This window comes from Lampetra fluviatilis, chromosome 3 (genome assembly GCF_964198595.1).
Source record: "Lampetra fluviatilis chromosome 3, kcLamFluv1.1, whole genome shotgun sequence".
NCBI lineage: Eukaryota > Metazoa > Chordata > Hyperoartia > Petromyzontiformes > Petromyzontidae > Lampetra > Lampetra fluviatilis.
The window spans coordinates 20,380,701-20,524,879 of record NC_136277.1 but is presented as its reverse complement, the minus strand read 5'-3'; the positions used below and the strand labels follow the sequence as shown (position 1 = coordinate 20,524,879).

The window sequence follows — 144,179 nt, the reverse complement described above, 5'->3', positions numbered from 1 at the left end:
CACCCGAGATACAAAGTAGGTGTTAGTCACCTGTGAACGAGTTTGATAAAATAAAGAGTGTGTTACCCGTGAAGTCGTCTCCCGCCGAGTTACTACACTACAACTGGCGTCAGAAGTGAACCTGTCTTCAAGAAGTATGGACACAAGGAAGACTACCCGTACCCACGAGCGAGGTCGGGACGACGACGGCGTACCGGGGACACCAACCTCGGGAGGAGAGGACGAGGAGTGGCCGCCGATGCAGCACCTCGCGGTGATGGCCGACGCTCTGCTTGCCTCCGACACCAGCCTCCAAGACGCACACTCCCGGTTGGCGGAGTTGCTGCTCGCCGCCGCTGCAATCTTGGCCGAGATCTCCGTTCCAGCGGGCGGGAAAACGGCTGCGGGGTTGGAGGAAGGAGCGAGGCTTGCGGGATCCCGCCAAAAGGCGCTTCGCGCCAAAAGTCTGGAAGTTCCCGCCGTTTTTGAGGGGCCGCCATTGATTGGCGGGAAACACGGACGCCACGTGGCCGGACACCTCCGCGCAGCGCAGCCCACGTCATCAGCGCGCGCCGGAGCTCTCCATTTTGCGCCTGACAACCGAGCCGACATTTTAGACAACTACAGCGGAGCGCGGGAAAATCTCTCCGACGTCGACGACGATCGGGTCCTCCAGCAAAGATTGCCCGCGCTGTCGGCGTTCAAGGCGGATGGGGGCGACTGGGGAGCCTTCCAACGAAGGTTCCTCGCTCATCAGGAGATGTCGGGGTGGTCCGACACCACTGCCCTGCGTGCGTTGCCAGCGATGCTTGACGACGACGCGCTTGCAGCCTTCACATCTGCTGCAAGGTCGTCCCGCTCTACGCTCCAGGCCGCACTACACCTGATGGCGAAGGTGTTCGGGCCACCCTCCACGTGTCGCCACCAGTTCTACGATCGGCGGAAGGTGGCTGGAGAAACGACGCTCGCCTATCGCACGGCACTACTCGCCTTGGCGGACGCAGCTTTTCCCCGCATGGATAAAGAGGAGAAGGACGCCATGGTGACGGAGCAGCTGCTGGTGTTGGCCCACGAGTTGGGGGTCCCCATCAATGTGGCGGACGAGATGGATATCTGCTCCCTGGCGATCGCCACGAGCATTCACGCGTACGAGGTCCTCAAACGCAGGCCGGGGGTCGTCTGCAATTTGGCGGGGAACGCGGTACTGGCAGCCACGATCGCCGAACCTCAGCCAGCTGCGGTGCAGGAGCAGGCCTTCGCTGCATCGCGTCCGGGGGAGTGGAGAACGGGAGGTCGTTCGCCCACACGTTCGCCCCGCAAGCTGGAGCAACCGAAACCTACGACGTCCGTCGTCTGCTACAACTGCGGCCTTCGGGGTCACGTCGCAGCCGGGTGCCGGGCCCCGCGTCAGCGCGCCACAGGACCACGTCGGGACAACGACCAGGGCCACAAGTCATCCCAACAAAACCCGGCAAGTCGCGGCACCTCACACGTTCGGTCCACAAACACGGCACATTCGGGTCGCCGCTTCGCGGTGGGGGGTTCGCGGCTGGGTGCCGGGGGTTCAATTCGGCGAGGGGGGTCCGTACGCGGCCCGCAAGCAGTCGAGTGGTCCGAATTGGCCCACAGGATCGTGGTTGCGTCGGCCGGGTCGTCCGTGGTAACGGGCTTCATTGACGGGGTTGAGGTCCGGGTGCTTGTTGACACGGGTGCGTCGGCCACCATCATCTCGGACCTTATTTATAACATTCTTCCCGTTCAAAGTAGACCCCTTCTGCCAGTAGACGTGCCATTTAATGCGGCGAATGGGGGATCCCTGGGGATCATCGGCCAGATTCGGGCGACTATTTGCATTGGTGACATCAAATTGGCGGGCCCTATTTTTGTATCATCATCGCTGGCCGTTCCCTGTTTGCTAGGTACGGACTTTTTGTCCAAAATGCCCATCAAAATTCTCATAGATCAGGCCTGCATTGAGCTTCCGTCAGGTCGGCGGCTTGCGTTCTTGACGAGCCCTACCAAAATACGCACGGTTTGTGCGACGGTGCAGGCGCTGGCAACTCAGACTGTAAGGGTGCCCCCGGGATCGAAAATGTTGGTACCCCGTCGGTTGAGGAAGCCACTCGAGGTGGGCGCGGTGGCACAGGGGGGGCCGTTGGGGCCGTCTAACAGGGCCAGAAGGGGCCTCGACTTAGCGGTTGCTCAAACCATGGTGAGAGGGGACAGTGAGCCGTTCGTAAGGGTCCTGAATACGGGGTCGCGGCCGGCCGAAATTGCGCAGGGAACGGTGCTGGCTCACGCCGCGCCGCTACCCGTTGAGGAACGGCTCGTGTCTCAAGCGGATTTCACTGTCGAGTCGCATCCTCCAAGTGATGAGGGGACAGAGTGGTTGGACTCGTTGTGTGCCGGTTCTGCTAACTTGTCCAAAGTGCAATTGGGAGTCGACGCTCCCACGGGGAGGGATTCGCTGTTGTCATTGCCCCTCATTGAGTGGGGCCGTCTCTAAATGTCCGACAGCTCCCTACTTACGCTACGTCGAAAAGTTGGCGCTCCCGAGGTAGGGGATGCGCGGGTCGGTTCCTGGGTGTGCAGACAGGGCCTTTTGATGAAGTGGGACAACATATCCCGGGGTCACGTGCTCGTTGTGCCTGTTGCTATGCGGGGTAAGGTCGTTCTGGCAGCTCATGAACGGCTCATGCATCTGGGTTTTCAAAAAACGCTCGCCCTAATCCAGCGAGACTATTATTGGCCGGGGATGGGTAACGACGTGGCGAACATTCTTAAGGGATGCGTAGGGTGCGCCGAAAGAAAACCGCCACCATTGGCAGCTAATCCACTGCTGCAATCCATTCAAGTTTCGCGCACAAACGAATTGGTTGCGTTGGACATCTTGGGGCCCTTTCCTGCTACACCGAGGGGAAATAGGTTCCTGCTGGTTGGCGTAGAATACTTCACCCGATGGGCCATGGCATGGCCACTCGCCAACCAGTCGGCTGCAGCGGTGGCGGACGCCTTCGTCCAGGGTTATGTTTTGGACAAGGGCGCCCCCGAACGCTTGCTGACGGATCAAGGAAATAATTTTTCGAGCGGTTTGTTGCGCGAGGTGTGCGACCTGTTGGGTACAATGAAAGTGCGTACTTCCCCCTACCACCCGCAGACTGACGGGATGGTTGAGCGTCTGAACAGGACGATTACGTCTATGTTGTGCCAACAGGTCTGCGACGATCAGGTTGATTGGGACTTACAGGTGCCGGGGGTACTCGCGGCCTATCGAATGGCCCCTCATGCGGCGACGGGGTTTTCCCCATTTTTTCTTATGTATGGGCGGGAGGCCGATCCGGCCATGGACGTCCAACTGGGGATTTCCCAGCCACGTGCAAAATCTAAATTGGCAGACCACATCAAATTTAATATCGCAAAATTGACTGAAGCACGGGAGGCGGCGAGGTTGAATTCGCGGTCGCGGCAAATTGCGAACGAGAGATTGCATGAGCGGAGGGTGCATACGCATGATTGGAAACCAGGCGATAAGGCCTGGCTGCATTGTCCACATGCACCGTTGGCTACGTCCCCCAAGTTGTTGAGACCTTGGAGGGGACCGGTGGAAATTGTGCGGTTTGCACGACCCCAGAGTATACAGATTAAATGGGAAAAACGCCGTTGGTACGTGCACCCCTCCCGACTGAAGCCCTATACGGCACCGTGTGACCCCGTTCTGTGCCGTAACGACCGGGCGTGTGATGTGACCGTCGACTCGGGGAGGGAGGTGTCGCAGGCTGCTCCTCACGTGTTTCCACCTGACCCACCCCCAGGTGCCTCGGGCTTGACGGCTGCTGACCGTCGAGAGCCTGAACCCCGGGGCACGCACGGGTCCTCGATGCCTGGCCGATGTCTTCCTGAACCGCCGGCACCACCGGACGTTCAACCGCGTCTGGTGCCGTACGACGGACCGGCAAGGCGGACTCGGGCTAGGGCTCAACAATTTTCATGAAGACGTTTTTTCTCTACACCGAGCTCGCCCGGTGTTCCCCTCTGCCGGGGTAATGTCCCGTTGTAGGGACGCTCGGAAAAAGAAGGGGACACTGCACGAGTCGAGAGAAAAAAATTTTTTCCATTTATTTTCCTTTTTGCATACACATTGCTATTGTCACTCGCCGGTTTGTATATATTGTTCTATTGTCGCGGTGGCATTGGTTGAGGGTTGCGGATGGTAGTGTTCGCGTCGTGTTGTGTTGTTAAGTTAGTTGTTGTTCTTGTTGTTGTGTTGTGTTACGGGGCACACAGGGGGGTTTGTATATTTTTATAGCAGCCGGGGCGGCTGCGAGCTATGTGGTAGGGGGTGATGTAGTGGTGGTATTGACGTGCGCCGACTGTGACAGTGATGGATCACGGGGCGGCGCGGGGTGCGGGGTTGGGCACGCGTTGTGGGCGTGGTGTGGACGCGCGCGCCGGGAGTGACAGATGACGGGGCGGCGCGGCGTGAGTGGTGAGGCACGATGAGATGTGGGAAAAGAGGATCGTAGCCAGCGCCCGGCGATTGGTCGAATAAGTGGGTGCTCGCAGCGACGTCCGCAGGTGGGGTATAAAGGGGGACACGCGAGAGCACTCGGGGAGAGTTACCCAGTTGAAGACCCGAAGACGGAGCTGAAGACCTAGTGCCACGAGACCCCTAGTCCCGCCGTCCTTGTGGGGACCGGGGCCCTGTGTGGCTCGGAGGCGAGGCTGTGGGACCCGGGGTCCGACGCCCCCGTGGGTCGGGCTGGGGACCCACAGTCGAGACGGATACCCCGGCCAGGGAGTGTCCCGAGTAGCTCAGTGGGCGTTAGTCGCCGAGTAGCTAAGTGGATGTTGGTCATCCGAGTAGCTCGGTGGCGTTAGTCGCCGAGTAGCTAAGTGGATGTTGGTCATCCGAGTAGCTCAGTGGCGTTAGTCGCCGAGTAGCTAAGTGGGTGTTTGTCACCCGAGATACTAAGTGGATGTTGGTCATCCGAGTAGCTCAGTGGGCGTTAGTCGCCAAGTAGCTAAGTGGGTGTTTGTCACCCGAGATACTAAGTGGGTGTTTGTCACCCGAGATACAAAGTAGGTGTTAGTCACCTGTGAACGAGTTTGATAAAATAAAGAGTGTGTTACCCGTGAAGTCGTCTCCCGCCGAGTTACTACACTACATAAACACCGTGCCCTCTGGATGCTGCTGCAGTGTCGTGGTTATCACCCTGGTTTTGCAAACCTTGGGTTGCCAGTGAAAAACACACTGCACCCACCCTGCACACCATGCATCTGTCCAGCCAGCAATGTATCCACATCACTTTGCTGATCTCGTCAAGGATCATAAACCACAGCGCAGACTCCGGCCATCCTAGCAGCAGCGGCTTTGGGCTGCTGGCCGTCTGGAATGCTCTTCCGTCCAATGTTATGAAGCCACTGGGGCTATGAACTTTTAAGTAATAGATTGAAAAGTAATTTCTAGATTACTGCTTTTTGTGTTTAGTATGTTGTCCTCCGCACATTCTCATACTCTGAGAGATCAACCGTCCATGATCTCTCCATCCTAGTGTTCGTTTATTTACAGTAGTTTCTGTACAGGTTTTCTCAATGAAGAAGACAATGACAGATTGGAGAACAGCGATAGGGAAAGAGCCCTGAAAGGGAACTGTTTAACCATGAGGTGAATGAGAGATACATTTAACGATTTGAGGACAGTGTGGCAGACATGGGTAAATCAGCTACCTCTCAGTTGCGTTGCACCTCCGATTAGCACAGTTGGCTACGTACGGTGCGAAAGAAGTTCAACATACCTACACCACAGTTGACTGCTGCAGCTCACATGTGGTGGGATAAAACGTGGGTACAGTACTCCGTGTCTTCCATGACCTTTGGCCTGCGTGGAAGAGTAGACCAAATACCCGCTAGAGGGGCTGTCTAGGGCTCCGTCGAGTGGAGGCATCAGTGGCGAGAACAAATGATTGCAGGGCTGCACCTTCATTAATTACCCCTCCACGTTGAGACCATTGCACAGTTTAGGGGGTGACATGATTTAGGCTATTTTTCATTTTTATTACTATTATTAATCGAGCAGCTTATCTGTGTGTAATGGGACAAATCTAGAATCATCAGCACCATTTGTAGTTAATATGAAATTGACCCAAGCCCATTCAAGCTTCCCCGAACAGCTTGAATTATGCCATTAACTTGCGTATATTATTTAATCCATCTTTCTGTCTCTCAATGCCATTCCAAGCATGCATCTCTCCAAGTTTCTTTTCAGTTTTTGTTCCATTATATTCACGGATGTCCATGTGTCTGACTCGGTCATCATGGCAGGTGGTATGCGTTCGTTAAAATATTTTGAAAACTTCCGAGGTGGGGGGGGGGGCTCTGAATTGAATTGTGCTACAGAATCCAAGCGTACGCGTGTTTTTTTATTGCTTGTTAAAAGCTAGTTTATGCTGGCATTGCAGCGGGCAGACTAAAAATGCAGTTTCAGTGACAACATAATGCAGTTTATTTTTTATTTATTCCCTGTGTTTTTGAACAGTCCAATATTATTATTATAAAGAATAATCATTTACAGGCCTTTGTCAATCCACTGTTAGATTAATTAAGACCTCCCCAGATCGTGGCTGTCATGGGGAATGCGTGATCATACTGTGCTTGCAAGTTGGTGAAGATGGGGGGGGAATCCAACTCAGGTTGCCGAATTCATAGCGCACCGCGTCACCACCCCACCCTGTTAATATTGTATCATTTATGCAATAAATGTGGAGTGTGACGGAAGGCACGAGGAATACTTTGCAAAAAATAGCATTGAAAGTTAATTGTACGCACCGATAAATGTTGCGAAATAGTTTGGTCGACTGCCTTGAAAGGACATCATTGGGTAGTGAAGCATCATGGGGTAAACGACTTTGCTTCGATGTTATATCGGCTCATCAGCCTTCTCTGCAGGGAAAGGGGCGGAAAAGTGATAGGGGCAGAACGTCACCGGCATGCAACAGGGGGCTCAAGTGTTGTAAAGCTGCGGCGACCGCAGGCAGAATGATAACACTGCGTTGAATTGTTAATACTGATTTAGTGGGTTCGGTTAAAAAAAAAATCCTTACTACCTGACAAATAGTGTGTGGCTCATTATTTTTGGCTGACAGGAGGCTTAATGGGCAGCTCACAGCATGGAATACATGCATGCATTTTACCCTCATAGGGACCTAAACAGTCAATTGCATGACTCGAATTCAGACGTAGTGGGAAGGCACTGCTGTGCCATGATGCCATTTTTGTGGGTCACTTGGAATGCCTCGACATTTCCAGATCTTTAAAACATTACATTAGGTGATATTATGCCTTGATTTTTTTTCTTTAAAATTTCACAGATAATGAATGCACACATCAATAATTTGTGAGGAAAAGACATGAATATTTCACGAGCAATATATGCTGGCTGAGGCAAATCCAAGGGTTCTTAAAGTAGAGGATAAACAGAAAAGCCTTCGTCTCGTGAATATTTCAGAGGACAGAAATTGACAGTGAAACATTTTTTCTCTCAAGGAGTTTGTATCCGCAGGTCACGAGTGCCAAAATACTGGAATCTAAAGTTTAAAGGGTCGCATTTCATCGTATTCCGCAACACACTTTTCAAATTCTTGCTTACTTTACATATTTGGTCGTGGGAATTTAGTATCGCAGGGTGATTGCAACATAAAAAAAACGCGGCAAACAATAGCGCACTAAGGGCCGTAACAAGAAATTTCACAGCCATCAAATGCCTCTAACCATCGTATTGTTTTGTACATGTTGACACACGTGCTTTGTCGACATGGACATTGTTTGGCGGCAGAGGCAACGCTGAATACAATTATCGGTGTCCCGGGAACATCCCACTGGACACACCACGCACCAAGAAACAACAACAACAACAATCGCCACGGCGCTTGTGCCAGGCTAGGTGCATTGTGGTAAGGAGGGGGTGCAACAATGCATTAATATTCGTTCTTAATATCACGATGTATGTATGCTTGATTGGTGCGTGTAAGAATGCGCGTTTTTCGATTCTCACGCGCTCGATCTGATGTTCACATGACCCCCTCCGTCTAGCAGAGACGGCTACACTCAGCACATCGGTTTTTTTTAGATCTAAAAATATTAAATAGCGATCCTGAATCCTAATAATTTATAAAATTCACAAAGGGAGAAACTCGTAATACCCACAGCGTTAAGCTGACTGAAATAGAGTACAGTATTAGGGAATCAGTATTATGATCAGGGCTTAGTAGGCATCACGAATACCCACATATTCAGAACAAATTCAAATCCCAACTGTACCAAGAGCTTGGACACGGAGTCCTTAAACGCATCACAAACGAATGAATGTGCGGAAGTCAATACTTTGAACATCTGCTCGAATTGCAGTGTGCACTGTCCTCGATGATAGAGTGCTGCGTTCACAAACTGCGCTCACGAAGTTGTCAGAAGTTACTGCACGGTAAAACTTGTTTTGGAAAAAATCACCTGCTGTGGATACATTCTCCCACTGGAGTTGGCCATACGGCCGCTTTATGATCCATCCACGCGCAGCTGCAGTATGACATCTTGATTAAAAACTTTATTGAACGATAGTACGGCGTTACATTTTTATTATGAATAGTGTTACCTTGCCTGCACCAGATGTTTTCTTCTATTCTTGCGTATGATGGCGATATGCAAATCTAGCTGTGACGGTCCCACCTGATGACGGGAGACTTGTGTTGCCTCCGAAACGTCGTGATTTTTTATTATTTTATTTCAATTATTACTTTTATTAATTTTAATTTCATCTTTAACCTACGTGACTTTACCGAAAAAAACTAAGAGTATGAATCCTTGCAGTCACGAAAGCTTCAAATCTACAATGCTATTCCTCCTCCATTGAAGGAGCTTAGACTACAGTCTTACTGTATAGTTTGGGTTGGATGGTTGCACTGTGGCTTGTGTCTAATTTTCTATCAATGAAGGAGATGTTGCACATCGGTCTGTTGATGTTCTGATGCGGTTGGTGGTGACGCCGGTTGTCGTCGAGTAATGTCAAAGCCAGGAGGTGAGTTGTTTCGGTGGCAAATGAGGCATTTAGTCCGTACGCCCACTTTGTTCCACTCTGTTCACCATCATTCTTCGGGAACTGCACGGACGGACATAGTAATCCCCTGTGGGCTGGTGTAACCAGGAGGTTCCTACCGGTACCAGTATATTTGTACTGATAAGCTGCTTGCTCAGGTTTGCAGATGATTGGTTCAGGGATTCGATTGTTTGCGATTGGTTTAGGACCATTACCCAGAACGTCGTCCATGATATATAATTTATTCATTTTTACCGCGTGGTTTTAATTATTGTGTTCAGCTTTTGTTATATGTGCACCATTGCCAACGTAGCATCACAGCATAAAACAATTGTTCAGAGAGTGTGCGGCTTTTGTGAAAACGTGTGCAATGCCTTTGTATGGAAGGACGGACAGACTGACCGACATACATGTCTGGAGGCAAAGCAATAAGTAAACAAAACACTATAAACTAAACCATTTTTATTTGACCAGGCAAGGTCCACTGAGCTTGCTATATAGCTGTTTTTAAGGAGCGACCTGGCCACAAATGATAGCTCAATGAAGTGGCTCATCACGTGGAAATGCATCGCAAGCAATATGCTCTAAACGCATGTTTTTCAGGTAACCTTTGGGATCCTTAAAAGTTTTCATGATTTTTGTAAACGGAACCGTTACACAATAGGCCGAAAGACCGCTCAAGTCTAATGCATTCAGCATGTGTCCCATCCTCTCTAACCACACGACTACGTGACTTGTCCGAAAGAATCAAAGAGTATGGATCCCTGCAGAGAGGACTACAGATTATCACGTGTTTGACAGGCGTGCAAATCGGTGCTTTTTAATACAATAGAGAGCTACCTTGGTGACAATGGTTAGAACACTGAACTTGCAATCCAGTCGTCACTGGTTCAATCAATCTCACGGGACACAGCGTTTCAATCCCTCCACCCCTGTCTACTCGATAGTATAAATGGGTGCAACACATTCAGTCGATCGGAAGATTGTGGGTGGATTGAGTTGATGCTCTGGATCCCGATTTAAAGCTTTCGTGACTGCAGGGATTCATCTTCTTGGTTCGAGGCGACAGCGTCTCAGACCTGGTTTTCACCTGAGGACGGCTGCTTGCGTTGTGGCCGAAACGTCGTGAGAATTATTTATTATGTTTTATTTGTATTATTTTATTACTTCCCTTCTACGTGACTTTATCGAAAGAACCAAAAAGATAATTTATCGATGTTTGGTCGCCTTTTGATAGCACTCGTCGTGGTTTTCCACTGAACAGCGTGGGCCACATGAAGCCTAGCGGTGTAAATTGTGGGTACTCGTACCTACGCTAAGATGTCTGCCCAGCAGGGAAGAGTAAATCCAAATGCTCCCTAGGGGAGTTCCCTAGAGCTCCTGAAAGTTGAGGCCCTTCCACCAGCAGGGCCAGGAGTAAGAACCTGCGACTCTGCTGGTCTCACACACGCAGCTGCAGTCAATACCAAATATCGCTGGCGAGATGTTAACTACCTCGCCTGGTATGCAGGAGTTCGTGAGTTCGATCCCGATGCCGACACTTGAATGTTTGGAGTCTGCATGTCTCTCCCTGTGGTCGCGTCGTTTTGTTTCTCTCCAGGTCCTCTGGTTTTTCCCTACCACATTTAGAAACATGCATATTTTGGCTATTCTAAATTTCCACATGACACGCTATTTCGTTGAGCTATCATTGGTGGCCAGGTCGCTTCTGAAAAAGAGCTATATAGCCCAGTGGGCCTTACCTGGTGAAATAGCAAATAGTTGAGTTTAAGCTTTCGCTTCCTCTAAAATATGCCCCTGTTCTCACATTGCACCAAGTCAATCTTCCAAATGTTATCCAAAATGCCAGCTCGATGCACCCACTGGCCAAATTCCATTGCACTCCGTAGTACAGTACGTGACTTTAGAGAGAGAGATTAAAAAAAAGATCCATTCTCTATTTTTTCAAAATGACCTGCTTCAAATTAAAACGTGCCTTTTGGCAGTTTATTTTGTTGTTGTTGTTTAACTTTCCGACGCGGATGTAACCCCCTTCGTAGCAGCGTGCCAATGCTGGCAACGGAATGTGTCAACTTCAAGTGATGAGCGACGGCAACTGTTGCTAAACCGGCACGCGGTGTGGCTCACCGCGTGATATTTTAGCCGTCACGTTGACTGGCTATGGAAATAGCAGCCCGAAGGGCAGTGGCCACTAGTAGTAGTAGGCGTGTTTTCTTTGAGAGATGTCGCTTATGTTCTGTACAGTATATATACACACATTTCCATCAACATTGATGACGTACAAGTGGAAGTATATTACGCTACGATATTTGTTTGTTTCGATTTAAAGCTTTCGTGACTGCAGGGATTCATCTTCTTGGTTCTTTCGGTAAAGTCACGTAGAAGGGAAGTAATAAAATAATAAAAATAAAACATTGTTTTATTATGTTTTATTTTTATTATTTTATTACTTCCCTTCTACGTGACTTTACCGAAAGAACCAAGAAGATATTTGTTTGGTTTTTACTTGAGGACAGAAGGCAAAATGTTTTTTTGTTACAAAATATGCAGCATATTTATTTCCATTTCAGATTAAGTTTTTTTTAATATTATAAAACAGGATATGACAGGATCCCCACGCGTGTGATGTAATGAAATTTCACTCCATGATTCCTGTACCCGATTACTTTTATGACACTATGAATTAACGTATAAGCTTGCTTTATCCATGGATAATAACAATACTGTATATCGAGTCATGCATTTCAAGAGGCGATTACAAAACCCATGGCCAGAGACAGAAAGCGATGACTGAACCTGAACAAACGTGCTCTATATGGTTACATATAACTCTCGATATGCTCGCAACTTGGAATTCTATCCACTTTACTATGGGAACCTCATTTGCCAGTAAAAATATGATAATTGGTTTTTTACCCTTCTATCTGGCAACAAAACTGACAACTTTTTACAAGGAGTCATGTTTGCATAGACCGCAATACCTGCAGTCATAATACAAACAAAAGACATAACTCTGATAATGTGCACTGTCCTTGAAGTTGATTGGTCCACACCCGAGACAGCTTTCCTTTTTGGCGTCATCTGGTCCAACCCATGTGAGACTAGGCTCTAAGGAAAGCTGTCTCTGGTGTGGACCAATCAACTTCAAGGACAGTGCACACATTATCAGAGTTATGTCTTTTGTTTGTATTATGACTGCAGGTATTGCGGTCTATGCAAACATGACTCCTTGTAAAAAGTTGTCAGTTTTGTTGCCAGATAGAAGGGTAAAAAACAATTATCATTATATCCACTTGTTTCGTCAATATTGCCAAGGCTTTAACCGCCATCCGGAAGCACGCATCGCACTTCAACTCAAGCCACTCGTTCACATTCACAGTGCTGTACATGTATGTGTTAAATGCCTACGAGTGCAGCATGTGCTCAGCGCGAAAGAGCCAATTGCGAATCCAGGACTACATTTAATGACCAGATGACGCCAAAAGGCGCCTTTTGGCGTCATCTGGTCCAACCCATATGAGACTAGGCTCTAAGGAAAGCTGTCTCGGGTGTGGATCAATCAACTTTAAGGACAGTGCACATTATCAGAGTTATGTTCTTTTGTTTGTATTATGACTGCAGGTATTGCGGTCTATGCAAACATGACTCCTTGTAAAAAAAAAGGTGTCAGTTTTGTTGCCAGATAGAAGGGTAAAGAACCAATTATCATATTTTTACTGGCAAATGAGGTTCCCATAATGTTTTTATTTTATTTTACCAGGTAAGGCCCACTGGGCTATATAGCTATTCTTTCGAAGCGAACTGGCCACAAATGATAGCTCAACAAAGTGGCTTATCGTGTGGACATTTATAGCAGCCAAATACTCTAAACGCATGTTTCTAAAAGTGGACGGAAAAACCGGAGGACCCGGAGAAAAATTCACACGACCACGGGGAGAACACGCAAACTCAAAATATACAGGCATGAGGGTCGGGATCGAACCCACGAACTCCTCCGTACCAGGCGAGGTAGTAAACATCTCACCACGATCTACAGGAGCTTAATACCAACCTTGAGGTAACCACGATGAGAAAGGCTTCTGTAGAGATATACTTCGTGCAGTTTTTTTGCCATTCCTCGTCTATTGAATGAGCACAGAATACAGTGGTTTGCTGTTTAGTCCACCGTTTGAGTCGCATGGCCACAATCACACTATCTTTAATGCATCTCTATGAATATCTATCTATGTGCCTCTATTAGTCCATTGCACATCTGTGTCTCTACGCGTCTCGACATGTTTCTATATATTCGTGTGGCTGGGTTGCATCGTCACAATCACACTACGGTGAAGAAGTGTCTTTAATTGTATTTCTTCTTCTTTAGTGCTGCCTAACGGCGTGTGCGACTTCACGATGATATTGGTCCCGGTCTAGCACGGCGTGTAGAGTTTGTGCTGCTGTTGTTAATTGTAGCCATGTTTTGATGTCACTGAGCCATGTCGTTTTTGGCCGTCCTGGTCGTTTTTTCCCTTCGATTTTTCCTTCCAGGATTAGCTTTAATAGCTGGTATTTGTGGTCGTTTCGGGCAATGTGGCCTAGGTAGTAACACTTCCTGCTAATGATGGTCTTCAGCAGTTGCCTGTCAGTGCCCATATCTTGCAGAACTTGTGTATTGGTGGTTTTGGCTGTCCATGGGATTTTCAGCATTCTTCGATACAGCCACATCTCGAAAGCTTCGAGCCTTTTTGTTGCTGTTATTGTCAGTGTCCACGTCTCAACTCCGTACAGCAAAATTGACCAGATGTAGCATTTCAGTGTGCGCAGTTTCAGTGATGTACTCAAGTTGCGGTCTGCAAGGAGTGTTTTCCATTTAATAAATGCTTGCCTTGCTTGTTCAATTCTGCTCTTGATTTCGACTTCATGGTTCAACTGATCGTCAATGATTACACCAAGGTATTTAAATCGGTGTACTTGTTCCAATTTTTCGCTACCAAGCTTGATTGTTATTTCGCTTGTAGTTCGGCTGACCTTCATAACCTTTGTTTTCTTTTTATTAATTCGTAAGCCCCATATTTGACTCTCTGTGGCAACCTCGTCCAAGATTTGTTGTAGGTCTTGTTCCGAATCGGCCAGCAGTGCAGTGTCGTCGGCATACCTGATGTTGTTGTAATTGTATTTACGCGACTTTAATGTTCCATTCACGAAGAAGATGTGCACATCGGCCTGTTGGGAACGTGTAACCTCTCTTGCAGTTTGTGACTCTTCACTAAAGGGGTAGGATAATATAGCTGCTGTACTTTGAAGAATGTAAATAAATACATGAATACAGTATACACATTATTTTCAACCACTTCCATATGGTATTTCCAGATGGCAGTTTTTTTGTTGTTGTTAGAAATTTGGAATGGCTAACACAAAAAACAAAGTGCAGTCTTCACAAAATTGCCATTTCATTTGGTACTGTATTATACAGTGATACCCAGGTTTACGTCGGGGATGCGTTCCTGAAATGTGCAACGACGAAAATCAAAACGACGTGAATCAAAGCGATTTACAGGGTATGTAGGTGCAGGTGAGGGCTGAGAGGTGACAAAGACGAGAAAGAACGGATGATGATGCTGTCAGCGACGTAAGTGTGGGGTTGAGGCGACGCAAATCAGGTCGTGGTGTTCATAATTAAAAGACGACGTATTTACGAAACGTAAAAGGAGGGAGGCGTAAATCGAGGCGCGACTGTACGTTTCAAAGAAGGCATTCACATGTGCAGCAGTCGTTTTAAAACTATTCCACAAAGAGGCGGTTTTCACTTCCATGGCTTTCCTGTTGCAAAAAAATAACCGTGACACAAATGGTTAACCTTTTCTGCACATACGTAGATGGGTGATTGATGCCTCGTGTTCCCCTCTTGAGGTGAACACGGAATAAACACATTGGCTCCAATGGAATAGGCGATGCTCATTTGCGTAATGTGGAAGAGCACAGTGCTGTGTTTGGTGAACAACATTTGAAAAAATGTATCATTACTAAAAAATAGGCCACACGCGTATGCTAATGAATACCACACACAAGCACACACGTGTGTGTGTGTTGTGTTAAAAAGAGGAGACACGTGACCAGGTCGCTGCTCCACTGTTTAAACAACGCGCACACACACGTATGAAAACACGCAGTCTCTGTGTGTATTTATGAAAAAACCTGCATCAGCAGTTCCTGAAGAAGTGAATTGTGATCTCTTGTCTTAGATCACCATCAAAATAAATGTTGCTGACTGACACAACAGCGGTACAAAGATAGACAACTTGTGGACCGGTTTTATCCCCACCTGTGCCAGAATGACCACAATGCTGCGGGTTTTTAGTATTAATCCACTCAGGTTGTGTGTGTTTCTTTAAATATGTTGTGCTTTGTTTGAAACTCACGGCTTTCCAGCCCGCACTATTATTTCCCCGTGCGATGGGGTTTTCTTATCATTTACGGATTCGATCCGCTGTTTACAATTAAAATAAATTCCAGCCACTCTCTATCCACCAAGGGACGATGGGGGTGGCTGTAAAGGGCTCTTACGGTCATTCCACACCACGCTCCCACTGGAGCGAAAACCTCACGTGGGTTCGAGAATGCCAACATTTTGTGACGGCTATCCGCACCTTCCACAGAGCTCGCCATTTAAACGCCACAGTGGAAGAACACAACACTTTGGGCTGCGTGTCCTTGCGCGCTCTGTTGTTAGGCGAGCGGTGGTTACCAGATATTGGCGCATTGGGTTTCCCCCGCCGCCGCCGGCAGCAGTAGCAGCACGGAACGACGAGCTGGCTTTTCCATGCAGGTCAGCACCACGCCAATCTATAATTAACAGTGGGACCAGTGGGACGGTATTTAGTAAGAAGAGCTTTTGATGTATAGGGGAGCATATGCCCCCCCGAATGCAGGGATTCCCAAACGTGTCAATTGTTCAGCGCGTCACCTGGGACGTATTTAACAATCAATGGGGGCGTGCGACGTGGAACGAGTTAATTTGTACAGCGTTTTAATGGGAGTAAATGTGGCAAATGCGGAGAGACGTGGCGTGGTGGGTCGCTCAGGCAGGAACAGGCTCGTCAAGAACAGCGGGCACCTCTGTGCGTTATCAAATGCACGTTGGGACATGTGTTTGCTGTTTGTCAAGTAAGTGGAGTCATTGCTCGTGTCAGGCAAGCTGTACTCAGTGGATAGAGTGGTCAGAGGTCTGTCAGCTCTGGGTTTGTTTTTCTGAAAAGGACTGCTTGGGATAACATATACGTCTGCACATTTATTACATTTTCCAAATATATGTTAAACTTTTACACAGCCAAACGTAGCTCACACATATGTTTCATTTGTGACTTTTTCAGTGATTTTTTAAAAATATTCATTGCATCATTAGCAAGTCCGGCACTTGTGCCACTGCAGACAGAGAGTGTTTCGACTGCCCGGTGCATTACAGCTGGCAAAGACGTCGGCGGTAAACCAAAAACATCTGAATTATTTTCCTGCTCAATTGAGCATTGGGGTGGTGCTCATCTCTCGTTGACAGCCCTGAAGCCAGTCGTGGAAATTCCACATTCCTATGGTGGGGATTAGTCTATCCACAGGACATTTTATCAAGCCTTGAGAGACACGATGGGCTGTCAATCCCGAGCCAGAGTTTGAAATTGCAAACCTTCCAATTTGCGGGCCACTTGCCCTACCCCTGGGCTGCCTCGCCGGGTTACACGATTTTTCACCGCTGAAGGCTTCCGCACCCACTGGGTAAACACCGGCGCATCCATTTTACGTTCCATATTGATGAGCAACTGTGGATGAATAAGCTAGCCTCAGGCTGCGTCTGCTTTAACCTGGTAATGCAAGAATGATAAATTCAGCGTACTAATCTCGACAGCACAAGGCTGCCTCAGGAGAGGGACTTGTCCAGGCAGGTTTGGGATCTCCCATTTTTTTGCGGTTGGAAAAATCATAAGCTCATCTTCATATTCATAGTGGCAAGGCTACTTTGTCTTGTAATGTAAAATTGTTTATTTTTAGTTTTTTCTTGTTCTAGAGCAGCAGTTTGCCCCTGAATGTAACTGCCACGTGTGCATCAATTTTAAAAAAATCCAGTTGTAAAAAGTTTATTTAAAAAAAACAGTAATATCATAGAGGCATTCCATACAGATGTGCAGGTGAGCTCAATGACAACTCCCCGTGTACGAATGTTGTCGTCCTGACATTGACAATTTCTCATAGAGTATTGCAACGTGCTATAATGCTCAGGAGACGAGACGGCGTGGATTGTTGAGGCGTTGAATTCTCACGGCGAAGCCGGTGGTCCCCAGTTGCCTCCCCTCGGCCTGAATGGACGGTAGCTGGCGACAATGTTGAACGTTCACGCCAACAACGTTGTGTTTGTTTAACAACTAGCTTTACTACCCCGGCTTGGATTCACCACGCCCGGCCGCCTTTGTCCCTCCAGTGGCGATGTTCACACACCAACACCAGTTACTCGTTTGAGGCTGAGTCGACCTAGGGGAGGCCCAGGACCGGTTAAAATAATCGTCACCGGTGGTGGCCGTGAGCGCAAATCGAACTCGGCGCGCTACCTGCTACACTACAATGCGTTACGCTTCCACGTGCGCGGGTCACGGGACAGATTTGACGTCACAGCTCACTTGCCGTGCAAAAAAAATCTACCCATTATTGAGCTCCCCCCACCCCAAAAAAAATTACAAAAGTGTATTTTTACCATTTTTGCATGGTGTGCAGTCTGGAAAGTACCCACATGGCAAATTTCAAGTTTGTTGCATGTCGGGAAGTACGCTAAATATTTTGAATAGACACACATAATCAAACTTTGCCTTTTATATATATAGATATAGAATATATATATAGATAACGGCGTAGCGACATAGTGTGCAAAAATATATTCGTAAACTCTGAATTCCTCAAAAAAAGACTTAGATCTGAGTCTGGAACGTTGTGTGGGGGAAAATAAAATCCCCCGTTTATTTCTCTTTTGTAATGATTGAGGACAACATGTCCTCAAAACATTTTCTATCTGCTTACTCAGCACGCGTCTGCAAGAATTCTACACAGTACTGTGGGAAATTGAAGAACATATTTCTGTTAAAGGCAAAACAAAGATAAAAACACAATCACATTAAGTTTATAACATTGAGCGAAGCTCAACCGTGTAAAAAACATTGCCACAGCATGCCGAACACATTAAACAGTCATCCTCATAAGTGGCTTTGATTTTGATCGTAAAGTGGATTCTGTGAGTGCATTACACTAAGTGAATACTGTGTAAATGCATTGCTCTGCATTGTCAACCATTAACTACCTTGACTTGACATTACTACCGTGGTGTAACGGCGAGCACACTGAGCCCACAATCCAGAGGTAACCGGTTCGATCTGCCGGCGCGGTATTTGAAACTGTGGTTCAAGTTGATTACATTCCTATAAACTCCAAACAAAACTTTTTTTTTCTAGATTTGAAGCTTTCGTGACTGCAAGGATTCATATTCTTAGGTTTTTTCGGTAAAGTCACGTAGGTAAAACATAAAAATTAATAAAAAAATAAAATAAAATAAAAATCACGACGTTTCGGAGGCAACACAAGTCTCCGTCATCAGGTGGGACCGTCACAGCCAGATTAGCTGCATCAAGTGAGGCAATGATTCAAGATGTAATCCCTTAAAAGCAAGTTGAGGGGGGAATATAAACTTATTTTATGTGAATAGGTATTCCCCTTTTTTTCTGGCAACAAAACAGGTGTTAAGATGTTAAAACACCAAATTGTCTGTGCATTAACCACAATACTTGTGGTCAAAATGCAAACAAAAAACATACTCTGGTAATATATGCATTGTCTTTGAAACTGATTGGTCCACATCAGAGACAGCTTTCTTTGGAGCCTAGTCTCTAAACGGTGTTAGACCAGAGTACGCCAAAAAGGCTCAAAAGAAAGCTCTCTCTGGTGTGGACCAATCAGTTTAAAAGACAATGCATATATTTTCAGTGTAGTTTTTTCTGCATTTTGACCACAAGTATTGTGGTTAATGCACAAACAATTTGGTGTTTTAACATCTTAACACCTGTTTTGTTGACAGAAAAAAGGGGAAAACCTATTCTCATATTTTGCTACTGGCAAAAGACGTCCCATGATTAATTTATTTTATCAGGTAAGGCCCACTGAAAGCGATCTGGCCACAAATGATAGCTCAACGAGATGGCTTATTACGTGGAAATCAATAGCAGCACAATACTCCAGATGCACGTTTCTAAATGTGGAGGGGAAAACCGGATGATCTCGAGAAAGATTCACGCGACCATGTGGAGAGAGACACCGCAAACTCAAAATATACAGACGTCAGGGTCGGGATCGAACCCACGCCGTCCTGTACACCTGGCGAGGTAGTTAACATCGTGCCACAGTGGCCCCCGCCGCTGCCTCTGTTCACCCAGCAGAGTCGTGTCAATGGATACACCACAGTTGATAGGCAGGCTGGGAGTGGTGGGGTAAAGTGTGGGTACTGCCACCCCTTCCAAGACATTTTGTCGGTGTGGAAGAGTCGGCCAAAAAAACATCTTAGAGGGGCTCTCTAGAGCTCCCTCTCGTGGAGGCCCTTCCACCGGCGGTGGTGTGAATGACACGTCGAAGGGCAGCGGAAAGCAAGCGACGCGAATGAATGCTTATTACGCACATTGGCCGTTCACCTTGGCACGTGGTTGCACACGCAGAAGGCGGTGAACCCTGACAATGGCTTGGACTTGCCACTTTATGTTTTTCCCATTGTCTCCTTTGTTTTCATCACAGGAACAGGAAATACACCAGTCTAATGGTTCCCACATAATTGATGTCACAATGCATCGAAACATTCCCTTTGTTGGCATTCGGGAACGATGAATTGACGCGAGGCAAAGCTCCTAATGCTCAAATTAGCCGAATCGATTGTGCAAGCCACGCTTAGGCGTTGCCTGTGTGCGTGGTGGCGGATATTTTGTACGCATGGGAGAGATTTTACGTAAATAAATATATTTGTTTCACATGCACTGGAGTTTGCACAGCAGCCATTCGAACTCGATCCTGATTTGAAGCTTTCGTGACTGCAGGAATCCATACTCTTCGGTTCTTTCGGTAAAGTCACGTAGGAGTTAGAAATAAAATAAAATAAATCACGACGTTTCGATCGCAACGCACGCAATCCTCATCAGGTGGAACAACCACAGCAAGAAAATGCTAGAAAATGCTGAAGTAAAAATGCTGCAAATCTAGATTGAGTATCAACTCTATCCTGTTTATACGCAAAAAAATTATGTAATAAAAATTTGTGTCATCCGAAGGAAAAATCATCCTTCCGTACTCACCCAGATCGATGGAGTTCAAGTAACTGCTTTTAAATTGGATTGTATTTCTTGCGGCGTAGAGTTGGTGCTCGAAGTTGTTTTAAGCATCAATTTGTATTATTATTTGTATTAGTATATATTTTGTTTGTCTCTTAACTGTGATTCTTAAATATGTTATTGTCATTTTGTTTTATGTTAGGTTCGAAATACTTCGTCCGTACTGCTCTCCAGTTCGCCTGGGTTAAAAGTGGGCTAAGTTTTGCCCAATCCTAGTCAGCTTAATCACAAACGTAATAAAACTATTTACCACTGCGTAGGTTTTCTCGGTTGTGCTCTATAACTCTGCGGTTGTGTGCTCGGGTTGTTACTGCTACGCGTTGTTGTTCGGCACGATGTCCGATGTTTCGCTCCACGTGACCGGGAGCTTCTTCAGGAACTGAATTCAGTGCTGGGAGTGAAATGTGACAGGACATCGTGAGCCCAGTACATCCTGAGAGCACACCGGAGAGCCTTTGACATTTGTACGGGTTGAGTGTTTCAGTCGTAAATCCATTCGCCAGAATTCATGCGCGCAAAAATAAAAGACCCCTTTTTCTTGTTATTGCCAAGAGATCAATTTGGCCTTAGGGTATACCCCCCCCCCCGCCGAGTATAATTTGTATCGTGTTAATGATGTCATAATGGGACTCGTTAGGTTCTGTATGTGATTTCAAAACCTGTTTCCTTTGGATATTACAAAAAATCAGACTGCTGACAAAGCCACATTTCAGTTGAACATGTTTCGTTTTTAAGATGCTATCGTGAAATGTAATTTTCTGTACGTGCACCATGTCATTACCTACTAGGAGCACCCCTTATTTCCTCTTTGTATATAATCTCGTTTTATATTCTTGTTAAATATATTTCAATGGGCCCCCAGGCCTGCTAACATGACTTACAGTTACTGTAATTAACACAGTTATTTACTGCGCTAGCCATCTCATAAAATGTAATTGAGCTCCAATTCTTGAGGGATGTGGGTTGCCAAGTTACACACAGGATTCATGCCTCAGTGCACCATGCACCTTTCTGTCCAAAGGGCAGCCGAGCGAAAAGGTTAGTCTTGATTACTCCCAGCAGTTCAATTCACATCTGCATACAATTCATGATTGATAATCAACGAGATACCCTGGGACGTAATGCCTCGAGATGACACTTCTAATGATGCATAAGGATGGTTGGTTGTCATTGGTTACCGAGATGGGACCATCAATTACCAGGTGAAACCCACGGAGCTCTATGGCTCTAATTCAGAAGCGACCTGGCCACAAATTATAGCTCAACGAAGTGGTTCATCTTGTGGCAAATGTTTGCAGCAGCCAAATACTCTAAACGCGTGATGTTGAATCTAAACGTGGAGGGGAAAACCGGAGAACCCGAAGAAAAATCCACGCGACCAAGGGGAGAGAGACACGGCAAACTCCAAATATACAGCAGCAGGCGTTAGGGTCAGAATCGAACCTACGGCCTCCTGCATACCAGGCAAGGATATACCATCATGCCACCGTGGTTCCGGCTCACTGTTCTGACCTCTGCTCAGACACACTTGGGCACCACTTCTCACTTTTATTTTGCTTACATTGCCGTTTGTCTACACATTTTTGGACCATGTTTTGTCGCGTATTTCTTGTCTTTAACTCCAGACCTCATTTACAACGAAGACTGTCTCAATTAAACCTCATCTGGTTCTATAAGCCATTTACAGTATTGTTTGGAACACAGCCAGGCAGAGAAAATAATTTATTGTTCTGTTCCCTGCCTGGGAATTTCCTGCGCAGCTTGTGTTTTGTAATATTCCTGAATAGCTGATACATGTGGCAGGCTCTTGATATACCACTGGCTCACTGGAGAGAGACCCAGCCCATCATTCACCTTAAGTTTATAAAATATGTACCGCTTTGTAGGAAGCCAACAGTGGTTGTCTTATGGAGAACTGCCCTCCATCAGGGAAATGTGTAATTCCCATCACTGAGTCACGGCTGCCAATGGATATGAGCACTGTGCAATGTTAATTTGAATTATTTTTGTACAGGTTAACCCAATTAACAGTGCAATATAATATTTCTATAGTACTGTATTAATATTTTTAAAAAATATTTCTCTGAACGATTGCATTGTGACAAAGATGTCTGGTCTTATTATAGCAAAAACATAATAGGTGAAGACCTGGTCTTTACCTGAGGACGGCTGCTTGCGTTGTGGCCGAAACGTCGTGAGAATTATTTTATTATGTTTTATTTTTATTATTTTATTACTTCCCTTTTACGTGACTTTGCCGAAAGAACCAAGAAGATGAATCCCTGCAGTCACGAAAGCTTTAAATCGAAATTTAAATATATCTCCTTTATTTACCAAAGTGAGAGATCACTCAGATGTAGCTGTCAGGGAAGATCTGTAATCATATTAATGTAGGAGGAGCAATGAACGTCAGTTATCATTTGGGTTAGGGGGCCGTCCATAAATGACGTCACGCACCTAGGGGTGGGTCAGACATTTGTGACGATGTGTGACGAGGGGGGGGGGTTGAGAAATGTGACGTCACATCAAAATGCGCAACTTTAAATATATATAGACAACACGTTCTACTTAATTAAATAGACTTTTTGATAAATGTTTTCTCCTACAACATCAGAGTGCAGCGACACATTAAATACGCACTACAATGACGATAGTTTAAATCGATTTGAAGCATGTTTTATTTGGGGGGGGGGGGCAGAGCTTTGTAACGTCATATTTGAGGGGGGGGTCTGACTTTTTGTGACGCCGTGTGACGAGGGGGGGGGGTAAAAAATCGTCAAAAATCGCGTGACGTCATTTATGGACGGCCCCGTATACTGTCAATACACACGGGCCCAAGAGTACAATTCGCCTAATATGACAAATGTTGCACACGGTCATTAACATCACAGTAACCGCCACGTCCACATCTTTGATTGATAACAGCGCATAAAATAATGAGCAGCTGTGGGAAATAAACCGGTAATCCCACGCAAACGGACCTCAAGAGGAATGCGCACGGTCCACTCGGCCCAGCAGTCAACTTGGTGTAAACATTTCGATTTAAAGCTTTCGTGACTGCAGGGATTCATCTTCTTGGTTCTTTCGGTAAAGTCACGTAGAAGGGAAATAATACAATAATAAACGTCGTGAGAATTATTAATGTTTTATTTTCATTATTTTATTATTTCCCTTCTACGTGACTTTACCGAAAGAACCAAGAAGTTGGTGTAAACACACAAAAAAAAGTTGACCGCTCGACTCGCGAGCACAACGCTGCCGAGTTCAAATCCCTCTTCAGGTTTTGATGCAGCCCATCGTCCATTTTGTGCTCGATGAAAATGTACGTCCCACGTGCTGGGATGTCAATACTGTAGGAGTCATTCTATGGAGAGAGAGAGGGAAAAAAAACTGGTCTTTCACCACAAGAATGTGCAACTTCCATCATTGGCTCACGGCCACCAACGAATACGAGCGGCTGTTGTCATGCCCACTTTGAGCTGGGAGACAGTGACGGACTTTTGTTGTTTCATAACAAAAGTGCACAGACCAGGGGATAAAATTCGATTGTTGTTGTTAAGAATACCATTTCTGGTGTCTGTTTGCCGTATGTCCCGGGGATGGGAGGGGGGTAGTTTGGGAGGTAATCGGCCTTGGAGCCAAGCGACTGCGCTTGAATTCCCTCGCTGGTCTTGGGCTCAGCTCCACGCTCAGACCGCGTGGCAGCACAGTCACGATAGCTTTGACCTCTGTGGGATGCTCCAGGCTGCATCTTATTGTGTTTACTTATTTGTACATTTTTACATATACTGTCTGCTATATTCATGGATATCCCCCCCCCCATTTTTTAAATGTTTTCATTATGTACTCTTTAAAAAAAATACTGTCCACACTTTCCCACCTTTAAAAAAAATGGTATTCACTTATCATTGTTTTACAACAACCCTGGTCACTAGATACCTTGATACAAGCATACAACTCAATTCCTTTCAAGTGCGATCCTCCTTTGACTTTTGGCCATTCAAGCCTCGCGCTCGACGCAGTGTGACCGTCATCTACGGATGATATGAAGGTAAAAGGTGCAGCCGTGCAGTTACCTGCTCATGCTACCGCTGGCAGGATAAAGCCTCTCAAATTGCATTTTTGGTCTATTATTCCATGCTGAAAGACGTGGAAGTACCCACACTTTACCCCACAACACTGGACTGTCGTACGCCGCTGATTGGACAGAGGCGGCTATGAGCTGCCACGCTGGGATATGGAATCGGAATGACGAGTGTGTGCTACTAATTATACCACGGCAGCGTCTCGGGACGACAGAAAAAAAACATGAATTCTTAACGAGGCTTCGACAAATGTATGCAGGAGGTCGGTATTTCGATCCAGACCTCGACGCCTTTATATATTTGGAGTTTCCAAGTTCTCCCTGTGGTCATGTGAATTATTTTTCTTCCGGGTGCTCCAGTTTTTCCCTCCACATTTAGAAACGCGCATTAAGATTGTTTCGATTATTTTGCGGCTATAAATGTCCAAATGATAACCAACTTTGTTGAGCTATCATTTGTGGCCAGGTTGGTTCTGAAAAAGAATTTAAAACCTCAGTGGGCTTTGCCTAGTAGGATGGGGATGGTTTAGTTTTATTTGTGTGTTTGGGTGATTTGTTTACCTTTCTTGCACTTTGCACTACTATCGTGTTTTTGTATTGCTTTGTTGTTGTAACGTTCTTATCCGCCTCTACTGGACGTCTGTGAAAGAGTTTCGAAGCTCATCGGATTCCTCCAGTATAAATACATATTCCGATTCTGTTTTTCCCGTACACTTTCAAGTAAACTATCTGGCATATTTTTACTGGCAAATGAGGTTCCCATAGTATTATAATAGTTGTTTTTGCATTTTTTTTACCGGCTTTTGGACACTCGTTAAAAGCCGACCCACCAACTCATCCTGGTAGACACAACGAGTCCAGCAATGAGGGTGCGTCGAATGATGCTGTAGAGCATGGCTGCATCTTTAATTACCACGTGTTCTTTTCACAAGTGTACCTCTGGGTGAATCCACCCTTAGCATTACCTGCCGGTGTTGTGACTAACCTATGCATACCGACCCATACCTGACTGGTATATTCTGGTGTAATGCAGTTCTCTCATTCAAAACATATCTAATGTGACATTATGCAGCCAACAGAGATTGGGCAATATCCAGCCATTCCAGTCTAAGCCGTGACCCAAGGCAGGACTCAGGTAAAAATGAAGTTTCCGCATACAGTACGTTTTTTTGTGATCTTGACCGATCTATATCACTACTTAAATAGTATTTGGCTGATATAAATGTTCACGTGATAAGCCACTTCGTTGAGCGATCATTTGTGGTGAGGTCGCTTCTGAGAAAAGAGCTTTAGCTCACTAGGCATTAACTAGCAATACATATAGTTAACATATGCCGGGTCTTAGAAATGGAAGTCACAAGTGTGTTTTCTTCTTCATGGAGATTTTGTTGATGGATGGGCATGGGGTGGGACTTAAATTTCACCCGAGACAAAATAATCCCGTGGCACCTAATAACCGTACAACATATGCAACGTGAGATGAGGCGGTACAGTGTGGCTTTATTTACGTTATGCCTCCACGTTGGTTGATTTGGTGGTCACGAGGTATAGAGCTGGAGCCCTGAAAGTACTTGCTCACGCCACTATTCGCAGAAGGTAGTTCTAGAGAGCCCCTCTCGGGAGTATTGTTGACCAACCCTTTCACGCTGGCCTGTCATTTTAGAAGGGTTCCCACAATTCACTCCACCACAAGCGACTTGCCGATTAACCGTGGTGTAACCCATTTATATTGTTGGACGGACAGGGGGGCGTGGGGGGGGGATTTTAAGAAACTTGCAACATGATTTCAATTCCCGTTGGTGACCGAGATCGAAATTGGACCGAAGCAGACTGTTCCTAATGCAAGTATTTCTAGATTTGAAGCTTTCGTGACTGCAAGGATTCATACCGTTTGGTTCTTTCCGGTAAAGTCACGTAGGTAAAAATAAAATAAATTAAAACTAAATTAAACCACGTTTCGGGTGCAACACAAGCGCCCTTCTTCAGGTGGGACACACTGAAGCGGTTGTGCTTTCGCTACGTTGTCCCCACGTGAAGAAGGACGCTTGCGTTGCGCTCGAAACGTCGTGATTTAATTGTTGTTTTCATTTCATTTATTACCTACGTGACTTTACCGAAAAAAACAAAGAGTATGCTCCTAATGCAGTCGAGGGAACAGCATGGTGGGGAAGGAGTCGGTGTGGTTTTGCAGATGAGGGGGGGGGGGAACAAATCAATGCACCCGTGGCACTGCTATACGATGTGCCAGTCACGTGCACGACAGGGTGAGAATGCGCTCGACTATTTTAAGACCTGGCCCGGCGGGCACGCGGCTCGTGTGTATTTTTTTGGAGGCGGGGGGAGAGGCGGGTTCAGGGCCCCTTCTAACTTTGGCGGTGGCACGAGGCGACGGTCCAATTGGCCGTGGGCAGCGATGACGCTGGTTAAAGTTTGTTGACCTGGCAAGCGTTCAGTTGGTATCGCGAAAGAGATCGAATATCCCCCGTTCATCACAAGCAATTAAAGGTCAAGGTGGAGGGCGTGCAGTCGCGTGCTCACGCCACCGCTGGCAGAAGTGTCCTCCACTAGAGGAAACTCTCGTCTCGTATGTTGGCCTACTATTTCACACTTATCAGATGTAACATAGGGATATTGGCAAGTGCAAGTTATACAAGCAAGGCAAGCCACATAAACCAGCCAGGGTAATTTCACTAGGTACTCTCTGAATGATTAAAGGTTGCCTTGGCTATAGTCAGTCTTGGGGGCGTTTGAAATATAGCCTCAGAATATGTAATGTTTCCAATGGGTTCTGGTAGTTCGTAGTGGTGCATGGTTCAAATTCAGGAATACTGACAGTAGTTGACGGTTACAATTCCCAACATTCATGTGATCAGTCTCAAACGGAGTGTTAGTGTTGTGTGAACACGGATATATCCCCAGGTCATGAGCTTTTAATAGCCAAGTCTCCCAATTTTAGTCCTTGAGCCCAGACCAGATAGTTTACTTGTTAGTAGCACCTAAGAAGTCAAACCTCCCCTTCTTATTTCTTTTAGTGGCCAACAACAGCACATTATGCTACGAACATTTGAAATCAGTTTTAAATCAAATAATTCACTGATATTAGCCTTTTAAATGTATTGGTACAACACGTCTTTTGAAACTTTAGATGGTGCCAATTTACACTTTGCCCCAGGACCATCTTAATGTTTTTTTACAGATCGAATGTTTTCATATCTGTTAATAACAATGAGTGGTACTTGTCATTTTTCAAGAAGTACGAGTGGGTGGAGTGCTGGCTGGCGCAGTGATCTTGAGACTGTGCTGTGCATTCGGCGGCCTGGATTTGATTCCCTACAACTCAAATTAATGTGACGAGTGGCATAGGCACTGGTCACTTGGCCTCCTAACACTTCAACAAACCCGCACTGACCATCGTGGTGAAGTATGGTCAACAAAACCCCCATGACTAACAGAACATAGGGAGCCCTGTAATCCGGGCGTCAATTGACAATGGGCTGATTGGCACGAGCAGTGCCTACCGTTCACAGTGCCATGTTTGTAATGGCAATGCAACAAATGGCACGTGTCACTCACTGACAAATATTCCTGTCAGGTATCACGTTCAATGAAAAAGCATGAAGAGCAGACCGAGTGTGGGGGGGCGGGCAAACGGTGCGTAGCACCCTCTCAATGATACATCAGCATGCCGCACCCAGGCACAAGAGCACATTGGCGCTCACGGTAAAAAAAAAATCAGAGCCCACGGATGTCACGGCAACAGAATGGTGATACGTCAAGTGCTTGCAGGAAGTCTATGAATAGAATAACAAGACTGAATGAGACGTCAGCAGGAAAAATAAAAGATTTTTTAAAATTTATTTTCTAAAATATCTTTCTGCGTGTATATCTCAGTGAAGCAGCACTGACACAATGTTGCACCTTGTAAGAAGTTGATCAAGCAATCGACATGGACGGGCACAGCTGCAACCCCGCGTCACCACGGCGCTGCGGGGGACGTCTCCCCCAGTGGTGGGGACGACTAAGAATGAGACCAGGCACAAGGGGAATTGCTCAACTTGCTTTATAATCCGATATAATACAAACGTGACCCTAATGTGTGCAATAAACAAGGAATGCTGCGAGTGAAACAATTTTATATGACTTGACGGCCACAGGAATGATTTTTTTTTCCTTTACAACTAAAACCATGTTAGACACTATTGTAAACATGCAACTTAAAAGATGTAAGATTCCCAAACAACTAAATGCTATTGCACAGGCAGAAGCAACATACTACAGTGAGATCATGTGCAAAACTATAAGTATCAAATTGGCTGTATACCAAGCCCCTTCACTTCAAATAAATCCAATATACATTCAGAAAAACATTAAAAATGTCCAAAACCTGCCCCCCACCCCCCGCCAGAAATGTACTTTGCTGTTATTATAACCTCCCTCAAGAAACAATAAAAGCAGATTAAATGTGATTATAGAATTTATTTTTGTTATTACAACTGTAATTTATCATCATTTTTCTTTAGATTTCACACAGACCTAGTTGCAATTTTAAAACAGGCAGTCTGGCAGAACATTCAGTACATCAAGAGGAAGACTTGTTTTACATGTGGTAGCATTTAGAGACAGTAAGGATATAGAGGGCCTTTGCGATTCTGAATTTTATCTGAGAACGACACGTAAATGTTTTTCTACTGCAAGGGGACTGTGTGCTCATCGATGGATGCTCTGGGCGACTACTCTTCTCCACCCGAGTCCCTGTCGAACGGGTAGGCCATGAAGACCACATCTGGACGCTGAGGCACCATCGGATGGCCTGGTGCCAGGAGTTCGAAGCCGAGGTATCTAAACACCCGGAGGAGGCACGCTGCTCCAGAGGAGGTGGAGAGGAAGACAGGAGGGAACACAATATTATTGTAAAATAATTGTGTTGGCATGTCATGAGAAAAAAATATTAATTCGAAAAATGTCAAGAGCGTTGTGTGTGTCCCGCATGTCAGATAATGCTCTCCCCAAAGCAGATGTTTCGAGCAACGTTTGGAAATACTTTATAAAGTAGGAGGCGCACTTCCCCACAAGCTCTGCTATGCAAATCTTTGTGGTGACGAAAGCCAAACCTGTGTATCATTTTCATTCTGAGAGCTGGAATTCAGCCAAAAATTATGCTATTTTTGTCCAGTTTGTAAGTGACCTGGTGAAGCCAGTTTTAGTCACAGGCAGGTGCTCAGATTAAAATTCAAAAACTTGGGCAGTGCAAAGCTCAGCACCCCGACTTCTGAGCCACCCCGGCCACCTCCAGAGTAATGTTCACAACAATGAAGTAATTAGTACGATGATTGAAACATTGTATTTAAGCAAGTGAAAGTGTTGAACATAGAGTAAATACCTCTGTCCGACCGTTCCTTGCGGAAGCAAACAATTACATTATCAACTAGCAACTTCTCTTCTGCAAACTCCAGCAGCAAGGTCAAGCTGGAAAGGAAAAAAGCCACAAATTAGACTTTTAAATATGACTACTAGCACACAACTTTTTTACACAACAGGTTCCACAATATATACCAGAATGCAACAGAAATGTCATCAATTTTAATCATATTCAGTCCTTTAAAATATGCAGTCCAAACACAGGCCTTGCATGAAGCATTACATCATTAACATTTGGCTCATAACCAGAGCCAACACCTCAATATTACCAAGTTGCTTAAATGATTGTCCTCAAAGCAACAACACAGCTGAGTCTAGCCTCAGGCTTTTGTGGTTGGCAAATCACACCAAATTAAAAACACATTAACAGCCCAAATCTGTCATACATTCACCCACCTTAACGTACACAACTGAACATTTCAGCAAAAAAACGGATAAAGGTGCAGTGTTACGCAAGCAGCAGTCATGGATCTTGCCAATGGGCCAATTTACAAAGTCGAATTTCCACAGTCACTACCCGTAATTTCTACCACCAATTACAAAACACACGCCCCGTTTCGCTGTAAGCGGATGTAAAAAAATTTCCACGACATCTTATGCCAAAGTAGGCCATTGATGGGCCAGTATCATGAACCAAATATCAAGTTTGAAAGTTACCTGCGCAGACATTAACTAAAAAAAGAAAAAACATGACCCCTACGAGGCTACAATGAAGTATTTTCTCACAAAGCTGCATAACTCACGATGGGTTATCAAGATGAAGATGTCATCAAAGCAAGGCCATTGATGCCACCACTCCGCGCCGCCGCCTTCTTCCGTTTGCCAGATGGGTTATCACTTGAGATGGTAATCAACCCGTTTGACCATACCTCACCGTGCTGGTTAGTGCCGGTTGGTGAAGAGAATGTGGCGCCCAGGACCGGTTCAGATATCAATCACCCCTGACGTTAGCTATGGCCGAGAATCAAACTCAGGTCGCCGGGTTAACAGCTCGGCGCTCTAACGACTGTGCTTGCAATTTGTTGCAGTTAAATATAAGAAACTGCATTTAAATATGGAGTCTCTCTCACAAACACTGTCATACCATCACATGGGTTTTCAAGGTATTGGCTTTATAGCTGTCCCATGTGATTGCGGGTGATACCGCTTGTTGTTCGGTACGAGGTTTGGCCTCAAAGTGCACCTGGCCTGGCACGGGTGCCTTGGTGACGTCACCGCCATTTATTAGCGAATGGCAGCTGCTGTTGTTGTTGTAGTTTGGCACGATGTCTGACGTTTTGATCGTTGTTCCGGAAGCTTTTTCAGGAAGCTCCTCCCACTTTGAGCATTAAGTGGGAGCTTCTTCGGGAACCACCTCTTAGCACACCGAGCGAAACGTCAGACGTCACGGTCGAACAACATGTGGTGCGACAGCGAGCAATGACGCGCGTGCACAGCTGTAACCTCACCTGACTTTGCTGCAGTCGGAGAAATTCCCCCGTGGAGCCTCGAGAAACAAGTTGTTGTTTCTGCTCATGGCATCCCATTGCTCCAGCTTTGCTTCAGAGAGCCGACACTCAAAGTGTATGAGAGAGGGCTGCCCAGGGCCAAGCTCCTCCTCACTCACGCACAGCCGAGTGTCCTGTGATAAGGGATACAAACATAAATATTTACTAAACTATGTTTTATTTTACCAGGCAAGGCCCACCGAGCTAGAAAGTTATTTTTCAGAAGCTACCTAGCCACAAATGGTAAGCTGGCTTATTTATACCAGCCAAATACTCTAAAACGCATGTTTTTCTAAATGTTGAGGGGAAAAATTGGACCCAGATGAATATCCACCTGACCACGAGGAGAACATGCAAACTCCAAATATACAGGCGTCAGGGTCGGGATCGAACCCACAACCTCCTGTATACCAGGCGAGGGAGTTAACATCTCGCCACCGCAGCACTTACTCTTACCAACGCGGTGCCCATATATGGTCGCAAACCAAAGATAAATATTCTACTATTCTGCAACTACCATCATCAGTAGCTTGGTTCTATCCACGGTTGGATGAAGGCCTCCTCCATGTCACCGCTACTCTCCATGGTGCCGTGATGCCAGCATCCACAAGCTAATCTTATCGGTTCATCGTCCTTGGTGGTCGTTCTCTCGGGCGCGATCCCTCCCCAGTCCCATCCATCGGCCCTCAACTCTTCCAGCGACACATCCTGCCTAAGCCCACTTATTTTGCTTGAGTACGAATAGCCTCTTATTTGTGTTCTTCAAATAAATCACGGATAACTGACAACCAAACAATGCGAGCAATCTGTATTTAGTAAGAGGTGTTTTTTTCTAATCCTGACCACATAAATACTATAATTCAGATTCTTGGGAAACACATTATTTAATATTCAGAAGTCAATTTAGGAGACATGTATTTTTCGCACCTCCAATTAACACAGTTGGCAACGTACGGTGCAAAAGAAGTTCAATATATATATATGTATTGAAAGCTCAAAAATGTGTATTAAGTGATAAATCGATACACTGTTACATCGCTACTTTGTGCTTTTAAAACCAGTACATGTAAGCGTGCTGTGGAGCCAGTGTTTTTTGATTCCAGTCTTTTTTTTCCCCATAAGGTCCAAATTTTTTTTTGTTAGCGTTCAGAAGACCACAGTACGATAGTACATGTTGCGCACGTGGAAACCATTGGTAAATACGCAGAGATCTACTGTGAGAATCCAAGAGGTCTCTGCGGTCTGTAAAAAGCAAGGCAAACATTGTGTGTGAATGTCACAGCGGGAAGGTAACATTCTCGCACTCACAGAGATCATCCGTCCATGACCTCTCCTTCCTAGCCACTGGTGGAGCCAGTGGGGGGGGGGAGGTGGGGTGGCACGTGCCGCCCCCCCCCCCCCCCAATGATCCGATCGAAATTAGGAATTTCGATCAGATCATTGGGGTTTATTAGTAATAAATCGGCATTTTGCAACCCCCACTGCCACTGTGTAGCATATTAATGTGCCAGGGACTCTATGAGATGATAGGACAATAGTCTGAGTCCATAATTGGCAATAAGTAACGGCAAAGCAGTTATAAGCGACTCGCAGAATTGTGCGCAGTTGCGTATACAGTCCACACGACTTCCCTGAAGGCAAACACCTTCAGCGAGCGCGATGCCGATCACACAACACGGTTCGAATTCGACCCTCGGTCGATGGCTGCGCCATCGCCGCACACGCGTCGAATAAAAAGCAAGGGACAAGTCCTTACTTACTAACAACTCCTATCATTCTTCATTGCCGGAGGGGTTTGCCCCCCACTACCTGAAAATCCTAGCTCCGCCATTGTTCCTAGCGTTCGTTTATTTACTGTAATTACATGTTTGCTCATTGAAAAAGACAATTACAGATTGGAGGACAGCAGTAGGGACAAAGAGGGTAAAGAATAGTGTTTAACCATGAGGTTAATGAGAGAGACAACAAACGATTTGAGGACTCGGCGACAAAGCTGGGTTAAACAGGTACCACTCATTTGTGGTGCACCTCCGATCAGCACGGTTGGGTACGCACGGTGTGAAAGCAGTTCAACATACAGACACACACGGTGAATGAAGAAGACAAATTACTGTACCGAATGGAGGACGCGGTAAGAGATGGGCTGATCCCTTGCCCCATTCCCTCGCCCACCCGGGATCTTAGTCGGTGGGTGAGGGGCGTCAGGAACACCACCGAGGCCCTGGAACCAGGCAATTTGAGCAACTTTGCCACCAGGCAATACTGTGTGTGACGGGAGAGGAGGAGGGGGAGGGAGGCACAGCAACACAAACACGATGGTCACAATGCACCGGGCGTTCTCACAGGAGAATAAATCACCGTCAGAATTCTCATGTGCGCACCCACATATTGCTCTGCAGCAGAGAGTTCCATCCAGGATGTCTCCTCTCCCGTCTCTGAATAAATAAACACGGTAGGTGCACGTAGCCTCCTTTTAGCAAGAGAACACCCTGTGGAGTCGCTTTGTTATTATAACTCGACTCGCACCCACACAGCAAGAATGTGTATACAGTGCGTGTGGATGTATACAGTAGAAACAAAGTACACAAAATACTGGGGGAAAAGCACATTGAATTAGTGAAGTAAGCTCTGAACCCCACGACCTGGGTTCAATGCCTGGTCACGGCCAACATCAATCTGCTGGGCCACGTGCTGCTGTTAGCGCTTAGCATTCACAAATGAAGACCGCCGTGGAGCACGAGGGTGTGGTGTGACCAGTGCTCCCCAGTGCTGATATTCACACGACACAGCGGATACGCATGCAAGGTCGAGTAGCTATTGCGGCGGGCCAACAAAACATTGAGACGATTTGCCACTAATGCTAAACGTGGCCAGCAATCGAACTCGGGTCGCCGGGTTAGGAGCGAAGTATACGAACTACAGGGCCGCTGTGGAATACAAATGGGGGCCGTATGGACCACACGTGCCAAATTGTGAGATATTACACGAAACAAAAAGCCACATGTTGTACTACTCTACTTTATGTGCTGGATGTGAATTCTGGTGTGCAACCTTGGTCCAGTATGTGTGTATAAAATGCACTGTCGTGATTAGGAAATTGTTGAGGTTTTTTTTGGTGGCATTTTATACGAATTAAAATTGAATTTCGAATCGATACTTGATTAGAAAAGTCTAAAAGTAGAAAAACACAGCCTGCTCTCATTTCCCCACAAGACTCAACGTGCCAAGTGATTATGTTATCGAGGCAAGTTGTCAGCAAGCCAGACTCGGAATCCAACCCAGATCAATGAGACGACACGACACCGCACTACCCATCATGTTGTCACTTAGTTGCGAAATGCAAATAAAAGACAAATGCTGTACGTGTCAACAAACTCAAAACACGACACAAAATATGTCACAAGTACAATCGTTTTGTATCTCACGTGTATTAAAGTCCTGCTGTTTTCGGAAACGCATCAAGAAATAGCATTTGGCGACACGCAAATTGCACAATTATAACAAGGTGGGCCCGTGAATGAATTGCCCAATTTATGTATATGCATCTCTGCAAACACACAGCCGGAAAGTACACAGTCGACGGTGACGCAATATTCTCCACTCACTCTCCACTTTGGCAGGAGATGCACATTTTCAACCGATTTTTTCCGAGAAATTCCCATGGTGATGTATCAAGTGTAACATACGTGGGCATTGCTGGGAACACAGGGTACGGATATTGTTAGGTGGCCCGTGTACAAGTGGAAAATATCACCCCCCCCCCCACACGAGTTTTACGCTGTCAAGGCCGGTGTTGTTGAAAGCTGCCCGGGTGTTTGACATTGTTCTCTTTCGAGCTACTGGCATTCGCCCGTGTGCCTTTGCCGTCGCCTAAACAGCAAGAAACAATCAAAATCGTAAACAATGCATGCGCGAGCAGGTTTCCCTGCTGCATTTCCCATTATATAAAACCTATAGGCCATTGTATGGGGTTCCAAAACAAACAGGAACTGGGAGCCAGCTCCTCCCTTGTTCTGCAACAATAGAAACACAATAACACTACTTTCACAATAGCAATGTGTGTTTTTTCCAAGACTTACAAGCATTAATGCGGTCATGTGTGCGCTTAATATTAGCTTCAATGTTGGCAAGTGAACACAAAACGTAATTACAGAACTCCTCTTGCCCATGACCCTGTTACCCGACACTCCTCTTATCATCCGCAGGAGCTGCAGTCTGAGAAAACACTTCTCCACGGTCCCGTTCTTCCCATTTATCCGCGATTACAAGCGAACGTAGACGTCCAACTTTGCGGATCCGCATCCAATAATCCTTAACTTTATCACGGATAAGGTGTCACAGGACAAAACATCTTATAATCTGTAAGTTCATATTCTTGGTTCTTTCAGTAAAGTCACGTAGAAGGGAAATAATAAAAATAAAACAATAAAATTCGTGAGAATTTAACCGAAAGAACCAAGAATATGAATCCCTGCAGTCACGAAAGCTTTAAATTGAAATCTGTAAGTAATCTGCGATATTTACCGTGGATAAGTGGAGTGACGCCGCAGACAACAGGATCTGCGACATTTGTTCCCCCACATCAACGCGGAAAAGAGACGTCCTCCTGTAATAGTTTGTGTAAATGCTACACGCCTGATGCTATGATTGAGAAAGGCACTGCAAAATAAGGCGGGCTAATGCTGCATTACCCAGGGTAATAAATAGTGCATGCCACCAGCATAACCTTTAGCTACAGTACTCAGAATTTAATGATTCACATCCCCAGAGATTCCAAGAGCTACGATTTATGGTCACAATTTTTTGTTAGATTAGTTTCATATTTTTACGGTCCCATTTGTCGTTTCGTTTGAGCCATTAACCTACATTTACCATCGCATTTAATTTATGTTGTCCTTCTCCCCGCACCTCTGATTAGCACAGCTGGCTACATATGGTGCAAAATAAGCTCAGACATTTGCATGATTTTTAAACCAGATTTATCTCGTGCGTATTTATAAAATACTTATTGGAGAGCACAATAACCAATTACAATCGACGGGGCGGAACGATGCATCGGTTCTGAAAAACATCTCTTATTAAGCTCATGATACGTGCAGATTCATGATTGTAAAGAAAAAGGCTAATTTTCGATACATACATGTTGTATGAAATGGGTTCACGTCATGCTAGAGGCTGTCTATATGTACCAAAATGTAGAGAATCGATTCTTTTATCGAATCGTGACCATTCATGTCATCATTGCAGACAGGAATCTTAGCACCTCTAGTTAATCGATGAATTGTGTGTTATGCCTGGTTATTAACTCTGAAAATGTTAAGTTTGATAAATTTAAAAAATATATATCTGTTGCATGTATTGTGTGTGGCATAGGTGTTTAAAGCCACTTCCTCAATCCACCCATGACATCAATGATTTAATTTCCTGGCACATAAGTGAACTGAATTGCCTTGCATAACATCCCTGACAATGTCAGAATAAACACAACAAGCAAAATTACCAAGTCACTGCTGGGAAAAAAAAGTCATTATTTGACACTTCGTTAACTAAGGGAGCTGAATTAGTGATCGGCTAGGTGGGCCAGACATAATTACTTATAAAGGGGGCTTTTCGTCTGTTGGGAAGTATGATTTTGCACTGCTGGGAAACACGATATTCATAACCAGCAAGCCACCAGAGGAAGCATGAGCTAGGGTCTATACAGCTCAGGCCAAGCTGCTCACACAATATGATGTTCATTGCCCAAAGTGTTCATCAATTGTCACACTGGTTTATATCTTCTTTCAAGAAGGGAACATTTTTTTAAATATCAGTATTAAGACTTCATCATTAGATGTCATTGCCACTTGTAAATTTTTGTCATTGCGATTAAATGTGTGCACAGCACTGTACTGTTGAGTACATGCTGAAAAGGCAATAGATAAATGCGAGGCATGTCACGCATTTAAATATAACTTTGAACAAATGGGCACTCATTAAGTACCTTTGGATACATGCACCTCGACTCATACAGAGTTGCCCTCCTTGATTTCATGGAACATATAGGTGTTTTTTGCGGATCTCTAGATTGCAATTCTAGTGTACTAACCACGACACCACAGCGGCGAGTGTCTCCTGGTGCAGCAGTTAAGACAAGGGGCATGTTTCTTAAATCCACCTCTGCCCACCTAGTCTAACTCACAGTACACCACAGTTGGTCAATCGGCAAATCGTGTGTTGTGGGGTAAAGTGTGGGCATCCACACCTCTTCAAAAGTCGTTTGGCGCAGTGTGAAAGAGTAGGCCAAATACCCTATAATGGAGGCCCTTCCACAATGAATGGAGTAAGCAAGCAACTGCATGGCTGCATTATACTATTACCTTTTTTAGGTTATTATAGACGAGCCATCTACAAACTACATAGTTTTATTTAATAGTTCATGCTTTCTGCTGTCCGTGTTGAAACCGAGTGTGTGACACACGTGCTATTGCACAATTATGCTCTGTTTTCACAGGAACAATGTTAATATAAAATAGTTTACAGCTCTCCGTTAATGCACCCTGTCGGTCACGGGGTTGTTTGACAATCTATTTTACCTTGCTGCTGGTCAGTGTGGGATGGTGGTGAGGGTTGGGGGTTGCCCATAACCGATTCAGATGTCACTCGTCACCGATGTCAGCTGTGACTGGGAATTTAACTTTGGTCACTGGGTTCATAGCGTCTCTGCCTCTATATATCCCTGTCAATGCAAAGTGTGCATTTGAGATGACCGTTGTTTATTTTTCCACGCATGTTCTGTTGTTGTCCATTGGGAAATTACAATTTCCACGCTCCCAACGTAATGATGCAATGGGAGAATACTGTATACACAGTGTTTATTTTGTGCACGTCTAGGATATGTTACATGAATCAAATTTGTGGATGTAGTATATTTATAGTTGGGACAATTAGTAAATTAATTGGCTAAAAATAATAATCAACTACAGTACTCGGTTTGTATTCGATCACTCAAGGTGTTCAATAAAAGTGGCCACCCTGACATTCTGCCTCCTGAAGGCAGGAAACCCTCGGATCAACCACGTGATGTGGCTGATGATGCCGATGATTTCAGAATCTTTATTTAGACTGGTGAATCCGATGAGCTATGAAGCTCTTTATTACGTCACCTCGGTCTGCCCGTGATCACCTCTGTTCCAATTGCACACACGTGGGAACGGAATCCAGACTCTCCCACCCCCCCCCTCCTCCCACCGCCAATTATGTTTGTGTTATTCGACGAGTTTAGTAATCGAATCGACAATCGGCGAAGTACTCCATTACCAAATCAGATACTCCTGCTTTGCATTATGTAAAGTAAAAATTCGTATCCAATGCCATGCTTATAATTATTATTCTCAAGCGCAGATAAGTAGCGTGAACTGGAAATGGCAGAAATGTATGCTGATTAGCCGTGCCTTTGCTCAGATAGAACAACGTGACCCAGAAATATATATTTTTAAAACATCTGAGTATTCGATATATTTGGATGAATGAGTCACCCAGGAGTGCGAAATTGATCCGATTATAATTACCAAAGCATTAGCACGGATACAAACGAGTGACCCGGAAGTGGTGTAACATTAATCCTACTATCCGTGTTTGTCGATGTTTTACTGCTTGGATAAAAGAAGAAAACAATGCACGTATGAACAGACATCATCAGAGTAAACTCCATAGCACTCACCATATCAAATCGGATAAGAGGTGTTTTAACGTAGTGCGTATAAATTAGTTGTGTGTATCTACAGTCGAAGACTTTACCTGTTACACACAATCATCTTATCCAAGATGTAAAGTAATCCATGTGGTTCAGCTGATCTGCAATTCCACTCATTGCGGATCAGCCTTTCCACATATCTACAAACTATCCAATAAAGTAAGAAAAAGACCCCATACAAATCTGCGGGGGAACGCTTATAAATTAATTAATAATTTAAATAAGAAGACCGTCTTCCTTTTTCTCTATTTTTGTGTGATCTTTGTCACTCCACCCCCTCCATGGTTACAAAATGAACCTCGTACACCTTAACAAGGAGGAACGCCTACTGAGAGGGCACAATCCCCAGACACTCTGTCCTTAATTGCATGTATAGGGGTCCTCTGTTGTGACCGTGGACATGGGTTCAAACAAAAACAATTAAAAACAAAGGCGAGGTTAATAAATTAATCCCGTTATCCCCAACTTCTCGTTAACTCAAGTTAGGACAATGATTAAAAGTGTTTTGCACAAGGTCAATCATCAGCATCGCTTTCAATCGTAGATTAGAAAAGTTAGGTTGGTGTGCTAGAAAATTTTGGAAAGGTGTTTGGGGTAGATTGGTGGTGCACTGCGCAATGAACCCGGCGGCCTGAGTTTGATTCCTGCTCACAGCTAACATACTCGGAAAGTATGCATGTCCTGTATGAGAATAGGGCTTTTCCCTTTTATCTGGCAACAAAACATGCGTTAAGTTTTGATTTAAAGCTTTCGTGACTGCAGGGATTCATATTCTTGGTTATTTCGGTATAGTCACGCGACTTTACCGAAAGAACCAAGAATAGGTGTCTAGTTGCTAAAACACCAAACTGAAACCTTTTACAAGGAATCAAGTCTGCATTAACCACAATACTTGTGTTCAAAATGCAAAAAAAACACTGATAACATGCATTGTATTTGAAACTGGTCTACACCAGAGACAGATTTCTTTTGAGTCACTTCTCAAACGGTGTTAGACCAGAGGACGCCAAAAGGCCTTTCTAACACTGTTTGAGACGAGGCTCAAAAAGAAAGCTGTCTCTGGTGTGGACCAATCGGTTTCAAAGACAATGCATATATTATCAGAGTATTTTTTTGTTTGCATTTTGACCAGAAGTGTTGTGGTTAAGGCAGACATGATTCCTTGTTAAAGGTTTCAGTTTGGTGTTTTAACATCTTAACACCTGTTTTGTTGCCAGATAAAAGGGGGGGAAATATATTATATTTTGGTACTGGCAAAGGAGGTCCCATGATGTAGATGTACTGTATGTCGAACGTCTTTCTCACCGTACATAGCTAACCATGCTAATCGGAGGTAGTATCTGAACCAATCCTGGGCCTTGCCCTCCCTTTCACCAACCCACACTGACCAGCGTGGTGAAGTATGGTTAAAAAAAGCCTGCAATGACTTACGTGGTGCGGGGGCTTAAACCACCTCGGATTGACAAAGGGGCTCTAGATTGTGTATTGTCGGTAATTGCAGTGTATAACAAAGACAGGTAATTTATTTAAAGGAGTATTGTTTGCCAATTTGTAAAACAAGTGTGCACAGTTGGAGAGCACATGGGCAACACCTGAAATGTTGGCAATCGCCCTCATTGGACTCGTCTCCCCAATTGCTCCTCTCTCCAGCTGCCATCAGAGTAGAATGCCTCGCTGACACCATAAAAAAAACGTTCTTCAGCCTTAAAAAAATGTTTTCAGCGTCATATAGGAGGTGTTCGCTATCTCTTTTGCACTTTCTAGCATTTTTCGTGCTTTGCGCGAGATATGTAACCCGCACCCAATCAATTGACTAATTAGATGCAAACGAAATAAACACGTGTTTGTAGTTACACAGCTTCCTGTCGATTGCTTTTGTTTCACCTGTATGAGCATGCACGAGGCAAATCCATGCTGTTATCCATTATCCCCCTATTCATAAGAGGAGTTACTCAGGATTAATGTGTTAATGTGGACATGTAGCACTGGGGCTATTCATCAATTAACATAGAAATACAACTTTTTTGCGGTCAGTTACTTGGACCATTTTAAAAATGACGTTGCCCCCACATACTGCCTCCTGAAGGCTGGAACCCCCCCCCCCCCAACAAGCCACCAACCCCAGCCCATTACCTCCTGTCTATAGATCAGCACGTGGGAAGAATGGTACGCGATTAGTCAGCTAACTGAACCAATCATCAGGTAATCGCGATTTGTGTATTTAAACAACTGCATGGCCCAATTCTCAAGCATATGCCCACGTACAAAAAAACACAGTACTGTACAGTGTGTAATCCTGCAATTCCACACATTCTACGCATTGACAAGTTGGTTGCTTCAAGGGTGTTGGCTTGGAGGGAGGGTAAGCGGTTTGCTAATGCCTGTGCTGACAATACGAAAAAAATTAACATTCAAACACGTCCCAACAATGAATATGGATGCTGCCATGGTGTTAATAATGGTCAGCACACTGGCCTTGCAATCCAACGTTTAAACAACGGGACCGACCAACCCTTCCAAGACTACTGGGTCAGTGTGGAAGAGTAGGCCAAAAATACGATCTCAAAGGGCTCTCTTAAGAGCTCCCTCTCGTGGAGTTCCTCCTACCAACAGTGATGTACGAGTTAATTAAATGAGCTCAACCTCGTAGTTTTTCGCCATCAAGCCTCGTGTTGTTCTTGAAAGCTGCCCGGGTGTTTTTTTTGACGATTCTCCATTTGTGCTTCTGGAATGTGCCCATGTGCCTCTCTGTCTGTGGAAAGTAAACAAATTAAACTTGCTGTTTGCATCGAGACCCATGTAAGTCAAGATTGTAACTAAAGATCTGTACTGTGTACCATATTATCGGGTCCTTCCCGCTGAAATCTCGTACAATATTAAAGTCTAAAAATAGCGTAAACAATGCGTGAGCAGATGCCGCACATTATATAAACTTCTAACGCCACTATGGCAGACTGGCGATGAGATGGCAGGAATAAATAGAGATACGGCCACGAGGTCTCCGTTGTTACCCGTTGTTTAACGCTAATAAGTTCGACTCTAGATTGCTTTCAGGATAAAACAACTTAGGTGACACGGTCCAAATGGACACACGTACAATTACAGATGTCTACAATGCACCCATGTATTGAATACAGCATTTTAAAAGTACATGCCACATGGAGAACACAATGATGGAAACTCATGTGATGTATACATAAGTGATAAAAAAAAATTGTTCAAAGCACGAATTTTCTACAATTGCGTACAGCAACGGAGTGCAATTCCACAAACAGCATAAAGCCCTTCAGCTGAATGTTGGGGGCAAGTGCTGTTAGTGAGCACCTATGAAGGCCGACAGGGCACACGAGGGGGGGGGGGGTGTGAGTGAGCAGCCCCACGGCCAAGCCCGCCTTTGTCTCCCCAGGGCTGACGTTTATGCGTGTAGCTTGAACTTCTTTCGCACCGTGCGTAGACATCGGTGCATTTGGGAGGTGCCCACCAGGTTACTCGTTTAAGGTTGAGTCCTCGGCCCGGTTCAGACAAATCGTGACACACAGCACGGTGCCCCCCCCCCACACACACAGAGACCTACAGTATTACACAAGCACTGGCACACACCACGGACAAGTCGACTGCATCCAACAGCAGCCAACATTCTCTGCTAAGTCACCGTGACGTCACCACAGTGTCAGGCTAGGTGCACTTTGTGTGCACAGGTTCGGTCCTGTGTAAACAAAAAAAACCCAGCAAGTTTAACCCTTTAAATGGGAGCAGCCCCCTCTTGTGAACCTACCGTGGGACGGGGATGAGGGCCCCCCACAACGCCCAGCGGATTGTGTGTGTGTGTGGGGGGGTTATTTGACCATACTTCACCACGCTGGCCAGCGTGGGTTGGCAGGCGCACGCAGACCCGTGTCTAAACGTGAGGGTGCACACGTGTCCTGTGGACTTGTATGGGACACACACAAGTACACATCGCACGCATGCTTAAAAGCATTGTACATCAACAGCATTAATGCCAGGCTAGGTGCACTTGAAATGTCACGCGTTCTGGCGACAGCTTGCTACATACGCACATCTGATGGACACGCTTATGTAGATGTGTACGCGATTACACAAGCAAAGACACACACAAAGCAGACATGCTGTACATACACATTAAAGCACATTGACATACACCACACACACACGTATACGGTACGGTATATTAAAAACGCACCACACAAACACGAGTACCACGCAAGAAAACGAATCCACGTGTAGCCTGTAACAACAGACTGTATGGGCAAGCACTGTACTGTTTGTGAGTGGCAACATCTGTTAAGGCCGGCACGGCACACGAGGGGCTTGTGAGTGGGCCAGCATCCACGCCCGACCGCCTTTGTCTCCCCCCCCCCCAAGTGGTGATGTTTGCAGTACTAATTTTGAGGCCGAGCCTACCTAAATGGAGAAGGCCTCCCACCCCCCCAGGTCCGGATCAGATGGCCTGGTGGTGGTCACGGGCGGTAATTGAACTCGGGTGGCCGGGTTGGGTTGGCACAGACAAAGATCCCCCGTATAGCCTTAACAGACTGTAGGGGCAAGTGCTGTTAGCGAGCACCTATGAAGGCCAGAACGGTACACGAGGGGGTGGGTGGCCAGCACCACGCCCGACCGCCTTTGTCTCCCCAGTGACGATGTTTACACACCTCACCAGGTACTCATTTGAGGCTGAGTCGACCTAGGGGAGGCCGGGACCGGTTCAGATAATCGTCACTGGTGTTGGCCGTGAGCGGGAATCGAACTCGTGTCGCCAGGTTCATAGCGCAACGCGCTAACCGCTACACTACCGCTCCCCACTACACAGACACACATACAAAGATACACACACACAGACACACAAAGATACAGAGACACACAAAGATACAGAGACGCACAGACACACAAAGATACAGAGACTCACAGACACACAAAGATACATACAAAGATACATACACACAAATATATACACACACACAAAGATACACACAGACACACAGAAAGATACACATACACACACACAGAAAGATACACATACACACACACAAGAAAGATACACATACACACACACACAGAAAGATACACATACACACACAAAGACACACATACACAAAGATACACAGACACACAAAGATACACAGACACACAAAGATACACAGACACACAAAGACACACACACACACACAAAGATAAAGACAAAGCCTTAACATACTGTAGGGGCAAGTGCTGTTAGCGAGCACACACACACACAGACACACGTGAATTGTACGCACAACGTACACAAACAACTCCGGTATTGTTCTCAAGAGAAACACCCGATTAGCATACCGTGAACCCCTAATCAGTAGTGCCCTACCTTAGACCAATCCAGACCTCATTGGTCACCCCCGTGCCCTTTATAAAACCCTACAAAGTCCCATCGCAAGGGAGAGAAACACAACACAAACCCACAATGTGTGTTTTTGTTAATTGAAACGCCTGTGCGCCGTGTGGCTCTGAAAACTCAATGTGCCTCCTGTACAAGAATTCGTGGTATAAACCCGCACGGGTCGACAGGGTATGATGGCGATGATGTTGGTGGTGGGGGTCTTCTTTTTCTTCGGGTTTGCCGTCCACCACAAACTCTCACATCAACAAGAGATCAACCCAAACGTGGCCAAACATCCCACCGCAGGACCCCCCTCGTGACAATTAAAAGAGTCTTGAGACTCGGCGAGGCGTCCCACCACCACCACCACCACCACAAAAATCAACAACCACCGAGAAAGTTGCCATCATCTTGGAGGTAATTAAAACAAAAAACCCACAAATCCCAGGCGTATCACGCTAAGAACGTTTCACGATTATGCAACGGGGCACAAAAACACATCTGGGGGCTTTAAAACGTGGCCCACCCCCAGCACCGGACCAGAGGGCAACACTGGGGGCATTACAACGGGTGGCAACCCTCACCACCAATCACATCCAGTAACATAAACTGTCCAGTAGCATAGTTACTGGATAGTCATCATCAGCAGTAACAGCAGCATCGCCATCATGCACAGAGACGTGATTATTGTGTATCATCAACCACCGCCAGCATCTGTACCATCACACACAGTCATCACCATCATCATCACCATCATCACCATCACACACAGTCATAACCATCATCACCATCACACACAGTCATTACCATCATCATCACCATCATCACCATCACACACAGTCATCACCATCATCATCACCATCACACACAGTCATAACCATCATCATCACCATCTTCGCACACAGTCATCACCACCATCAACATCACACAGTCATACCATTACCATCACACACAGTCATTACCATCACCACCATCACCATCATCACACACAGTCATTACCATCATCATCGCCGCCTGTACCATAATCACCACCATCACAGTCATAGGAATTACCATCACCACCACCATCATCGCCGCCTGTACCATCATCACACAGTCATAGGCATTACCATTATCACCACCATCATCACACACTTGAACGTGTGTGCGTCCCCTTTTAAAACGAGGGAGAGAGAAGCGCGCATCGCAGCGATGGATACGGGGCAAAAACCACGGCGCGTCTTTGTCTCTCACCTCGCTTTACTATCAAACACCGGGTCGGCCATGGGCTCTGTGGGCTCTCCTCGTCTTTGGCGAATCCCGGGAAGAGGTTGAGGAGAAGGAGAAAGAGGACGAGGAGGAAGTTGAGGAGGAGGATGAGGTCACTGCTTGACGTCTCTGCTCGGAGGCTCCGGGCGGTGCGCCGTGTACATTTACCATCCGTGTCGTGCCCACCGATCTCTCACTTCGTCAACAACAACATCAACACCATCAACATCATCATCCCGTGCACGACAGCTGCTCGTGATGGTGGTGGTGCTGTGTGCCACAGGCTGCTTGGTAACACGCGCGGAGTGCGAGTGATGTGTGGCGGGGTGGAGGGTGGAGGAGGGTTCAGCCGCAGCAGCAGCAGCAGCGTGAATCGCTCTCGCTGTTTGCGTGGTGGGGGTGGGGGCAGATCACCGCCTCTTTATGGGGTGGGGGTGGGGGGTGGTGGTAGTGGGGGGTGGGGGGGTTGTGGTGGGGGGTGGTAGTGGGTGGTGGTGGGGGGTGGTAGTGGGTGGTGGTGGGGGGTGGTGGTGGGGGGTGGTGGTGGGGGGTTGGTGGTGGGGGGTTGGAGGTGGGGGGGGGGTTGGAGGTGTGGGATTGGTGGTGGGGGGGGGTGGAGGTGGGGGGTTGGTGGTGGGGGGTGGTGGTGGGGAGTTGGTAGTGCGGGGTGGTGGTGGGGGGCGGTGGTGGGGGGTGGTAGGGGGTGGTAGTGGGGGGTTGGTAGTGGGGGGTGGTGGTGGGGGGTGGTAGGGGGTGGTAGTGGGGGTGGTGGTAGTGGGGGGTGGTAGTGGGGGGTTGGTGGTGGGGGGTGGTGGTGGGTTGGAGGTGGGGGGGTTGGTTGTGGGGTGTGCGCGTTCTTCCTCCCGTGACGCACACGCGAAGGGCCGCATCATCACCACCATCACCACCACCATCATCATCACCATCATCACCACCACCATCATCATCACCACCACCATCATTTTCGTCAACACACCACGCACACAAAGACAAAGCTGCCCCGTGTAAGACAACGCGAGGCTGTTGGGCCAAGTGTCTGCTGGCGTTGTTACGAAGGCAGACAGACGCGTTTGTGATTGCTACACACCAAAGACACGTCGCCGTATAGCCCTGAGCAGTGGGTTTAGGATAGTAACCACGTCCGGCCACCTTTGTTACTCATCCAGTGGCGATGTTTACACGCCGGGGTACTCATTTGATTGAGGCTGAGTGGACCTAGGGGGGTGGGGGCAGGACCGGTTCAGATATAATCGTCATTGGTGGCGACTTTGGCCTTGATCGGGAATCGAACTCGAGCTGCCGGGTTCGCGGCGCAGCGATAATCCGCTACACGACCGCCCCCCCAATACATATTGTACATACACACGTCACGATATTGATCAATATTGATATCACACACACATATACTGTACAGTATGCATAGGAACATGACAGACAGACGTCACAGGCATATCATGCACGCACAAGCACAACACACACCATCATCACACGCATTCCATCCTGAGCTGTATGCAGTGAAGGACTTAATGGGGAACAGAGGTACTGCATGTTCCGAATGGAATCTTTTTTTTTAAACCATGCACATACTACGTTGTTGGCTTTCTGATTTTCTTGCTCTTGTTTTTAGATTGAATAAGCCCGCTTCACGTTTCTGATATTAATCGTAATTCCATTGAACTTATGGCCAAAAAAACTGAACACATTCACCAATAACATCGTTGCCTTAAAAGGGGAAATAAAACATGAATCGACGTTTCTAGCAATGGACCTTCTTCATAGCGCATAAATGCTGAGTTTGTTTATTTGTGCTTGTGCCCCACTGACAACATAGTATCACAAATGAGACGTGTTCATTGAGGCTGCCTCTTGTTGCAATGCAGACCTGGATTACACAAACATGTGATTGATTTTTTGTGAAATGTTTTTTTGTTTGCGTGGGTAAAAAACATTCAACCTTAAGCTGATTTACAAGAATGATGAAAGGTCACTCACAACCCCATCCAAAGCGTTACATAATACGAGAAGGACAATGATTAATAACGCTTAAGCATCAACATTTGAAGATCATTTAAAGACTTCAACAGTGGAACTCCTCTTATCGACGATGATGTTGGGGATGGACATTGCAGATCCCAATATCCGTGATGTTATTCCGTGAATTTACTCCACTTGTTCACAAACAAACACAATATGATGAATAATATGACTTTGCCAATGAACTCTATTCATTTGGTAAAATCGCAGATAATAGACAGAATAGGGGCAATGGATATTGCAATGTATGTAGACAACATAGGTCCAGCGTATAAAAGTTGTCAGAAATAAGGTGGTAGATAAAATAAGTTATGCTGTGCATACTATATTACAGAGAAAAATACTGTAATGCATAGCTCCAAAGCACTTAAAATTAAGGAATGTGTTCGATTTCCCATTGAAATTTGTCCCAGAAAGAATGCCTTTAAACTTAATAGAAATGCAATATTGTTCCAGGTGTAGTGGTGGTGCGGACGCGCGCCCGCAGTGAGAGATCACGGGGCGGCGCGGGGTGCGTGGTTGGGCACGCGATGTAGGCGTGGTGTTGACGCGCGCGCCAGGAGTGAGAGATTACGGGGCGGCGTGGGGTGCGTGGTTGTGCGCGCTGACACAAGGTGGGAAAGAGGATCGTGGGCAGCGCGCAGTGATTGGTCAACTGGGGTGGGTGCTCTCAGCGACGTCCGCATGAAGGACTATAAAGGGGGACGCGCGGGAGCACTCGGGGAGTTGTTAACCAGTCGAAGACCGAAGACGGAGTTCAGAGGTAGGCCCTGAGACCCCTAGTCCCGCTGTCCTTGTGAGGGCCGTGGCCCTGTGTGGCTCGGAGGCGAGACTGTGGGACCCGTGGTCTGACGTCCCTGTGGACCGAGACTGTGGGACCCAGAGTCGAGACGGACACCCCGGCTGGGTGTGTTCCGAGAGGTTAAGAGCCCGTGTGGGTGTAGCCGGGGGAACCCTGTGGGTTAAGGCTGGAGTTAGCCACCCGTGTAATATAAGTTGGTGTTAATAAAAGAGTGTGCTACCCGTAAGGTCGTCTCCCGCCAAGTTCCTACATTACACATGTACCAAGGAATTTATGACAGAAAGAAGATGAAAAAACAACTAAATTAAATCACGACGTTTCGGAGGCAACACAAGCTACCTCCGTGACTTTACCGAAAAAACCAAAGAGTACGAATCCTTGCAGTCACGAAAACTTCAAATCTAGAACATAAAGAAGAGTTTCCACATTTCAGAAAGTATTAACTTTGCAGACAATAAGAGTATTTTTTAAGCATGCAATTTTTTTTCAAGTAAAAATTTTCCAATGTCATTTATTCACTCAGGGAATTGCCCCTGAGTCTCCGAGACTCTTTTCAAGAGGGCCATGCATTGTAATGTTGGCCATCTATTTAATCAACTTGAGTACCCAAAAAAACCCCGTAACGTGTAGACGGGGATGATATTTGTCCGTCCAGATGGGTTAACAGATTTACTTTCTGTATTGCCTGCTGGCCATCTCGCAGCCCAGCAGGTTTGAGCGTTTTCTCAAATATACGTGTGAGCCACCAACCGCCTCGCCTCCAAAGCACTGCACCACAGTCATGCACCACCCAAAGATGCCAGATAACAAATACAAATGATGCCTCCTTTAATCCAATTATGCCACTCAACGCAATGTCTTATATTTTTGTCCTTTGAAAATAAGCACATAAGGATGCAGTGAATGATAAGAATTTTTCTATTCATATAATTTGATTAGCCTAATGTTTCATGTACAATATTTGGAAACATATTCTTGGAAGTTGCGTTATTTAACGTTCTGTATGATTACAATATAAAATTATTTTTCCGTTACATTATTTGAAACATATCGTGAAACAAAGTACAGTATCGTAGTCAACGATGGTGTTCACAATAGTGTATGCTGTTCAATTTACAATTAAGAGGCGAGACGGTGCAAATGGCTTTCTGGTAATCGTTGAAGTTTATTAACGTAATACATTCTAAACCTTAGTTTTATTCTCCCGGGGCATACTGTTATTGTCCTGCAACCTTCCCACAGTTGTCATTTCATCTTACAATGAGACTACACTGACCAATGTGGTGATTTCAGAACTAGTAGAAGCTTGCACGTTCAGTTACACGTTTTACAAACATTCTAAAATGTGGTGATAGATACTGCATTGAGTTGGGGGTTTTAAATGGTTGCGGTCGTGGTTTCAAGCGGATGTTAAAGACCGTATAATTCACAAAAGCAGGACAATGCAAGGCTATATTATATTTCACACCGTAATAAATGTGCTACTTGCAGCAGGAAATGAAAGTATCGTGTCACTGCATCTGTCGGTGATAGCGTTAATTTGAGGAAGATAGGTGGTGGAGGCACACGCCTGTAATCCAGCACTGTGCAGGCGAGGGTTGGCGGGTCGCACAAATGTTGCGAAAACCCCCTTCCCTGTGGGCGTTGAGGAGGTGCTATAACCCTGACTGGCCAGGAGAAAGTTGGTAGAGCAAAAATGTGGACTCCAAAAACATTTCACCCAGCCTCTTCCGACTGTATGGGGGATTGAGTGTTGCCCCCTCGCACGCGTGGTTTTTCTCACGGTGCCTCCAGTTTCCTCCCACATGTAAGCGCTCTTTAATTGGCCGATAACGCATTCACATGTAGAGGACCGCAGAGCTTGGGCAATTGTTATTAGCAACCTGCTTTCCACGTGTCTACTGCCTTTAGCTGTGGTTTCTCTCAGTCAGTGGCTCTCTCTCTCTCTCTTCGAGAATGAGCGAATACTGTGCATGTTACATGTTTAAATTATGGTCCTTTTATTTGCTATATTTACATCATATAACTGTTGGATATGTTACGGATCATACGTTGCATTTGTTTTCTCTTTTTCCCTATTGCGAGGGTGTTTTAACCCTAGCCATAAAAAGACGACTAACAATGATTCTAAAATACAATGAAATTCGGAAACAATAGTATCTTCGATGTGTCTTTGGGTTGTAATTCTTGCTGTTCGGCGTGAAGTTTCGCTCTACGTGGAGAATCTGCCAGTATGTGGAGCGGTGGCAGGTCTCAGAACGTGGAGCGAAACGTCGGACATCATGCCAAACAACAAGCGGTAAAAACCGAAAACACACAGGAGAATATGTAGAGCAACAAACCCGAGATAACCTACACAGTGACAATACGGCATCATCATACATTTTTTTTTACCTCCTCTTATCTGTGAATTCGTGGATAACAGGAAGAGCCACTTTGCTGCAATCAGGATACATTTCAGACCAACTGGTACTCCACAGAAAACCGAATCTGACAGTTACCAGGTAGCAGATTAGAAGTGTTTTGCTGGAGGTCCGTGTACAGCGACATAAGCGTCAAGTACTGTCTCCAAAAACTGGATGCAGTGTACGATTGAAATACAACCATTGTGAATGTTTTTCCGTGCATGGATGGGTGCAGGCCCGGTAAGACTGTTTCAATCTGTTTTTTCTACAGTCTAGTTCATGACCTCATCCGCTCATTCCCTGCTGCAAAGATTGTGTTATTACGATCGAAATTTAAAAAAATAAAGGAATGAACTCTCAGCAAATTACTGTCATGCTTTCCACTATAACCATGCAGCAAGACAGCATTACACACAGCAGCAAGCATGAAAATCATTTCCAGGGCAGTACCACAATTGGCATACGGTAGAATTCATTAGATCATGAACAAGCCTGCTGGGTTTTATACAAACCATTGCTGTAATTATTTAGTAAATTAAGAGACATCCACTACAAAGGCTCGCAGTGTCATTGGCTATATTATTTTACGTTCGTATAATTACGGTGTAGATTTTAAGCATTGTGTTTCCTGAGGACATTCATAGCCACTCCCATGTGGCCACACATCCACTGATGTAGAAGCGGTAATTTATGTGCATCTTCATTTGAAAACGAAAATTTTATATGTACTTTGGCAATGCTCAGTACATTGGTGAGCGCCCTGCATTGAAAATCACGCAACTACGGTTTGATTCCTGATCACGGCTAATATCAATGGCGCGTGATCTCTGACAACAGTCTATTTTTTCCTGTATTCAATTATACTAATCTTGTTTCAAGGGCCAAAAGCATTATTATAAATGTCTACATTCATCATGCATTCATTGTTCTCCAGTAAACGACAGTTCACACAAAGGATACGCCTGCTTGTAACAATACTGGCACTATCAAAACACAGATTAGACTTCGTTCATGTTGTTAATCCTGTTCTTGATGTGCTGAAGGCCTGTGGAGAGGCAACAGCACAACATTTGACCAGAAGATTACCCTCGGTGTACATAATGTGGACACCTTGGCAGTGATGGTGCTATGGATAAGCAAAAGCTTAGCCCCCCAAATGGCTCAAGGGGGCCTGCATTCAAACACAAATTAGGGGGCATCTAATATCAGCTTGAACTCAGATTCTGATATTAAAGTCAAAGGGATAATTATTCTAATACGCCGACTAACGGTAATGTTGTAATTTGTCTATTAATTAAATGATTTCACGCAAACGTGATAAAACTGCATTTGTTAGATTGTCCAGCGTATAATATTTATAGTCACGTGAGGCATTCAAAAATAATGTATTGTTGGGGCCCTCAATGGATTACCACCACCAATATATCCACGACGATTATTGGAAGCAGATTTGGATATAATGCCATGCAATTATGAGGCGAGTGAGAGTTGGGTGAAATGTTTTGGGGGGGAGAATTTTTTTTTTGATAATGAAGAGCATCACATTTTAAATTACTCTCTTACGATCTGCTATGACATTACGGATCATACGTATGGACATTGCCAGAAAATGAAACAAAGGATGAAAGTATGAAAGTGACCCGGGAAGGTGCAAGTTGTGAATTACACCGAGAGAAAGAGAAACACATGAATCGGGGGAACAAGTGCAATCGGAGAGAGATCACGTTGACTGTTTATAAAAGTAAGCGGGTTTTGGTAAGACACATCAATGGACGAGACTGGCAATGGAATGGCAGGCAAACACAGGAAAAGAAATGTTCCCGTGGAGATGGAGCAATGAGATCTGCTTCGTGTGTGGGAGCGAGATGGATTGTGGGCATCGCAGAAATGTGAAAGGTATGTGGGGAGGCTCTTCATCCAGCAGTAGATAGATGATGATGTAGTCCGCTTTGAGGCTTTTATGCAGCAGGCTTTACCAGGTTTGGAAATGCACGGCCACAGGTGTGGGCATTGTCATTTATAGCCTGCTTCCCAGCGGTGTGCTATTGGAATGCAGGACAGGTCACTCACAACCTTACACAGAATTCCTTGAGGGGAAAAAATTGCGAAAGGATACATGTGTAAAAGAACCGTGTGTACGACCATGACATAATTTGCATATTATTCTACAATAGAATTCCATTCCTTTAAAATGTGATTCGAATTAAAGTTATGCCTGCAATATTGCTGCGTTTTATATTGTATCGATTCTTATTCCAAGCAAATGACAACTCGTAGCTCTTCATAAATCCACAGCTGGATGAAGGCTTCCTCATGCCATGTTGGTCATGGGAGTTGTTTGACCATACTTCACCCTGCTGGTCAATGCGAGTTGGTGAAAGAGGATTCCCCACTGATGTTGACCATGATCGCCAAATCAAACTCAGATCGCTGGGTTCATAGTGCAGAGTGCTAATCATTGCATCGCCACTTTCAGCAATTGCATTTTCTTATTCAATGCCATAACTAAACGATATATTATTATTTACCAGGTAAGCTCCACTCTTTTTCAGAAGCCACCCTGATAGCTCAACGAAGTGGCTTATCATGTGGACATTTATAGCAGCCACATATTCGCAAAGCATGTTTCTAAATGTGGAGGAAAAACCGGAGGAAACCGAAGAAAAATCCACGCGACTACGGGGAGAACATGCAAACTCCAAATACACAATTTAGGTGTCAGGGTCGGGATCGAACCCGCCGATCTCATGCATACCAGGCGAGGTAGTCAACATCTCGCCACTGCGTATAAGTATAAACATGTATATGCTTTTATGCGATGTGTGTGTAATGACGTCAATAGGCATGAAACATAATATCTTCTTCTGGTGGAGGCACGGTTTTACGATGTGAGGGCACACCTGACATGATCAAATTTGCCAACACAGCAGCAGGTCACAGAGACACTGCCAAACTAGCCACGTGAATCATTTGATAAGCAACACACCATGACCATGCACCATGGATACAAAAACAACGTTCAGTACAAAATATAACGAGGTGAGTTTCGTGTTATGGAGTTGAAACCTGATATACTGTAATAGGAATGAAACACACTTAAACGTATTGAAAGATTAATATCTGACATTGAGGTATCTCGCCAGCCACTCTCTGTTGGACTGCACAACACAATCACTGTAATACAAATCCTTCCCAGCCTCTGGGCAAACCTCTGGGCGTAGCTCGGTAAGCTCGCAATCAATGAGACTGTTAAAATCCAGGGTCATCGCAGGCCATCGTCACTCTGGAGTCTCTACAACATTGAGTACCATGGCTACTCACCTACAGGACACGTAAGCTCACTGTGGATTGTCCACCACGTGTCATACTGCACCACGCTGCTGCGTGCGGGTGGATGAATGGGCGTCCCTATCCAGTGAAGCCCCTCACAACTACGTGGCTCGCAAGATTCATTGGCACGTTAAAGGCCGTGCCTCATCGAAGAAGATCCGCCAGGCAGTGGTGGAAATATCATGGCAGAGGAATGTGGAATTTGCACCACAATCTCAGGGTCGGCATTGGAGATGAGAGCCACCCCTTTGCCAGTAAAAGCGCGAGTGCAATTTCATTTTCTTGGTTCTAATAAAAGTAAAACATTTATTATGTTTTCTTTTTATTATTTTATTATTTCCCTTCTACGTAATGTCACGTAGAACATAATAAAAATGTTTTATTTTTATTATTTTATTATTTCCCTTCTCCGTGACTTTACCGAAAGAACCAAGAAGATGAATCCTTGCAGTCACGAAAGCTTTAAATCGAAATGTAATTTCATTCTCAGCCTTACCAATACGGTGTTTGCTTATGCACGTGATTCTGCTTCGTGGCTCTGAAAAGTGTACAGCGTGGCCAAAAAGTCAGGACACACAGAGTTATTCTATTTATATTAACATATCACATAGGGCTATTTCGTTTAATTCAACAATGTCCAAACTGACGTCCATTAACATCAATGGATGCAATAATTATCTTGAAATTAATTTGGGACTTGTTTTTTGAAGCTAATGTTTGAACATTCGTCAATTATTTTGTCCCAATTCATTCAGGGTTCTTGGTCGAGTTTAGTAAGCAACAGATTTGAGATGACCTCACTGGAAGAAAACAAATAGATATTAATAATGATAATAGATAAAATATTAACTGAAAAAATCCACAATTAAAATGTTTCAATGGCAGTGTTCAAATAACTTTTTGGTTCTGTCGGTAAAGTCACGTAGAAAGAAAATAAATTAAATAATAGAATACGACGTTTCGATTGCAACACAAGCAGTCGTCATCAGGTAGAACTTAATTTGAGAGAGAGACAAAACATAGACACGGAGACACACAGACAGACACACAAGCAGAGAGACACAACACAAAGACACCGTGTCTCTCTCTCAAATTTAGTTCTACCTGATGACAATCGAAACGTCGTAATCTGTTATTTAATTTATTTCCTTTCGACGTGACTTTGTTGAAAGAACCAAGAGTAATTACTGCGGTCACGAAAGCTTCAAATCTCGTGTTCAAATAAATTAAATAAGCCTACGTGTCCTGACTTTTGGCCCACCTTAAGTAAAGGGCAATTTCAATTATATACTGCACAAATTATAGCAAAACAAAAGTCGATGATCATCATGTTCTGAGATTTAAAAATTATTGTGTAGTTATGCTTGCCGTGAATATAAAAAAAAAACATGAATACTTTTCAAGATAACAGTGTCACCATTTTTTTGCTGTTCATGAAATGTCCCTGTGCACAAGTGGTGTTATGAAACGAGCTGCTTCATGGTATATTAATGTATCATAGTACGGTAGCGCGTATTATTTCTCTCTAAAGCCAGATAGGGCTGTAACATGCATATACCGGATGACTCTGTATTGGGATCGAAAGTATCCATTGCCTGCTGATGTAATTACAGCTCTAATGAATATAAACGTCGTGATTTTTATTGTTTTATTTTTATTTTTATTAATTTTAATTTCATTTTTTACCTACGTGACTTTACCGAAAAAACTAAGAGTATGAATCCTTGCAGTCACGAAAGCTTCAAATCTAGAAAAAAAACAAGTGTTTAATTACAATATATATTTAAGTGACCTACAACTTGTTACTGCTGGATGAAGGCATCCCCATGCCATGTCAGTCACGGGGATTGTTGAACCATACCTTATCATTCTGGGCAGTGTGGGTTGGTGTGTATCGGTGGCGTAGCTACATTATCAGCTCAGGGGATGAGATGGGGTTCCAATATTTGACTGCACAATTTGCGGAAGCCAACTGTTACTGCTCTCCATTGTGGATTTTCCTGCTCTCATGAAATACAAATTAAACGTGGAGCGTAAATTAAAGCATTTTCATGAAACAAAAGTAAACCGCGTTTTAAATAAGTTGTGTGTCCTTTTATACTGTTGTTGAAAACATATCTCATGCTGGTTGTCAAGGGGGCCCCAACTCGCAGCTTTGACCATCATCAGGGGGGGGGGGGCAGTGCACCCCCTGCCCCCACGCTAGTTACGCTGATGGTGAGTTGTGGGTGAGCCAAGACTGGCTCGGATATCGCTCGCCACTGATGTTAGCCGTGGCAGAGAACCAAACTCAGGTCACCGGATTCACAGCGTAGAGCGCGAACAACTGCGCCACTGATCCACCCCCATTTCATCACAGCCAAAAGTAACATTGATACATTCCATTTAGTGTACCACAAATGATGCTAATTTATTTGAAGTTGGTCGAGTTTTTTGCAAAATTTTCATACACTGGAATGTGCTGTTTAAGGACAAGGTTTTTTTTTTACACATGTGAATATAATGCTGTTACCAAATATGTATATATGACTCATCATAGCCAACAATTCTGGATTTTAAAGCAAACCAGAGGAATTCAATACATGAATGGCCTTATTCATTAATAATGAATAGGCAGACTTCGTTGTTTTCCCACTGAAAATGAGCAGACATTGCCTCCTTGCCAATACACGAACGAAGCTCAATGGCCTTTTTAAAATGAAGAACACAAACCATTTTCTTCGTGACTGCATAAGCACCTACACATCACGCCATTAACTTGTGGCTGGCCTGCACACTGAATAAACCCGAGCTGTAATCTGCACGAGATTACCAAGTTAAACTGTACAGTACATCTGGGATTACGATCGTGGGACATTGCTTCAGTGATTATGCTTTCTGCATTTTGCTCAAGTGTTTCTTCAGGAGGGTCTACCTATGAGTTTGGCCAGATATTGGTTTGAATTTCTGTAGTGGAGGGGAACCTAGGGCCCACGGTCTGGATTTGGCCCATATGAGGCCTGCGACTTTGAAAGAGCATGCGAATTATGCTAATCTGTCAATGCACTAATCGGGTAATAAAAGGGATATATTTTTGACGTGGCAAGGCTGTATTTCTAATTGTGGCAAGCTAACCCATATTTGTCACTAAAAGGGCCGACTGGGATCTGACGAGTTTGGGCATATGTTTAAATGTTTTAAGTCATTCATAAGGAATGGCCTGGAGGATTGTGATCCAAGTAAAATGTACTTCCCAACTGCTGAAAAGCTGCTACTTATGGCTGAGCATAATAGAAGGAGCAATAGAAAAATAACCAACCCGAAAATGAACACTCACCCAAACAAGCGTGGATATGCCCCAGAGTTAGTATTGTATTCGTGACGAACATGCAAAATGTGAACGCAGTTCAAGTGTTGATATACCAATGTGTGTCAAGGTCAGGTTCCTCGTTCATACTCGAACAGTGTTCCCATTCAAACAGTGGTCACAACGGGCAGGTCACCCCTGCACGGCGTGGCTTTCAAGACCGTCTCCAATGGTCGACCGATGAGGAGGGAGAGCGGTGCTGCTGTGGTCACGCTGCGCCACCGGATCGCATCGCTGCATGGTCCTCACTCTGTAGTTTCCCCATTGCGGGTTGCGTTCATCGTGCAGAAGACAACATTCCATATCCTGCCCACTGGTTTGTCAATCACAGCATGTTGCAAACACTATCGTCCTTCATTTGCTCGGTTTTACGGAATCGCATTTCGGAAGAACATATTGTCAGGGGACCAACTTCCAGCTACGTGGCTGGCCATGTTTGTTTGTTGTAGTACGGAGTTTGACTGATGGCCTTAATATAAGTTGTCTTGTGGTTGTTGTTGTTTGACTTGCAGCCCACTGGGATTTTTGCACACAGCGTTGGTGTACGGTGCTTTTTCTGCAATATTTTGCTGTCTTTTCTTGGATTTTCTGTTTGCACATAGTCACATAGTCACTTTAAGATGTTTTCTTGTTCATGTTTTTGTTTTTTGTTTGTTGCGGTTGCACCCGATTCATGAGCCGAATGGCTCACAGGGCTATACCAAATAAATGAAACTGAAAAAAAAACTGTTCAGGTAAATCTTGCAAATAAGACTATCCTAGTATCTTGGGCTCTCATCTAATTAAACAAAAAAAACTAAAAGTACTGCATAGGCTTTTACAGCTCTCGCTCAGACATAGTACCGAGTGACAACTCGTTTTAAAGTCTCCTGAGGTTCAGGAGACTTTAAAGACCGGTTTCAGAATCAAGACGACATTTTAATACGTAGGTAGCCTTGTTGATTTCAAACTTAAAGAGATGCAGGGAGATTATGATTGAGAGGCGGTGAAATTGAATTAGTAGTGGAGCATTATTGAGTGGATTAATTTAATAGTGTTCCTCCAATAAATAACCACTGTCTTTTTAAATTAAACAAGAGCCCGGTACAGAGCACGAGCGACTGTGTAAATATAAATGTGTCATTGAACCCGCCACCACCCGACACAGCCAATTAGTAAGCGTTGTTTCGTAAACAAAACGTACCAATATTCTTAGGTTTTTTCGGTAAAGTCACGTAGGTAAAACATCAAAATTAATAAAAAATAAAATAAAGATCACGACGTTTCGGAGGCAACACAAGTCTCCGTCATCAGGTGGGACCGTCACAGCCAGATTAGCTGCATCAAGTGAGGCAAGGATTCAAGATGTAATCCCTTAAAAGCGAGTTGAGGGGGGAGGAGAGGGGGGCGGAGCTCATCAGAATGTGGTAGCCAATGAATGGAACGTATCGGGAGGGAGGGGGGCGGGGCCAAAAGGGTGGGCGACGGCGTGGAAGCGATTGGCCCCGCCCCCCTCCCTCCCGATACGTTCCATTCATTGGCTACCACATTCTGATGAGCCCCCCCCCTCTCCTCCCCCCTCCAAACTTGCTTATAAGGGATTACATCTTGAATCATTGCCTCACTTGATGCAGCTAATCTGGCTGTGACGGTCCCACCTGATGACGGAGACTTGTGTTGCCTCCGAAACGTCGTGATCTTTATTTTATTTTATTTTTATTAATTTTGATGTTTTACCTACGTGACTTTACCGAAAAAACCTAAGAATATGAATCATTGCAGTCACGAAAGCTTCAAATCTAAAAAACGTACCAATTAGTTACGAGTTTAGAACAGCGGTGTGTTTGAGAGTAAACCCACAACACTTACAGATATTCCACAAACAACAGGCCCGAGGCCACGTGCCCGCGGGGGTAGGGAAATGGGAAGGTGGTTGGGCTCACTGCCCTACTCATGGAGGGGCAACGATTGGGAACGTGGCATTTTGCATGTGATCAAAAATGTAGGGGTGCGATGATGCACCGATTCACATACTAATATCAAATATAAGAGCTCAAAATATACATATATATTCATCAAATCATCAGATACATTTACAACATTATTTAAAAAATAGATATCTATTCTCCAATACAATTTATTGTCGTATGGTAACTTTCTTGCCTGGTATGCAGGAGGTCATGGGTTCGATCCGAACCCTGTTGCCCGTATATTTGGAGTTTGCTTGTTCTCCCCGTGGTTACGTGGATTTTCCTCCACGTCCTCTGGTGTTTTCCCTTTCACATTTAGGATCGACTTGCGTTTAGAATATTTGGCTGCTATAAATTTCCACGTGATAAGCCACTTCGTTGAGCTATCATTTGTGGCCAGGTCGTTTCTAAAAAAGAGCTACATAGCTCAATGGGCTTTACCTGGTAAAATAAAAAATAGTTTAATAGTCTTAATTGCAACTCCGAATCGTGAAAATTCATAAATATTATGGGTAAGTTGTCGAGGACATTGTGTTAAAATCAGCACCTTTATATGAAGCAGTAGATGTCGTAAACACTGTGGTCTCCAGTCATTCTTAATTCCTACTCCCACAGTTCAAAGCAGCATCATCTATCAATCATCCATCATCCAATCATTCGTGAAGATATTCAAACGTCCATTCGATTTGCCAAATTAGCACCATTTCCTCCATCGCCTTATGCTGCTATAATTCATCTCAATCCTGCATGTCCCCTAATTCTTTGTAATCCATCACTTCCTTCACCAGTATATTTTCTGTCTTGCCTGCCGTTCCATCATTCTCAGTCGCCCTTTCAAATGACATGTCCATCCCAAGTCGTTAAATGATGTCCATGGCCTTGATTGAAAACTTATTTCTTTAGAACTGCTTTTTGTGTTTACTTTGTTGTCTTTCCCCCACACCTTTGATCAGCGCGGTTGGCTACGTACGGTGCGAAAAAGTTCAACATACATGCGTACGTGCCAAACACATTCACATTTGCTCTCACAGCTACTCCCCAAAAAATGTTCGAATATTGAAGTTCCTTCCTGTGCTACTGATTCAATAGGCGCTTGTTGCAAAATGTATACAGCACAGAGACAACAAAACATGGATTTCCATCCTGGGCACCTGTTGACAGGTACATACATCTAGCAGTATTAAATCGAGTGAACATGTACATTATTACAGCTGGTGTAAAACAATAGCATTTACAGCTTGGGAAGTAGTGGGGTCACCTACCCTGCTGTAGTATCTACGTCTGTCCGACGATACACATCACCCCGACAGTTATTATCTACATTTCGAGTGTTTAAAAAAAAATTTTTATGTTGTCGTGAATGTAGCTGCCTCCAGTGGTGGCAGTTAGTCGTGTGAATCCGTGACATACAAGGTGTATACAAATAGACACTAATCGATCCTTACGTACGTATGTTGAACTTATTTTGCACCGTACGTCGCCAATTGTGTTAATCGGGGGTGAGGGGGAAGGACAACAAACTAAACACAAAAAGCAGTTATCAAGAAATGAGTTTTCAATCTCGACTTAAAAGGGCTTATGTAGCTTCAGTGGCTTTCTTATATCGGAAGGAAGAGGGTTCCAGACGGCCACAAGTGTGATTCGATGCCCGTAATTGCGGGTACGCACAGGGAGACGATGCTGCTTCTGCTGCTCATGTGGATTTAAAACTGCTCTGTAGATCTTTTTTTCTGGTCGACGTACACGCTTAATCCCAGGTGTCCCTTGATCAAAGCACCCGTAACCAGTGCTCTGTAAAAGGGTTTCAAAATGCATTAGAGCATGTGAACGGTGGTGTGTTTGGCCGATTTTGTGACTGTTCTAAATTCCACAGTTTGTAGTGTCACCATGACCCGAAAATAATTCACTACTCGCGAAAGGTATTTTTACATAGTCATGCTCAGGTTGACGAACAATGACGTTTTCAACACTCTTCAGGTCAAGATGCATTTCTCCAATGGTTAATCAATTAATATGGATTCTTAAGCTCACGACGTGAGCGTCTAATAACCGTGCGAAAGAATTTGATGGTTTACAATTCGTGTATGTTGCGTGTAATGGGCTCACGTGGCACCTGCAGCCACTGCAGGCCGCAACATTCATCACGATGTTGACAAAACATTCTCGAATCAAATCTGCGACTGAACCTCGGCAATTCATGAAACTAAAACTAAACTTTATTTCACCAGGTAAGAAGGCCCACCCAGCTATATAGCTCTTTTTCAGAAGCGACTGCAAATGATAAGCTCGATAAAGTGGCTTATTTACGTGTGTATTTATAGCAGCCAAATACTCTAAAGTAAATATTTGTGTGGTTCATTTGTCTGCATCAAAGAACTGTTTTGGTGAAAACGAATCATCAAAAAATGTGCACCACCCAACGTGGGGCTCGAACCCACCACGTGGAGATGAAGAATCTCGTGATGTACCGACTGAGCGAGCCGGGGTGTTGTGGTGACCCCCTCTCTCTCACTTCGGGTATTACAAGCAAAGTGACCCACCTTATATTTCAGAAAATATGAGATTTAATAAAAAGTCTATGGTATGTTTATATAGCCTAAAAGCATGTTTTTTTCGAAATATGGAGGAAAAAACTAGAGGACCCGGAAAAAAATCCACGCGACTACAGGAAGAACATGCAAACTCAAAATACTGTATACAGGCGAATGGGTTGGGATCAAACCCACGACTTCCTGTATACCAGGTGAGGGAGTTAACATCTCGCCACCGTAGCGAGATCAAAAGCACTCCCCAAGAACGGTGGGTAGGTGGAGTAGTGGATGGGGGTCCTCATCTGTTACTGCCTTGTTATTAGATTCTGGGAGCAGTAATACGATCAGGCTCTTAAACTTAACTTCCAATTCTGAACACCAGAAAAATTGTCCACAAGTCAGTGTTTAGCAAGTAGAGAGACCAGCAAATTCAGCTGCATATGACAATCCCAATAATGTTTGTATATTGTATCAAACTAACAGTGAATGAGCAGCAAGTAATGTGATGAGTATTCATCATTTCAGTAGTAAGATTAAATAATGTGTATCACTATGATGGCCATGTGTGACGTGTTGACACACAGAAAGCATTCGAAATCTCAAAGTCTGCAAACTGCGTCTTTGAATGTAGCGTCAGAGTTCCGCTACATGGTAAAGAGTGAATTAGGATGCCATTAACGACAGACTTTTACCCTGTTAACTTCAGTGATTACACTGATTCTGTCAATTAAACACTGCATTTTAAGAAAACGTTTTCACTGAGGAGATGTGATCATTAATTCACTGCAACTTTTAAGTGCTTGAAGTTACATTACCATGGATGTTGGCTCCGTCGTCTAACTTCAGCGTGAACTCTCCCCAAGCCACTACCCCACGTGACACACGTATGTGTTTATGTTGAACTTCTTTCGCACCGTGCGTAGCCAACCGTGCTAATTGGAGGTGTGGGGGGAAAGACGACAAACGAAACACAAAGAGGAGATCTAAAACAGCGAGTTTTCAATCTAGATTTACAAGTGCATCGCTGCGGTGGCTTCCGAATGTCGGAAGGAAGAGCGTTCCAGACGGCCGCAGAAGCGCATCTGCAAGCGCGCGACGCGGTGGGCCGTCTTTGTTCGACGGTCAGCTCGCGCGAGGCCACCACAGAGCAGTGTGATACCCTCGAACCCCTCGGAGCATCAATCTGTGCAACTTGCTTTGGTCCACGCCAGAGGTCGCAACCGGGTACCCGATACCCAGCTACCCGTACCCGGCCGGATACCCGTTTGCGACCCTGGTGCGGCCGGGTACGGGTAGACCGTGAGTCACTGGTGAGTCACCGTTTGTCACTCATTTCCCAACGTCTTGTCTCGTCTCACAATTCAAGTTCCTAGAATCAACCCACCCGCGCCTGCAACATGGCTTCATCCCAGAGGTCGCAAACAGGTACCCGATATCCGTACCCCGCCGGGTACGGGTAGGGTACGGGTACGGCCGGGTACGGGTACCCGTTTGCGACCCTGGTGCGACCGGGTACGGGTACGGGTAGACCGTGAGTCACTGGTGAGTAACTGTTTGTCACTCAATTCCCAACGTCTTGTCTCTTCTCACAATACAAGTTCCTAGAATCAACCCACCCGCGCCTGCAACATGGCTTCATCACAGAAGTCGCAAACAGGTACCCGATACCCGTACCCGGCTGGGTACGGTGGTAGGGTACGGGTACGGCCGGGTACGGGTACCCGTTTGCGACCCTGGTGCGGCCGGGTATGGGTACGGGTAAGGAATCAAAACCCGTATGCGACCTCTGGTCCACGCACCCGCTGAACTGGGAGACAGTGGCGTTGTTGTTGTGTTGTGCTGGCATGCTGCCTGCCCTTTGCCAGGATTTGTATGTACGGCAATTTTGGAGGATTTACTTGTGGGGCCTATTTTGACGTGGACAGACTGTGAAAGCCAACTCGGCACATCTGATCACGCGTTGTAATATAGCAGCCTGACCTTCCTTCAAAATAAATGACGCACGTTTTATTTACGGAAATATTAGCGGTAATGTCCCGTGAAAGCGAACTTGAGGCTCGGTGAAACAGTATCCCTCTTAATTGTGCCGTGTGTCTCAAATGGATGGGCGAGGGAGAACGTCAGGTGCTACATTCAGTTTCCTGTGGAAACTGAATGTAGCACCTCTCTGGGTTCGAACAATTTACGCCACAACCACTGGCGCAAGAGTGGCCGATGTCTCCGGGTGAGAGATATCGAGTACCGGGTTAGATCTTCTTGGTTCTTTCGGTAAAGTCACGTAGAAGGAAAATAATACAATAATAAGAATAAAACATAATAAAATACAATTCTCACGACGTTTCGGCCACAACGCAAGCAGCCGTCCTCAGGTGAAGAACAGGTCTGTCGGAAAGACAGCGTCTGAATGAACACCAACAAGCTTGGCAGCGTATATTTAAGCTGGGTTAGGGGAGGAAGGGCGCCTTGACAAAGGAATTTGCATATCAACAGAGGAATTTAGCATATTTATGGTAAATGCAGATATGGGATTAGTCGAGGTTTAACCGGGTTAGATTTTACTGACGTACTTGCCGGTTTGCATTGTCACTGCACACCTGTTGTACGTGTCCATGTACATCCCTTTTTCAATCCACTGCTGGATGAGGGCCTCCCCACGCCGTACAGGTCGCAGGGGTTTACTGTGTTTGACCTTGATGGTCAGTGCGGTTTGGTGAGGGCAGGGAGCATAGATGTGGGAGCATTGAACGACAGAACAACAATATATTTTTCAACGTATGTTACAAAAGTAAAACGCACAGCCCTTAAATTGTTTGCTCATGCCACGGATGGCAGAAAGATCTCCATTAGAGGGCATTTGGCCTATTCTTCCACGATTACCAGACATGTTGAAAGATGTGGGAGGACCCCACACTTTACCCCACCACATGCAACCCAACTATGGTGTACACGTACACACTGCTGGGTGTACAGAGGAAGGAGATTGAACAAAAAAAGACTTTCCCCATTCTTTCAAAGCTGTGGCGGGAGATTGCATTGAATTGGCAACCATCTACGGATTGAATGCCCAGAGTTTAGAACATTAACACCAGGGCAGCATCCCGAGGTACAACATGTGTTGTATTTACCTGAAATGTTATCACAGTGGGCATACCCTATACAGGAGGTCGTGGGGTTCATTCCCGACCCTGACGCCTGTATATTTGGAGTTTGTATGTTTCTCTCCCCGTAGTCGTGTGAATTTTTCACCGGGTCCTCCAGTTTTTTTCCTCCAACACTTAGAAACATGCCTTTAGAGTATTTGGCTGCCATTATATTGTGATATTCCACCTCGTTGAGCTATCACTTGTGGCCAGGTTGCATCTGAAAAAAAGCTACATAGCTCAGTGGGCCTTACCTGGTAAAATAAGAAATAGTTTTGTTTGAAATGACCAACTTCCGGATGCTAAAGGAGAATGACGATCAGTGGACACTGATTGAGCAGACGTGTGCACTCTTTGTAGTGGTAAGAATATCTTGGTAAGAATGTGGAAGCATAACATCACAATCCTCACACAGGGTAAATATGCAAGCGCTTGTGTCAAACACTAATGGTTGATGCATCAGCTTTGCGGCGGTCAGCTGCAGGGTACGGAATGTTTTATTGGGATGTTATTACATCCCGTGGTGGAATATACAATATACAGAGCCTTTAAAATGTTACTTGTAAGATTGTGCAATTCAATTGCGCCGTGTGGAGATAGAAAGTTCAACACGGACCAATGGTGTGGATGCCACAATAACGTTACCATCTCTTCTTGGTTCTTTCGGTAAAGTCACGTAAAAGGGAAATAATAAAATAAAAAAAATAAAACATAAATATATTTTTTATTATTTTATAATGTTTTATTATTATTTTATTATTTCCTGTCTACGTGAGTTTACCGAAAGAACCAAGAAGATTAATCTCTGCAGTCACGAAAGCTTTAAATCGAAATTTACCACCTCTCTTTGCTTTCTTCCAGATCCTATAACTTTCGATTTAAAGCTTTCGTGACTGCAGGGATTTGTCTTCTTGGCTCTTTCGGTAAAGTCACGTAGAAGGGAAGTAATCAAATAATAAAAACAAGCAGCCGTCCTCAGGTGAGGACGGCTGCTTGTCCTCAGGTGAGGACGGCTGCTTGCGTTGTGGCCGAAACGTCGTGAGAATTATTTTATTATTCTTTGTTTTTATTATTTAATTACTTCCCTTCTACGTGACTTTACCGAAAGAACCAAGAAGATGAATCCTATAACTTGTTTACGGTCTACAGACGACCCTGAGCTTCACTCTAACAGCGTCACGCCGTCTGCCCCTGGGTGTCTGGCCTCTGGGTGCCACTCCAATGCAGCGTCGCCGACTCCTTAAGCCAGAAGGTTGTCAAACAAACATCAAAAGTCAGTAAGTGTAATTAGATAGTCTGTTTAGCGTAATTAAAATGTCATCAGATAATTTTTACTTAATATTACACAGCGTAAGGCAATCCAGCATAATGTATATGTATGTGGATTCCCTCCTAATTATGCACTATTTTGTCTGCTAGATTTTGTCTGCTAGAGTTGCTTTGACAAGAATGTGTCACTCGGGAAACCCAAAAATTGTCTCGATTTGGCGATAGAATAGCTTAGTTGGCAAGCCCTGTTGTGCTGTTAATCTGCCCTCATACACTATTGCTCAGCCAACATAAACGCCCCTTCCTGATTACGTAAACAATGCTTTATTTATATTATCTATGCTGGAATGCCAAGCTGTGTTGCTTTTTTTTCCCCGCTATGAACATTCCGAGCATTCCTCTATTCACAGGCCAGGTATGAATGTATCCCGGTTGCTTTGTTAACGTCGAGATCTCTGACCCACACATTGACACCGACATCATTCCTGTCTCCAACAGTCATCATTTGACACCTAAACGGTGACCTCTTTACTCTCCCAAAGTGGTTAGATGGAGTGCAACAACAACAACAAAATCCACTCCGTAAATGCACTGCCTCGACCTATGTTTCTCACAATGACCTGTCGTATCTTGTTACGTGGCAAGCAACTGACAATAAATGACAAATCAAATTGTTTGTTTGGCCCGTGTGATGTTGGAGTGATGAACCTTTTAGGGAATCTGGTGTAAGGGCAGCATGCACAGCTTTAAACGCACGTACGCTTGACAGCCGTGGTAATGCCCTATACTCGAGACGCAGTGAAACTGTTAAAAACTATTTGATGCTGTATGGATGAGTTCGCCTTTGCGTGTCATGTTGCACTCCTGGTGCTGGAGAACTCCTTATCGCACATCCATGTTCTATCGACTGTTGGATGAATGCCTACCGCATGCTGCCACCATCCCTCATGGTTCTGCGATGCCACAATCAATCTCAATAGTCAAATGTCTACATAGATGTGACGGTTGTCCTTTCAGGCACGTGCTCTCCTATGGTTGCTATGCCGTCACCAGTCTTGACCATCATCCCTTCCTCTGACATATCTTCACCAAGACCACTTGCTTTCTTCACACTCACTGCGATTTTCTCGCTCAATGTGTTTCTCTTTCTGACTCTCAGTGTAATTCTTAAATGCATCGACGGTATCTTGTTTCATTTTCTAAGTGTCCATGTCCTGATAAATATGTTACAACTGGCAATATGCACTGAATGAAACTGTCTTTTTTTGTAGATTATTATGCTTTTGTTCAGAATAGAATTTAGTTGAATGTAAGTACTCCATAATGACGATGGGTAAATTATAAATTGTAGCCCCTCGGCAGAAAGACGGAACTGTAATACACGATAGAGACAGAATGATAAAATTGACGGAGGAAATGTATGCAGATCTCTCTATATAGACAAATATACCATGGGCTAAACATTTTTTTCAGTTCTCAGATGAGGTTAATGGTGTTCCAGATGCTACAATTGAAAAAGTAACCACTGCCCTTTGCAGTATACAAATTGCATTTATTGGACCAGATACAATTAATGTGAACGTCACCAAAGAAGCAAGATCAGCTGTTCAAGCAAAACGATTAAACCTGTTCCCCATATGTTTACAGAGAAATTAAATATCCCAATATTTTGATTGAAAATGGAGATAAAACTGATTTTCAAAAACTATAGACCCATTAGCCTCCTTAAATTAATTGCTAAATTGCTCATGGATATCATCAAAAAAAGAGAATTGCAATTTTACAGGCCAACCAAACACAAGCTGGATTTTAGGAAAGCTTTTTCTAAAATTGATCGAATAAGTACCATCAATCATATCCTATGGTGCTATGCAGAAGGACTAGTGCCTGAAAATTCGCCAATTAAATACATATTTTTGTATCTTTTAAGGCAGTGTTGTTGACGAGTGTGTTGAGTTTTTTGTTCATTTTGCTTGCGCCACCGCTGCCAATGCAGCAGCATTGCCAAATATCCGAGACAAATGACAAATGCAATTATGGCTGACTCTTTATAAAATGTAGTAAATATAAATTCACCGCATAAGCCAACAATTGCGTACACATAACCAATGCCCTCATCTTGTTCGTGGTATGTAGTGGCAACAGGCCCTAGAACATTCACCGTACAAAAAAACGCGGACATCCATTGGTAAATTTCCACAGATATGTCTACACAGTGGGGGAATGCAACCTAATGGCAGGCCCCGTGTACCCTGGCTTAGTGGTTAGCATGTTGGCCGCTTGGCGTACCAGCCTCATATAGTCATCGCCCAATAATAACCGAAGCAGAGAACGACTGTTATGAAAACCGTTCCTTGGCACCACCTTCAGCAACTTGTACTGACCAGCGTGGTGAAGTTTCGTCAAACAACCCCCGTGACCGAAATACGTGAGAGGACTTCACCCAGCGGTGTTATTGATAAAGGGACTGTGCTATATTTACTACCCAAACGAACATTTGTAAAAGTTAATGGGAGGCTGAAGTAAAATGACAGTATCAACAATCACGCAAACTTGTGTTATCCTTGCAGCAGCGGCTTTTGGCTAACCATCAAACAAAGATGGTCACTACATCGCGCGCTTTCAGATGCGCTTCTGCGGCCGTCTGGAACGCTCTTCCTTGCGATATTAGGAATCCATCGGAGCTACGCACTTTTAAGCGTGAATTGAAAACACATTTATTTAGAGCTGCTTTTTGTGTTTAGTTTGTCGTCCGTCCCCCACACCTCCGATTAGCACGGTTGGCAACGTACGGTGCGAAAGAAGTTCAACATACATCTCGAATATTGACCACACAAATCACTCCAGTTCGTTTCATTGCAACGTTTGTCGTTGGCACGCCCATGGCTGACATTGCACAAGGGGGACATTTGTGTTGAATGCGAACATACCATTTGCATGACGAAACCCATCTGAACCTGTGCTGCGTTAACAAATTGAACTTATATAGGGGGGGGGGGGGGTTTGCGCCACGAATCCCCGCATGGAATGATGCACTTTTTATAATCATGGGCAATTTTCTTTCACTGCCAAAATGGTAATTCTAGCTTGGCCTCAACTCGCATTGCTATTATTGAATCGAGACAATAGAAAGGATTACGGATGCAGCTTCGCGCACCAGCAATGCAACGTCAAGCTGTGCATTCTGCCCTGGGTCACGATATCCAGCAGACACGGGCACCACGTTGATATGCACGAATGCATGAATTCATGGATGAATGCTGTGTAGTAGGCATGTGGAGAATGGGGATTACCCCCCCCCCCCAACCTTCACCCCCTCCCCTTCCTCGGGTGATTTGATGAATTTGCACGGTACACGGGTGTCAATATTCGGTTCAACAATCGATGTTTTGTTTGTCTCGTTTGCATTGCGAGTCTCGGCCGTGTTGCACGTCTTGTTTTATGCCTTCTCATTTGTGCTACCCGTCTTCTCTGTCCCTCTCTTGTTACGTTTGTCCAATTTGCATTGGGGGGCCGTCCATAAATGACGTCACACGATTTTGGGCGATTTTTGACCCCCCCCCCCTTGTCACACGGCGTCACAAAAAGTCAGACCCCCTTCTCGAATATGACGTCACAAAGCTCTGTTCCTCCCCCCCCCAAAACCATATTTCCATTTTTTAAATAAAACGTGCTTCAAATCGCTTTAAACTATTGTCATTGTACTGCGTATTTAATGTGCCGCTGTAGGAGTGTTATAACAATTAGTGTTGTTAATACCATCCGATATTTATTTAAAGTTGCGCATTTTGATGTGACATAACATTTCTCACCCCCCCTCCCCTCGTCACACATCGTCACAAATGTCTGACCCCCCCCCCCAGGTGCGTGACGTCATTTATGGACGGCCCCTTGTCTCATTTTAACTGGCTGCTGTTCCATCTGTACTGTTTGTACTGCCCGCCTCGTGTACTTTGCCTGTCTCATTGGTATCGTTTGCCTCAATTGTTCCACTCACTGCGGACATCGTAAATCACAGCGTTCTTACATGGATGATTCAACGTATGCGCTGCATGTGCAAGACTGAATTCCATCCAACTGTTGTGACGTAACAGGTTTGCGTGTGCGTAGTTTGCCATTGCAGATCTCCATCCCGACAGTGTTCCTGTACTGAGTTGTCGAGTATAAGTATCGTTCATATCAATGTCAAAGGTGCAGCCCTGCAATTTCTCACTCGCGCAACTGCTGGCGGAACGGCCTCCACTATAGGGAGCTCTCGAGTGTAGTTTGGCCTACTCTTCCAGAGTAGGGAGTACACACACATTAATCCTCCACACGTGACCTGCCGATTGAATAACTGTGGTGCAGCGATTGATACCGCAGGGCGGACAGAGCCGGGGGTGGGGATTTAAGCAACTTGCACCGTTGTCAGCTCAGGAGATCGAGCCGGCAACCTCGGAGGGTAACCACAGTGAGAGGTTCACAACACATTCCTGCGGAGGGAGCTGGTAGGAACGTTGGGTTGCTCGGTCCATGGCCAGGGTCAACGGCGGCGTGGTGTATTCCGCAAATATGGCCGACTGTGATGGCGGGCACAAGCCGGCGTGAGTAGGTTAAACGTTGAGTTTTATAAGGGCACCACGGGGTGAGCAGCCCCTCCCCACCCAGCCCCACCCAGCCCCTCCCCACCCTCCCCTCTCCACCCAGCCCCACCCCTCCCATTTTTGGATGCACGACGGACGGACGGACAGAATAATCCCCTGTGGGCCGGTGTAACCAGGAGGTTCCTACCAGTAAAAGCGAATGTTTCACTTGGTGTTTTCTGTTTATCAAACACTATCTGATGTGTCTAGTTTAGTTGTATGGATGTATTTTCCGCCCGCAATAAAATAAAATGTACTAAACCTACAGTGCCACTTCACAACAGCTCGAGGCTGGTATAGTTTCGCTGTGAACAGAAGCGTGCAGTGGTCAAGCGATTCAGGGTCAAGACCAAGATGCCATCATGGCCAAAGCTGTTGTTGTTGATGTGACCGCACCTCGCCACGCTCTGACAGATGCCACAGCTGTTAAGGACACCTCCAAGGTGTGCCCTGACATTCCTCCCTCTTGATTTCATCTATGTGTGTACTGGGAACTTCCTTCGCACCGTACGTAGCCAGCCGTGCTCATCAATTCAACGTGAAATCTTCATGGTTATAAACAAACAAAAAAATATACGCAATCGGGAGGGCATTTCTTTTTTAAAAGTTCAAGGTGAAGAAAAAAATACACGTGTTTTTCCCCCTCCCCTCTGCTCAATGTATATATGGCTGTTGGGTAACACAGGGATCTGGGTTTTGAGCTCTCGCGTAACCAACGTGCCCCCCCCCCCCATCGCGGTGACCGCTTTGTGGTGACCCCTAGCGTGCGGCAAAGCTGAGCTTTGCGTCGGTAAGAGAGGATGAATTAAAAGCGAGCCAGTCTATCCTGGCTCTGGCCGGATCTCATCGCTATTTTTTGAAGCACCGAGGTCAGGCAATGTTAATGCCCCCCTCGGTGGTAAGGACAAACAACTTTTATTGCAACTGAAGTGGAAGTACAATTGTTAATGAGCGGTTGGGGGGGAAAAAAACAATGCAACGTGAAATCTTCAAGCGTTGCCGCCTTAACGATTGCTGCCGATCAGGCGACCGGGCGTGGTGCTGTCCACCCATCCCCTCGTGTGCCGTGCCGGCCTTCATAGGTGCTCGCTAACAGCACTTGCCCAAATAGTCAGTCTATTAAGGCTGTACGGGGGGATCGTTGTATTTGTTGGCATGAAACCCGAGTGATCTTTAAACCGTTTCACTCCGTTGTCCCACACGGGGTGAACTGGCGTCTCTGTAGATTAGAGAAGAAAGCACTTTAGCCGAATTACTTAAATTGATACTCTGTGGTGCTTTCGGTAAAGTCACGTAGGTAGAAAAATTAAATAAAACAAAAAATAATTATTTTTCTACCTACAGTACGTGACTTTACCGAAAGAACCAAAGATGATGGATTCCTGCAGTCACGAAAGCTTCAAATCAAGATTGTTACTTAAATTGACTTTCGTCCACATTTGATCCGTCTGAAACAAAAGATTCAACTCTTATAACCATTCGTACTGACACTCTAAACTGATTTAATATTCACTTACATGAATGCACGAGTATGTTTATTACAATTAGAATGGCGCTTAATTATACGGAAGTGTTTCTGTGTTTTTATTAATTAATTGTGACTGGTTATTAATTATAAAGGGTTATTAATATACCTACTTCTCGAACACTCTGTGCCGACCGCTTATATTTCCTCCTGCAGTGTACAGTATTGTAAAAATGTACAGCTTTTTGCAATAATTCATTGCTGGATGAAGTATTTCCCACACCACATGGGGGTTCACCAGGCTGGTCGGCTCGGCCTGACCAAGGAGAGGTGGGATGACACTGAAAAAAAATATATATAATGCGAATTCCATCCTAAGATCCCAATGCACAATGTATGAAAAGCATGAAATAAAAACAGAACCAGGGCAACCGACCAAACTAAAGAATGACGGTCAGTTTAAAGAGATGGGTTTTCAAAGTGGACTTAAATACATGTACCGTCTCTGATTGCCTGATTTCAAGTGACAAGGCGTTCCGTAGCTTGGGTGCCACGCTGAAAAAAGCCCGATCACCAAAAGAGCACAACCTACACCTGAAAGTGTTGATCCGTTGGATATCAGAAGACCTTAAGGATTACTCTTTGGTTCTTTCGGTAAAGTCACGTATAAAGAGAAAATAATACATTAAATACTAGCATACTATGAGTAATTCCTGCAGTCACAAAAGCTCCAAATTAAGTATGACCTTAAGGATGTTGATGTCTTAAGGATTTTGATGTATTCGTTCCTACAAATAATGTGGGGTGAGCCCTTTTAAAGCATTGTAGGTTAATTCTAGATTTTAAGCTTTCGTGACTGCAAGGATTCATATTCTTAGGTGTTTTCGGTAAAGTCACGTAGGTAAAAATTTTAAATTAAAATTAATAAAAGTAAAATAAAAATAAAATAAAAATCACGACGTTTCGGAGGCAACACAAGCCTCCGTCTTTAGGTGGAGCCGTCACAGCACGATAGCTGTATCAAGTAAGAGAAATTCCAAGAAAACAGTCCTTGTACATATACTGGTTGAGGGTGGGAGGAGCCACTGTGAGGTTCGGTGCGGCTGAAGCATTGTAGGTTAATAGCAGTATCTTAAAACCCACTCGGAATTTGACTGGTAGCCAATGAAGAGATAAGAGGACTGGTGCAATGTGCTCACGGAATGGTGTAAGTGGTGTAAGCACTCGAGTAGCTGCGTTTTGAACAAGCTGGAGTCTGCCTCGCACTTTGCTCGGAATCTCAACCAGTAAGGGGTTGCAGTCGTCGAGTCGGGATAAGGGGCCGTCCATGAATGACGTCACGCACCTGGGGGGGGGGGGGGGTCAGACATTTGTGACGATGTGTGACGAGGGGGGGTGGTTTGAGAAATGTGACGTCATATCAAAATGCGCAACTTTAAATAAATATATAACTGTTATAACAATACTAATTATTATAACAACACTCCTACAACATCAGAGTGCAGTGCCACAATAAATACGCACGACAATGGCAATAGTTTAGAGAGATTTGAAGCATGTTTTATTTTCAAAATGGAAATATGGTTTGAGGGGGGCAGAGCTTTGTGACGTCATATTTGAGGGGGGGTCTGACTTTTTGTGACGCCGTGTGACGAGGGAGGGGGGGTCAAAAATCGCGTGACGTAATTTATGGACGGCCCCTAACACAAAAGCATGGACCAGTCTCTCCGAGTCAGCAAGTGACAGGAATCAATGGATTCTGGCAATATTTCTTCGGTGGAAAAAGAAAATTTGAACCACCTTAGATATATGTGCCGCAAAAGATAATGATTGGTCAAACTGAAAACCAAGGTTTCTGACCTCCTGTGTGGGACTGACATTACTAGGAAGCAATTTCACGTTACCATTCCAAAACGACACACCTAGAATTTGGAGGTAAAACATTTACTTTTTATTTCGATTTAAAGCTTTCGTGACTGCAGGGATTCATCTTCTTGTATCTTATTGTTTTATTTTTATTATTTTATTATTTCCCTTCTACGTGACTTTACCGAAAGAACCAAGAAGATTGACTTTTTTATTTGGTTGAGCAGGTAAGGCCCACTGAGCTATATAGCGCTTTTTTCAGAAGCGACGTGGCCACAAATGATAGCCCAATCAAGCGTATTATCACGTGGAAAATGATAGCAGTATCAAATACTTCAAACGCATGTTTCTAAATGTGGAGGGGAAAACCGAAGGACCCAGAGAAAAATCCACGGGACCACGGGGATAACGTGCAAACTACAAATAATCGCAATAGAACACATTCCAAATGATTACTAATCTACAACTCGCATCGTAACAATAGCCTTATTACTAATCAAGTATATAATTACAATACCCCCCCTCAAATCTTTGCACCTGATGAGTTAATGAGTTAATGATGACGTCACCCTGCTGCTGCTCTATATAAGAACGGGAGACACAGCAGAGCCTCACCATTCTGGCGAATTGCCAGATGATGCTGGATGCAATTACCAGCGAAACGTCGTACTCAAATTGTAAATGTTGTGGTTTCACGCTTCAACACACCGGTGGGCTAAAGCAGTGAACTATTTGTCTTTTGTCAACGTGACACTTTTTTACTGGTTGGCCGTGTCGGGTGGTGGAGGGTTACGACACATTTATAAATAACGCGATCTAAACCCAAAAATCGTTGATTATGTACAAATAAACAGGCGTGGGGAGGTCATGGATCGAACCCATGACCTCCTGTATACCAAGCGAGGTAGTTAACATCTCTTCCTGAAACCTATTGGGAAGGGAATACAAAATAATCAGAAGACCCAATTGACCTCGTTGGCAAATGTTCCTGTTTGTCTGATGTGAAAACATGCCAATCTCTCCACATCACGAACAATGTCACAAATTGTGAATTTAATTATTCTTTTGACCGTTTTATGAAATGTGAAACTGGCTCTGTATATTTATGACTTTCCGTCCTGTTTTGCCCTGCAAAAATATACGGAAATTCACACATTTTTCCAGTTGTAACATGAATAATTAAACAAATTTAACCCGGAAAGAGCTTCTTCAAGACTCTTTCGCCATTTTAGATGGAAGGTCACTTTAATACATTTAGAGTATTTGCAAACGTCACACGCGAGGTCATCAGTGGCTGGAGAACATCTGTGCAAATAGACACAAGTTACCTGCACTTTTGCGGCTTGAGTGTTCCACTTGTGCAAACATTTTCTCTTCTAATCTTATTGGATCCATTCCGAAAAAAAAACATTTCCACATCACCCTTTGCCGAGGGTTGTTCAACATATGCTTCAGCGCACGCCATTTTAAGAAGGGCAAAATGCAACGTCATTAAAATTCAACGTTGCTTTTAAATAATTTTTCTCTGGACGCTAATATATATTCAGAACCTCGAGATCAGGTACTTAGTATTTCTCACCAATATCTCCAATCGCTGTAATTAGAAAAAGAGACTGAATGCGGCGGGTAAATTAGATTTCCTCGAGTACCGTGACCGGATTGTGCGACAAATCACTTGAGCATACAGTGCAGCTCGGAGGGAGCTTGCAACTAACGGACTGATCTTACAAGTTCCTTTTAGATTTGCATGTTAATGTATTAGGGGCCGTCTATAAATGACGTCACGCGATTTTGGACGATTTTGACCCCCGCCCCCCCAAAAAAAACATGCTTCAAACCGTTTTAAACTATTGTCATTGTAGTGCGTATTTAATTTGGCGCTGCACTCTGATGTTGTAGGAGAAAACATTTATTAAAAAGTTTATTTAATTAAGTAGAACGTGTTGTCTATATTTATTTAAAGTTGCGCATTTCTCACCTCCCCCCCCTCGTCACACATCGTCACAAATGTCTGACCCCCCCCCCAGGTGCGTGACGTCATTTATGGACGGCCCCTTATCTGTGTACACTACTATACATGGTGGATGAATGCAAGTTGACACTTACCATGGATATTCCGAAAAACGGTAATGAAAATCGTTGAAATACCCACGTGGATAACGTGCACACAAATTCAATAAGCGACACGTTTTTGGTGAGTTTTCGTCATGCATCCTTTTACTTATCTGTCGTTATATTAGTAGAGGAAGCTTAATTTGTGGATTGAGAGAAAACGTGTTTTTTTCCTCCTAACTTTCATTTACATTAAGAGCAGCATCTTTCACCCAGGAGATGGTGAGTCTGAGGGGCCAGAGAACAAAACCAATTTGTATTTTACCAGGTAAGGCTGACTGGGATACATAGCGCTTTTTCAGAAGTGACCTAACCAAAAATGATAGCTCAACGAAGTGGCTTATCGCGTGGAAATGTGTAGCAGCCAACTATTCGAAACGCATGTTGATTCTAAATGTGAAGAGAAAACACCAGAGAACCCAGCAAAAAATCCACGCGACCACGGGGAGAACGTGCATTCTCCAAATATACAGGTGGCAAGGTCGGGATCGAACTCACGACGTCCTGTATACCAGGCGCAGTAGTTCCTGTATGCAAACATGCGCGTTGCTGGAAACTCAGTGGCATTTTTGTCAGAAGCCAGGGGCCTCAGCTATTCGGGGGCACCATCAACGGCTTGCTCGAAGCATCTGCCTCGAACTCGTATCACTGATTTGGCAACTAATTTATATCTTCTGTTGCGATGGGGTTTCTCGTCATTGGAACGTATTGGCGGTATCAAAAAAAGTAAAAATTTCTCAACAATGATTTCTTCGCAACCACAGTCATAAAATCTGCGTCAATATCAGTTCTCGTGATGTCGAAGACAAATGTCAGTTCAATGTTTAATTTTAGATTGTTTTATACGTCCATTAATGGATTTGAATAGGGTCTACAGATAACATTACAGGATGATTCGCGATAATGAAAGGTTAGCAGAACGTAGCATGAGGGGCAAACTGCCTTCCACACCGCCCCCCCACCCCACGTGACCGACGAATGCAGCCAAGTCGCTTGCAGTGACAGAAGTGGCTAAAGTTAGAAAGAGTGTTGTCGCCAAGTTGAAAATGTCCTCCCCTCTAGCACATGATTGGCGACAGAAATGACTTCGTGCAAAAAATATAAACACGGCGTCAAGTTTGCTTAAATTTCTATTTAAAGCTTTCGTGACTGCAGGGATTCATCTTCTTGGTTCTTTCGGTAAAGTCACGTAGAATGGAAATAATAAAATAATAAAAATAAAACATAATAAAATAATTCTCACGACGTTTCGGCCACAGGTTCGTGACCTGTTCTTCTTAATTTTTATTATTTTATTATTTCCATTCTACGTGACTTTACCGAAAGAACCAAGAAGAAGTTTGCTTAAGTTTATGTTGTTTCACCAGGTGAGAACTCAAGAGGCCACGGTCGTCTCATTAATTGGTCTGTGAGTAGGGGCAGTTATTGCTTTATCATTCCAAATGAGTAAATTGGCAAGTAATTTCGAATTTCAAAAAATGACGCGCTCTCACGAATGCCGCCAGGGGATTTCTAGCGTTCACTGCGTGAAGCAAACTGCACGCACGTATCGTGGTTGGCCGCTGGATTTGAACCGTGAATTTCTGCAGCATGTGGCGAACACGCTGCCTCGAGACCACATCGCCACCCAGTGTTTGTTGCCGCATTGGACATATTCTCCCACTAGTGCCCGATCTGTGCGGTGGCAAGGCCCACACGTGGCTACGGGGGCCGCGTGAAATGAAGTCGCGCCTCCGATTAGCGCGGTTGGCTTCGTACGGTGAGAAAAGAAGTTCAACATACAGACATTTACCCTCATGCCACATTTCCATGACCACCGTGGAGTGGGCTTGGTACTTTAACTGGGCTGAACCCAAGAACGCACGTGTCCAAATAGGCCGGGTGTTTTCTTTATTGCTTGTGAATGACTGATTTGGGAAACACAGCAATCGTCACCCCCTTTTGGAAACATTTGGTATAGGAGGCCCTCCTGAAAAAAAGAAAGAGCCTTGGGACTGAGTGAGGCTTTCCTGGATACAAGTGTAGCAGTAGCAACAACCAAACATAAATAACTGGCGGGTGCGACTAACTGAGGGCCCAACCGTGGCGAGATGTTAACTCCCTCGCCTGGTACACAGCACGCCGTGGGGTTAATGCGACCCTGACGCCTGCTGTATATTTGGAGTTTGCGGTGTCTTTCTCCCTGTGGCTGTGTGTATTTTTCTCAAGGTCCTCTGGGTTTTCCCCTCCACATTTAGAAACGTGCGTTTCGAGTATTTGACTGCTATATATTTACACGTGATAAGCCACTTCGTTGAGCTATCATTTGTGGCCAGGTCGCTTCTGAAACAGATATATAGCTTAGTGGGCCTTACCTGGTAAAATAAAAATAGTGAATGCTGTGTATCCATTTATACTACTGGGTGGACAGACGCAAGAGGATTTTCATAAATTCAACCATTATTCAACTACCATGGTAAGTTTGCATCGAATCGGTGACCTCTGGATTGTAATTCCATTGTGCTTACTGGAACCCTGGGGCAGCATTCCGGCAATAAACTGCACAGAACTAAAAACAATGTTGTTGACGAGTGGACGCAATGTTTCTCAAACATTCACGGTGCCATCTGCTGGAATTTCGGTAGTAGTCGTCATCTTCTGAAACTACTTGGGTGCATAAACTAAAACTACACTTTTTTGTATAGGATATATATGCGATATCCATGAAAATTTCGATTTAGTATGCATCTGTATACACATCTTTTGTGACCGTATGTTGCATATATACATGTGTAAGTTTTTTTTACACGCGCATCATATGCAGTAGCACGCACAACTCTGTTTGGCATTCGTGCAGCCGCAGTGCATCATCATGAGCAATGGTCAAGGGTCCGGCAACCAAAAATAACACGAATAACCATTTTTTTCGAAGTCGGAAAAAACGCCCCCTCAATATTTCAAACTGTTATCAAGCACACAATAAGACCAGCAAGTCACAGAAGAGCAACTGTAACGAAGACACGAGTGTCAAGAAACCTCTCCCGACACCGTCGCCATACCGACTGATGCGGCAGGTGATGATTTTAGGCAGAATCAACCTGCACGTAGCCCTGGCCCAGGCGACGCAGATGTATTCATCGCGAGGAATGGAGCCTGAATTGCGTGGGGATTACTCAGGGGTCTGTGTAGGAATGAATCAAAGATCGACTCTCATGATCGTTACGTTTGGAGGTCACAGGCACATGCCAGTTCGTCCCGGTCTGTAACGCGCCTCACTGCACTTGCTTCCTACCCTGTAACGCACAGGGTACTATAAAGCACAGACCTTTGTCAATCCACTGCTGGATGAAGTCCTCTTTCCCCCCACCCCCATATTGGGTCATGGGCAGGGGTCGGCAAACCAAAATAATATCAAGAAGAGACATTTTTGTGGGGATTTTTTGGTAAAAAAGAAAACCTCCACATTTTCTCAAGAGCCACAATGCTCGTGACTACGAGACGATGGCCTCCTTAACAAATAACGGCCACGAAGCAGTCCTTGTAGAAGTTGTAGTAAAGAGCTGCATGCAGTTACGGAGCCGCGCTTTGCTGAGCCCTGCAAAGCGTTTGTGATGAATGTCATAGCACGGTAGTATACACAGATGCAAAACTTTTCTTAAGGCACATTGATGCTACTTTTAATTAAGAGGTTCAGCTTTCCAAATGCAACTCGAGTCTGCTAACGCCTGCTTCTCTATTTTGTCATTTGTATTCTGGTACACTTTCAATAGCTGTCCGAGGGGCGATGTACATATTCATTCATTCAAATTAATACATTTGTGCATAAATTATCAAATATATCTAAATATAATAAATTTACATGTGAAAATACTAAGAAAATCCAAAATTAGACCGTGATACCAAAAAAATATGATACCCTTTTTTTAATCAATAACACATTCCTGCGGAGGGAGCTGGTAGGAACGTTGGGTTGCTCGGTCAATGGCCAGGGTCAATCGCGGCGTGGTGTATTCCGCAAATATGCCCGACTTTGAGGGCGGGCACAAGCCGGCGTGAGTAGGTTAAACGTTGAGTTTTATAAGGGAACCACGGGGTGACCAGCCCCTCCCCACCCAGCCCCACCCCTCCCACCCCCCACCCAGCCCCACCCTCCCCACCCAGCCCCTCCCCAACCTCCCCTCCCCACCCAGCCCCTCCCTCCCCACCCAGCCCCTCCCTGCACGACGGACGGACACAATAATCCCCTGTGGGCTGGTGTAACCAGGAGGGTTCCTACCAGTATAACACTTTCCTAAACTCCGCATTATCTCTGGTGTACATATCTCTAACTCTAAGCCACAATACAGTATTGATTTAATAAGGCAACTCGGATGTCCCTTTCCTCTAACAGTAAATTCAGAGTTTTATGCTTATTTAAAATGCTATTTTATGTTTAACACCAGCAGCAGATTCCGCTACGTAGCATTGATAATCCTAATTAAGAGTGAACCAGGTAACAGTTGCTATGCTCCTCTCTATGGGACCATCTATTTGAACTTGCCACGTGGTAAGCTTTTTATAGATTGTGGAAAGGTCAACAGATTGCCCATAACGGTATCAATCATTCTTATACAATGATTTATTTGTTATTACAAGACAGAAGTTTGAACTTGGTTGACAAAACCAATCAACACACACTTGCTAGTGTGAAGATGTTATCGAGGAGTTTCAAACCTCCACATATCCGTTATGGTGTTGGCGACAAATCGCATTCAGGGATTTTTAAAAATCCCAGCTGTTTGCCAACATCTGTTTCGACTGCTATTATGACATGCTTTTGAAAATCACGACAAGATCTTCAGTAAAAAAAAAAACGTCAAGGAATTAGTTGCCAACATTTCAACCACGTGGTATAAATCTGGTGCTATTGATACATTTACAGATACCCCATGTTTATACAAAGTACGTTACATTTTGGGGGTTTGGCAAAGTCATGTAGGGGTTTCTCCATGATACGATGCAGACAGAATTACAGTATATCGCTAAATTGTTATTTTTCGAATTGTACTAATGTAATGACAGGGTGCCATCTGTTGACCAGGAGGGGTAATCACTACACTTATATAAATTCGCAAGCTCTCGATACATACACACATACTAGGATATATGTTTTATTTTTAAGATGATATTTTTTATTTTGTACATGTTGTATGTGATGGGTTCACGTGGCTGGTGCCCTCATTGTCAAAATGGGCCTCTGTGGAAGAGGGTCATGCAGGAAGCTACTGGGCAGCTGGAGGCAGTCGTTCTACAACAACAACGGTGGGCTTAGGAGCAACGCTCACAACGAGTAGAGCATTGGGTGGCTGCTACGCAGCAAGTTGTCACAGCGGGGAGAGCAGGTGGTGTGACACGGTTGTTTTGTTTTGCACTGATTTATATTTCCTTAATTGCTATACTTTATTTTATTGTATTTGTTTTGCTTTTGCCATTTTGGTGACCCAGGTTACAAATACGACTATCCTGGTATCTTGATCTCTCACCTGATTAAGCAATATGAACTTAACTTAAACTATACTATCTCAGTCAGTCATGACTCATAACACATGGGTGTGTTCCTTGATCTAAAGTGAGCGAACCTTCCACACTTCACGTTATCGTCTCAAAGTGCACCTCGCTGGACACAATATGCGTCTTAATTTTGCCACCACTTTGTGGCAAACGGCAGTTGCTGTTGTTGTTGTACTGTGATGGGCTTGCGATATCCTTGCAGTTGAGCCACAATGAAAACTTTTGTATAAATTGGCTTCAGTCCGGTATTGGCTTTTTATACGTACTCGCCAAATACTGCAGTGTTTATCATAACCACCAGGAGGCGGGCTTTGACCGTGTTTAGATCAACTAGGATGGCTAGCTGCCCGTCCACGTGACGACGGCCCTCTCAGAAGCTTGGCGTTGGTGGTTTTGTTATCCTTTGTTGAATTATACTTCTTCAAAACGGTGTGGTCTTTGTGATGCAGGGGCGTCCATGGCTAAACAGACCGACCCGGCTGACACAAGAACCTTCCTCGGTGACTGCAGGGGAAGGCGAACGAGAGTTATGTCCCTAACAGCATAAAGCTTTCGTCTTTTTAGGGCTTTATGAAGGTGGCGATCTCCATGTTTAGATCAGCAATCATGAAGTTACAATGTGGAGAGAAATTAATATAACATACAGGAATGTGTTGAGGCCTCGGGTTCAACTGTATTTTTGAATCAATACAACACGTTACTTTTGTTCTGTGATGTTTCCTAATGGTGCCAAAAGTCAGGATATTCACTTTGTGACAGGTTATTAAAATTCAAACCTGCTTGTGAATTTAGGAACTTAGGACTGAGTCTGAAGAAGAGGTGGTTTCTGAAATACCGTATTGTCTTTGTAAATGTTTTCCCCGTGTGGTTCGTATGCCAAGAAGAACAATGATCATGTTAGCAATGAGCTAGCAGTGTTGAGGTCCAGGACAAGGAACTGGGCAGCCATCTGTAATCAAACGAGTTTCCCAAGTATGGCAGGTATTTAATGATTCAGTCACCAATAGCGCACACAAAGTGTGTACATTTGGTTCCCTTCGTATCGCCTTAGCCGAGATCTGAGATGTAAAGTAGACATAAACCCATGCCTGTTGATTTACATGTTACGAACCACACTTCATGAAAATCTATATATATAAAATCGCAAATCTGTCTGTCTGTGTGTGTGTCTGTGTGTCGCCGGACCATACGCAGTTTCATTGGACGGCGGTTGCCCCTGGCAACGGGTAGCGACGCATTCGCTGCGGGGTGGACGCCATTTTTAATTCCCGTTAAAAATATGCGCACGCATTAACACGCGACTCTGAGGTAAATTCATCAAAGTTTCACGTCCTCTTCACTCCCCTCCCACCCCAATGTGTGCAATTACTATTATAGGGTCGGTAGATAATACAATTATAGCGATTACACAGTATTATTGTAGCGCGGGGGGGGGGGGGGGAACGCCACCCGTACCCAGCCTCAGCCGGGTGGGCAATTTAGGCGAGGCCGGAGGCTCTGCACGGTACTAGGCCTCGACACCCACCACGCGACTCTGAGGTAAATTCATCAAAGTTTCACGTCCTCTTCACTCCCCCCCCACCACAATGTGTGCAATTACTATTATAGGGTCGGTAGATAATAAAATTATAGCGATTAGACAGTATTATTGTAGCGTGGGGGGGGGGGGGGGGTAACGGCCCCGGTACCCAGCCTCAGCCGGGTGGGCAATCTAGGCGAGGCCGGAGGCTCTGCACGGTACTAGGCCTCGACACCCCACCACACTATAGGCCGTACATATTACTGCACAGCGGCCCAGGAGATCGTGGCTGGGGGGGGGGGGGCAGGGGTAGCAGCCCATCTGTGTATATGTGTAAGGTTATTAAGAAATATATTTTTCACCCGGGCAACGCCGGGCACTTATGCTAGTAATAATTTACAGCGATTCGATGGAGGTTTCCCCTTTGCATTGTTGGTCACGAGGGCTGTTTGAACAGATTTTAACACACTGGTCATTGTGGGTTGGTGAAGAAAGACCTAAGCCCATTGCAGCAATAAAAAATCAAGCCGCTGGGTTCATAGTGCAGTGTCCTGACCACCGTGCTACCGCTTCACAAGTCTCTTTTTAGAGCATAAATGAGCGTCAATTAGTGATGCGTAAGGCATATTGAAGTCACTATGTAACTTGTCCATAATCATTGCACAGAAGTCAGTTTACTGCTTGTCCCTTGAGTCAAACTAAAATCTGGAGGACATAGAGCCTACGCTATGATGGACCTTAACTACAAAACTTGACTCCCCAAGCCAATCAGTAAGCCAGAGTCAGTGAATGTTGTTTAAATCGTGTGTTAAGACTCGCATCCTATTTTTTTGTAATCGTGGTTTAATGCGGCTTGTGTTTTTAATGAAAACAAATGTGTAGTTTAGAGAGCTAAAACATGCTGCGAACCACTCTTTATGATACTAATCTACAACTGTTTGTGAATCCATTGGTGGATGATTTTGTACCGTTAGATTGTCGGGGCAATCCTGCCAGAGCTTACAAAAGACGCTGTTTAAGCTTCAATTTTGTTGATGTTTTTTGTGTGTTGCGTGGCTTTGACCTTCCGGCACTCTTCCCTGACACGGAGGCAAGGTTCCGCTGACTCGGTGAGTGCACGGAGGATGTGTTTTTTTGTGTGCCGTGGTTTTGCCGTTGTAAAAATTAAGATAACAAAAAAATCGGTGGCGAAACCTCGGTCCAATAGTATGCAGTACATACTATGCAAAAAAACACCCCATGCGTCTATGCAAAATGGAGTTAACCCAATTTCAACACAGCACATTGCTTTCTCGGTGTCTAACATGCTGTTGGTGAAGCATTACATTGCGGTTTAAGTGAGCGTGATGTTCGTCCACGTCAAGCATATTGTCCAATGGCAACCTCAATTACTGCATTGCAATCTCCACTCTGTGCTATGTTTGTGCTGCTGCTGCCCGATGTGTTTCGGGTTGTATCTCGTTCTTGTTCACCACAATGTCCAAAGTGAACATTCAATTCCCCGAAGGTCCTTTGCACGTGAAGCGAAACGTCGGACATGAATCTAAACAACACGTGATGCAACCAGCGAGCACATCGGACACCTGTACATCTCGACTTACGCAGTGGTGTATTCGTGACGTGTTAAGGCATCGTCTATACGCCTTTGTATTGACAATTGTTAATATTGCATGCTTTGTTGAGTCAACATTGCATATTCTTAGGTTTTTTCGGTAAAGTCACGTAGGTAAAAACATTAAAAAGTTAAATAAAATAAAAATAAAAATCACGACGTTTCGGAGGCAACACAAGCTTCCGTCTTCAGGTGGTACCGTCACAGCCACGACAGCTGAAGACTGAATCTTGTGTTGCCTCCGAAACGTCGAGATTTTTATTTTTATTTTATTTCATTTTACTTTTTAATGTTTTTACCTACGTGACTTTACCGAAAAAAACCTAAGAATATGAATCATTGCAGTCACGAAAGCTTCAAATCTAGAATCAACATTGCATGTTAACAAGGGTTTAAAATCTTCCCATTGAACATATTGAGTGGCATTGAACAAGAGGTGGCTCAGGCAAGGGGTCAGACTACTGAGCCGACGCCGCTGAGATCAAATCTGTGCAGCCACCCATGATTAAACCGGGGTCTCACGCGTCGCGGGTTGACGGTGGTCTCAGCTTGGTCACCAATGACTGCAAACACACACACACACCAAAAAGCAATTGTATTCAATTCGGGTTTTCATTTAATTTGAAAAAATATAAATATTGCATTGGTTTCACCACCGTGGGGCAAACATTGATCGGTGCAGTGCAGAAATCTCGTTCAGGGGTTCTAAGCCTGTGGGCCGCATACCGTTACTGGTCTGCAAGGAAGTGTTCTGCGAAAACGGTTGCAGAGAGTACAATTTAGAATGGTTTTGAGTGAGATTTTTTTTTGTATAAGGGTGCACGGTGGTCTCTAAAAAAATGTTGAGAGTTGACAAAGATCCAGCAGGTCCAGAAAGATGGGGGATCACTGCTCTTGCATATGGATTCAAATAAAGTAACTTGAAGTGACATGGGGTCTAGTTCTGTGACATCAACTTCTGCAGGCCATTCCTTGACATAGGACGATGCACTGCTCTCTGAGAGGTCCGAATGGACGCTTAAGACTCGTGACAAGAAGCCAACAGCACAATTGGAAGGACATTGGAAAGACACAAAATAACTGACAGTGACATTAAGCAGAGCAGGTGAACATTTTTCAAGCCACGTGCAGTGAAATAATGTGTGCAGGCACAATGCGTAGAGGTGTACCGTGTAAACAATTAATAAATAAGCAGGGCATTGTTTGACAGGCCAGTGTTTTAAGATGGCTGGCTCATAGCGCACGAGGGCTGTAATTTAAAAACGCTCTTCCTAGTGGGTGGCCAAATGCTCCGATGAAGGAGGCGCTCGAACAAACTTTGTTGTCCTGTTTCTGTGAAGTGAAACCACTGGATAAATGGATCAATGGAAATTTCCACATTCTGCACATAACCACCTCTGGGGACAAAATGAACGTGCAGTCGGCTATGTGTAAATAAATCGTGTTTTTTCCTTCTGTGTATGTGTACACAATCCGTGTATTTAAGGATAGAACAATTTACCTCCCCCAGCACAGAATCGTACCTGTGGTTTGTGTGCATCGTTGAACAATACGTGGATTTCGGTTGTCACATTTGTGAGCTTAAACATCAACGTTAATCGACGAATGTACCCACCGTACCACCAATACCCTACAACACTGTATCCATTACCCTTTTATGCGTCACCTTATTTCTCCCGCATAGGTGTACTGTACACGATCATATTCGCCACGAAAGAGTTGTGTTTGACGCAAATCGGTGAGCGTTTGATTAAGGATGCTGAAAGGGCAAAGAACATCGCGTTTAATCACCACGCGCCAGAGCTTCAACCTTTAACAAATAAAAACATCAACTCGTAAATGTACGTTGCATGTAATAATGGGTTAGCCTGCAGACCCCTCCAGCCAATTGGTGACCGGTAGGTTCACGAACACAGTTTAAACAACGTGTGTTACAAAAACAAAAACTAATTTAATCTTTGGTTGAAACCGACGGCCCCCGAATTGTGACGATCCATCCAGTGGCACGAGACGGTGACACGGGAGCCGTGCTGATGGGTGGCGGCAGGACCCTTCCGCCAGTAACTTTATTTAAAAAATGTCTCACTTTAATAAACCGCTCTCGACTTTATTCCTTCCTCTTTACGACGCCGCGTAGCGCGCATAATGTGGAGACAATTTCCACCCCTTTCCCTCCTCCGCGTATTTATTTGTTCAGAATCTCCATTCGCAGTGGCTCAATTATGACGATCGCAGCTGGCTTCGCAGGCTTGCCGTGGGCAGCGAGGGGAGAGGGCTGGTTATAAATGGTAGGGGGGGGGGTGAGGATGGAGGCAGAAACGAAACGCTACAAGCAAGTTGGGGCTTGTTTACATTTTGAGAAACCACGACTCCCATCATTCCCCCACCCCCACCTCCCCGAGTGGGCAGTGGCCGGGGACGACTGGGACACACTTTGCTGTGGGAATTAATATGCTTTTCCCATCCCTTTGAAAATTGCGCATGACCTCCAAAGGGGACCAAGAATTTTTTTTTTGTAAAAAAAAATAGACGCCCTGTTCTCGTTTGCGGTCCGTGCGAGCAAAAAAGAAAGCTCGTTTTTTTTGTTGCTGCGTTCGGTTTTTAAGCGTGCGGCGGTGGTGGAGTTGTTCGGACGTCTTTCACTGGATTTGATGTCTAATTGGAAAAATAAGAATCTTTGTCTATGCTCTAATTAATGTGAAAGAATAATAAAACAGTGTTTTAACGAATGTGATATATTTGGAAATGCCGCAGGGCGTGTGATAGATTAATCGTAAAAAAAAACAAGGATTACACCTCTTTTTTTACTTCGGGTTTAGGTTATTTTGTAAACCTTTTCATAAACAATTAAAATTATTATTAATTTCAAAGGCTATACGCAACGGACAGAATACATTACATTGGCCCTAAACCAACGGATATGATGGGGGAAATATTGTAATAGATGAACTACTGTAATAGCTGTATCCTGTATGTATTGCCGTAGAAGTTTGCAGTGTATATCAAGTATACACATACAGAGATACTTTTTTTTATATACGTGATCCATGTAGGTATACTGGGAAAATAGAAATGCTAGTGGTAAACTTCTGTACCTTAGATTCCCATTCAATATTCTTGGTCTCATACTCATGTTCTTAAAATGATCTTGTAACAAAACATTCCCCGGCCTTCATCTCTATTTGTGGACTGATCACCCTCAAGATGCCCTCAAATGCCTGTATATGGTGATATCTCTTCATCAAAACACACGAAAACAGACGCAAGCCTTGGCAGTCAATCTGGCTTCACAGATTGACCGAAAAACCAAGGAAGATCTATTATCTTATGCATTGCATAAATAAAATGTAAGTTATGACATCTGGTATACGATATATTCATCTCGAGCGATGTACGCTTGAATGTATATTGGAAGTACAATGCACATTTACATATACTGTATTTTTTTATACATGCATGTAAATGTAATGCAGGCAGTTAAAGATTTGCAAATGTGATTTGTAACTTTCATCCTTACACGCGTCGCGATAGTTCAATTTTAATGTGCAATTTTATTGGGGGACTGGATGTCGTCTTGGTGTGGTCTGGGACTGGATTTTTTTTTATGTTGTTTTGCTGCCTTGACCGAGCTTGGAAATTGGTTATATTTGTGCAAGTTAAACTTATATACTTTATCTGCAGTATTTAATGTATTTCTTTTTAGTCATTTGCTTATCTTTCCTATACTTTGTATTCCTATCCTTTTTTACGTTGTTTGTTGTTGTAACTTTCTGACCCACCCCTACTGGACATGTGGATATGAGCTTCAAAGCTCATCGGATTTCTCCAGGATAAATAAAGAGTCTGGTTCTGAGATGATGATTCCCGAACACAACTCAGGGATTAAACAACACACACACCACAACACAACACCACTGTTTAGGGTTCAATGTTAACCGTTCATTTCGAAATCGGATGACACGTCCGCCACATCTTTGGAGATCTTCAACTCCGAACGAAGTGAATACTCTGTGAACGCTTCGTGCTTGTTTGTATAGCAGCAGTTACTTGTTTATCTTAGACTAAATGATAATATTTGAGGAAGGAATTTCTGCAGAGTATGTTGGGATGGTCAGGGCTGTCTTATCAGATCTGTCTCGAGATAGCACGGGAAGGATGAGGGCTGTTAGAGGGCTGTGGGGAAATCTGTAACCGAGTGTTTACAAACACAGATTCTAGCAAACGTATCTGACAAATGCTTAAGCAATGCACTCCTCAACAACAACAAAAAGTGATTACCGTTTGTGTGCCGCTCGTCCGATTAGACGTAGTCGCATATCAGAATCAGAATCCTTATCATAATTTTTTTTTTTTAGACTGGAGGAATCCGATGAGCTATGAAGCTTTTTCTTTCCCACAGATGTCCAGTAGGTCGCAGATGTCCAGCAGGATGCCCAACGCTTGCTAGAGTGGGGTATGCAGCTGTGGCCATTTTCAAAACTGGTAGGGTCCGTGCCACTGGACCGTGACCGAGTAATGAGAGGGTGGGCGGAAAGCCACCACGCGGGAATCGGCACTTTGGGACGGTCATTTTTGTTGCCTCAATCGTGCTGGAGTCCGTGGGAATATCCTGCCAAATTTGGCGTTCCCAAAGCGTCAAGTTTTTAGGCTTTTTCTCAAGTGGCAAAAGTGTCCACTAACTGGCAGCAAAGCTGTTGACGCGAAAGATCTGTTGCCTGCAAATCTTGATTATACTGTGGGGTTTATATATTTACTTTTAACTTAACTTCGATTTGATTCTCGTATGCGCTGCGAACTGTAAAAAGGAAACCCATTCATGCGTCAACAATAACTCCCACCCCTCCCACTAACTCTTTAAAGATTAGTAAAATTGGATTAAATTCCTCAAAGCAGTGTGACCTTTTTCCGCTTTACATTTGCGACTCTAAATACATAACCCCACACTGCCCCCCCCCCCCGCCAAATAAGATAATATCATAAATCTTGACTTAAAGCCTTCGTGACTGCATGAATTCATATTCGTAGGTCTTTCGGTAAAGCCACGTAGATAGGTTCAAAGAAAATAACAAAAAACTACGACGTTTCGATCGCAACACAAGTGATCGTCATCAGGAGGAAAAAAGAGGGGGAAAGTTGTTTAGGCAGACTGTTTTAAAGGTTTAAAATGGATGTAGCCCAAGGGTCATAAACGAAGTGGGCTGGACTAGTGATGTTAATGTGAGAGATTAGCTTGTTAATGTAAGATCGGAGAGCGGCCTCCACGATGAGGGCGCGGAGGTAGCTGTGTTAATGTGAGAGATGAGCATGTCAATGTGAGAGATGAGCAAGTTAATGTGAGAGATGAGCATGTTGATGTGAGAAATGAGCAAGTTGATGTGAGAGATGAGCAAGTTGATGTGAGAGATGAGCATGTTGATGCGAGAGATGAGCATGTTAATGTGAGAGATGAGCATGTCAATGTGAGAGATGAGCAAGTTAATGTGAGAGATGAGCATGTTGATGTGAGAGATGAGCAAGTTGATGTGAGAGATGAGCATGTTGATGTGAGAAATGAGCAAGTTAATGTGAGAGATGAGCATGTTGATGTGAGAAATGAGCAAGTTGATGTGAGAGATGAGCAAGTTGATGTGAGAGATGAGCATGTTGATGCGAGAGATGAGCATGTTAATGTGAGAGATGAGCATGTCAATGTGAGAGATGAGCATGTTGATGAGAGAGATGAGCAAGTTGATGTGAGAGATGAGCATGTTGATGTGAGAGATGAGCAAGTTGATGTGAGAGATGAGCAAGTTGATGTGAGAGATGAGCAAGTTGATGTGAGAGATGAGCATGTTGATGTGAGAGATGAGCAAGTTGATGTGAGAGATGAGCAAGTTGATGTGAGAGATGAGCAAGTTGATGTGAGAGATGAGCAAGTTGATGTGAGAGATGAGCATGTTGATCAGAGAGATGAGCAAGTTGATGTGAGAGATGAGCAAGTTGATGTGAGAGATGAGCAAGTTGATGTGAGAGATGAGCAAGTTGATGTGAGAGATGAGCATGTTGATGAGAGAGATGAGCAAGTTGATGTGAGAGATGAGCAAGTTGATGTGAGAGATGAGCAAGTTGATGTGAGAGATGAGCAAGTTGATGTGAGAGATGAGCAAGTTGATGTGAGAGATGAGCATGTTGATGAGAGAGATGAGCAAGTTGATGTGAGAGATGAGCAAGTTGATGTGAGAGATGAGCATGTTGATGTGAGAGATGAGCAAGTTGATGTGAGAGATGAGCAAGTTGATGTGAGAGATGAGCAAGTTGATGTGAGAGATGAGCAAGTTGATGTGAGAGATGAGCATGTTGATGAGAGAGATGAGCAAGTTGATGTGAGAGATGAGCAAGTTGATGTGAGAGATGAGCAAGTTGATGTGAGAGATGAGCAAGTTGATGTGAGAGATGAGCAAGTTGATGTGAGAGATGAGCATGTTGATGTGAGAGATGAGCAAGTTGATGTGAGAGATGAGCAAGTTGATGTGAGAGATGAGCAAGTTGATGTGAGAGATGAGCATGTTGATGTGAGAGATGAGCAAGTTGATGTGAGAGATGAGCATGTTGATGAGAGAGATGAGCAAGTTTATGTGAGAGATGAGCATGTTGATGAGAGAGATGAGCAAGTTGATGTGAGAGATGAGCAAGTTGATGTGAGAGATGAGCAAGTTGATGTGAGAGATGAGCAAGTTGATGTGAGAGATGAGCAAGTTGATGTGAGAGATGAGCAAGTTGATGTGAGAGATGAGCATGTTGATGTGAGAGATGAGCATGTTGATGAGAGAGATGAGCAAGTTGATGTGAGAGATGAGCAAGTTGATGTGAGAGATGAGCAAGTTGATGTGAGAGATGAGCATGTTGATGTGAGAGATGAGCAAGTTGATGTGAGAGATGAGCATGTTGATGAGAGAGATGAGCAAGTTGATGTGAGAGATGAGCAAGTTGATGTGAGAGATGAGCAAGTTGATGTGAGAGATGAGCAAGTTGATGTGAGAGATGAGCAAGTTGATGTGAGAGATGAGCATGTTGATGTGAGAGATGAGCAAGTTGATGTGAGAGATGAGCAAGTTGATGTGAGAGATGAGCATGTTGATGAGAGAGATGAGCAAGTTGATGTGAGAGATGAGCAAGTTGATGTGAGAGATGAGCAAGTTGATGTGAGAGATGAGCATGTTGATGTGAGAGATGAGCAAGTTGATGTGAGAGATGAGCAAGTTGATGTGAGAGATGAGCAAGTTGATGTGAGAGATGAGCAAGTTGATGTGAGAGATGAGCAAGTTGATGTGAGAGATGAGCAAGTTGATAGGAGATCGGAGAACAGCAACGTCGAGCTCGGCGAGCGATGTGGCTGTGTGAGTGTGAGACATTTAACCTGTTAATGTAAAATCAGAGTGCCGAAAATAACAACTAACATCGGAAGGTAGTAGCATGGGAACATCACAGCCAGTTGTGACTTAAACTGGTTGATAACGTCCTTCCAATGATTGCTCAGTTTATACCCATCTTCTCGATTGAAAGTGTGTCTGTATATGTGGATGGCTTCATAAACGAATCTTTGTTGATAGCCAGTGGGTTTGCAAAGTACCTTCTTCTTAGATAAATCAATCAAAATCAACGAAATTGATTTCTCTAAGACGAAAGTACTTTGCAAACCCACTTCGTCGTGGAGGTCGCCCTCTGATCCTCCATTAACATGCTAATTTCTCTCATTAACATAACTAGCCCCGCCCACTTCGTTTCGGACCCTTGGGCTACACCTATTTCAAACCTTTAAAACAGCCTGCATCAGCAGCTTTCCTCCTATTGTTTTCCACCTGCGTTGTGATCGAAACGTTGTAGTTTTGTGTTATTTTTTTGTGTTCTTCTTTGAACCTATCTCCGTGACTTTGCCGAAAGACCCAAAGAATAAGATAATACCATCTTTCGATTTAAAGTTTTCGTGACTGCAGGGATTCATCTTCTTGGTTCTTTCGGTAAAGTCACGTAGAATGGAAATAATATAATAATAATAGTTTTATTATGTTTCATTTTTTTAATTTTATTATTTCCATTCTACGTGACTTTACCGAAAGAACCAAGAAGATAATACCATCTTTTTCCCAAGTGACTCGCTCTCCCTGGCTTTTCTCAAGCGGCGGTGGCTGCCGTGGGGTGGCGTTGCGGGAGGTGGGGGGAGATGGAGCAGGGGAGGGGGGCCGTTGTGTTTCTCTTGGCACTCATGAGAGTAGCAAGCGGGGAGGGAGGGGGTGGGAGAGCAGCAACGCAGCTCCCCGCTCTGGAATGTCTTTGCCATGGCGATGACGTCCGATGGGCCGAGAGCTGCAAACTTTTGACAGCTGGTCATTGGGCCGTGCGCGTCGAGTGCCCAGCGTTCACCTAACAGAACGTGTCATTGGCATGCCGTATTGAATCGTGGAAGCAGGTAAAGGAGGGGGGTGGGAGGTGGGGTAGAAAAAGTCGCAGGATGTCTACTGATATAGCAGGGGTCACTTCGCACGAGGAATTTGGGCTGGTACACTGATTGACGAGTGGCGGTGGGGGTGGGGGCTTCATTACACACTCAGCACACAAAGTGAGAATGCTCAGGAGTAGCTGTTTGCCAACGCGTTCTTATTGGCATCGTCGGTCACACCTGAACGAGGATACAATATTTCAAAATAACCACAACAAAAACCGTATCGCAGTGACCTGTGGATCATTAACAAACATTCAACACATTCGTCAATGACACTGTTCTAAAGAGGAAATTAAATACACAGGTAACAACAGGTGATGTTTCTGGCAATGCACCTTCTTTATATCAGATAGGCCAGAGAGATTGAATGAAATAATAATTAAAGACGGCGCTAAACACCATGGGGTGCTAATTGATGAACAGCGTAAAATTGGCATCTCAAGTTACCTATTAGTAGATATTTGGCTCCAGATAAACCCTTTTAATTTTTGTCGATCGTTAACATTGCCGTGTTTAACGCACCCTTCTAGCGATCATTAATTAACTTGTAGGTTGTGCATTATTAAGACAATCATTTCTAGCTATTTGTGTTTTTTTTTGTGTCACGTGACTTAATAGAAGTGGCCAGGATCTGTGTTTTGCAGATCGAAGTAAAAACGATGAAAATCAACGTTAAACGCATTGTTAGTTGCCCAATGCTACAATAATTGGTAACACAAGTCCTAATGAGGAAGCACCTTTTGTTTTCACATTAGCCTTATTTACAAAAATCCTAATAGATTACGAAGATTTATTGCAGCTGCCACTATGGCCTGCTTTTTAATTTGTAGGAATGTATTAATGCAAAGGTCAAATTTGCTATGACATTAATTACACGATGGCACATTATATGTTAATGTGTGAGAATGCAGCCGTTAATATATTTATTTAAAATAACGGAATAATTATACACTTCAACTATGAGTTTGGAACTGATTCTTGATGTAAACGAGAACGTCTTGAATGATATACTGTATTGGAAATTTCACGTAATAAAAAGGATGTTTATAATGTTGCCGTTGGCCATTGTTTTATAGTGTTTTGCTTTACAGCACATATACTATATGTTAAGGGACTGAGTAATTGTGTGGCTATTCGAGAGCCTGTGGAAAATAATAATACAAGTAAGTGATCGGATACGAGAAGTCAGGTAACCAACCAAGAATAGCACGCGGTTTAATATTCCTAAGAATTTCCAGATACAACATTTGAGCAGGAGACATAACATCTGGCTTTTTACAGGAGATCCAGGGGATTCACATCTAGCTTAAAATACACATTCTACAAAAACGTGATGTTAAAACGAACTATTTGATGACACTGCGTTGGCAATGGTACACAATTAACAAACAAACAAAAACCTCTACATTCATCAATATCATTGCCTTAAAAAACTATATGAAAAGGTGACGTTTCAGGCGATGGCCCCTCTACACAGTACATAGACCAGAGAAGTCTAGTGTGCTTTGACAGGCGACCATCACGGGTGTCTTAGGCCTTTGTGGGGGTTGTGTTGTCAGCAGTGCAGCGCTACAAACCCCATCGTTGTATTGCACTATGCTCAAACTCTGTGCACCCCACATTCACAACAACCCGCAATGACCAGTGTGGTGAAGTATGGTCGTGTGACCCCTATGGAACCACACGGTGCGGGAGGCCCTAAAAAGGGCTGGACACGATACTTCATGTGTGACAGAATAGACACTGCTGAATTGATGATGAATAACTTTATTGAGCAGCGGCAGCAGCAGCACACGATGCTGCATTGCTGGATGAAGAGCTCCCCAGCGCCTTTGCCCGTCTTCAGTGGCATTACCGCTGAAAAGAATGCCCTAGAAATGTAACATTGACACAAACAACCGGGAGAAGACAACAAGGGATTGTAGCGGTGCACGGCTTACTATGATTCAGGCTAGTGCGGAGACGTTTTGCATCCAAACACGTGGAGGAAACTAAAGCAGACTAAATTTCGATTTAAAGCTTTCGTGACTGCAGGGATTCATCTTCTGAATGACGCTGTCTCCCCGACAGACCTGATCTTCACCTGAGGACGGCTGTTTGCGTTGTGGCCGAAACGTCGTGATATTATTTTCCTTCTACGTGACTTTACCGGAAGAACCAAGAAGATAAAGCAGAATAACTCTGTAGAAACAATCTGAACCAGAGGTGCAATGCAAAACTCAAGTCCGTGTTGATTCTAAAGTATAGAAAACGCTGTGCAGCCAGGATTTGACTCGACCGTCGTGTGAAAACCTGTTCACTTTCCCTTCTATCCTTATTTTGGACTCACCCGGCAATCATCATCGTTTGTGGGTTATGGTGTGAGCTATATGACTGGCCAATTTTTTTTACCAGAAATTTAGTTGGACATCAGAATGTGTTATACCCTATATCAAACTGAAGCTTTAGATGTGCAAAAATCCTAAGGTGTGGTTGTTATTTTTGCTCAACCTCTTCTTCTAATAAGCAAATAATTGTTTTTGCAGTTTGCTTCAGAAGCTATTTCGTCATATCCTTTATCCTCTGAGGCTATGTATACAGCAATAAATTATAAATAACATTAAGTAAATAATCAGTATAAGCCCGACTGGTGCCCACAGGCCTGATTAATTTCAGGCCTGTCTAAAGCCTTTTAAGTTGGGCAGGATTATTGCGCAATCATAGTTTCATTTTCCCAAAATGTTAGATTCGTTTTTGAACATGGAATGTTATATAATGCACGGCCATAATGTTAAACTGCTTAAAAAAACAAGATTGATACATCATAATTATAACGCTCGTTTGAAAACTCACAGAAGTGATGCGTCGGTATTTTGAAGTCAAATGTTTAAATTGTTGTGTGTGTATGTCTAGATTTGAAGCTTTCGTGACTGCAAGGATTCATATTCTCAGGTTTTTTCGGTAAAGTCACGTAGGTAAAAAAATTTAAATTAATAAAAGTAAAATAAAAATAAAATAAAAATCACGACGTTTCGGAGGAAACACAAGCTTCCGTCTTCAGGTGGAACCGTCACAGCACGATAGCTGTATCACTTGATACAGCTATCGTGCTGTGACGGTTCCACCTGTGTTGCCTCCGAAACGTCGTGATTTGTATTTTATTTTTATTTTACTTTTATGAATTTTACTTTTAATGTTTTGCCTACGTGACTTTACCGAAAAAAATTAAGAATGTGTGTATGTCGTTGATGGTGGAAGCCCCAAATTGAAATCTAAATTAGTGATAGGCATGCTCGAGAGGACGACCACCGTGGAGATGGACTGATGGGATCAGCTCACACAGGAGCCCGAGAGGGAAGGTGACGACCTGGGGAGGCTTTTATCCAGCAATTAATAGATCGTGGCTGCTGCTGATGACATTTGAAGAGCGTAAATGTTTATATCACGGCCAACAGGAGGTTAGTTATTTGAACTCGCTGACAACTGAATAAAACATGCCATCTGGCACATTTTTTCAAGTACAATCATGCACACTTGGATGCTGTTATCAGAATGTGTGACCAGCCCATTGTAAACAAATGTGCAATTGAAGCTGCGGTATATGGCCAACTATACATGCGGATAACGAAGACGACAGCTTTGATTATTTTTTTGTTAAAGACATTACAGTAATTATTTTTGCTTTTAATGTAATTGGGTTTTTTTCATCGCTAAAATGACACAATTTTCAAATTGCCAGTCAACACCCATTCCTTTCCTGTTTGCACTCGGGAATAATTTATTTTCGTTGCTCTAATCCAGTAATTGTAGTGCTGTCAAATTCCTGACATCTGAGCGTAGCCATGTGCATGAAAGATACTCCATATAAAATACTTTCAGTCCATGAATAAATTATGGAGCATCGTTCCCAAAAGCTATGGCAGCAGATGTTGATCTCTACGGAAACCAAGTAAAAGGTTTTGATCTGCAACACTCCCACCATTGTACTCTCAATGTTATTGGGACCAAAATATTATCTGCAGTCAGTGTACTGATACGAAGTACCGTTACATAATAATTTACTTCCAATGTCTTATAATAATAGGGGGTTTCCCCCTTTTTCTGGCAACAAAACTGAAACCTTTTTACAAGGATTCATGTCTGCATTAACCACAATACTTGCAGTCAAAATGCAAACAAAAAACATACTATGATAATATATGCATTGTCCTTGAAACTGATTGGTCCACACCAAGGGACGGCTTTCTTTTGAGCCTCGACCCAATTGGTGCTCGACCAGAGGACGCCAAAAGGCGTACGGCTCAAAGACAATGCACTATCAAAGTAATGAGGGCTCAGTAATGTGTGACACGAAAAAAAGTAGCTGTGCTTGATTTCAGTGCCCATTATTTTATACGGAACATTATACACTAAAATACAACAACTTAAAACAGTGACGATACTGCACCGACCGTATGCACATTTTTCATGACTAATAACTTCGATAATAAAAACAGAAGCTATACACTGCGATCGGGCGAAAAGTGCGTGTAACTCACCGGTCTAAAGGCTGCATCAGTCCGGTGATCGTCAAACACAAGTTGTTGAAACAAGAGCGTAGTACTACTGCTGGATACATTACCAGATGCAGAGTCTTCGATATTGGAGTTTGTAAGTACGGTAGAGTGAATACCGTGACATTTTTTTTTACCGTGGGATAATTATGTTTGTCTATTTTGTACGTTTATTTGTGCCAATTTCACATAGCAAACAAATTAATAACGCTAAAAGATGCGTACACAACCCCTAAAAACATAATGTAAAAAAAATAACCTGCTTTAAATAATGTTGTGATTATCCGGCGTTTTTTTAAAATCCGGTGACCCCTTCACCATTGATCACTAACATAACCACGCTGGCTACACCAATTTTCCCCAACCACGATGCTTGCACACTGCACAATCTACTTATTAAAAGCCGCGTTAATAAAGGAAAGGCCTACGACAGAGTTGAGATACCGTTTGCCAATGATGTGCGGAGTCCAAAATTTAACCCAAGTTGCTGGGATCACAGCACAGTTTGTGAACCTCTCCACCACTCCACTAATACACATGAAGACCAAGACGATTGGGGTAAGTGCTGTTAGTGAGCACCTATTAAGGCCGCGGGTGGTGTAGTTAGCACCACGGCTGGTCGCTATTGTCTCTTCAGTGCTGATGTTCACACACCTAACCAGATTCTCATTTTAGGCTGAGTCGACCTAGGGAAGTCCCATCTTCAGATATAATACTGGATTCGGAATGCAGTGCTCCTAACCACTGCGCCACCACTCCCCCCTCCAAAATACAAATATTCCTCATATAGCATTTTTTTACAGTGTTGGGGCAAGTGCTGTTAGCGATCATTTACTAAGACTGGCATTTTTCGATTTAAAGCTTTCGTGACTGCAGGGATTCATCTTCTTCGTTCTTTCGGCAAGTAACGTAGAATGGAAATAAAAAATATATTATATAATAACATAATATAGTAATATAATATAATAATACTAGCTTTACTACCCGGCTTCGCCCGGGACTTGGATTCTCGACGCCCGGCCGTCTTTGTCTCCCCAGTGGCGATGTTCACACGACGGGTTACTCGTTTGAGGCTGAGTCGACCTAGGGGAGGCCCAGGACCGGTTCAAATGATCGTCACAGGTGGTGGTAGTAAGTGGGAATCGAACTCGGGTCGCCGAGCTCATAGCGCAGCGCACTAACCACTACACTACCGCTCGCCCCACACACGCGCCCCCCGTCCAAAGGTACACATTCACGCGCTTGCTACAGACACACATCGTCAACGGTGCGTACGGCAGTAAACGACAGGAATAATAAAGCAGCAATGCTGCGCGAAGAACGTCTTAGACCTGCAAAACATTTGTATGGCACTTTACTCGCGGAGGGTTGGGGGGGGGATGCGTGACATGAGCAGGCACACTGCGTTACGCTTCCGCACGCGCGGGTCACATGACAGATGTGACGTCACAGCTCACTTGCCGTGCAAAATATATGCATTATTGCGCCCCCCTCCCCCCCAAAAAAGAATACAAAAGTAATGTTTTTATAAGTTTTGCATGGTGTACATTCTGGAAAGTACCCACATGGCAAATTTCACCTTTTTTGCATGTCGGGAAATACGCTAAACATTTTCAACAGACACACATTCACAAATTTCCTTTTTTTATATATATAAATAGCAGTAAAACCCGGCGTTGCACGGGTCTTCACGTGTTGTGTGAGTTGGAGGCTTTGTATTTTGTGGTTTGCATGTGGACGCGTTCGTAAAAACAAAGTTTTTCACTATAAATTATTTATATGCGTGGCAGCGAACTTAATATAAAGGATTAAAAAATATATTCGCCTGTGAAGGACGCGGGGATCGATCCCGCGACCTTTGGCATGGGAAGCGAGGGCGCTACCAACTGCGCTACTCCGCCACGCCCTCGATGAACGGGCCAATCGCAGCGCTAGGAAAACCAAACGGACCAATCGTGTCTCGCAAATCCCTCACATTTCGTCCAATGAAACTGCGTATGGTCCGGCGACACACAGACACACACACAGACAGACAGATTTGCGATTTTATATATATAGATACTATAATAATATTTATTTTATTATGTTCTATTTTAATTATTTTATTATTATTTCCATTCTACGTGACTTTACCGAAAGAACCAAGAAGATAAGACTGGCATGTCACACAAAGGGGTTGGTGTGGCCAGAAACACTTCTAGCCACATTTGTCTCCCCAGCCGTTGATGTATACAAACCTAATCAGATGTTCATATGAGCTGAATCGACCCTACGGATGTCTCAGGGCTGCTTCAGATAGAATTCTCCACTGACAGCCATGGTCGGCAGCTGACCTCAAGTTGCAAAGTTAGTAGTGCACGGTGCCGCTAACCACTGCGCCACCGCTCTCCACGCATATAAACACGCACCACACGCACACGCAGGCTTCTCAGTCATTGCGTGATGTGCAGCTGTTGAGTGGATACAACCTTGGACGAATCACTGCAGGATGCTCCACAGTGACAAATCGGTGGGACTCGCTGGAACTCGGGGAAAAAAACAAATTCAGCATAAATAACCCGCCTGGAAATGTCTTCTTTGTAACTGGTGGCTGTTTATGTGTTTATAAAGCTGAGTAAGACGAAATCGAATATTTAAAAAAAACGACAACATCCAGGGGTCAAATTGGGCTGAGACCAAACACGTGACAAACACGCGAATATTCATATAAACCAAATGGTCAGCATTTATATTTAAATGAAAACATAATTCTGAAATCATCTTCTTGGTTCTTTCGGTAAAGTCACGTAGAATGGAAATAATAAAATAACAAAAATAAAACAATAAAATAAGAATTCTCACTCTAGTGAGAATTATTATTTTATTATGTTTTAGTTTTATTATTATTTTATTATGTTTTATTTTTATTATTTTATTATTTCCATTCTACGTGACTTTACCGAAAGAACCAAGAAGATGAATCCCTGCAGTCACGAAAGCTTTAAGTCGAAATCATTCTGAAAGTGAAGAAGAAGTGAGCAGGCTTGGGCAGGGCATGTCGCTGGAAGAGATGATCGCCAACGGTCAAGAATAATAATGGAGGTGCAGCCAAGGGATGAAACGCAACCGAGAGGATGCCAACTGTGTGAGATGGTGCATTGCAATCAGCTCTTGTACATATTCTAGGTGAATTATTATTCCGCAGGAGCGGTGGATTATGTCTGATGATGATGATGCTGAATGTTAAACCAATTTGCTTACAAGCCTCAATAATGCATCTCACGGAGGTGCTGACTTGACACCTGGACAGGGGTTTGAGCTGTATAAACCAGGACTGGACAAGGCCATGTTGAGGGAATCGACAGGCAAAGGTGCTGAATGTCAACATGTGATGTGTTTTTGAGTTGTATTGCATGTCGTTGGGCACAATGTCGGACGTTTCGCTCCATATCAGAATCAGAATATGTATTTCTACCGGAGAAATCCTATGAGCTATAAAGTCCCTTTTCACTGATGTCCAGTAGAGACAGTTCAGAACGTCACAACAACAAACAACACAAACACACGATGGGAGTGCACAATGTAGGAAAGGTAAACAAAACACTTTTAAAATTATACAAATACAACGAAGCTATTTTTAAAAAATCTTACCAGGTAAGGCACCACTGAGCTATTAGCTTATTTTTCCAGAAGCGACATGGCCACAATTAATAGCGTAACCAAGTGGATAATCACGAGTAAATTTATAGCAGCGAAATAATCAGTTATTCAGTTTCTGAAGCGAAAGGTCAGACACGATGCTGTTTCGCTTCTAATTCTGGGAGTTTCTTTTTAACAATCGAAGGACTGAAGAAGCATGTGGAGCGAAACTTCTGACAGCATTTCCGAACAACACGCGGTACAACATTGAAGAGCTGTCCAGCACAACCGCGAAAACCCTACGCAGGCACTCAGAGTTGTTGTAAACGTCACTTCGACCACCCAGCGATTAACTTTGTTTTATTTTCAGCCATGTGGCCATAAGGGATGTGCGGTGCATGGTACACGTGGCCCCAGGGCACCTAGGCTCCAGTGATTCATCCCAGCCTTTATCCTATCTCTCTCTCTGCCCCCATGCCTACTCCTCTCCTGATCATCATCAACCTTAGTTGGCGATTTGATCTTCACCATTGTGGCATCCTGACTCGTAAAGGTACCTTCGAAACGCACATTGGACTTAATCAGTGTGTTTCTATACACAAACGAGGACTCATAGACTCTTATTTTTTTTACCAGATTAGATCATTAAAGACTTCAAGCCCCCTTTTAAGGGTGACCTGGGTCAACAAATAAAAACTGAACATTTGAGAGTGCTCATCTCTGTTTGCAGACCAGAAGACCACCAGTGGTGGAAATTACTCATTCCTATGGCAGGTACTAGTCTTTATCATGGGATGACCACCGTTGATTTCGATCAAATTCTTTAAGAGTGCTAATGAATCGAGTCAACTTTCAAACAGGATTTAAATGCACAAATAATCATATGTTCGCTGAGCGTGAGCTAGGTATGAGAGAATCATTGGAGTCGTCTCCATTTGTCCGATGCCAAGGGGAAGACGTAAGGCCAGATGGTGGGTGACTGTCAGGGTAGTTCATGAAGGTCGTGTGTAGCTGCAGGATCTGCCAAAGGCTGGAAACCGTTGGGGAGGTGTGATGACATCAACGGCGTTGGCCATGATGCCATCTGGAACTTGATCTCGACTTTAACCATACAGCCGCATTCCAGAAGACATAAACACTTCACTGCCTGGTTCGGCGATGAGGATCTGAACTCACTCGACCCTGTATTCTACGCTCTTCCATTATATTGTGCGGGGGACCTTTTGGCATCAGCGGCACATGCAGTCTCCTTTGTCACAGGCCGAAAGAGCCGAATATTTGTGCATGCACATCCAATCCTCACACCGCGTGGGTTGTGGGAGTTATTTGGCCTCTGCTTCAATATGCTGATGACTGTGAGTTGGTGCAGGTGGGGAGCATGGGAAGTACAGCACAACGGTGGATTTCACTGCGTTGAACTCTGTTGCCCACCGCATAGCCCCGCGGCAGGTTTAAACAGTCGGATGTGCGTGGTGGTCACCCATCGAAGCACTACCAAGGCTCAAGCACGCTGAGCTTCCAAGATCTTCGATATCGGGACACATTCCGGATGATGTCGTCGTAGGCTGGCATCTATCGAATGTTTGTTGAAACTTTAAAGAACAAAAATCAGATTAAGGGAGTTTGTGATTATGAATTTATTTCTGTTTATTTTAGTTTCGATTATCGTGAGAGAACAAAAATACATGTTGGAAATGTTGCATTCTAATCATAACCTTGCTGTTTAGGTACCATAACGTACAGTGTTTAATATATAATAAATTAACAAATCATAAATGCTATACTGTAGTGGCAACCATTTTTTGCATCTATTTTGTAACTTTAGAAGAACCCATTGATTGTATTAAAGATTATAGCAATATAGATTTTTAAATCTGCCTTGTCATAATATGAATTGCACTTAAGACTAACCATAACACCAGTCTGCTTAATCTCACAGCACTGTGTATTCAGTGGCACGCATCACCAAAAAGACAGAAGTACAAACATATGCTTATAAAATAACTCAGTTTAAACTACCAAAAATACGACGTCCCACGAACTACAGTATAAGACGTTAACATTTTCTTGACGTAAACACGGAAAGTATGCGTAGCGCACATAAAACAAACCCACACATTATTGGTCCATTTTTGTTTTTACCGAGGCAAATGCAAGACGGTTATTATTGAGTTGAAACGCATTGGAACACTGCCTCAATTCTTCACTTTCTGGTGTGCATCGTGGCACCAGGCAGAGTTAAAACATTGCCTTGTTTTTACTGTTGTGTTCCATGACATCACCCTCATGTCGCTTTCCCGTAAAGTTGCAGGTAGCACGTAAAATGTAAAATGCGGGATCTAATTAAGTGAACTGGCCTTCCCAGCACACTAATCAAATGCATGCATGCTTTTATTTTTCTTGCCTGGTCATTGCGCTCTTTTGGCTTTTTGCCTGATATGTGCGTACACCTTCTACTCTCCTCGGCTCGATTGTTGTCATACAAAAAAAACTAAGAAATCAAAGTTTAAACACAATGATCCTATGGATCTGTGCGTTGTCTCCATTATGGCTCTGGAGTATTTACATGCATTCCTCGCTGCCTGTCGCCGAGGTGCAATTCTTTAAAGCAGAGCTGGGCATTTTTGGGATGAGGTGGCATGGTGAGACATCTACGAATCTGCCATTAACTGTCCCAGTAAATCGAACCTTGGGACAGAGACGTTTATCTGCTTGGTACTGGTATTTAGCATTTTCTTGTGTAGCGACTTAATTCGTGGCTGCTTGTGGCAGAAGGGGTAGGTGGAATAGGTTCAAGTTCATCTTCTTGGTTCTTTCGGTAAAGTCACGTAGAAGGGAAGTAATAAAATAATTAAAGTCACGTAGAAGGGAAGTAATAAAATAATTATTTTATTACTTCCCTTCTACGTGACTTTACCGAAAGAACCAAGAAGATGAATCCCTGCAGTCACGAAAGCTTTAAATTGAGGTTCACGTTCGTTGAGAGATTGTGCAGGACGGATTTCGGACGGAAATGGGAGATGTGAGATGATACAGGTGAGGACAAATGAGTGTCGCTAGAAGTAAAATGAAAAAAGAAACATGCAAGCACATACGAAAAAAATATTAACTGCAAAGTATGAAATGTAACAACAATAGAAAGGACTCGCTTCCTTTTCGTTATTTACTGCGCTGCCATTTATTGATTTGAAGCTTTCGTGACTGCAGGAATCTATACTCTTTGGTTCTTTTGGTAAAGTCACAAATAAAATAAAACAAATCACGACGTTTCGGGCGCAACACAAGCGTTCGTCATCAAGTGAGAAAGCATGGTCTGCTGCTGAGGCAGACTGCTTTAAAACCTTTTAACCTTTTAAAACAGTTGTGTTGCGCCCGAAACGTCGTGATTTATTTAATTTTTTACCTACGTGACTTTACCGAAAGAACCAAAGAGTATGTCGTTTATTGCTTTGGCAAAACGTAATTACGCTGCATCAGCATTCACTTGTGAACGAAAACAAATACAAACGGACCACGTTCTCAAAATATAGTCAAATGTCATCTGGGGCATTAATACGCTTGGGGGGTTAAGCTGCAACCCTCGTGTTTTTCCTGTCTTCGTGCTAATGGAATAGTTGCCTGCCTTGCACCAACCACCCCTGCATCTTCTTCACACCATCTCACCCTTTAATGCTGAGAGAATATATAAGCACATCTTGAGCTTTTGCTTGAACACATTTTACAGCGGTGGAGTTATTGAGGGTGAGGGTTGAAGGGTGCGCCGAGGTCACGTGCCACTTCTTATAAACACGTTTCTGTCGTCGGAGTGGGGCTGTGCTCCGGGGTGTGTGCGTGTACACTCGCCAATGTGGGTGGCTTCGGGCACTCTCATCGCATTGCGTTGTTATACCTCTAGAGTCTAGACCAGGGGTCGGCAACCTACGGCTCCGGAGCCGCATGCGGCTCTTTACGGGCTGCTTCTTGACGATATGTACGTATGTACAGTATGTACATAGATGCATTGCGGCTCTTGAAATACTGAATTTTGTACCGAATTGGAAAGAAATGGCTCTTCTTGTTATTTTGGTTGCCGACCCCTGGTCTAGACAAAGCCCTGGACTCTGCATCATCGGATATTGCTTCGACGGTCACGTGCTTTCTTGCAAATTCCCAATCAAGTTCCTCCACGAGGAGCTACTCCGAAAGTAGGCACGATGAGCTACTGTCAATCTACGTACACTATACACATTATTTACAGTGGTAAAGGTGCAGCCATGCAATCCCTCGCTCGCCCCACTGCTGGCAGAAGGGCCTCCACGAGATGGGCCTCTAGAGAAGCTCCTGTGGAGGATAATTAGTCTACGCTTCACATTTGTTTCCGGATACCACACATTTTATTGTATCTTGATATGCGGCAAGCAGGCAATCACGATTCTTCAATGAGCTGGTATTCTGGCTAATCTCGCATGCTATTAAAATATTTGTATTATTATGAAACTAGAGAGGAAACTGACTCACACGTGTTTTGTGTGTGGGTGTGAAAACATTCCTGCGTGCAAAATTCAGTGAACATTGTCGTGGTCGGTTGTTTACACAGTATACACAAGCTTTAGTCACCACAGATCCTATGGTAGTATTGCATTTCATGTCCATGCCAACACATTTCTCTATAGCTTAGTTTTCGCAGTCAACATCTTCCTACGATATGAAACTAAAGTTACATCTCCACCAGAGAAAACTGGTTCTCTGTGATAACAATATGCATTGTTTTTAAAAATATATTTTACCAGGTAAGGCCCACTGAGCTATAAAACTCTTTTTCAGAAGCGACCTGGTCATAAATAATAGCTTAACGAAGTGGCTTATCAGGTGGAAATGCATAGCAGCCAAATACTCTACATGGGTGTTTCTAAAAGTGAAGGGAAAAACCGGAGGACCTGGAGAAAAATCAACGCGACCAGGGGGAGAGACATGCAAACTCCAAATATACAGGCGTCATGGTTGGGATCGTACCAATGACCTCCTGTATACCAGGAGAGGTAGTTAACACCTCGCCACTGTGGCGCCCATTCAGTACCACAGGTAAAAGAGACTCCATCCATGTTAGGAATCACGACTCTAGAACTGAACCAGGCTGGATTGATGTACAGAGTCCCACAACAGGTGTGGGTCTAATGGGGCAGTTGAAGAGTTCACACTTGCTTACATTAGCACCACGGCAGATGAGTGTGATTAAGTCACGTCTCCATTCCTTGCCGTCACGTTTGTCCGCTCCTGCTTGGACAACCTTAGCGCGGCTTTCTGATGCGTAGCTTTTTCGCTCAAAGCTTAAGCTCCTGCGCTGTAACCTAACCATATTGGGAGCTGGAATGGCCCTGTGTGTGTGTGTGCTCCGTGTGTATGTGCGTGCGCACAGCATCCCATTGCCCAGATTATCTTAGGTTTGACCTTTCCTGTCCGGACCGCTGCAAAGATCAGCGGTGCACCCAGCGTACTTCATTGTCTAGACGATTGATGATTTTCTGCCCACGTTTATCTAGTAACCGTGCTGTTCTTTTCTGTGGCAATTCCTGCTCGATGGGATTGATTTTTGCCAAGTGTATCAAACTGCGAGGGCTTTAAAACTTCAAAGAAGTTCATGGAGGGCTTAAGTCGTGAGTTCCCCTGGGCACGTCCTCTGCAAGGGGAGGTGAAGGAAGGGTCACCCTTGGTTTACTCACCAAGCAAAGTATCCACGATGGTGTACAATGCCACTGTACACAGGGCAGCACGTCATTACTGTATTATTTTTGTTCGGTTACATACCATTGAACAATTTACCCCTTCCCCCTCTCTCTTTTATGGATTTGTGCAAAAAAAGGCCACCGCGAAAAAGACCGATAAGGGTCGGTGCAGCGTTACAAAGTGATTCATTCAAATAATTACGTTAAAGTGCCACTTTTCTGCAAAAAGCAATTGTGCGTAAGATCTTCTTGTTTTCTGTTTGAGTTCGGCACTCGGGGATAGTTCTTGTGTCTAGATCTTCATCAAGGAACACAACATATTCGGCTGAGAATAGTTGAAAGAAAGAGACTGAGCCAGTGGAGAATTTTACCCCGTCTGTTGGATGGGCTGCCCGTCTATAGTGTTCAACTAATGGTGCTATTTTGACCGACACATGGCGAAAGGGAATATGATAGTGAAAACATGCCGAATGAAAACAACAATGAAGGCAACAACACGGACCCCTTGACAGTGCTTTGCGACAAACGGTACTGCATAGAATATGAATTACAACACACAAAACACCATATAACGAAATGAAGACTAAACACAAAATACATTAAATAGAAGACAAAAAAACTAATTGCCCCCATTGGACGGTGGTTACAACCCCCTGCTTGTCATACACATTACAGTTATGGGGCACATCACCGTAAAAACGAAATGCCAAACTTCTGCGTATCTATTTTTGAAGCTGCCTGTGATGCAATTTACAAACACCAACGTTTAAATTCCAATTTGGACAAATACAATACCACTGAGACTAACAGCTGGGGTTGCCACCTCTATTGTACACACACCTTGGGACATGCCATGGGAAGGACGATATCTGAGAGGAGTTGAAGAGGGGAGAACTACACGTAAGAGCGCTGCGCATGTTGTTTCAATTTTTTTTTAACACTTCAGAGAATTTGCAACAATCAGCGCCGGATTATCCTCGTAGCAAAAGTAGCTACATATGCTACAGGCCCCGAACTTTTAAGGGCATCGCGCTAAATGCGTTCAAGCTATCAATTCGGGTTCAGTTATTCTGCACTTGCTTTATTACTATAGTACTATAATGCTTTCAACTTTTATGAACGACTGGGTGTTTAAGGTTATCAATTTGTCGTATTATCTGGCTGTATAGCAAATTAAAAAAATACAATTATTTACTGTGCAAGTAAAACATTTTTATTTTTATATTTATGTGTTTTTATTTAGTTAGGGCCGATTTATAACATACTAGCCTTTTGCCCCTCCAAGGACAGGTATATTTCAGTAAATCTGAAACTTGCAAGCGAAAAGCAGACCGCGACGTGATATTCATTGCATCAATTCGTGTGCAATTTGTAAGGGCGCGGTGACACAGACCAAGTCATTTCAAGGCTATAATCCCTTGTTCATCATGACGTCCTTTTTACTTCGATGTCTCAACAGCGTTACGGAGATCGCGTGACGTGAGGGTTCTTCCTTTGTAGCGAGGGTTGTAAGTTGACGCCGAGGAGGGGGGAGGAGGCCCTTACATGATTATTTATGAGGGGGCTGTTCGATGTGGAATGATGTCACCTGTTCATGATTAAATTTCCATTTAAAGCTTTCATGACTGCAGGGATTCATCTTCTTGGTTCTTTCGGTAAAGTCACGTAGAAGGGAAATAATAAAATAACAAAAATAAAACATTATAAAATACAATTCTCACTGTGAGAATTCTCACTGCGAGAATTGTATTTTATTATGTTTTAGAATTCTCACTGTGAGAATTGTATTTTATTATGTTTAATTTTTATTATTTTATTATTTCCCTTCTACGTGACTGTTCATGATTATTAATGAGGGGGGCTGGCCGACGTGGAGTGACGTCACACGCGGGACACACAGACATTCTTGGCTCATTATAGTAGTACATGCTACAGAACCCGCACTAGCTTAATCTGCTACTGGCAACAATACCAAAATAAATGTGCCTCTGGGCTCTGGAGACCACCTGGAGAAAATTCCAGGCATGTGTTGACAATGATGGTGAATAAGTGGAGACTCTTTGACTTTTTGAAGCTATTAACAAACATTTGTTATCACGTTATGGTGTATCATCCATTCTTTTCCCATTAAAATCGATAGTCCCATATAAGTGTTAAAACATTTTTGAAGCACTGTGTATATTTTGGCTAGCCATTGAACAAAGACGGTCACTGCATCGTGCACTCTCAGATGCGCTTCTGCGGCCGTCTGGAACGCTCTTCCCTGCAATATTATTAAGCCACTGGAGCTATGCACTTTTAAATCTAGATAAAAAAATGAATTTCATTCTAACTACTTTTTGTGTTTATTTTTGTCGTCCTTCCCCCTCACCTCCAATTACCACGGTTGGCTACGTACGGTTCCAAAGAAGTTCAACATGCACACGTACATTATGACACAACGGACAGAAACGGGGACTTTTAATATCCTGGGAACACTTACAGATTTTCAAGGACAGCCACCTCCAAAAGAGGTCAATTTCGGGTCAAAAAAGAACCTGGAGTGGTGGGCAACCCTCGTCACCCACCACACCTCAACTTTAAGACGACACTAAACGGTGTCACTGCTGCACAGAGCAAAATTGCCGAAGTTTAGCGCTCCAAGTTCAGACCGGGTGACATTGTCCAGTTCAAATAACGTTCCCGTCCCGTTTCATTGTTGATGAACGCAGACGGTGCACAATCTCTCCATCGTCAGCCCATGCCGCCGCTCGAAAAATGTTAAAATATTTCAAATCTCTCTTTCGATTTTCATCTTTTTTTTTTAAATCGGCACAACATCTTGCACACCCGCGCATCAGCTGAACATGAAGACAGGAACACCCAGAGCCGCCGTTTTTATTCCCCCTCCCCTCCCCCCATGTGCACTTCAGTCCAAACGTAACAGAAGACTCTGGGGAGATTAAAAGTTCGGATAAAAAGAGCAGCGGCCCGGTTAAACATATACATTTCCGTAGTTTCCGTAAACTGGTCAGAGACTTTGTTACATTATTCACGCGATACGCATTTTAATGGGAGAAACTGAAGCCTTTGGGTTTTTTTCTCATTCCAATTAACAAACTAATTTTAGCCTGCTTTCTTAATTTCATCCAGCTTATGACATCGTGTCATCAGTCTTTATTGCATGCTATGATAAATGGCTCGGATACCGTGAATAGATCCATAATATAGTTTTTTTGGGGTAATATTGTGTTAGATTGTGTAAATAGAAATGTGTCGTTAAAAATGCATAGCTTCAGTGGCTTCCTAATATCAGAGACCGCGCGTATGTACTGCGTGTATGTACGTTGAACTTCTTTTGCACCGTATGTAGCCGACCGTGCCCATCAGATGTGCATAGGCAGAGAGGTTAGACGCATCACGTTGAGTGCTGAGGAAATCAAGTGATTGTGCTTGGGCGAGAATGGATAGTAGCCGGTGGTCGAGACTAACGATGGAGTGGAAGCTAAAGGAAAAAAATACCTGCAATTCATGCTCTTTAGTTTTTATATATTCATGTAACAAAATAGAATATGAAGGCCACGTGTGGCGTGTGTACAGTACATAGGAACCACGTTCACCTTGAGGGAATTCTTTATTTTTTAATTCAGGAAGGTTAATTTGGCCGTGATGCAACAACGCGGCCACGTGACCTTGCGTGGGACTCCATGAGCGGCGTGACAGGGCGAATGGTGGTGTGCCTTCTGAAGAGTTCTTGGGTTCGATCCCAACTCCTGTATATTTGAAGATTGCATGTTTTCGTCGAGGTCACGCGGATTTTATTCTCCAGGTTCTATGGGTTTTTCCCTCCACATTTAAAAAAACACATGCATTTAGATGATTTGGCTGCTATGAATTTTCACGCGATAAGCCACTTCGTGGAGCTATTGTTTGCGGCCAGGTCGCTTCTTAAACAGAAGTGAATAGCTTCAGTGGGCTGTACCTGGTAAAATAAAATAAAGAGTTGAGTATTTTGTTTAGTGATTTGTTTGCCTTTCCAACACTTTGCACTCCTATTGTGTCTTTGTATTGTTGTAACTTGATGACCCGCCCCTACTGGACATCTATGAAATAAAAGCGTCCTAGCTCATTGGATTCCTCCAGTATATATGTCAAGATTCTGAGTTTGATTGTGATGTGACGACGAGGCATCGTCGGCAGGCTGAAACAAGTGCTCGGATCAAAGAATATTTAACGACACGGTGAGTGTGCTGCGTGGCTATAAACATCAACAAGGCAACGAGGGGATGCTGACGTTGTGTAAAGGTTAGCAGCACGCTGGACTTGCTGGTTCGATTCTAACTCCCAGCGCGACAGCTTAAACAACAGGGGGAGCTTCTCAAATCTAACCTCCACACAGCGGTGTGAATGGATGCAGCTCACTGAGCTGCATTGGCTTGTGGTTGCCGAATGATTAAATTATACTGGTAGAAACCTCCTGGTTAAACCAGCCCACAGGGGATTATTGTGTCCGTCCGTCCTGCAGGGAGGGGCTGGGTGGGGAGGGAGGGGCTGGGGAGGGTGGGGAGGGTGGGGCTGGGTGGGGGTTGGGAGGAGTGGGGCTGGGTGGGGAGGGGCTGGTCACCCCGTGGTGCACTTATAAAACTCAACGTTTAACCTACTCACGCCGGCTTGTGCCCGCCCTCACAGTCGGGCATATTTGCGGAATACACCACGCCGCCGTTGACCCTGGCTATTGACCGAGCAACCCAACGTTCCTACCAGTTCCCTCCGCAGGAATGTGTTAAGCTCGCCTTCATTTACACGCAGAGTGCTTGCCACAGATGAACCACAACACCGCTGATTTCGTAAAGGAGAATACACCATCGTGCCAACTTCGGTCATCCTGACGGCGGCTTTTGGCGAGCCATCGAACAAAGACGGTCACTGCAGATGTGCTTCTGCGGCCGTCTGGAACGCTCTTCCGTTCCGATATCAGGAAGCTACTAAAGCGATGCACTTTTAAATCTAAATTGAAAAGATTTTCTTTAAAACTGCTTTTGGTGTTTAGTTTGTTGTCCTTCCCTCGCACCTCCGTGTATCACGGTTGGCTACGTATGGTGCGAAAGAAGTTCAACATACATACATAATCAATCTCTCAGCCCTGCAAGACCAGCACAGTGTGGAAAGGCCTTTATCCAGCAGTGGATTAACAAAGGGCTGTGAATAATAAAATGATTACCGCACAACCACAGTAGAAGTCTAAATGTTTTTGCCCTCAAATGAGCTTGAGGCTGTGCTCGCCTCCGCTGTATTCATGGAACTTGAGGAGTAACGGGAACTCCACATTCCTATGGTGTTGGCCAGTCACTACATGGGACAACCACTCCTCATTTCCCAATAGGAGCTCTGCAATGTCAAAGTCTTGCGTCGCAGCTACGAACACGAGCATTACTCGCGTAGAACACGTGGCCAAAAATGTTTTCGTATGCATGCCAATACGTGAGCAGGAACTTACAAGCACTGTGAATCGCCAACCCCGCAGAAGAACCTGCCGGTGTCAACGGGCCCCCTAATGGACTGCGGTGAACCGCATCAGAGCATCGCATGGCTGACGCGGCTATCCTCGATATGAATGGAAAATTAAAAATAGCTCACCAATCTCAAACAACGGACCACGGGGTATTATTTGCCGTCCCCCCTGGCTTACTCAACCATCCTCGACGTGAACATTTAAGCGTGGCTGTGGAACGGTGCGAAAGCAGTTCAATATACGTACGTAACATGAGCGTGAGTCTTTGCCAATTTGGAAAGTGGTAAGGAATGGATTTCAACTTATCATTCCGCTTACCTTTCGCGAGTGCCACCTTCTCCGGTTACACTGAACATCTCCTACTCTTTGGTTATTTCGGTAAAGTCACGTGACTTTACCGAAAGAACCGAAGGGTATGGATTCCTGCAGTCACGAAAGCTTCAAATCAAGATTGAAAATCTCCTTTAAAACGCGGCTCGCCTGAAGCAGCAGGCATGCGTACGTACGCATGTGCAAAATGGGCTCACAGGGAATCAAGTAACGCAGACGTCAATCCAGCGGTGTTTTCCAGTATATCACGCCTGTAACCGGTGAGAGAAGGAAACATAACCCGTGACCCCAGCTTGATAAAGCAGCTCGCTCTGTGATCGCCACAGCCAGCAGTCTTTATTAAGCCGCAGAGGTTCAGTGATAATCTGCCGAGCGTTCAATCTATGTAAGGCAGCGGCTCCCAAACCTCTCTCATCAAGCCTTTCCTGTTACACGTTTCTACACCAGCTGACCCCTTCCTGTTATACGCTAGGGAGACCACATTCATCATACATGTCTATTGGTAAGTAGGAAACCAGACTGGCATATCAGATGCTACTATAGTGATTCATGGTGGCGTGCAGATGTATTTTCTAAATACTTTGCATTTTCTAAGAATAAAAAAACCGCATGAATTTAATAATCTCATGGAAACTTTATGTTCGAAGGATCCCCCCCCCATCCAGCTCTCCCATTAAAAAAATACTGATTTGCAGTTCTGCACCACCTGCCACATCACATCACGTTGTGGACTATTAACACCCGACGCGGATAACGCCGTGACTTTTTAAAAGCAATCTCCAGCCGACTTCGAAAATAGTTGCATACGTGCTAATGTACTCTAATTACTCGTATGACTCGCCTCTGCCACGACACCCTTTAATGAGATGACAAAGATAATGATTCGCGTGAAGACAATTGCACACTTCAGCGCCATTTGCAGCAACTACAAGGAATGGTGCACACAACCTCATAATTTATTGTTTGGTGGTGTTGAGTCTAAACGAACGAGCTGCCTTTTTAATCGCAATAATACTTATTTGCACTCGATTAATTGTATTATCTAACTTTGCCATTTTGCCAACGTAATATTGGTGGGGGCGGGGGGGTAGAACGGTTCGAGCGCGTTACGCTACGAAGTGGCTGCCATCAGTGGCGTATGATACCTGAACCAGTCCTGGGCTCTCATCTCCCCCCCATCCCCGCCCCATCACCCCCCTGCACTGACCAGCGTGGTGAAGTATGGGGAGGTCTTAATCCGGTAGTGGATTGACAAAAGAGATGTAAGTTATGACGACTGTTTACACTGAGACATCTCCTTTACCAGTGGCAAAATATAGTGATAGGTTTTTACCCTTTCAACTGGTACAAAAACTGACACCTTTATACAAGGCATCATGTTTGCAATAACCACAACACAAGCAGTCAAAATGCAAACAAAAAGAAACAACTCTTTTTGTTTGCATTATGACTGCTTGTGTTGTGGTTATTGCAAACATGATGGCTTGTATAATAAAGGTGTCAGTTTTTGTACCAGTTGAAAGGGTAAAAACCTATTACTATTATTATGACGACTGATTTAGCGCGAGACGTGAAGAGTTTGCGTGCGACCTGATCTGAAGACGCTAAATCCAATGAGGTGAGATTGTGAATCTTCCGCGCGCAGTGCTCAACATCCAATGGGATCAGTTCAGTTGGATTTGAATGCGAACATCGGCGTTCTACTTCAGAAATCGAGGCTTAATTCTTGGGTTTTTTCGGTAAAGTCACGTAGGTAAAAATTTTTAATAAAATAAAAGAGGCAACACAAACCTCCGTCTTCAGGTGGAACCGTCACAGCACGCTTGCTGTATCAAGTAAATGAGTCATGATTTTTATTTTATTTTTATTTTTTACCTACGTGATTTTACCGAAAAAACCCAAGAATATGAATCTTTGCAATCACGAAAGCTTCAAATCTAGAATAAATCGAGGCTTAATTAAGGAATGAAGAAACGTGTTTATTGCATCTCGTTTGTCGGCTAAAATTGTTGCGAGTGCTAAAGTTAATTAATATACTGTCCGTTGTTCTAATTTAATTTTTAATTTAACTGAATGATGGGGGAGACATTCAGCAGACCCGAACGTTCACTGGAGTTTAGTTTGGCTGACAACATGACGGCTCCAGCTTTCAAATGTGACTGGGTGTTTGTAAACTTAGATTTTAAAAAAATGATTAAAGAGGAACACGAGGCTAATGGTAGGTTTGTGTTGATGTAAATTATAGAATATCAATCTCGATTTGAAGCTTTCGTGACTGCAGGAATCCATATTTTTTTGGTTCTATCGGCAAAGTCACGTAGATAGAAAAATGAAATGAAACAAAAAGTAACATATCACGACGTTTCGATCGCAACACAAACGGTCGTCCTCACGCGGAAAAAATAACCCAGCAGTGGAACTGCGTCGTGATATATAATTTTTGGTTTTATTTCATTTTTCTACCTACATGACTTTACCGAAAGAACCAAAGAGCATAGAATATCATTTGCATTCATATTTAGTCGACTTCCCCAACCAAGAGTGCCACTCCATAATAGAGGCTTTTTGGGGGTTAGATCGCGTAGATATAAATACGTCGTTAAACCCACCACACGAGAAACGTCGTACTCGAATTGCAAATGTTGTGGGTTTACTCTCCAACACACCGGTGTGCTGAACTAGTAATTAATTGGCATGTATTGTTTACGTCACAAGATTTACTAATTGGCTGTGTCGGGTGGTGGCAGGTTTAACGACACATTCATATTTCCCCGATCTAACCTAAAAAAACCTGTTATGGATAATATCGGTCACGGAATCCTATGTGTTTAAAGGTTAAGCTGCAGTAGCATTTAAGAAATTAGTGTTCTATAAACAGAATACTTTTATAAGACGTAGCTTAAAAAAATATATAGCATATTCCTTAGCAGCAAAAGCAACATTCATTAAAAAAATATATTAAAATAGTTTGGTGTGTGTTGTATGCATTATTACCCAAATGACTGATGGGTATGGATTTGACCAGCCAATCATAATGTGACCCAATCTAGATCAGTTCACATGCGACTCTACACATGACTGCTCAAATAACCCTCTCGTGCACTGAACCATTTGTGAACCCCCTCATGAATATTAATGGTAACAAAAACCGTTACAGTAAAAACAATGCGATGGCATAGAATCGACTTTTAAAAAATAATCTGCGGGTTACTTTGTGCACATGAATAAGAATGGCAAAGTAAGATCACTGCAAAGCAATGCAACTTCACATGGGTTTCAGTAGGGACTGTTCTACCTTGTTTAATTAACGTTCACGTAATAACATAACCAAACAGACAAGCATAACACAAATACATCACCGATTACTATGAAACAAGCGTGTTTATACATGCTGCTCAGTTATCCTCCGACCCATCTCTCCATTGCAGTGGCACACATATTGCATTGCGATTCTCGCTGCATACATATTATTATGCCATAATAATTATTCGTGTAATGTGTGCCGTAAAGTGAGCCTTTGTTTATGCCCTGTATTTTAAACGTGTCTAATTCCTGCTCCACTACAATTATGAAGATGATAAATTTCCCCCATCATTCAGTTAAATTAAAATGAATTATAACAACAGAAATTATATTAATTAACTTCATTATTGTCCTTCCCCCGCATCTCCGATTAGCACGGTTGGCGACTCAGCTCAACATACGGTACGTAACGTTTACCAAGCAGTTGCGCAGTAAGCAAGACGTCCCTTTGAAGCTAACATTTGAGTCATTAACTGGGTGCCAATGCATGGAGCATAAGCATACGTATTCTGGTAACATAAAATGAGACATTAATCACATGGGAGGTCGTGAATCAATTACATTTGTACTCATCCCGATTCAACAGGCTTTCTCTTAATCAACTTGAAAATCATTGCATGTAGCTTGCAGAGCATGGAAAGCGTTTAAGGAGATTTTTAAAAATGTACACATTGTAGAGATCCTTGTTAATCACTGCGAGATGGTATCGCCACGCTGTGTGAGGGTATGAGGATTGCGCGACCATACTTCACCACACAGGTCAGTGCGGGTTGGCAAAGAGCAGGGTGATCGCACTGGCTGAGATTTCGTTCACCAATGACGTTGGCTTTGACCGGGAATTGAACCCAGGTCGCCGGGGTTCATAGAGCAGTGCGCTAAACGCTGCGTCACGGTTTCTCTGGGAAAGTGTTTACATTCGCCATATATGGACACAGCGGCACAGATACAAACACGCTTGCTCACAATGCAGAATCAGAGGGTTTATTTTCAGCTCAGCGTGGATAAAAAATCCCCAGGGCAATTGTTGTCTGCCATTGCTTTCGTAAATGCGCCGTTAGAATGCGGCTACCATAATAATAATAAAGAAGGCATTGCTGTTTTTTGGTGCAATAGTACAATAACAATGTAATTTATTTATCCGACAAAGCCTCAAGAGTTTTCTTTCAAAACAAGTTCATGCTTGAGACATTTGGCCAAACCCTTACGCATGGGAGGAAAGCGGCATACGAGGAAGTCCTTCAGCCAGCAGCGATGTGAAAATGCAATTGCAGGGCCGCACCTTAAGCCACACACCACATCGACTGAAGGTCAAAATTCCACACGGATGATTCTGAGATCTACTTGACGCACCACCATCCACTGACAATTGCGAAGCACACCTTTACTCACGCAGTCTTATTAATCAGACTGGGCCTGGGATGCAGAGAGCAGCCGCATAAAGAAGCTGTGGTTCCTCATCATTTAATTGACGCAACTTAGGCCAACACAAGTGACAAGAGTGGCAGTTTCCTGAATTTGCTGCGGTGTGCCTTCCTAAAGGTGACTAGTTTCCTCGATAATCCATCACCGGCCCATCCCACTCATTACGCGCTCTCTTATTTCACGGACGCTTTGCTTGGTCAGCTGCGGAGAATCTCGAAGTGGGTGGGGGAGGCCAGCGTGGTGAGATTGTCAAAAAAAAAATCCTCCAAATGTATTCCATTTGTTTTTCCCTCACATTTTAATGCCGTTTAAATACGAAAAAACATGTCTACTCTATAATGCAAGCACATTGCGCCACAGGTAAATGATGATAAAACATCCTTCTTGACGTGTTTAACATGGCGTTTAGAAACCGCCACTGCCGCTGCCGCCGCTGCTGATGCTGCTGCTTTTGAACTCGACAAAAAAATTGCTCCGTCGTCCCTTGTTTCCACAGCTTCAGCAAGCCTGCGTTAACTGGAACACGACCCTGGGGGGATGAAACGTCGTCTCCGCGATGGCTGCTCGCGTGAACTCGCGAAGCCCTCGCCTTGACCTCTCGCCGTGACCTCGTGCGAATCTACGGCCCCAAAGCTGCGCCTCGACCTGGCCACGTGCGTGACAGTGTTCGGCCATTGCTCCGTAAGTCTGCTGTGTTTATCACTGTGCTCCAACCGGAGTGTTTCTCTCCTTCTTCTTCCTCCTCCTCTTCTTTCCCATGGGCGAGATGTCGATGCAGAGCAACGACTACAATTGCACGTTCAGGTGGCCAAGCCAGATAACCGCGTCAGGGGCGGCGGAGTTTGTGTCGCCTTCGTATTTGCCGAACGAGGCGTTGCGTCGTCATAGCGGCGTTGTACGGCCTGTTCTGGATGACCATGCCAAAGGCGCTGTTCGGGGCCAAGCAACTCGCCAGATAGGCCCTGGGACAAGGATCCTCCAAATGAACATTGAGGGACTCCACCGGGCAAAGTGCGAGTATCTCGCGAACATAATGAACACGCGTCACATCGATGTCTTCACGCGCCAAGCCAGAGTGCTGAACACGCTTGAAAGGGCAACGTTCTATTCGAAGCGATGTTTTTTTTCTTTCCTTTTTTTTTCTGGCCATACAACGTCGAGCTCGCGAGTACATGGGGGCGGGCGGGGGGATGGCGGACACCCAATATTGCCGCATGTCGATGTAATAGTATCAGGGAGCGTGTTGATTCAGTCCCATTACCGAGCGCATTGGTCGTATGAAAGGCTATACCGGCTGCTTGACGGGCTGAGGGAATGGAATAAAGACGTGCTCGCTCGGGCTAGATGCCACAGCCTTTGCCTGACCCTGCAGCAGCACCAGCAGATGTTTCTATCGCAGCCCAAGGTGCCTCTAATAATACGCACGCGTACTGGACGGGATGTTTATTTTACGCAATATCGTTATTTCATTGAGAAGCTATCGGGGTGGGGAAATGACCAAAATGACACGGATTCTCCCTAAAAATATCTTTACCGTGTAATTCATACCCTGCTTGAGCGTGATGTGTCATCGCTAGTGCGTTTCTGTGTGCGTATGTCAAACAACAACAACAACAGCAATGTGATAAATGCAGTAATAATGTTGTACCTAACGATGTTGTCCTGAAAACCCGAGTCTGTGCTCCCCACCTTCAGTGACCCACATCGAGTGGCTTCGGTGAAGCTTGGGGTCAAACAACCCCCACGCGACCCCAACGGTGTGGGACGGCCTTCATCCAGCAGTGAACGGACGAATACAAAGAGTCGCTTATTGACGTTTAATATTCATAGTTTATTTTTTCCACACAAGGCACTTTCGCCAAATCGGTGAATTTATTTTTTCTTCCACCATTGCACTGGGCTGGTTCTTTTTTTTTTCCGGATGCGATTTGTGCGTGATCGCTGATTCCCACGAGAAGCGAGCTGTTTTTAATCAGTGAAAAGGTACTGTACTACAGCTTCCTCTGGGGGTATGCCCGTAATCCTAACAGGATTCGCAAACCATAATTCGTTACAGTGATCTCTTTGCATCGTAGCTACATGCTCAACGTTGTTTTTTTTTAAATCTCGTTCAAGTTAATGCTATTCAGGGAGGCCGCTGTTTCCAATGCCGCAACGGTTTGCGTACTGGACTTACAATCCGGAGGATTACGGTTCAACCTCTCGGCATCAATGGGTACGACAGAGTCCATCGGCAGGCCACGTGTGGTGGAGTAAAGTGTGGCTACTGCCACCTCTTCCAAGATCGCGGGCCTGTGTGGAAAAGGAGGCTAAAATACCCTCTATCAGGGGCTCTCCAGAGCCCCCTATATTCGAGGGCCTTCCAACCGACATTGGTGTGAGCGAGCACTTGCAGGGCTGCGCCTTTACTCGTGCTATTCAAGGCCATTATTTAACGCAAGATGCTGGGTAGTTTGAGAAAATCAGGATGCACATGTGTTTTTTTTTACTTCTTTCCCACTGCACCTAGCCAAACTTCTCATCCCACACCTGCTGCTGATCGGAGGTGCGGGATGAAAATGCCACGTGATGACGAGGAAGTCACTATATTATTATTAAAGGGAATGCAGGACTTTCATAGCGTGCGCCTATTCGGCAATGCTATTTGCTTGTTTAGTCACGTGACAAAACACGCGTTGTAAGTTGCTTGTCAAGTTACATCATTTGGGGAGTTATCCCGATTGGCACGGTTGGCTACGTACGGTGCGAAAGAAGTTCAACATACAAACAAGAGTACAGTAACACGAATCCTTTGCTTGGTTAGCTCCCCAAACATAATAACATTTAATTATTAATTGATAGTTGATATTTGAGCAAATCACGCTGCATGCGCCTGATGCACACCAGGTTGGCATAGGTTGCTACGGGGCTGTACTACCTGGTGGTCCACAGAGGGCAGTATAGCAAATTCGTTGTTGTGCTGTACTTCTATGCCATGCCACCAGGTCTACGCAACCCGCTTTCACCAACCCGCACTGATCAGTGTGGGGAAGTATGATCAAAGTAATCTCCACGACCCACATGTTGAGGGGAGGCCCTCATCCAGCAGTCAAATGACTGTCCATGCCGATGCGATCACCATCATCAGCAATGCCAATCCACTGCCGGATGAAGGCCTCCCCCCAAGCTGGTGGCGATTGGGGATCGCCGGCGTGAGATTAGTGCTCTTGGAGACGTGATGAACCACAGGCAGATGGCCAGGCGGTGAGCCTGCGCCAACGGTTGCCCAAGCTCTGTGGTTCCCTATTATATTGAGATGTTTTCAGCAAATTAGTTCATGCTTACATGTGGGAGGAACCTGTAGGGCCAGGAGAAAATCCACGCGTGCGAGGGGGCAACACTCTATCCCCCATACAGACGGAACAGGTGGAGTCCACAGTTGCTGCACTGCCTTCTCCTGGCGAACCGGGAAGGGAGCGTGACAACATCTGTGCAATCCACCAACCCCTCGCTGCCTCCACAGTGCTCGATCGCAGGCGTGTGCCAACACTGACCGGCAGTGACTTTGTGTCTGATTGAACACTTGCCAATTCATAAATGTTCCACATTTTAAATAAATTATATTCCCAAATTAGGTGAGCACAGCATTTTGCTATGCACCCTGAACATGTCTTCATATCTAAATGGCCTAAGGGTAGGTGTTACCGATTAGTCAACACCAAGATTATTTTTTGCTCAAATGTGCCAATGCAAATGAGACGATGTTAATTTTTCAGCTTTGAATCTCGCTTCACTCTACAGCTGTCAGTAGATTACGTTTACTAAATAGATACTCTATGTGCTGTCACATCACGTGTGCTTATGTTCTATAAATGGCGCAGCAGTGATTGGCGCAATTGTTAGAGCACTCTGCCCCTGGCGACGTGAGTTTGATTTCCTAGCCACGGCCAACATCAGTGGCGAGTGATATCTGAAACCGATTCTGGGTCCCTCTCTTCACCAACCCGCACCGACCAGTACGGTGACGTGTGGTCGATCAACTCCGGTAAACGGGTACAGAGACCTCTCTGCTGCTTTACAATGGATATATAATTGTAGTTATGTGCCCACGTAGTTATCTCGTCTGGCTATTGTTCAGACAATTATTTTAAATCGTTAACCAACACGAGCTGATGACTGAAAATCCCACATTTCTTGTAGCACTTCCTCTAGCCACTGAAATCCAACAAAAGCCCCACCAGCCAAATCCAAGCCTCTTTTCACCACCACCACCACCACAGCCGCAAGCAGCTTTGGTGGCTTCGCCGATGTGGTACGGCGAAGATCAAACAAAAACAAAGCAGCGCAAGAGCTGTTTACAAAGCGTAATTAGAATAGAATGGGAGGCTCTGATGTGAGATGGACACAATGTGGCCTGTCCTCCTTTGTCTCCCATTGCTCGCTCAGCTGTGTTAGCGTTGAGCGCTGATAGTGAAAGCATACCAAGCGTGCTGTCGCAAAGCCTGAGAGCCGCAGCGGTTGGCGGGCTGGCCCAGATAAGGGCTCATTTTTATCTTACCATGGGACAGTCCTGCCGTTAATTGCACATTGTGGAATTTACTGATAGCTGAACAACCCCCACTGAGATTAATCACCACTCCACTTCGGCTTTTTTTTTACTCTTTCTACCAAACGAGTTTGCAGTCACTGATCCCACTGAAGGTTGCTTTTTTCGATTTAAAGCTTTCGTGACTGCAGGGATTCATCTTCTTGGTTCTTTCGGTAAAGTCACGTAGAATGGAAATAATAAAATAATAAAAATAAAACATAATAAAAGAATTATATATTTTTCTTATTTTATTATTTCCATTCTACGTGACTTTACCGAAAGAACCAAGAAGATGAAGGTTGCTTATTCTAGATGCGTAAAGAACACAGGAGCGCGCGCGCACACACAGCAAGCATTTGCTTACAGCCTTACACCAACACATACGCTAGCACACAAGCAGAAATACACAAATGCATGCCCACTCACTCACGCTGCTGCCAGTTGCGATGCAATATTTTTCTGTTCTTGTAAACCCTTCCAGAATTGTACGTACACTTAGGATGAAGTACTGCAAGAAGCCACGAAGCTTGTAATGCGTAGACGTGGTCAATGTTGTCATGTACGTTGCGGGGCTCTCCGATGTGTTTTTGGGGTGTACCGCATCACACGCGGCATGATTATCCGATGTTTCACTCTGCGTGTCAGAAGCTTCTTTGTCTTAATAACAGGGGGTTTCCCCCTTTTTTCTGGCAACAAAACTGAAACCTTATTACAAGGATTCATGTCTGCATTAACCACAATACTTGCAGTCAAAATGCAAACAAAAAACACACTATGATAATATATGCATTGTCCTTGAAACTGGTTGGTCCACACCAAGGGACGGCTTTCTTTTGAGCCTCGACCCAATTGGTGCTCGACCAGAGGACGCCAAAAGGCGTACAGCTACGTGGAGCGAAACGTCGGACATCGTGGCAAGCAAAATGCAGCACAACCCCGAAAACACGTTTGAGAATTAAGCCTGTAACTCAACTCAGGGGCAGTGTATTTTTAATGACGATGGTAACAATTTTAACTTGCGGCGCATCGCGCAGTCACCGCTGGCCCTCAAAAAAAAGACAGAGAACGACTCAGAGGCATGCGGTGAGCCGGCATTACCACCCCCATCTCCCAAGCTCTGCAGTCCTCTATATATCAGCTTAAATATACGCTGCCAAGCCTGGTGGTGCTCATTCAGACGCTGTCTTTCCGACAGACCTGTTCTTCACCTGAGGACGGCTGCTTGCGTTGTGGCCTAAACGTCGTGAGAATCGTATTTTATTATGTTTTATTTTTATTACTTTATTATTTCCCTTCTACGTGACTTTACCGAAAGAACCAAGAAGATGAATCCCTGCAGTCACGAAAGCTTTAAATCGAAATATATCATTGAGTGTTGACATGCGGGAGGAAACCTGAGCATCTTGAAAAAAAAAAGCACCCACACGTGCGAGGGGACAACGCGGTATCCCCAAACAGTATGGAGCAATGAATTCATGGAGTCGACGTTTGTTTCCGTGCCGCCTTCTCTTGGCGAGCCAGGGAATGGACCCTCGACTACACAAGTGCTGAGTTACAGGCGTCCGCCGCCGCCGCCATCACTTAGGTGCCGTCCATTAATGACGTCACGCACCTGGGAGGGGGGGGGGTCAGACATTTGTGACGATGTGTGACGAGGGGGGGGGGTGTTTGAGAAATGTGACGTCACATCAAAATTCGCAACTTTAACTAAATATAGACAACACGTTCTACTTAATGAAATAGACTTTTTAATAAATGTTTTCTCCTACAACATCAGAGTGCAGCGCCACATTAAATGCGCACTTCAATGACAATAGTTTAAAGCGATTTGAAGCATGTTTTATTTTGGGTGGGGGCGGGGGGCAGAGCTTTGTGACGTCATATTTGAGGGGGGGGGGTGTACACTTTTTGTGACGCCGTGTGAAAAGGGGAGGGGGGGTCAAAAATCGTCCAAAATCCCGTGACGTCATTTATGGACGGCCCCTTAACAAAACGGACGGTGCGTGTTTCGTGACCGTTGCTGCAAATACCTCGTGACACAAACATTGTCGAGAAGCAAGATCTTGTCATGCTTGACCATCGAGTGCTGCCGTACGGTTCTCTGCTCGTGGTTTTCCGGTCGCGCCGCGTGGAGTACTCGGCACTATGTCCTGACATTTGCTCAGGAAACTGTTCGTGAGTTATACTCTTAGGTTGTTTCGGTAAAGTCACGTAGGAAAAAATAAAAAAAATAATAATAATAAATGAAAATAAATAAATTAAATCACGTTTCGGAGGCAACACAAGCTTCCTTCATCAGGTGTCAAAAGGCACAGTAAAATAACTGTAGTGGTTATTTTGCCACTACAGTTATTTTGCTGTGCCTTTTCACACCTTATGTTGCCTCCGAAACGTCGTGATTTAATTGATTTATTTTCATGTATTATTATTTTATTTAGTCTTTTTTTATTTTTTTACCTACGTGACTTTACCGAAAAAACCTAAGAGTATAAATCCTTGCAGTCACGAAAGCTTCAAATCTAGAAAAAAAATATGTTCGTGAGTTCCTAATGCAGCTCCCATCAAGTGGAGGTGAAATGTCGGTGGCTGATGCCAAACGACACTGAGAGAGAGAGAGAAAGAGCTTAAATGTTGCCGGGGGAACAGGTTTGTGCATCCGATGAAAGCCTTTGTCGAGTGAAGCTATTTTCGTGTGCTGCGCTCATCGGCGTCCAAGTCATTTTATCACTCGGCGATAACGAGGCCCTGGCTCCCGTTATTTTAAGTGAACGTGACAAAGGTAAGCATTTGTTGGCCACTCACTTGTGGTGTGCGAATTCTAAAAACAGCCTCGTTCATACCACTGCGTTGGTGTCAGCCGTCGTGCTGTATTTCTTTCCAAAGTGATTTCGGAGCGAGGTTGGGTTTCATAATTTACTGATGTGTCGGTGGTTTGAACACGGAAATGCTCTCTTACCCAATACATAATATACCACGTGCATGTACTTGGCTTGCTTAAAGATTTACTCGTCCACCGGCTCCATTCATAAAATTTTCATATCCAGACCAAATTATGCCTATGAACAACACAAACGTATATCTTCAATTCGCCTAACTTTGGATTTAAGTTTATATTTTGTAACATGATGAATATGCTGCAGCAACTCCACCGTGTTTGGCACTGCGCGACCTTTATTGGGTTGGACATACGGGCGAGGTCATTCTGCAAGGTATCTTTCTTAGATAGGACCACGGGCTGAGATAATAAAGGCTGCGACCCGCTCGCTTTATTGCAGAGAATGACGGGGATCTTGACATTGACGAGTAAAGGCACGAGATAACAGCGAACAAGCAAAGCCACTTACTTGTATGTTATCACATATTTGGTGGGCCACGTTTCATTTTAATTGGCCATTCTCTTCCCAGTGATTACCATTGCCCAAACGAAGTGTTTTGATTTTAATTAGCACGCCTGTGCCTTTTTTGCCGAGATGACTGGTGTACGGTCCCTGCCTGCAGATAAAGCGATGTCACATCAAAGGCTTGCCCGCGACAATTTCACTTTCAGCCCGAAATCGCGTGCCTGCGTGCACGTGTGCGCGTAATTTGTATTGTGCGAATATATTTCACTGCATAGGTAAAGGTGCGGCCCTGCAATTTCTTACTCACACCACTGCTGGGAGCTGTATAGAGCCTCCCTAGGGAGTATTTGGCATACTGCTGCATGCTGGATAGTACATAAAAAGGTGATATACAGTATATGCACCGTATGACACAAAATGCGCACGCGTGGGTATTTTCTGGATACTTTGATTACCGGCCACATTAATGGAGTTGGTAAAACATCCAAATGTAGGACAACAGAGCTTGGGAAACTGTTGGTACCGGTTCTGGCTGTGTTTCCCACATGTCTGTGGTTTCCCGCGCCTCCATGAGAAAAGTGTTCCCTCAAATTTCCACAGCATTTGGTTTGGAGGCAAAAATATGGAATTATTTTACGCCATATATAAAATATTCACTATTCTCTGCAGCCTTCATATCTGCGACTTCTAGTCACTGTAGGCCCAGGCTGATGCACACATGTTCATGTGTTTGGAAATCAAACCTTCTGGCATCGTAGTGGTGTCCACAAATCCGGTGACCAAGGGGATGGTGACCTCAGACGAGTTGGTGGGGTAATGTTCGGGCAAATCCTGGAGGCCACGTGCCCACCGTGGAGCAGATGCCGGATCTGGAGGACGGTGGAAAACGTCGGCGAGGTGCGGTGGCATTAACGGCTTTGACCGTGATGACACCTTGATCTGAAACTTCTGGGCCATCACTGGAAGTCCTGCTACAGAACGAACCCCTTGAGGACGATGTTGTCGTTAATGGTCATGATTCAGGTGTGGAGCACAATGCTGCCAGTAATCGTCTGCTAGTATCAGCAGCAGAGGTCATTCATTTATTCAGGGAAGGCTTCAGTGACTCTAAACACTCCTTCAGATGAGTCGTTTACATGTTGGTATGCGAATAAACTTCACGCATGTCAGAGAATAGCACTCAAAATCCACACCGATGCATTCAGAAAAATCACTTGCTCTACTCTCATCACCTGACCATGCAACCTAGGGGGTTAGGGAGTTTCATAATGTATCATGTTCCACCAACCCTTTTCACGAAAGCACCGGATCATAACCAATCACCACCACTCCAGCTGCTACTGTAAACCATGATGCTTTTGCTGCTGCTTGCTGCTGCTAATGATGAAAATGACGATGCTGATGTTGATGATGATCATCCCGTTGCTGTTTATACCGATGATACTTCTGCTGACGATTATGATTGTATTATTGCAGCTCATACAGTAATGATGTTTTCTACTGTCGCCGCTGATGATGATGATGTTGCTGCTGATATTGCTGCTGCTGATGATGATGATGATGTTGCCTCTGTTGCTCATGATCTGTATATTTCAGGAAAGGAGTGTTTGGTACGTGAGAGGGAACAACAGCGGCACCCGGAGAAACCCCACGCGTGCGAGGCAATAACGTTCGAAGTTCCACCACCCACCTGGGTTTAGTTTAGGAATGTAGCGAATCGCGCCCCAACGAGGCAATGAACCGTTAGTTAAGGAGCGATTGTAATTCGATTCAAGAACAGATCATCTTTGTTTTAGTCTCGTAGCTATCGTCTCATTTGTAGTGTGTCGTTTACCTCGATAGCCCTCGCAGTATCGCTGTAACAGATTGTCGGAAACGCACGATTCAATGCATGGATCGTGTTGGAGTATTTCCTGCAGTCACGAAAGCTCCAAATCTCTCATTGACATGCTCATTTCTTTACCCCCCCCCCTCTCTCCCTGCCCCCACTCTCACTCTATTTAAGGCATCGACACAGAGGCATCGTTTCTCTGTGTGCCTATGTGTGTGTCTCTCTTTGTGTGTCTCTGTGTTATCTCTCTCTGCTTGTGTGTTTGTCTATGTGTCGCCATGCCTGTGTTTTGTTTTTCTCTCAAATTTAGCAATCTTTGGAAGAACGTAATCAACAAGGTGGGGTGTTGACTGTTATGTTAGCCGACTCTCTGTATTGTATTGCATTATATTTCTAAGTTTACTATGTTTGTTTTCTCTTTCATTTGTACCTGATGATGATTGCTTGTGTTGCAATCGAAACGTCGTATGCTATTATTTAATCTATTTTCTTTCTACGTGACTTTACCGAAAGAACCAAAGAGTAATCCCTGCAGTCACGAAAGCTCCAAATCAAGTTAGAAGCGTCACTGTTAAGTGTAATTCCGTATAGGGTATTCGTATCAATCAATACACAGCGCATAGGTCTGTTTATGAAGCACAGCATTAGATGTAGATTGTTATGGCATTAGCATTGCAAACTTTTGTGTGCTAGTACTTGTGGGCATTTTAATGTTTTAAATTATGCAATTTTTAAATGATCCCTTTTACTAACGAAAAGCAACCTCAGGAGGGCATCAATTAAGATCCTCTAGCTCACTGAGACTTGGCACACATCCTCGGAGCTCCACTCTCTCTCCCTCCGAAGTTGCCCTCCCCCCCCCCCCATAGCTACCATGTCTATGAGTGTGCTTGCTGGCATGGCAGGGCTCTGGTGGAATTGCCGTCATTCCTAAACCTGTCTTTGAATGCTCCAAAAACATCACCTCTTTCGAGGATATATCCCTTCACCTGCCCCGACCTCCTTTCAACCTTAATCTCTCTGTTGTCTACCATCTGCCAAAACCAAACCTATCCCCTCTAATCGCACTCTACCCCCCTTCCATGCCGCTCTCCGTTTCAGCAAACTCGGCTTTCTAACGAAGCTCCAGCCAACATTCGCTCAGTGGGAGGTCACCCATCCCCCCCCCCTCTGCTGCCCACGTGGTCTGGATCTCAATGTTTCCCCCATCCATCCCCGCTGTTGACTCCCTGTTCAAGTCCAGGCTCAAGACGTTGCTACCCCCCCCCTCTCCCCCGCTGTGTTTATGACTGAGTGACGGTGCGAAGCGGTTTATGCAGAGTGCGATGTACTCCAGTGACATGAGTTCAATTCCCAGCCATGCCTGTTCATCATTGGAGAGTGATACGTGGACTGGTTATGGGGAATCCACTCCGCCAACCCACACTGTGCGTGTGGTGTGGGAGGCCTTGATCGAGTAGTGGATTGAAAAGGGTTATAAATTATCAATTGTTATATATTTATGACTGCACGACTGCCTCTTTCTCTCTAGAAAAGAAATAAACATGCCCACTGCTTCGGTAAATCATCTTGACATGCGGTTACGTTTAGATCCTATATAAATACAAATTGTAATTGTGAAACTAGATGACCTTTTTCCATGTTGGGAGACAGTTCTCCGCCAAGCTGTGAACAAGCGATATTTTTCCGTGCGAATGAAGAATTCGTACGGGTTATTACAACTGTAGATGGAAGCGACTTCAAAGAACGCATGGACCGAGGATGTACTTATGTAATATACACGACTCTATGCTGTATAGTATTGTATATAATTTGACATATTGTATAAACACATGGCATGTTCTGACTTGTACCCAGTGTAATGGTTAGCACACCGCACTTGCAATCCGGAGGTCGTCTGTTCCGAGGCCTACAGTAGCGTATTGTATTACTCTTCTCTATTCTGTCAGATACAAATGTTTGACAGCAATCAGTCACTCATTGATATAAGTAAATATTGTGATAATTTAAATTGCTGTATGTGGTATCTGTGAACTCGTTAAAACCAGGTTTAAACTCTCGTCATGTTTTCCCCTGTTAAACAAGTTCAGTTTAAGCTCATTATTTGAAGCCGATTAAAACGCAAAATGGAATTCCATTCACAAACACAAACTACCTGAACGTACTCTACGTAAAATGAGCGATGCGGGGCCACAGTAAGTGCACGTGCTGTGGCCATGTAAGAATCTTGCAAATGATTAACCCAGGAAGGCAAAAATTGAGTCTGAAACACTTTGTTTCAGGAGGTTCCTGCAATTGGGATGTTTGGCCGGGTCTACGAATGAGTGTTTGACACGAGGGAGGAATCCGGAGAAGCTGGAGAAAACCCATCGCACACATGAGAGAGAGGGAGATCTTCAACTCTGTCATCTCCTGGCTACTTCACAACCCCATGACGACAACACCTTGACATCTCTGGTGGTCACCCACACACAGCGTCTTTCCGACAGACCTGTTCTTCACCTGAGGACGGCTGCTTGCGTTGTGGCCGAAACGTCGTGAGAATTATTTTCTTATGTTTTATTTTTATTATTTTATTATTTCCCTTCTACGTGACTTTACCGAAAGAACCAAGAAAATTAATCCCTGCAGTCACGAAAGCTTTAAATCGAAATACACACGTACGTAAGACAAGATCAGGCACATTTATAGGGTGAGTTGGTCACGTGCTTTTTAGAAATGTAGTGTTTGTATATACCGGGTACAAATGCATGTGTATGCATGTGTTTGTGCATGTGTGTGCATGTGTGTGCATGTGTGTGCATGTGTGTGCATGTGTCTGCATGTGTGTACATGTGTGTGCATGTGTGTGCATGTGCATGTGTGTGCATGTGTGTGCATGTGTGTGCATGTGTGTGCATGTGTGTGCATGTGTGCTGCGTTGAGTATGAGCAGTGGTCGAGATGGACGTTTATAGGTCCTTGTGTGGGAGTCCTTTTCATGCTGCCGCCCATTGTTAACTGCCACTTCCCCTCAAGAAATACTCGCGATTGTTTACGGCTCAAACATTTTGACCACTGTCGACATCCACGGCGGCGCCACGGTGGAGAGAGTTTAACTACCCTTGCGTGGTGTTTCGGAGGTTGTGGGTTCAATCCCAACCCTGACGCGCCTGTGGTCGTGTAGATTTTCCTCCCGGGTCCTTTCGGTGTTTCCTTCCACATTAAACAAAAAAATACGTGTTGTACATTTCCACGTGATAAGCCACTTCGTTTAGTTATCATTTGTGGCCAGGTCGCATCTGAAAAAGAGCTAGATAGCTCAGTGGGCCTTACCTGCTAAAATAAAATAAAACGTTTTCAAAACACGTTGGGTGTTCTGAGAAGTCAAGCCGTATTATACAGCCCCGGCTGGATCACGAGACACGAGTAAATAAATATCAAGTCAAGAGTGATTGTAACATCTGTGCACTCGACCGCACTACCTTGATAGGTGCGCAATTACCGTGCATCGAATCTCTAAATGACGGACGAGAGAACTCATCGACAGACAAATCAGCACATGCTGGAAAACCACAAATGACTTTGTATCCACGGTCGAGAGGTCGTATCAGCAAATGCCGTTGATGCCACCGCATCATACCTTTCTTTGAACAGATTTCTGCGGCTGTTGCACGGTCAGCTACCAGGAACCCAAGTGTTTTCTTGCAGTATCCAAACCATCTGGCTGTAGGCATCTCCCGGAGTCGCCAACCTCTGGGTGCTGCTCCAATCTCCGTCTCGAGAATAGGCCCTCCTCTGTCAACACATGTGCCACACACATCGCAACCGCCTCTTCCTGATTCATTAGGAAGCCCCTGGAGCTATGCAATATTAAATATAGATTGAAAACTAATTTCTTTAGAACTGTGTTTCGTTTGTTGTCCTTCCCCCACACCTCCGATTAGCACTGTTGGCTACAGAAGGTGCGAAAGAAGTTCAACATACATATTTACGAACTTTATATCGCATTCTATGATTAACCCCCAAGTGTTGCACGCTGCCACGCCATGATATTGCTATCATTCTCCTTCTACCATATTCATACTGCAGAAGTAGTTTTTTTTTAAAGTTGCGTTATTAATGACCCGCTCACTCACAGATACTTGGACGAAGATGCTACTGCCATGTGAAAGAGTATTTCACGTCTTAAGGAGGACAAGCGATGTATCAACGGGCCACATTTTTATGGGCTCCAAAAACCACTTTGGAAGTGCGGAGAGGTCAACTTTCGTGTTAAGAGACGGTTGTTAGAGGCGAGAGTCATATTTGTTTTACTCTGTGGGTCAGGAGGCTAGAGTTTAATTAAACAAATCTGAAAGAGCCATTGCCCTTTGAAAAATAGACAAATGTGGAGGAGGCAAGGAATGTCATAGTATGAAAAGTTCATAATGGAACGTGGCACAGAATCATTGTGAATATTATCAGGAAGGGGAGATTGTGATCTGTGGGACACAAACGCTGAACGGAGGAGATCAAATTAACCCAGGCAGGGATTTGGGTGGGCGCCAAAAGGTTGGCGACAAAGGGAAACATCTCAAGCCACATGGCTGCATACAGCAAGAACCGCACTTGGGTTATGGGGCGGTGAACTGTGCAACAGATGCGAGATGTAGTAGATATAAGATGGAGGGCCTCATGGTGAAGTATGGTGGCATCAATGGCATGTTGCCCTGGCGACTTATTGACCTCGGATATAAACTGACAAAACTTGTATGAGTTTAAATAGCACGCCCATTCCCAGTGTGTATACTGTGGCAAATGTTCCCTGCTCGAAACATATGTTTTTGTACCTTTTTATGCAGATTAGGGTTGCCACCTTTTCCACTGTAGACCAAACCCAGACATATTTCTCAGTCAGCCTAGGTCTATCAAAATCATGCTCTATACTTTAATGAAGTTAAATACAATACCACCAGATTTCGGTACCGATCAATCCCTGCCCCCTTTAAAACAGATGCCAATGAGTGGACTGTCTGGGCTAAAACCCAGGTCAAACCCAGACAGGTGGCAACCCACTGTGAAATTCGTCGATATTGCATTTTTGTTGGCCAACTTCTTTCCACATATTGTCAGTAACAATATGTGCATATTCCTGCTGTCTTTCCAGCTTACAGATGTGTTGTTGATGAATCTACCTCTTAAAGTGGGGTAATGTATTTTTCCAGTTCTTCAGCATTCTCCACCTCTCGCAAAAATGTCCTTCCTAAGTTCACTGATGTTTATCAATGATTCCCCCTTGAGTCTTGTTGCCCTCCCCGTTTTAAGGCTGTTATTCGGAATACCGTATTCCAAAAGCAAGAGACATGGATATCACCATATCCTAAGACGTAGATGCCGATAGTTTACATCATAACCAGAGAACATCACAGGATATTTGTTTTGAGACTAGTGTGTTTGCAGGGCTGCAGAAATCTAAGCTCAGATCGTGACCTGGTTGTTGAGCAAGAGAACATCTGTCACGTGAACAAGTGGCAGCTGTAGTAAGGGGTAGATAGCTCTCTGATGTGTTTTCAGGTAAAACCCAAGAACACATAGAGCTGTAACATCGCATTGCCATATTCATTGACAATGCTGAATGTGAAAATGCTCCTGAATACTAAGCTAAGGTACTTAGAGGCACGAATACAACATGCGGATGTGTCAAGTCAAAATGTGAGCTGGGCGCGTGCAAACAAAATTGAAGCACATGTGGTACCACCCAAAGAGAGGTATACAGCACAACCGCAGAAGTCTTCGCAGAACAGTAGTGGCGTGGGCTACATTTAGAAACATGCGTTGAGATTAGTCGACGGCTATAAATAAGTCACTTCGATAAACTATCATATGTGGCCATTAGCTGAAAAACAGCTAAAACAGCTAATAGCTCAGTGGGCTTTACCTAATAAATGTAATAATATAGTAGATATTCTTGGTTCTTTCGGTAAAGTCACGTAGAAGGGAAATAATAAAATAATATAAATATATTATTTTACAGAACCAAGAATATGAATCCCTGCAGTCACGAAAGCTTTAAATAAAAATATAGTAGAAATTTTAACACAACAGAGCTAAAGATTTATAAATGCATCATTGATGCCATGTAAACATTGTGGGTGGATTTTCCCGCGATTACAAACCTTACGTAAGAGGGCAAAATCACATGCAGAAACACCTGCAATTGATTTAAGGAGATGGCTATTTTTTTTTTAAATGAAAATGTCATAGTTTGGCATTACAATGTGCGTGCATGATCCGGTGCTAAGGTCTGATTAGCTGTGGTGAATGCGGTGGTGATACAGTATATATATAGCCTTTGGTTGATGCCCCGCGTATCTCGATTGTGTCTTATTGATCAAAAATAATAAGGCACATCACACATGTAACAACATTATTTGATTCAATTTGGTTTCGTATCGCATCAAATCACCATGTTATTCCTCAATAGGCTGGCATGCCTACTTGTTTGTTTAATTCAGCATTAAATTACGCTTAGCTGAAAAATGAATTAAACCCCATTGAGAAAAGAAGTATCTTTTTCAAGAGATTCCTGTGGTGGGCACAAGAGCGTTATGAGAAACCCATAAGTCTTAATTGGAAAATCTGCAAATCAATTTCGTTAATTTTGAAGCAGGTGACAGCCCTGTGATATACATTAGTATTATTTTTTTGTCAGGGAGCATTCATAACAACATAATTAAGTTGTGTATAATTGTCAATTTATAATTCCCAGTTATGACTTGAAACACATCTGTATGCTCTTATAAATAGCCCTTGTCACTGGGTATTTAATATCTACATTAGATTCCCTGTTCTCTGGTAATGACCACAGAATTAATGGCCGTCTGTGGGAATTGTACTGTTCATCCTGTCCAATAAATGGCATCCCTCTCTCATACTGGGCGCGGAGCAGTGGCGCAGTGGTTCACACGCTGCGCTGTCAACCCAGAAGCCTGAGTTCGATTCCCTGCCGTGGCTAACAGTGGTGAGTGATGATGTCTGAATCAGTCCTACCCCATTTGCACACCAATTGTATCACCCCCACGCTGACTTTAGCGAGTGTATCAGCAAACAATCCCCATAACGTATACGGCTTAGGGGAACCCTTTGTCTAGCAGTGGATTGACAAAATGCTGGAAATATGACGATATATCATACGGGGTGTGATGTTACTGGATCTCTCTACCGCAACATCGGCCACTGAACTGAATGTTTGTCCCATCCGACAGGTTTACAATTTTACTCGTTGCATTCTCACTCATGAAATAACCATCGGGTTGTCGAGAACAGCACAGCAGCACTAAGAACGCTAGATGGAATCAACTGAGGAAGCATGCTGAAACACATCTATACACACAAGCGTATGGAAATCAAGTCCGACAAATGTTTGTGCTTGCTGTCTGTACGTGTGTCTTTCTTGGTAAGCCCAATGGCTCAACTTCGCTTTGGGCTGGCTCAATTCACACTCTCACCTTACAGGGCAGTCTGCAATGTCACCAGCAGCAGTGCACAGCTAAAAGTCTTGGGGGTTATGGTAATGCTCTAGTTTGACACACAAAAAAACCCCAGATAACATAGGGCACTTTCACGTTTTTTTCCTAAGTGCGCTTATTGATTCCACATGGAAATTGACAAATCATGTCGCCTTAGAGGATCCCCCTTGTTGCGATGGAGGTTGAAGAGAGAAACTGAGTGATGCACAAGGGTTGGTTTACCTTGTACGTCCCATGCCCTTGAACACGTTTTCACGTCTTGTTACTCACGAATACACTAAATACTGTTGTGGGTAGTTGCTGTTACTAGCAGCTACTGCTGGAGGCCACACACAACTTAAAAACTCGTTGGTATACGTTGGCATGTAACTAACGATGGATTGGTTTATCAAATAAAACCCATTAAAATTCTTATGTTCCCATTTGGTAGAATTATTTATTTACTATGAATTCAAGTATATGTAAATAACAAGATAATGTTACATTTAGGGTATAAACAACACGCAAAAAACCCAGAAAAAATATGAAGACGATAAAAATTTAACAAAATAAGTATTTATTGCATTACACCATGTCCCTGAATTGTGAAAAATTATTACATCGCTGGTTGGCTGAATCATTATATGTCCATAGGTTTTAGAAGTAAATATGTTTGGGTATATGTCAATGTGTGTTTGCTATGTACTGTATACATGCCACTTTGACACCCTCAGCACCCTTGTATATATGCATGTTGAACTTCTTTCGCACCGTACGTAGCCAGCCGTGCTAATTGAAGGTTTACACGACACATACATTCCATCCCAAGGGATTGTCGAGGTAAAACAAGAAAAAAAACCTGCCTTCTCGTGCTCACGCGGACCCCGAGGGCCAGTGGCGCGGTGCTGGCCTTGAGGATGGGACATCGCTAGCCAGCCGGGTGAAGACTGCACTCACTCAACAGTCGGATGGCGAGGAAGGGCACGGCAATGCGTGTAGTGAACACGCCACGAAACGACTGCTAAGTGCATGCTGGTTAATACGACACGGCCGCATCACATCCAACCCGGCAGCTGTTGACCTTTCTTGCAGGTGGAGCTGTGGTGCAGCGGTTGGGTTGGTTGGCTCGCTACTCTACGAACCTGAGTTCAACCCCTGGATTAGCCTCGTGGCAAAAGTAGCTGCATATGCTACGGGCCCCGCACTTTCAAGGGCCCCGCGCTAAATGCTTTCAAGCTATCAATTCCGGTTCAGTGATTCTGCACTTGCTCTATTACTATAGTACTATACTGCCTTCAACTTTTATGAACGACTGGGTGACTTTACCGAAAGAGCCAAAGAGTATGGGTGTATAAGGTTAGCGGTTTGTCGTATTTGGCTGTGTAGCAAATGAAAAAATACAATTACTTTACTATGCAAGTTAAGAGTTTGTGTTTTAATATTTAGGGTACATTTAAAAATATATATGCTACAGGCCCCGCACTAGCTTAATCCGGCACTGACCAGCATGAGGAAGTATGACCAAACCAACAATAGAAGGCCTTTAACCAGCAGCTTTTATCCAGCAATAGGTTGACAAAACTAAGGTGGTTATGTAATTAATGCAAAAGTCAAGTACAATTAAAACGTCCCACTCTTTTTGATCCGCAACGATTTTGACACTTTTCAGACGTGGAAACAATCGGGTTGCCAGTGGCATTACCTTGATGCAGTGTACGCAAATCTCGTTCACGCAACCTCTACGGGCGATACACTTATAGATGCCCCACTCTTCTCAACAGGTGATTGAATACTGTGAAAGCAATGGCTCCATGTCTTCCAGAGGAGAGTGCGCACATATATACTTTGAGATTGAGTTAATGGGATGTTACACAAATGAGATTGGTGGGGGGGGATGCGGAGAGGCTTTGAAAAGAAAATGCAGCTCTCTCTATAATGTCGCCCTATTATTTTAGTAGAGTATCAATATTCACCCTGTACAACTCATGGGTGTGTGTGTATATATATTGTAATGCATAGGCGGTCGGGCGTAGTGCTGGCCAACCCACTCCCTTGCGTACCGTTTTGGCCTGCATTGGTGCTCGCTAACAACACTTGTTCCAAATCTGTTAAGGCTATACGGGGGATCTTTGTTTTGGAATGCATACATTGGGTAATCAGCCAGCTACTGCCAGCCTCTCCCCTGACAGCATCACACCACGGTGTGACCATCTGGCAATACGAGGTAGGGGTTATTTTACCAGACGCATGTACCACTAAAACGTTGCTGGCAGTGTCACCTCTATTGACGCCACTGAAGTAAAAATGTTGATTCGATCAGCTGACTTCAAGGGATGAATCCGTGCGTCGGTAGCCGACCGTGCGAATCGGAGGTGCGTGCCGAGTGTTGTGCGTCGGTGGCGCCGCGCACGTGCGATGCGACACACCGCGTGACGTGGGCACGCGCACGCACGCGCTGCCGGCTCACGTGACACAGGCCCAGCGGGTTGTTTGAGATGATCCAAGGGCAACAACCCTCCTTTTTGCTCACGACATTCTCTTCGCCGCAAATGCAGCCGCACACACTTCATCGCGGTGGTCAAGAGTGTCGTTGTGCGGTTTGCTTGCGATTGCAGTTCGACTTTTGGCTTTGTGTCGGGTGGGAATTTGGAAAGGGGGGAAGGGTTGAGTGGATTTGTTGCTTGACGAACTTGATACTGGACTGTACATTGTATGTTTGTATCATTTCTCCAACTCGTGTTTGTTTAGTTACGATGCCGTGCTGCTCGTGATGACGCTTCGTGTCCTCGAGGTGAAAAGGCACTTGAGGACAGAAACATTTTATGAGACTTTAACACGAATCTCGACATTACACTGTCTTGTTCTTTCAGTATACAACTCGAATGTCAACTTCTACTCAACGAAATCCTACATTCCATGCAGAGGTGGTTTCAGTCGAACCGAGGTTTAAAAAAAAAATACATATTTATAGTTACAGCCATACTCTGTCAGTCCCAAGGTCACAACATATTTTCTTAGGATTCCTGGAAGCAAAGAGCGTAAAGCGTGACAATCCATCAAAACGAAACCAAATAAAACATAAACTCGGTCTTGTATGCACCATTATTGGCACTTTAATCTGATGATACACAGTACTAAATAATTGAACAGATACAGGCTATGAGTGAGTTGAGATGTTGCGAGCAGAAACATTAATGAAGTTTATATTCAAGTTGACGTTAACAGTTTTTAATAGATATTCATAAGCAGTGTTTTTCTTCTCTCTCATTAAAATGTCTCAGTTTTCTCAGGATCACACGTGATATGGCGCAATCTCCAATGTAACTCATTGTGATCACCCTCTGCTCTGAAGAAGGCCCATGGCCTAAAATGTCAGTCGACTAAATATTTCAGAATCAGAATCTTTATTGAGACTGGAAGAATCCGATGAGCTATGAAGCTCTTTCCCACAGATGTTCATGATGATTACGGTACATTTTTTGTTCGTGCACCGCAAACACAATTTTTCTCTCTTAGTTTTTATACTTCAGAATCAAATATACACGCAGACTCTCTACTGCTATCGTTTATGATCAATACACGATTCAAATGATGTATGGGATTTCCAATCTAGCATAATATATCATCATCTGATTGTATCCTCAGAGCATTTTAAAGTGTTTTTATCGAAATGTATTTTCTTCCCCATGTGGTTTTGTTACAGTGTAGGGCAGGGGTCGGCAACCAAAATAACAAGAAGAGCCATTTCTTTCCAATTCGGTACAAAATTCAGTATTTCAAGAGCCGCAATGCATCTGAGTACATACTGTACATACGTACATATCGTCAAGAAGCAGCCCGTAAAGAGCCGCATGCGGCTCCGGAGCCGTAGGTTGCCGACCCCTGGTGTAGGGAGAATGTCACTTGTTAGCGGGAGCCTCTGTGACATTTTAGCGTAGAGTCTGTATTGCTGGTGTCATTGCTTCATGCAAGTCGTGTTAATTATGCAGAATGGGGAAGCTACTGTTGACATCCTGGGGAATGTGTTTTTTTATTATTACACGCTTTTATTTAACACACTCTGTCTGTTGTTGTCGTTGTTGTTGTTGTCGTATCCTCAAATCTTGTAACACAAATTTAACCCACTTCCCAATGTGGTATCGACTGCAAACTTGGTATGCTTATAACATACTGATGACAATACTATATTCTATCAAAAAAAAAAAAGTATTTTTAAACATTAATTTGTATATGTTATGTTTCGGCTTGGGTCTAATTGTCCACGCTCAACTGACGTTGGCTGTAAATCACCACGGCCCCCTTACGTTATGGCAAGCTTCGGCGCCACTTCCTGGAGTCGTGGAGTTCTGCCATTACTCGTACGGTACATTTCATTAAAGCGTGTTTAAAAAAAAGTTTTTTTTAATATTACTTTTTCTCTTCCTCCGTACCAAATCCATGCACTAAAACCGAACGCTATGACGAAGGGTTTAAGGAAATCCATTCACAACAAACCAAGGAATCCAATCGTGGAAGGAATGAGAAACCAATCAAGAGTAGAGCTGGCACCATTATTCCATTAATTCGATTAATTGGGAAAATAAAGAATTGACTGCTTATTTTTGGTCGACTACTCGAGTGGACACAAGAATTACACCTCTCCCTCCGCCACTTGCTGCCAACCGAAGGCGAGACACGGTGACCAGAATGATGCGGCGGATGATGTCGGTGACGTCGCCAAGCCCCACCGACCACCTCCCGTCCAGTGGCACATGTGGGGACAGAGTTGATACCTCTTTATTTTTCTCTAAACAATGTTCCCGTTATGCGATTGATTGGTTGAGCACTGGAACCGTAGAGTAACAGTAGAGTCATCGATGACTTTAATAATTATTGAAGTAATCGAGGGGCAATGTTTCCCTCGAGCCAATGAAGCGCACAGATACTCCCATATCCCTTCGCCTGACAAAATCCTCCAGGAATAAGCGGCGTGGCATAGCGGCAAGGGGCACACGACTGCTGGGCGTGTGCGCAAGACGGCCGTTGTCCTGTTTGCGTCCTAATATATATTTTTTAAAGGCGGTAATTAAACCTCTCCATCTATGTCCCGAGCTCTGGGTGTTATTAATTACAGGCACCGGTAGTTCATGTAGCTTCTGTTCCAGGTTGCTGGGGAAGGGGTTTGGTTTCCGACTCATGTTCGTATGTGAGCGCGTGCTGTCCATTCAGTGGGGAGCGGTGGTGCAGCGGTTAGCGCGCTGCGCTAACCGCTGCCAACTCCTGTGTCTATACCTTGCAGATGGACGAAATCAGGACCCCTGTGCAATGAGGTTAAGGTGATGCCAGAGATCCGGTTGAGAGGACACGGAGAGGCCTGCTTACAGAGGTGTAACAGCTACCAATGCATTTAAGCAGCAATACTGAATGTCATTTATTCAACAATGCATTCACGTTTTCGTCTCCTTCAATAAAATACGTATCTGGTTAGTCTGTCTTTTTTTGTCTGAGGTCGCAGTGCAATATACTGGGGACAAACTTATGCAGATTCTTATATTTTTTTTAGATGTTAGAGGTATGTGGAAAAAGTTTGCTTTCCGATCAGGATGAAAATGCAGATGCCAGAAAAGAAATTGAGCAGACAAACATAGGGTCATCTTGCCTTGATGAAAGACCGTGGTCAATAATTGCAGAAAAATGCTTACAAAGTTGTTTTATCACTCTGCGCAACACGGTGGTCACCACAACAAAGAGAGTCTTCAGCTTCAGATTTTAATAAAGAACAGGATGTTTGTAGCTGGAAATATGTTTTTCGCAAGTGACCCATGATGAAAGGGATGACTTGGGGCCTCCCTCCAGGAGACCTCTCTTGTCGCATTGTCCTCAGAAATCCAGAGAATAGGTTGATCGGTTTAATTGGATGGTGTCACAGTAGGTCAAAATAACCTCCTCTTGCACATCTTACGTGGACAAATGCCTGATACAACTCAGTTGTTGAGATTCTCGTAGACTCTGCTACATCACGCAAAATGGGATCCAGTTTCCCTCTGGCAAACAACTTCCGTTGGGTGTTTTAAATCCTGTTTGTTGACAGCATCGCAAATTCAGTATTAACTCCTGGCTGTGTGGCGAAAATTTTGGGGCTCTCAACGGTGACCACTGTTCTATATCTGGACCGTTAATATGAGAATTTTTGGTGTCTTTAGAAAATTATGCTTTTATGACCGAGGACGTTTCTGCAGTTGTTCCGGAGGAATCCATCTCTATTTTTTGTAAGCCAGGGGCCTGTTCCCAATGGGACCATCTTTAGCTCTTTTCCACTGGACAACCGAGCCATGCCGGCGTCATGCCGAACCAGTTTGGCGCAGCTCTGAAAGGTACCTGCCATTTTGTTTCTTCTACAGAAGCTGAGCCATGCCATTGTCGTCACACGCAATGAATGAGTTCAGATTCTTGCAGATGACTTGGTTATGCTGTCTTCACCGTGTACCGACTAACTTTGCAATAAATGAATAATTCAAGGCTTTGTAGATGACACAGTGAGGCTGTTTGAGTTGTGTACTGACTGACTTCACATACAATGAATGCGTCATTAGGCCCACCCCTAGCCCTGCTTAGCCCCTAGCCAGATTCAGATGTCTTGCGAGGCCAGTTTTGTTCTCCCTCGGTTCGGCAAATAGGCAGTGGAAAATCATCCATAATGTCCGGGTCCTGCAGTGGTTTTACTCGAATGTTCTAGTGTGAAAGAGGTACTTGGGTCTTTAAGGATTGTTTGGGCCTTTTCTCTCCTTGTCTTCCCCAGTATGCTGGGTATTGGCAAAAATTAAGAAACATCCAGGAAAGTTTGACTCCAGTCCTGCTGACTCGCTTCAGTCACGGATGCTTCTGCACAACGGCATCACGAGGGACGAACCTTGGGAGTTTACAATTTTGAGTGGAGGCAAATAGATCCACTTTTGGTGACCAGATAGAGCTGAACGTGTCGTTGAAGACAGCGATTTAGTTCCCAGTCATTTGGGTGCAGTCTGCTTCTACTCAGGCTGCCCAAAAATTTAAGTCCTTATCCATGTGAAGTGTTGTGCATTGGACAGCCCTCTCCTATGACCACACGAATAGGAGATGCTTTGCACGAGGTTCTTGTGGTGTGCAATGGTAAACATGCCCTGATTGTAAACAAGCCCCCCTGCTTATTTACCATTGCAACCACCAAAACATTGTTACATCTCATTAGAATGCACATCCCCATGACATACATTTTAAAAGCTTTTAAAAGCAAGTCGAATTGCCCTTCACTCTTCTCTGTTTATATCTCAGCCGGAGTCTCTTGGGAGCCAGGCTCCTTTGGCCAGTAGACCTCGCAGCTGAGTGTTCTAACCCCAAAATTATACAGTACAGCTCGATCATATATATATGAGAATAAACATCTCTTTGACATGTGGACTCAATCATTGTCAAACTTAAGTCTCTGTCTGCATCACTTTGTTTTCTGAGCACTAGACCCAGAGGCCCAAAATGCCAAGCAGCTAACTACACACAGCGCTACTGAAGGTTCAATATGTAAAGACTGTGTCAGCAAGTCTCGATGTGAAGACAGGGTGTCAGCGAGGCTGGATGCAAAGACAAGGCGCCAGCAAGTCTGGAGGATCTTGGTTGAGAAATTCCCCAGAGTGTCCAACACAGGCAGCTGGGGAAATTCCCCCAGAGAATCCACGAGGATAAAAGCAGGGCAAGAAGGGATGTTCAAGGCTGTCGAGAGGGACTCGGGCCATCGTCGCTGTCTTCACGTCGTCACTGTCTGCTCGGTCATACGATCTCCACGTCCGCATTATCTCATGACGATGTGGTCCTAAGCTACATCACGTGCAATAAAATAAACCTCTACAGCTCTAGTCCGGAGTCGATACAAATATATAAAAAAAGTCTGATCCTGGTCATCTACACATTTTCTGAGGATCAACTCAGACAAGACTGACTTTCTCCTAAATGGCAAAATCTACCTAACAGATTCAGCTTTAATGAGATTCCAATTATAATTCTGGTCCTTCCAATATGAAACCTGTTTCTTCCATAAAAAAACACAACAGAACTGGGTGTATTTTTTAACGAAGAGCTGAGATTTGAAAAGCACAATCACCACTTAACAAAAGTCTATTTCTCTGCTGCGAACAGCGCTGCTCTGCTATTACTATCATTGGTTTGTGCAACGCTATAATGGTAGTGCATACCTTGAGAAGCTCATATTAGGTGGTAACACTCTTTGTCTTAATGCCCCTCTTATGAAATATATTCACTTTCAACAGCTGTCAAATCGCTATGTGCAATGTCCTTTCTCAAATACGTCAGCAATCATTGCCTTTCATTTAGCACTGTTCATGTTATTACACAAAAATAGAGACTCCTAGTTGTATCCAATTGTTTAAATTGAACAAGTACTTAAATTGATGTCTTCCCAGGTGTATCTATATTTTATCAGTCAATATATTGCCATATGTTGTGCCAAAATACTTACCAGCGCAAAGGCATCGCATTATATTCCACCTGTCTTAAGACTGCTCCATTGGCTTCTCATTCGAAACTGTGTACAATTAAAAATTCTCCTCATCATCTTAGAAGTAGTTCAGACTGCAAGCTGGGAATGTTTGAAAACACAACATGGCTGGTCAGCTTCGATATCTAATGTCTGCCAAAAGATATTAGGTTCAGGGATATTTGTTTTAATCACACTCCACAACTTTGGAACAATCTTTCCCTAGCCATCTGACCTATAGATTCAAATGACATTTTAAATAAAGTTTAATACGGCAAT

At 44.4% G+C, this 144,179-nt stretch overlaps 1 protein-coding gene across 1 annotated transcript; it reads right to left on the bottom strand.

The window, feature by feature from the left end:
• Nucleotides 1-28,571: 28,571 nt before the first annotated feature.
• On the bottom strand, nt 28,572-127,055 carry LOC144950061 (ornithine decarboxylase antizyme 1-like). Its single transcript, XM_078880055.1, has 6 exons — nt 126,842-127,055; nt 45,768-45,974; nt 33,548-33,693; nt 31,393-31,565; nt 29,907-29,992; nt 28,572-29,387 (listed from the first exon to the last, which is right to left on the bottom strand). Exons 1-6 carry the CDS (start codon nt 127,053-127,055, stop codon nt 29,257-29,259), a joined length of 957 nt encoding a protein of 318 aa, XP_078736181.1. The 3' UTR covers nt 28,572-29,256.
• Between the last annotated feature and the right edge of the window lie 17,124 nt (nt 127,056-144,179).

Excerpts from the sequence above, each read along its gene's own strand:
- LOC144950061 (XM_078880055.1), bottom strand. The coding sequence starts at position 127,055 with ATGGCCCAGAAGTTTCAGATCAAGGTGTCATCACGGTCAAAGCCGTTA. Across the intron at positions 31,566-33,547 it reads CTTACCGCGTCCTCCATTCG|GACACTCGGCTGTGCGTGAG; the intron begins GTACAGTAATTT and ends CCCTTATCACAG. Across the intron at positions 29,388-29,906 it reads CAAGGAACGGTCGGACAGAG|CGTGCCTCCTCCGGGTGTTT; the intron begins GTATTTACTCTA and ends CCTCTGGAGCAG.